At 40.9% G+C, this 144,179-nt stretch overlaps 1 protein-coding gene across 1 annotated transcript; it reads right to left on the reverse strand.

Moving 5' to 3' along the window:
* Positions 1-12,949: 12,949 nt before the first annotated feature.
* Positions 12,950-118,322, reverse strand: COL6A3 (collagen type VI alpha 3 chain). The gene is made up of 49 exons (XM_069983142.1): positions 118,120-118,322; positions 89,464-89,586; positions 83,240-83,839; positions 81,115-81,717; positions 75,974-76,567; positions 71,731-72,330; positions 67,577-68,176; positions 65,507-66,109; positions 63,731-64,312; positions 61,258-61,872; positions 58,444-59,046; positions 57,183-57,785; positions 55,638-56,243; positions 54,823-55,169; positions 54,601-54,679; positions 53,118-53,263; positions 52,925-53,017; positions 51,964-52,017; positions 51,789-51,860; positions 51,665-51,691; positions 51,383-51,427; positions 50,445-50,498; positions 49,928-49,990; positions 48,465-48,530; positions 47,884-47,937; positions 41,760-41,795; positions 41,579-41,641; positions 41,438-41,500; positions 41,015-41,077; positions 39,228-39,290; positions 38,999-39,049; positions 38,664-38,699; positions 35,955-36,017; positions 35,571-35,633; positions 35,433-35,465; positions 35,301-35,337; positions 33,734-33,745; positions 32,291-32,784; positions 29,988-30,084; positions 28,668-29,366; positions 28,447-28,549; positions 27,170-27,258; positions 25,904-26,197; positions 24,846-24,926; positions 24,507-24,587; positions 22,763-22,933; positions 20,927-20,977; positions 14,923-15,096; positions 12,950-13,929 (listed from the first exon to the last, which is right to left on the reverse strand). Exons 2-49 carry the CDS (start codon positions 89,555-89,557, stop codon positions 13,889-13,891), a joined length of 10,761 nt encoding a protein of 3,586 aa, XP_069839243.1. The 5' UTR covers positions 89,558-89,586; positions 118,120-118,322; the 3' UTR covers positions 12,950-13,888.
* Positions 118,323-144,179: the final 25,857 nt, after the last annotated feature.

Genomic DNA, 144,179 nt, shown 5'->3' on the forward strand with positions numbered 1-144,179 from the left:
TTACATCCAAGACAAATTGCTTAAATACTTGGCTGTGCTTTAAGTCATATGGAATATATTTAATATGACGTGAATGATTTATTGTAAAATCTGTTTCTAGCAGAGATAGAACTCTTTATCTGGCAGCAGGCTGTGCAGCATTTTGAAAGATGGTCCATATTTCGGAGTATAAACTCTCAGGCTTGGCTTCTTTACCTTCAAATCAGTGGACAAGAGAATTTTTTTTCTGTCTATTGAGTCCTTATAAAGAATGCAGATACTGTCCCTTTCAGTAACTAGGTAGTGTTAAGTTGGTAAAATTACCTCAACGGCTTTTTCAATTAGCTAAATTCTATGGTGCATGTCTAGTGGTTTATGGATCCAGGCAACATTTTGTGATCAAGAAGAGTATTCTTAAAGCGACTCTGTACCCACAATCTGACCCCCCCCCCCCCCAAACCACTTGTACCTTCAGATAGCTGCTTTTAATCTAAGATCTGTCCTGGGGTCCATTTGGCAGGTGATGCACTTATCGTTCTAAAAAACAACTTTTAAACTTGCAGCCTCGTGCCCAACGGCCGGGGCTTAGAGTATCTGTGTTTTAACTTTGCACCACCCCTCCGTCCCTCCTCCCCACCCTCTTCATCATTAGGAATGCCACTAGAACATTTTCTCCTGTCTGAACATTGCACAGGTGCCTTAACGATCCAGCCCATGTTCCGTATTCACACAGCTGACGAATAGGAGACAATCTGCCTGAAGCATTCCTAATGATGAGGAGGGTGGGGAGGAGGGATGGAGAGGTTGTGCCAGCCTAATGCATAGACATTCTAAGCAGGCAGTTGGGCACGGGGATGCCAGTTTAAAAGTTGTTTTTTAGGACAATAACTGCATCACCTGCTGAACAGACCCCAGGACAGATCTTGGTTCAAAAACAGCTATTCAAAGGTACAAACGGTTTGGAGAGTCGCTTTAAAGTGTACCCGCCATGCTAAAAAACTTTTTACATGTCATAGAGACAAGCCAAAAGTTTTGATTGGTGAGATCATGAGAACGAGTGCGGTCCGCTCCCTGCTGTGTGTCAAAAAAAGAGTCAAGCTTCATAAACCTACATTAGGACCACAGTTAGTATGGTCTTCTCCTGGCTCTTTTCATGATCAGTATAGGTCTGAACCAATCAAAACTTTTGACATTTTTATAATTACAGTTACACTTTAAAGAGGTAATCCGGAGAGAAGACATTGGGCAGCCATTGGACATTGCATGCAGGAGTGGATTCGCCTGCATCCAATGCCAGCAATGCCTGCAACATGCTCCACCCCCCTACCCCCCTCTTTTTATTAGCAGAGAGCAGAGGGAGGAAGTGGAGTTCTAGATAGCTCTGCTCTCCGAATAACCCATTTAAATATTATTTGGGAAAAAATTATGATGTTGGACCCTGGGCAAAACTTACAGATACACGTCTTCTCTTCTCATTATTCCCCATGAATATTGCGAACTACCCGACCTCCTGCATGATCGCACCATCTTCCTGATCTGCACATGTACCGCCTATGTCAGCAATGACGGAGAACACAGTGCACGGCCTGTGACATCAGTGGTGCATGTGCAGAGTGATCAGGCGTGCCAGAGTGCGACACAAGCAGCTCACCACTTTTCCTCTTTGACTCTTCATTACAGTTAGAAAATCGATATTGTACAGCACCCCCTTCACTGACAGCATAGCCACAAGTAACTCACTAACTGATGTAATACCACCTACAGAGCACTGACAGCACCTAGGGTCAGGTCCGGGTGCTGACAGATTCCCTTTAGAGAAAATGAGGTGGGATTGTAAATGTAAATGGTGTGTCCTATGGACACTTTCTTTCTTTCCTTTCGTGAGTACACGTTAATACATAATATACAATATTTGTGTAATCTATTTCATGTTTGCAATGTTGATCTTTCTATATATACTTGTTCCGGCATAGGCTCTCTAAAAACTGAGAGAGGAAATACGTTTTGGACTCTAGTAAGTCTAGAGAGCTATCCATGTGGTAGGAAGTGAGTGGAGAAGTCAATCTGTCTCCCTCCCTAGGCTTGGCCTTTGATCTTCCGTGGAGCTGAGAGTCACAGCAAAGTTCTGGAATTGTGACGGTCATCCATCACCTGTATTGCCCACTACTAAAAGTAATACTAAGGAGGAAAGAGGAAAGCACATTTTGGTCAAATCATTGGGGAGTAGGTGTACAGGAAGCAAGTCATTGCAAATCAAACCTTAATACCAATGTGGCTTATAGAAGCTATAGAAGATTGTCTGCACGCAGCTGGCCCAGCCCAAGGAGCATGGGATAATCTGAAAGTTCTCTTTGGGTTGCACACCATGAAGCAGTATAAATGTAATAATACATGTGTTATATACAATTTACTTTACAGAAATACAACAAAGTGAGAAGAACAAAAAGTACCAAACAGATTCCAGATGCCAAATTTGAGTGCAGGATAGAAAGCAATTATCTAGATTACAACAGCTACTCAAATTTCCACTTGCACAACTTTATATAAATGAGCTTTTCAAGTAGATGTCGTATTTGCTACCAAGTTATAAAATTGGCAGAGAACAATTAAACTTATAAAAGTTGTGCCTTAACAGGGTTATCCAAGAAAAACTATTGACAGACTATTCACATCATACAAGATCTCAGAATGTCATCTAAGATGACCTGCTTGTCCCTCTGAACATAGAGGAGATATGTACAGAGCCCAAGTGGCTTTAAGGTGAGCACACTACTGTTTACCACTCCTCCACGCCTGCTCCTATGACCAGAGGCGCTGCCTCTTTGCCCGTTTGTTTTCTTCTTATTCTATTCTGCAGGAAAGGGAAGATTTTTGCTGGACAACCCCTTAAATAGTTTAATGGTCTCCCTGAGCTCAGTGATTGCTGTGTTTTGTTGGTCTATTTTTCATTGCCCCCATTAGCCAGAATCCTACTCCACACTGACGAGGGGCAAATACCCCGAAATATCTGTCTGTGAATGGATGCCTGCCTTGGTAAACCCTTGTCATGTCGCAATACTCGACACAGAGTTAGACTTTGACGCAAAAGGGGCCACCCTGGTATTTCCCTATTTATGTTCCAATACTCGCAACCGAGTGGGACTCAATGGGCTATGTATCAGGGTAGTTGGGAGATCTCCCCACAGGGAGCCACCCCCTTGGCAATAGGCTTTCATCCCCTGGAGGGATATCTGGCTATTCCTGTGTTTTGAGACTCGTAACTGAGGCTCCACAGACCCCTCTTTTGAAGATTTCAATTTATTTTAAAATATAGGTTCTAAAACGGGGGGGGGGAAATAGAAAAAAAATTATATTAAAAGCAGGTTTTAAACAATAGGTTTCTGGTTTTCTGATAACATTTAAACGACAGATTAATTGTTCTGAAGAACCAGTATAACCACCATGGCTTACAGCAGCAATAACTATACTGTAGACATTTGTACCTGTTTGCGATAGGAAACAATGAGTGAGTTACTACCGCTACCACCTTTGCTCACATATGTGGTTTCAAAGTCATACTTTCAATCATAAATTTATGACGACTCTCCACTAGTCGGCCTTTGAAGTTTTCTGCTTCTTAATGGTTTTCATTTGCTATCACGTTTGATTCCTAGTAAAGAAGCCAACTAACAGATCATTCTCTCCTACAATGTGTGACTGTTCTGTCACATAGTTTTCATAATGTTGATGCTCTAGCTTCTGCTGGAGAGGATTCCTCGTACTGAAGAACATTCTCCAGAGACAGATCTGTGCACAACAATAATAAGATGTGCGAGCAGAGTGACCTTTCTGCACTAGGACCCTGCAATCAATATGATTACCCACAACCTGGAAATAATGAAGCACAGTCCCTGCCCTTCAATCAGCCTGCTTTCCTCTAGCGCCATGGGGCACTCTGTGATGAGACTTGGAAGGATTATTCTGGAATTCCCTATTCAGGGAGCAGCTAATCTGGAGCTTGGCCTTAATTGTTAACAGTTAGAGGGATTTTGGTACTTGGCAGAACAACTAAAGCCAGATATTGTTTGTGTTTGTCTTTATTTATTAGCATTGCTATACAAGTCCAGGAAGGATTTCCGCCATTGCTCGATTTGTCATGTCAACAACATAGTGACAAAAGACAACTTAATGTAATCATTGATGCTGTATTACAAACTGTATGTGAATATTGATGACAGGACCAATCCGTTTTATTTCTCTAAACTTTGTTTACAAGATGTTTTTATTAACCTTTGTTAATTAACCTTAACCTTATAAGTTCCTATTACAGCAAATACTCTACCATACTCACAGTCAATTAGTACCTTACATGTACTTAGTAAAGTGTTTATTTTATGGATTTCTTGGGAGCTGACAGGGTTTGGCCAAACTGGTGGCTGCATTTACCGTCTATGTATTAGGCCATGTAAAATATAAACAGAGTTGCCACACTGAATCTAACATTAGAGTAGTCTGTGTATTTTTTGAAAAATTTCCTACCAATTCTGTTCAAAGAAGGATAGATGCCTGTGTATTTTATCTAATTGGGTCCAATAGGATGGAACAGCTCAGCAAGGACCCTAGATTACAAACCAGAAAGATGGAATAGGGGGCAGTCCTAGAAGATACATACTCCAGTCCACAATAAATGTGTACATGCGGTGTTCTGTAATATACTAAATGTGTGTTGCTGGGTGGTGTAGTGCAACCTTACCGTCTGTAACCGTCCTGTCACGGTGGGGTCCGAGGGTGCCAAGGCCCTTTTCCTCTCAGCATATACACAGGGAAATATCTTTAATAAAAGTCTTTACACAGTAGCGGTGCAAGTATATGGAAACTTTACTTGAAGAATAACTATGTACAATCCAATACAGGGGCATCTGATGATGAATTTATGTTGGCTTGATCAGAGTCCTTAGCTTTGGGGGGGGGGGGTTACCTTGGTTACTATAACTTGGACTTGGTAGATAGATAGGATCACAGGAATAGTGAAGACAGACCTGTTCCGGGGACTTTGCGGTTTCCAGCCTTTATAAGGTACGTGTGAATAGATACTTGAAGTTACTGACTTGAAAGAAATGACGCTGTCAACGCTCACTAGCAAGCAGGAAAAAAAACGCATGAACACACTGACTTGAGAGCCAGGAAGATATGGACGGTGAATGGGTGATCCTCTAACACTCCACCAATCCGACAGCAGGCACTAATAAATACAGAGAATGTCCTACTCAGACTTTAAGGACACGTATTAATCCTTATAGCTGCCAGGAAACAGGTTAGGAGACTGAACTTCAAGCCTGACAGGATTACTGAGGTGATGCAGGGAGGTTAGATGTGACTCTAACCAGCCAGACTACCAACTGCCAAGACCCGCACAGCCCTCTGGGTAGAAGGTGGGCGGAGCCAGATTTCCCCTGGCCAATCATTACAGTCTGATAGGTTGCAGGGGAGGAGCACTGATCAAGCTCAACACTTGTATACAAACATATAAATTAACCAATAAATATTCTCCTAGTGGGTTGCTATGGAAACTGTAATAACACTTGTACCAATAGAGGTCAATACATAACTGCATTAAACAAATACATGACAGAAAACAATGCTCATTTAATACATTACCACAAGAGAGGCCAGATAAAGATACAAACACATAGGTCCCACTACAGACAGTCCGGGGTTGCCAATGGCAAAAATATACCTCCAGACACCTGACAATATATACCGGACTGGGCCATTACATGTATACACCCTCAATATCTAATGGCCGAATGATCATTCAGTTCAGTTATCTTTCCCTTCCGGCCCCCAGCCTCTCCATACCCAGGAAGGTTTGGCCCGACCAAGTGTTCCTGTGTTCTCGGTGGGGAGCAAAGGGTTACGCAGCAGCCAGAGAACTCTGACTGTGGCTTATCTCTCTCAGAGAGATCCAACCCTTATCTCCACTGACATCATCTGTCCGTGGGGAGTGCCCTATACATCTTATACCAAACCCACCAACCTTAAAATGTACCTGTCGTTATAACTATTAAAATCTAAATCAACAGTATAGGTGAAATAAATCAAGTTTGAAATTTACATTCATTATTTTTTTGCTGTTGTTGTAATCATGCTGTAAAACAAAGCTGAACTTACCAGAAATCCAGGTCCAGTCTCCTGAAGGCAGATTTTCTGACTTATGCTGGTTGAAAAAAAACAGACTAATCACAGGAACTGCGACCAGTACAAAGAGTCACGGCTTAATGTCTCCGTCAGTCACATGACTGCCTTCTCTCTGTGAGCGCTCAGATGGCCTGGGATACACTGGACTTCCTGTTTTCTGACTTTTTTTTTTTTTTTTAGAAAAAACAGAAAACAAGAAGTGTTGTGTTTTCCATGATAATTAAAAAAAATAATAATCAATGTAAATTACAAACTTGCTTTTTATCGCATCTACTGTTGATTTAAATTTTCAAAGTTATAACGACAGTAACACTTTAAAACTTGTTTGAGGTCCCAGCTCTACAGTGTCAGGAACGCTTTCAGAAATGAGTTAAGGGCCTATTACACGGGTCGTCAGAGGAGCAAACGAGCGCTCTCAGTGCTCGTTTGCTCCTCGTTGCCCGCTCGCTGCCGCCGCTATTCAACACGGCGGCAGCGAGCAGGTGAGTGCGGGAGGGGCGGAGGGGAGCTGCGGGGGGGCTGCCCGGGTGATCGCTAGATCGCCCGGGCAGCCCATAGGATATAGCAGCGTCTGCTGCCAATGCTCCTATTCAACGGAGCGACGACAGCAGATCGCTGCTATATCAGTCGCTTGTTTTTCAACATGTTGAAAAACAAGCGACTGCAACGATCAGCCGACATGAACGATGTCGGCTGATCGTTGCACTCTATTCCACGGGACGATTATCGTCCGTAGCGGCCGATATTGCCCGAATACGAACGATAATCGTTCCGTGGAATAGGGCCTTTAGTGCTTCAGGTACAAGGCCATACAAAAAAGTCTAATGGTGACAGGTGTGGTTTCCCCACATGTGATGATTGGGATATGTGTCCGTCCCCTCAACGTCTCAGAAAGGCTTACTTCCAAAACATGGAAAAGCCGGAAGTGAGTCCTGAAGTGCAAAGGGCTTCAGCCATCTTCTGCTCCCCAGAAAACCCATTTAAAACACCTTTAAAACAAAGTTTTTGGATAGTGTCAACAGTATGGGCAGCGGTGTGCAGACATGCTTTTTATGCGTCTGTAGAAGCACGAATCACGTGTGAAATAGCTGTCATGCCCCCTGCAATCATCATGGTGCTGGTGTCTTCGGTCCTTGCTGCACAGAGTTTTTAGTGAAATGAGATAATAAAAAAGAATTTTATGGTGTGCCCCCCGATCATCTCTTTTTTCATGCTTTTTATGCAACAGCACAGCACCCCTGTATAGCAGTCTCCTGCATTTTGTTAAAGCAGTTCCCAGTATGGAGTGCTGTTGTTTCGGGTCCAGATGCACCCTCGGACCACAAAAAATGTATCTCTGCATGCTGCAGTGGGGCAGCCATTTTGTTTCTTGGCAACACATTCTACCCTGCACAGTGGTTACTATGGAAAGTGTACATAAGACCATGCCGCCAACAGAAGTTGTAATATAACTAAAGTCCTTGTATATACATTGCTTAGTGTAAATAGAAGGGCAATGAAAGAGACTTCATGTAAACCTTGTGTTAACGCCTTATTATATGCACATATATCAGAGCACATGTAAGACGGGACTTGGCTCATGACACTTGAACTTTTACCTTTCAGAAAACATTTCGACATTCCACAATGCGTACAGCGGACATAGTTCAAAGAGTTAACCTAACATTTCTTACAGGCAGCTTGAGAAAGGAAAAAAATGTCAAATTCCTGCACTTTTATTGAGTAGTTGCTATAGTAACAAGCACAAAACAATGTATAGGGAGAACTCCATTTCCTGCCTTCACTTTTTTTTAATGAGCTGATTTTGGAAGACGGACAAGTTTCCCGTTATTTCTAGTTTTAACCCTTTGCAGGACTTTTCTGATCACATCCATTGTGATGGTGGTTTCTTAGCACCTGTTTGCTCCGTCTCTTCTCTGCACTTTGTGTATAAGTATGTGGCTATTCATCTTCATGAGTTTATCTGTGACATACCTAAGTCATCCTCATTTGCGCACCCTGATCTGGGCCCTCTCTGCACACGTTTACATCTGTTATACATCTGAACTCTCTTTGTCTTACTGTAAATCAGCTGCAAACACTTGAGAGCCCATACTTCCTTCATCATTCTGATGAACACCTGCAAGTGTATTGTTGTACTACTCTCACATCCCCAAAGTGTTTTTAGCAAATATAATGTATGTCATACGGTCATCCACATTGGATGAGATACCTGTGGTTAATAGACAAGTAAATCTGGTCCGCATCAGTAATCGGTGAGGAAGCGGGAGACTCACTCATGGCATGTATGTTACCATTGTCATGTTCTACTAAAGTGTATGTGACGGAATGGAGGATTTTCATTCTTCCTTGTACTGTCCGGTGATTCATATACATATAACAGTCCCTGGTTTATATCAATGAAGCAACACTCACATGTCTTTAGTACAGCGTATGTCTGAAATCATTGTTGGCTGTTGCTGACATTCCATGTTCCTTCTCTCCTCTCAGACCCTGCACTCCTCTATGCGTGTTCTTTGTCTAATACTTATGTTATGTTCTTTAGGGTTGTTTCACACGCAACAACTTTTTTTTTTTTTTAAACACCGGTGAAGTTCCGGGAGTGGATCCACCGGTGAGAAGTATAGGTCCTTCACTTCAATTTCCCATTGCTTTTGAATTTACTTCTGGCTTTGGCTCAAAAAATGTATGTGAAATTGCATTGGCCCACTTCCAAAAAAATCATTTGTATTTAACCACCTTTTCACAAAAAGCAACTGGCAATTATTGTTTGACAACTGCCATGGGGATAGCATTGCAGATATAAAAATACCAATATTGCTTTATCCACTTTCATGTCATTTTAAAAGATTTTTTAAAACCTTTTGAAGTTTTGTTAGATTAACCTTTAAAGTGGTAGAAAATGATTTTAGTGCTTACACTCCTCTTATTATGCATAGTGCACAGCTGTTTCTTACTCTCCCCATTTCAGTGGGTGGGAGCACAGCTGGGCTGTTTGCTAATAATACACACAGGCACTTCCTTTTCCTTACTGCTCTGGCCAATCGCAGCACAGCACCTACTCCTTACTGCATTGTTATGACCTAATGCTGGTAAGAGAGCACTGAACAGACTGGCACTGTGTTTGTTGAAGTTATACATAGTACACTACTAGATAGGGGGAATTATTTACTGGTTTTACTAGGTGCAATGTGAGCAGAAGCTGAACTACCCTGCTGCATTCAACTGTATCTTCTCCTTACATACAAGCGCATACAGTTAAATGGTCAGACACAACATTGGGTAGCCTTGTGGGCCCCCCAGGAGCACTGGTTGCTGACCAGGGGCCACCACCAGCCAATCGACATTTGTTAAGTCTGTCTGCAAAAGCAATAGCTTTTGCGGACAGCATTAACTCAAAAAATTTTCAGTAGGCCCCCTGCCTGTATGGGCCCGGGAGCGGCTGCCCCCTCTGCCCCCACCAAATTACGCTACTGGACAAAGCCTTTACAATTTTAAAATGAAAGGGCATGAAATCTAGCTGGGCCACTATATAGACAGTAACATAATATACATGACACTATGAGGCCAAGCATGTGTCATTTTAGGACAGGGCGGATAGGAAATGTTACAGAAGAACATGTAAATAATAATTTCCTCTGGACTGAAGTGAAGATTTTTTAACACTATTCAGAGGACCTTACCATAATAACATTTGTTCTAGACTCCAAAGAAAATTAAAGCGTCAAGAAGTTGCCTGATGAAACGTCTTGAAAATGTGAGTGTAATGACTGTAAATTAGATATTGGCAAAGATGTTCATTCAACAAGAATGAGTCTAAAGGAAAAGCGCATAATATAGGTCACAAGGAACTATGAGTTAAGTATGGTTTAAAAGCTGGTGGATCTCTTTTGCCCTCTTTTATGGAAATGCCTACAAGGCCACTATCAGGACAAGGACAACTCCTAGCCACAAATAATGAAGATGGAAAGAACCTCTAGCAATAAGACCATTGCTATCTGTGTAAAGTGTACCAGGTGACTTTTTTTCAGCAAATATCTGATCTGCAAGCTGAATCTTTAAAGGACAACTCTCGCGCTAATTAAAAAAAACAAACTCAATCATAAACATAGTTTTCACACTTACCATCCCTCCTGAGTCTGTCTCCGTTTGAATTTCCCGCTGCTTGCAGGTCCCTGAAACTCCAGTTGCTGTATTCATTTCTTCTTTACTTCCTGGTTTGGGCTTTTCCATGATGCACTTTGTCTACTGTGATGTCTGTGCCCAACCACCCCACCCCCAACAAACACACACACACACACACAGTGAAAGCTGATTGCTATTAGCGCAGGGCTGAGGGAGAGAGGAGGGGGAGACAGGCAGCAGTGACAGAGGAAAGAGCAAATGACTCATTCACTGCCTGAGCTACGGGAGAGAGAAGTGCTTATCTGCACAGAGGAAAGAGGAGATAACAGGATTCATTTACTCACTGACTGTACTGGGCACTGGGAGAGAGGTAGAGGAGGGGGTACCTGTAACTGCTGGGCCAATCAGAGCTAAGCAAGCTGAGTCATCTGACAAGGGGGGCTGGCCTGACAGGGCTTATACCAGCCTCCCTCTTGATGACATCATTGTCACAAAATGGCTGCCACAGAGCAGATAGGTGATTGAAGCATATTAAAAAATTGGTGGGACAGGTTGGGGATACAAGAGAGAATTTATAGGATTGACTGACTATTAATTGGTAATATTATTAATGTGTAGTGTGTTTTGTATTATTTTTTATATGCTTAAATAAAAATAAAAAAAAACTGACTTTTTCTTATTAGAAAACAATTTGGCAGGAAGATGCTTGATAACAGGAGAAGGAAGCATTTTTGTCTCATAAGATATAAGTTTCTCATATTTGCCTGTACTATTGCTCTACTTAATGTACAGCATGAATGCAAATTAACTTTGCTCTAGATGAAAAATAGTTAGCTCACTGGTGTCTCTTGTTAAAGCTAACTTCCTTGTAAGTCAATGCTCAACCCCTGAAAGACCTTGCAATAACCTTGAAATATAAGGATATAAGGATAAAAAGAATAACTACCCGTCTTTAGACAGCTGTTTTAGCATTATTACCTCGCACCTGTACAGAAAAGCATGCTGGTTTTTGGGTTGGGTCTAAGGATGTAAGGTTTCTACTTGGGGAGACTGCCAAACTAGTGTATGGAGTCCGGTAATCCCTAGACATGTATCAGCAGGGTTAAGCATTGACTTTCAAGGTAACTAGAATCACCAGTAGGTTATACTCTAGAGACCAAGCTCTTTTCCTTTTGGACAATAGCTAATTTGCATACTTGTTTTCCAAGAAGCATAGGCGGGCGCCCTTTGCTAGTTTGCTAGTCTCCCCAAGTACAGTAAACACATTGCCTCCTCAGACTAAAGATTATCTTGGATTATTTTTAGACTATAGTAGAATGTCCTGTGGATAGATAAGCTAACATTTGAGAAGATTGGGAATTATAAAAAAAAGACATTCCAACATAGGAATTTAATTTAAGCCATGGTATACTGTAGTGGTAGTATCATCATTTGGACCTGGACATTGAATTTGTCTCTACACAGGGTGGTGAATGAAGAATTGTATAAAGGACAATGTAAATACACGTCCATCTACCACAAATTTTCCAAGCTGATGTATGAGACCAATCTACCACATATACTTTTATGTCATATCAAGTAGTATATCAGTTGGGTCTGCCCATACCTCTCATTAATTTCAAGATCATATTATGTTCAATATTGTGCATCAGTATTCTTATTCCGAAACCAAACCAGGGAAGAAATGGTTTTAGCTCCCAAATAGTGTTGGAAAATATAGCCCATAAACATGCAAGTGTAAATGAGACCTTATGCAGAGTGCCTGAACCTTTTTGGTGAAATTGTAAACTGGTTATTCTCAATTTTGAGAGGGTCACAGTGGTCAGAAACCCTATCAGTCACATTAAGACACATCTGCATGGGTTGAGTAAAATAACTGGAACACCTCTATTTTTCATCATGAAGTTGTCCTGATACACTTCCCATCACTGGAAAATTCCCAATTTTTCAGTCACATAGCTTATATGACCTTTGATAAACTTGATAACTTGTGCTACTCCATAAAACCTAATTTCAAAAGGGAATTATTGTTGGTGCAATAGGTAGGGGCATCTCAGACACAAGTTGCTGGGTTCGCAGGTGTGTCATGGTCCACATTTTCCTTTATCACATCTCAGTATACAAAACATCAGCAGACAGAAGTAGCTGTGGTAAAAAGTCAAAGCTGACTGAGGAACAGAAGAGAGATTCACTAAAACACATCATTCTTTTCATCTACTGGTCCCCTAAACTTGTTTTCAACTCCGCAGGTCAGAAGTAATAGTTTTGTTGTCAATAAATGCTTTTCTATCCCTTGCTTGAAGCTTTGACTTTCGACCACAGCTTCCGCCATTTTACCAGTATTTCCATACTAACATGTCATAAAAAAAACATCAACTTGGGTCATTGACACTCTTACTGGATGCAAACCAACAATCATTTCCCTTAAAAACTCTGTCACGTCAGATGTATATGACTACCCTAAATTTTTTTTTTCTAGAAGATCACAAGTAATAAAGTTAACCAACAGCGAAATAAGCTACATGACTGAGAAAAAAGAGCGTGTTACCATTGATGACAAAAAAATAATCTGATCCTGTCCATGCCACTAAATATGCAGTATGGAGTTGAAATATGGCCATATACTTATGGACACTTATGCTAGCTGTAGAAATAACCACACTCAGGATTAAACACCTCTTGATTCTTTATTCAGTCTTTGCATTTTCTCCCTTCATTACAAAAATAAAAACAGACAAGAATAATTCCATTTCAAAATTTATAGCAAATAATTTCCCTACCCCCAAAGTGTAAAATCACAAATAAAAATAGAACCAACCAAACTAAATGTATATCTTTGCATAGCCTGCAATGACTGCAGCTATCTCATTTATATCCCAAGTGGTAAAACCTAAAGCTTTTTAATCCCTATGGTGCCAAGAGGACCTAAAGAGTACTGCTCTGCAATATGTTATAAGCCCACACTGACGTAGAAAGGGGTAACACCTGTCACTTTCCCAGGGACATGCTGTCCTGGAATTACGGAGGAAGAAGTTGCCAGTGCCCTTTTAAAAAGGTTAGAAATCAAAATGCTTCTATGAGTAACAAGACCTGTTCTTATATTGGCACAAGGGCTCACAGTTCATTGGTAAAGGCACTTGGTTCGAGAGGAAAATACATGGCAGCAAATGGGTTCCATTCTACTGGCTAGTGGAGAGGTTAGAAGGGAGGTCTGGGGAAGAAGCAGGTGTTATATAGTGGGGCTGGATATCTTTGGGATAGGCTTTACTTCTGGGGCTCTGACATAAAAAACAAAAAACCTGACACAACTGCTGACCAACGGGAGACCAGAGTACCAGGTAACCCTTTCAGTGCTGCAGAGACCAACAAAAGCTTGGCTCCACATGACATTATGGAGAGGACCATGCCACTAACTATCTAAAGCGCTGAAAGGGTTAATGTTCCCAGTACAGTCTACTCCAAGTCCACAGATGAATTAGCACCATTTTGATAAAACTTGTGAGCCTCCCTCACCCTATGGGAGGGCAATCTGGTAAGGGGCATAGGGTGAGAAGAGGGGCAGTGCATCCTGGGCTGTCTCCTCTGGAGAGGTAAGAATCCAGGACCTTTATGTTCCAATTGCAGAGACTACACTGGGATTCAGAGGTGCTGTAAAAGGATGAAAAGAGAAAATTTAGTCAATAATCTGTAGTCAATTTGTCTGATGTGAAATGCAGATTACATACATCATATGTTACACAGTTACATGGTTGACAAGGCTAAAAATGTCCATCAGGTTTAACCTACAACTCTTCAGTGTTGATCAAGATGAAGGCAAAAAACCCTTAGGCTATGTTCCCACAACATCTTTTTGGGGCATTTTACAGCCACCTTTTAGGATGGCTGTTATTTTAAATTGTGCAAATATAAGAGCGTAGTATGCAAATCATGGACAGAAAATGACGGACATCCAAAAAGGCAGCCATAAAATGCCCTAAAAAGACGTTGTGGCAAAATAGCCTTAGGAGGCAGATGCCAGTGGCCCTAAGAGTTATCTACTTTTTTTTTCACGTAAAAATGTTTATACAAAATTGGTTAGCACTTAAAGATGTAGTCCACCTTGAACTAACATTGTCCTTATCAACAGGATAGAGGACAATTGAGAGATCACAGGGGTCCGACCTCCATACACCCCGCCGATCTCCAGAACTCCCCCCATGGGCTCTAAGGGTCCAATGGGCATTAAATCTAACTCCTACTTAAGTATGGTAACTACAGAAATATCTCTACAACATTTAAAGGATCTAGAACTGTAGGCTCCATTATTTCAGCTAGGCACCCAATAAGTTGGCCCATTCCCACCTTTTTTGCCTCATGCATGAACTTGACCTCACAAATATAATGAATACATGACTGTGCTATATGGATCCAGTATCTGAACAATATCCCATTATCTTGATCAAAGTTATCTTATGGTTTTGTGTCTGTAAAAACCCTACAATACTAGTCCCTTCCACCACTCCCCTTCTTCTTGCTAACTTCCTAAATCTATGATAAATCTATATATCCAAAGTGAAACAGCATTTTAATAAATATCAGATGTCATGTTGGCCCCTCTAGGGCTATATAAAGAGTTATCTAGTCTTCTGAACCACTACTTACCTGAAATACAAATATTTTCACAATCTTTCTGCGTGTTAAACCTGTTCTCGTTTCCTCCACAGCCACCATACCAGAAACGTGCACAACTCTTGGTTTCTGAGTCATAGTACCACTTTAGGAGGAACTCCCGACAGGTTCCTTCTTCTTTCGGCAGTTTACACGCCTCAGGTCCCACTAGGAAAGAGACATTTTAGTTTAGTTTGGGAAAGACATTTATTTGAACAATGATCAAAAGTACACTGGAACCTTTACGGTAACTATTACTTTAAAAAACTTTTGACATGTCATAGTGACATGCTAGTAGTTTTGACTGATAGGGGCGCCTAAATGCTCATAGTCAATAGACTCTTTACAAATCCGTATGCCACTTATGCCCTTCTCCTAGAACAGAGACAAGGAGGGCAAGCTGATACAAATTAGTGGGAGATTTATCAAACATGGTGTAAAGTGAAACTGGCTCAGTTGCCCCTAGCAACCAATCAGATTCCACCTTTCATTCCTCACAGACTCTTTGGAAAATGAAAGGTGGAATCTGATTGGTTGCTTGGGGCAACTGAGACAGTTTCACCTTACACCATGTTTAATAAATTTTCCCCTATATAATGTTTTGTAAAACATAGTCTAAACCAGCGATTTAGATACCTTTAGATAGGTAGCTGATTGCTCGCTGTTGTCTATCTATACTTTAGATTTGTAAGTGGGAAAAGGGGGTAATACAAGAGTACGGCAAATGAAGCATTCCACAAAATGGCAGCCATTCCATTGGAATAGCTAAAGTTTGAGAACGTTTTATATCCTGGACACTTGCACTTCTGGGACTAATTTTAAAATCTACAATTTCAGGCACTTTTTTCGTAAGATTTAAGAGCTATTCTGGACCTCATGGTAAGACGACATGTGCTGGCTTCAAATGAAAAAGTAACACGCCTTACAAATTACTTCCCTTTGAACACATTTACCAAAAAAAAAAAAAAACACTACAGTTTCTCACGCAGTAGTTAAGATGTCTCGATAATACAATGCATGTTCATTGGATCTGTTCCAGTAGATGTCAAGACCCGCCTGGCAATATATCAGATTTATATAAAAAACATATGTTTGTAGATTAATCTGAGATTACGTCTTTTTATGTTCTTTGCCTTTCCCACACTGATTGGTTGTTATTTTTAGATTTTTTTTCATTACCCTTAGCTCACTGAAAAGGAAGTCTTTCCAATGGCCAAAAAGGGGGAAACCCACGCCTCCCCTAGGGAATTGTGGGTAAACATGAACAAACTGCTAAGTGACTATCTCCATCGGTTTAATGTTAATGCGTTTAATGCGGCACAGATGTGCAGTTACCCATAATTCTATAGGACTTCAATCGAGCTCTTAAACGAGCATAAAACTGCGTCCAAAACTGTTTTCGTGTGGAATTCTGGGTAAAGCTACATATGGACTTGACAGTAATTTATAGCTGCAGGCTTATGTATGCCAAATAACAGCAGACCTAGCACAGGCGGAACACTTTTTCTATGGTTCAAGAACATATTGGTTGGTTTATTTTTCATATTCATTACAAATAATGATATTTCCGCAGAAAGAAGAAGAAACTATTTACTGAATTCTCCTTCTTCAGTGTTTTTATTCATGTATGATTGAAGTTTTATGAAAATATGACAATTTTTTATTTTTTTTTATATGAATTTTGGGATATATGTCATGCTTAGTAGTATCTCATGTAAACAGTGCTATCCTATTTGTTTGAAAACTCTACTATTGTGCTATAGAGTGTCCATGTTAACATGTTCTTAAACCAATTAAGAATGCATGGACACTTCTGCACTGATCTTTGATAATATTTTTGAAATCTAGTATCGTAAATGTAACTTGTCATAACTTTCATGCTTCCGGAACCATAAGTTTTCAGGGTAGCCCCCAACGGCCTTGCCCCACCCCACTGTCTTTAATCAATGGAGCTCTTCTTGTTTAAGTATAGAGAGAAATTTATCAATCAAGGCTAGTAGGGTGGGGATCCCAAATATTGGTGAACAACTAATGATTGTATAACAACTACCTATATGTAGTAAACCAGTAAAGAACCAGTATCGTCACTGAAATCTGGAACTATCCAAGTACTAAGTAATGGCAATATTAACTCATGTTTACTTATAATCAACTTTTTAAGATCTATCTAATGTGGTCTATACATTGTATTCACATAAAACTAAAATTACTTGTGGAATTGACATGATTTTATATAGTAGTATTAACGTAATACAAGGAATCCTTGAGCAGACATCAGTATCAAGTATGAATGTACAGTATTAGCTAGAACATTGGTGACTAAACTAATTGAAAGTTCTGTTCTGCGACTTCAAATGACCTATTTTTCTTTGCCAAGTATGTGTCTTGAAAACATACCATGTTGGCCTTGTGTTTTCTATTAGTGTTTTATGGATTGATTGCTATCAGTTTTTGTATTTTTTTTAAACATTGGACCAACATATTATTGTAGTGCATATGGGGTTATGATGTTGCACAATATTGTTGTTTCTACTTTAATCCTAACTATTGGCTCATATAACTTCAGTGTTATCACCAGATACCAAAGATCTTAATGGCTTCCATATGAATATTTCATGCCTCGTGTGAAGTCAAGGGTGTCTCTGATATGACTGGCTATATATTTCCTTATTAATTATGCTGTAAATATATAGGCATAGGCTAAAATCTAAAATTAGTTAAGATTCTTATGTTAGTAAAAGGCAAATTTCTATTTGCCAATAAAAGTTTTTTTTTTTACCTCTTTTTTTTCTAAATAATATCTACAGTTTACAAAGGATGCTACCATTCTGAATATAATTTTATTTTAAAATAAATACTTGTATTGCCATACTTCTTGTCTAAGCTACACCCAGAGAGTACAGAATACAGTATTTTTAAGCCTCCTGAGTCCTAATGACCTCCTCTTGTATGTGAACATAGAGGGCATTATCCTTGATCAAAATATTCGGAACCCCTTTTTGGTCTGTTAATTTGTGTCAAATAACATTTTTATTATGTTCCCACTACGTAAAGAAGATCTCATTTTTTTAGGACGGCTAACATTTTAGGGTCAAGCGTTAGTAATAATGGCCGTTGTTTTAGAAACTATGGCCATTGTTATAAAAATAACAGACATTATATGATAATAACTGCTGTTATTTTTCCTTTAATTTTTTATTTAACCAGTGCAGTTCAGTAGCTGAAAGCTGGACTCTGTTGGGTTACATAAGAAACACAAAGACATGAGTTCTTTCACCCAAGTCCCATCTTTCGGCTAATCTTTTTTAAAACAATTTAACCACAAGTCCTACACATAATGTTCTGTGGAATCAGCTACTTTGGATTACCTTTTATGCATGCAAAGCACACATACTATAGATAAGAGCAAGATCCCACTTTCCTTTAATTGTCCATAATAATAACTATAATAACTATAAATGTATTGTATTGCCCCCCAAAGTTATACCAATCACCAATATATACTTATTACGGGAAATGCTTATAAAGTGCTTTTTTCCCTGCACTTACTACTGCATCAAGGCTTCACTTCCTGGATAACATGGTAATGTCACTTCCTGGATAACATCGTGATGTCACGACCCGACTCCCAGAGCTGTGCGGGCTGTGGCTGCTGAAGAGGATGATGGCAGAGGGATGCTTAGTGTCCCTCCAGTGCCCTGTGTCCCTCAGTGTCCCCCTGCCATCATCCTCTCCAGCAGCCACAGCCCGCACAGCTCTGGGAGTCGGGTCGTGACATCACCATGTTATCCAGGAAGTGAAGCCTTGATGCAGTAGTAAGTGCAGGGAAAAAAGCACTTTATAAGCATTTCACGTAAAAAGTGTATATTGGGGATTTGTATAACTTTTGGGGGGCAGTACAATACTTTTATAAAAGTTTTCACCGGACTTCTCTCTGACATCTCAAGAGGAAAATGGTCAACAGTTTTGGCTGGATATCTGGATCCATTTCACAATTTGCATCTCCAGACTTTCTTGGCCTTTCTGCACTGTTGGCTACATGACTGCCCCTTTGCTCATATAGTGATCATTGTGTCCCAAGTATTGTACACTCACATGTGCTTCAGTTTAATTTTTTTTTTATTAAGTTTGCATCTGTTTGGGACCAAGTAACATCTGAAAACTGAAAACAGATCCATGAATCATTTTAATGAAATATTGTAGAAACAAGCTGCAGACTCACATATGTGTACTGTATTATGTTTGTTGAAAGATTTTTCCATGACTTGGGAATACATTCCTGAGGAAAGGAGCGGATCTGAAGGAACACTCCTCCACTAAAGCTTACTATATAAACCATTGTATTTTTAACTCGTGTAGCCTTTCATAAGTCGTCAAAAATGACCTTATTCATTGTAAAATAAAAACACAATTGATTTATTTAAATACGATATCCTGGTCTGTATTCTAATACAATGCAATTATTAAAAAGACAAACAAGCCCTGCTTCGTAACCTCGGGGTCTACCCTTTGAGGAAAAAGACCATTTCACAGCTGAAAGTGTATGCCCAGTGGAATAATAAAATGATGGCTGTACATTTTAAGAATGAGAAATATTTTTCTTGGCTTCAGATGTTCTCCAATAATACACCTATGGTGGACCCTTTCTCTTTTTTTATTGGAATGGTCCTTTCCCACAGTTATATGGGTCCTTCAGGAAGAGGGAAAAAAGAGGGGGGAAAAGGGGGGGGCCCTGTTTTTTCCCCAAAAACTGGTCACCAATGTCCATCAGCTATGTCTGGTTTATGTTTCTTCGCTCATCTCTATTAAATTTTATTAGGCATGTGTCTCATTTTCAGTGAGACCAGATGACTATCTAATGTGTATGGGGCCTCTAGTGCCTCGCCAAATGAAATCAGGGAATATAAGGATTGGTCATGTTGAATTTCAATTTCCCAATCTTTCTGGGGGAGTGTTCATTTGTATGGGAGTGGAGATGAGCGAAACGCTGATCTCAATGAAGCAAAGCGCTTTGTTTGATCAGCGCTCTGCTCATCAAGCCTGCCGCCTTTCAGCGCTGCTATGCTCCCTGCCACTCCACTCAGGATGCCGGAAAAAGCTGCATCCACTCTTGGGAAACTTCTCCCAGTTTCCGAGGATTGGATCCATCTTTTCCCCAGCACTGGAGGTGGAGGGGCAGAGAGCGGAGCAGCGCTGAAAGACTGCGGGCTTGATAGGCGGAGTGATTCGCTCATGTCTATATGGGAGGATTGGCAGAGTTAGCTGTCAACTATCCTAAAGTGTCCCTCTCATTTGCAAAAAATGTTTGACATATCACAGAGACACGTAAAAAGCTTTGATCAGTTGGGGTCTAGAATGAGCCGAGAGAAGCACGTGATTGAACGCTTTTATCCATGACTCTGCAATATCCATCTTGCTGCAGGAGACAGGCTCCAGCGACTTACAATGAGAGCCAGGCAGCAAGCTGGGAGTGAAGTTTTCACACCAGCATCTCCTGACCTGTTCTACAGATAAGTGGAAGGTCTGAACACCTCGACCCATCAAAGCTTTTCTACTGTCAGATGTCAAAGTTTTTTGGGGCAAATGGCAGGGACACATTGTAATAGCTGACAAAGCCATACAATAGAATGGTGCTTTATCTAAAAAAGTAGCATAGCCTATTATCTAATCCAGAATCTAATCTATCTCTTGTTCAGTTTTCATCCATACTCTTTTCCATTCTTTTAAACCCAGTAAAGAAGCACAAGATTATCGGAGCTACGCCAATGGAGTTGAATCTTTAGTGGACTTTATGTATGCAAAACACATGTATGTATCTTCACAGGATTTAGCTTGAGGTTTAAAGTGGTAACTGACTGATGCCTTTCTTCAAGACAAAATCCATAAACATTGTATCTTTAATTCGTAAGAGTCCTCTTTTGAAAAAGTTGAGCTCTGTCTGGATGAATCCTTCTGCGTCTGAACACTGTCCTCCTGCCTGGACGTCGGCTGAAATTACCTGCAAGTACTTTAGATTCCAGCGTTGGAAGTTGCATAGTTTTCTCTATGGCTGAAAAAAATAAATGGAAAAGATGTTGAATCCTAAGTGGTATAATTAAAGATGGGAAAAAGAGAAATGTGATATAATAATGAGACTTTCTGACGGCTTTGCTGAAGAAGGGCTTTTTAAAAGAGTTTGTAGATCCTGCGGCCACTGTACAGCAAAAAATAAAAAGGACATGCACAACAAATAAATCAGCAAAAGAAAAGGTCATGAGCAACCTAGGAAATGATAAGAAATGATGGTCTGTTAGAAGACTACAATATAAAGTGGAACCTATGTAATTTAGTATGGATTAAATGTAAGACAACAATATATAAAAAAAAAATTTATGTGCCTTATGTCTCTACAGCAGTTAATGGAACCGTACAAAGCCTCTGTAGGGTAGAGTGTATATGGATATGAAGATATTAGAAAATTCCTTGATACATAAAGTACTATGCAAAGGTTTTAGGCAGGTGTGGAGGAAATGAGCAGTGATAATACTTTAAAATATAGAAGTGTTAATAGTTTATTTTAACATTTAACAAAATTCTAAGTGAGTAAACAGAAGAGAAATATTTGATGTAATGACTCGTTGCCTTCAGTTCTTGTAGGTACACTTGACCAAGGAGTATGTTTAACCAATTATACCAAACAGGGGATAATGATTACTTTTATATCCAGATTGAAACACAATCAAAGTATTAACTGAAACAGAAACAGCGGTGTAGGAGGCCTAATACTGGTTGAGGAACAGCCAAACTCTGCTGCCAAGGTAAGGTCTCTTCTTCTGTTCACTCACTTTGGATTTTGTTAATTGATAAAGTATTAAAGGGGTTTTCCAGCATAAACAATTGATGGCCTAGCCAAAGGATAGGCTCATATTCATGCACACCTAGCGACTGCAGCACATGCAAGGAAAGGTCCTGACTTTCCAGTTTCTATACCCGTTTCTAAAAAAAAAACATAAAAAACATTTTGCTGGAGGTTTTCTAGCATTAAAAATGGAGCTGTCATAAAGTACACAAACCCAATCGGTGTGAAACACATTCTGCCAACTAAAGTTCAGGTACTCACAGGTTGGTATTGAGCACAACCCCATTCTGATCCTATTGGGCTTGTGCACAGTAATGACCCGGCATAGTGAAATTAATTGATACACGGACTTTAGTCAGTGGAATGGATTTAATGCTGATCGGGTCAGCATACTTCAAGATAGGTATGCTTTAAATGTCAATTTGCATGATTTATTGGATTCTGCACTCCATTCTATCTATATAACTAATGCAAAAACATGACTGTCAGGGTTACATAGAGTAATGAGCGAGGCAGCCACTTCATATTAGCCATCTACTTTGCCAGTAAATGCTGTGGACAGTAGCAGATGGAACACATGTTATGAGGAGTCCTGACCCAATATCTAGGTTTCCATGATGGGAGCCAAGCCAATGCTTCAATAGATCAATACTATACTTAAGAGGAGATCTGCAACATCAAGTAGAATAAAAGGGTTAACTACTACTGATAATATCAATGATCAATGATGTCCTTCCATATTTTGGGGGATAACAGCTCATATCACTACAGTCTGGATCAGGAACCCCACCCTGTTGACAAAGATGTTTGATGGTTAATTTATAATGGTTAGTGTTGATCATGCTTTGATCATAACACTTTAGAATAATATATTGACTGCTTCCCTTGTCTGTGACCACTGTGGAATATAAAGCCTGTGGGGTAGAGAAGGTCCTAAAAATTGGTTATTAATATTGAAGAAGAGTAAGCAGCATATGCCCCATATATGATACTTACTTGTGTTTTGACACCTATTGATGCATTCAGCTTCAGTGTCAAATCTATTGGCATTGCCACCGCACCCACCATACCAAATCTGGGTGCAAATCTTGTTTGTCTTGTCAAAGAACCACTTAACCTCATTCTCCTTGCACTGGGTGCCCATATCCAGATCTAGCTCACATGGATCTGTTAAAGTGGAATTTTAGAAAGTGTGCAGAAAGTTACAAAGTGAACAGGTAGAAACTAGGCATGCCTGTAGAGTGTATTAAAGGGTATTCTGCATACATGTCTTCTTTTAGAGGTAACCCGGGTATTAGACTAGAATAAACTAGTATAGAGAGAGGTGCTGTGTTAATTGGGTCTCATGTCTGCTTAGATTAACAAGCTCGACAACCAGTTACCGCCTGCTGACTGAATAGAAGTAAAAGAGGAGCCCAAGTCAGATGGGTGAAGTATAGCAATTGTTATGCAGATGATATTAAGTTATAAGTGAAGGATTATACATCAGGATTTAACATTTTTCAAGCCTTCTGTTTGTGTATATTTTCCTAGAGGAAAAAGGTAAAATAATCACCAAAGAATTGGCCATCCTTTGGCATTAACATTATAATCTTAAAGGAGAAGTCCAGCAAACATTTTTATTAAAGTATTGTGTTGCCCCCCAAAAGTTATACAAATCCCCAATATACGCTTATTACGGGAAATGCTTATAAAGTGCTTTTTTCCCTGCACTTATTACTGCATCAAGGCTTCACTTCCTGGGAAAAATGGTGATGTCACGACCCGACTCCCAGAGCTGTGCGGGCTGTGGCTGCTCTAGAGGATGATGGCAGGGGGACACTGAGGGACACAGGGCACTGGAGGGACACTGAGCATCCCCCTGCCATCATCCTCTCCAGCAGCCAAAGCCCACAAAGCTCTGGGAGTCGGGTCGTGACATGCTTGACTCCTGTGTTCCCTTGCAGCTGCTGCACCAACTCTCCTGGTCGTCTAGTGGTTTCCAGGTTGTGTGCCCTCCCAACCCCACAGCACCTGCCTGCTTAGCCAATCAGTGAGTCAGGACACTGCTGCAGCCACTGATTGGCTAAGCCGCCCGGTCCTGTGGGGTTGGGGTGTCAGACAATCTAAAAGAAACATAGAGCAAAGCAGGACCAGAAGCTTTGGTGTGGCAGCTGCAGGGAACCAGAGGAGGTGAGTATATCATCTTAATTTATACATCCCCAAGCCGGTTACAGATTTTGCTTTTTCCCAGACTACCCCCTTTAGGTAACTTAACACATATATTGCTTTAGTAATCTTATACTGACTGAGCAATAGCTTGTATTATAATCATAACTACATTCTGAGTTTTGTAATAATTTTCCAGTACTCCTTGCTGACTTTCAATAGAATATTTTACTCTGGGAAGTAAAGTCTTTACACCAGGCACTTCTCAGTAGTCTAATGAAGAAAAAACTAATTGTCATACTGCATTGATATACGTAAATTGATGCACCTAGGCCATAGTGATAGCATGGCTGGGTATATATTATATGAAACATAACTGGGGATAAAAAAAAAAGAGAAGCACTAAGGATCTACAGATTACAAATAAGCTATGCAACAGAACTCAATGTCAAGCAGCAGCTACGAAAGCAAGCACAGCTTTAGGAGAAGTGTCCATACATGATGCAGCAAAAGCCAACTGTGTGTGCATTAGCCTGAGTGCCTACTATTCTTCTGAGTTTTCACTGTCCTTTTCTGTGTCTTAATCACTCACCCATTTCTGGAGTATCGAGGGGTTCTGTGCTCACTATCTTTTCAGCAGTCTCCACAACTTCTGGCAAGGGCGGAGAGTTTTCTGTAATGCAGAATTATGTGCATTAATGTGCCTATAAGAACTCATTTATCTACTCCAGTGAACCAAGACCCTTCCACTTACAGCATATTCAATGTGCAGTCATACTTATTAAGTAAAAACTTTATATTATAAAAACGTTATATTGCATAATACTGTAGTCACTACAATATGAACAGTTGTTGAATACGCAGTGATGTAAATGCAACCATACTATTCTATTTTATTGTCCTTGTCCTTTCTTGTTAATTCAATACCCACCTATTTCGGAGATGTCTAGGGGTTCTGTGTTCGCTGTCTCTTCAATAGTCTCTACAACTTCCGGCAGGGGCTGGGATGTACCTGTAATGCAGAATTGTGTACAGTAATGTGTCTATAGGAACTTATGTATCTGCTTCTTGTTGCATTCTGCTCTAGGACCCTTCCACTTACAGTATGTCCAAAGGGACATCATATCTACTGAGTAAGACTTGGTAACAACAATGAACTGTATTTTACATTGCATATTGGTATAGTTTTTACACAGTATATGTGAAATGTGAAGGCTGTAGCCTGATAAATACATAGAATTAACTATTAACTAACTCTCAAACTTAAGCCCTTTTTACATGGACTGACTTAAGGACCAAACGAGCGGTGTCAGCTCTTGTTTGCTCATCGTACCCTGCCCTCCGTCGCCACTATATGCGGCGGCGGCAAGCGGGTAAGTGCTGGGGAGGCCGCGGGGGGCTGCCCGGGTGATCGCTAGATCATCCGAGCAGCCCATAGAGGATAGGGGTGGTCTGTTGCCGCTGCTCCTGATACACGGAGCGGCGGCAGCAGATCGCTGCTATGTAAGTCGTTTGTCTTTAAACATGTTAAAAGACAAACAACAGCAACGATGAGCCAAAATTGTTCATGTCGGCTGATCGTTGCTTTCTATTACACGGGACGATTATGGGCCGTAATGGCCAATATCGGTCAAGTACGGCTGATAATCATTCCGTGTAATAGGGCCTTTACCAATGGACGAGGCTACAATTAATCTGACCAATATTCACACCGTTACATTATGCACCACTTTAAGTATGACATTTCTGGAATACCCATACGGTTCTGACAATAAAACTTTCCTAGACAGAGATTTCCAGCCATATTAATACTATTTCTATTGTATGACTGGAAACTACTAGTCCTCTCCAAGTGACTCATCCCCTCAAGTCTATCGTCCAAGTTTTGTTTTACTATCGATTTAACAGTCTCTACTACACTTGAACCATGTTGTCTGTAAAATTGCCCCATAAATGAGAAGATTTAGGAACACAGAAGTTCATACTTACTAGTCGTAAATGTTGCTTGGTAAGTGATGAGGCCCATGTTCTTGTGTTGCCCTGTAAGAGTGACTTGATAGAGATGTCCACTCATAAGGCCTCCAATGAGCCTGTCAGTGCCGGTGACATTCTGTTTAAGGACTAGAGTGTTGTCATCCAGAGAGGTGATGCTCAGCTCATAGACATGAGGCTGATGGGGGTCAGCACTGGCCCAGCTCAGATGCACGCTGCTCTCCGTTACATCAGATACCAGTAGCTCAGTCCTTGGGAGGTCTGTCATTGCTGTGGTCTCTGTACGATCTGCTAGGAAGTAGAACCGTTTTTCTTATCATGTAACCAGTAGTAATATCAGCAACATAATATAATGTAGAATAAAAATCTGTATGAAGGCTGCAAATACTCAACACATAGGCCACATATATCGAAATGCGCCCATTTTTGAACCCAGGCCTGAGACAGTGGAGGTGGGCCCGCTTGCATGGTTTACACATGTTTGAAGGCATAAACCATTATATATCAGAGGGGAAAACCAGGGACAGAGTTTTGTGCAAGGGAGGTTTGCACAAAAATCTGCATATTTTTTTGTGGCATACGCCAGGGGAACACTTTATATATGTCTCCCATGGTGTGTTAGGACAGTGGTGGGGATTGAGGATCCACAAGTTTGGGGAACAACCCAGGTCCAATGGTGTATTTTTGAGGTTGTTACTACTGGGACCTCCACTGCTCATGTGTTGGTTATGTCCTATTCCCCCCCCCCCCCCCCCCCCCCACACACACACACCACCAAGGTTTGTAATAAACCCTGTTAGGTTCTCCTGGTACTTCTATACCTTCAGTACTTATCAGCTACTGTATGTCCTTCAGGCAGTGGGGAATTCTTTCCAGTCTGAAATAGTGCTCTTTGCTGCCAACTCTGTCCGGGACAGGAACTGTCCAGAGCAGTAACAAATCCCAAAGAAAACTTTTCCTGCTTTGGACAGTTCCTGTCATGAACAGAGGCGGCAGCAGAGAGCACTGTGTCAGACTGGAAATAATAAAACACTTCCTACAGGACATACAGCAGCTGATAAGTACAAATCTGTTGAAAGTAAAAAAAATCAGTTATTGTTTATTGAATCATTTCATTTTTATATATAAGAAATATAAATGAATGTTTACTGCTATACACCTTACAGATAGAAAGTATTGTAAAGAAAGAAAGGGGCAGACAAGCATACAAGTAGCATGTGAAATAGATAAAAAAAGATAATGTGCCACTTAGAATGCAGGTACCTGTTGGTGTCTCGGTGCTTGCACGTATCGTTACGATCTCAGGCTTTTTGCTGGTTAGCGGCTCATCGGGTACTACTGTATTTTGTGTTCTGTCATTCATAAAGAGGAAAAAATCATATAGATGTAGTAAAAAAAAAGTTATCATATAATGGAGTTTAAAAATCAGGTGTAAAATATGAAGAGAAGCTTGGTCAATCTACACTTGATTTCATTCATTAAATACATTGAATGTTTGCATTCTTTTGCAACTGTGTCATTACATATAACAATAGAGGGGCCGGAGATCTTGTGCCTTTATATCAAAAAAGACTTGAAGTTCCAGTTCCAGATCTATTCAGTCTGTAGCTATTCTGGCCCTTCTTGACGTCTCATGTTAAAAGGCAACAATTAGCCGACATGCACGATGCCGGCCAGTAGCGGATTATAATAGGTACTTTTCAGGCGGTAGCCCAGGACCCTGAGCTCCTGGGGGGCCCATGGCTGCCCAAAAAGACTTATACTTTCAGTGGAGTATTGTCTCCTGGCTACAGTTCTGCCATTATTTGCAGAAAATTGCTGCTTTTTTACTGAAATTTGGCACAAATCAGGGCATCATGACATTATCTATCCTGTACTGTGGACACTACGCTAGTACTGTCAAAGTTACAGTGGGGGGGGGGGGGGGCAGGCGTGGTGAACAGCCCGGGACCTATGGTAAAGTTAATACGCCGCTAATGCCAGCTGATCATTGTTTTTAAACACGACCTATCAAAACGGTAACAATAGCGGCCCATTTAAGAGACCTCTACTCTCTTCAATGGGCAGCCATACTCACAGCTCCCGTGTCTCCCCCCCCACACACACACACGCACTTGCTGCCTGTACATACAATAGCAAAGACAGCAAGTGGGGAAAAAAGAGAAAGTGAGCCCTGACCTAACAGGTTGACGCTCGCTTGCTCCTCAATATCAGGTCCTGTAATATGGCCCTTTCTCTTTTGCAAAGTGAACTATTGATCCTTAGTTGTGGCAGGGTATTAGGTCTAGTATTTGAATCTGAATATTCAAAAGAAGAACCTGTAGAGCCTCAGTTAAATGAGGTTCCATGGGTTCTTCTTTTGTATATTCATGTTTCCCAGGGAGCAATGCACCTAGGATTTCCCTGCATTGAGTGCTTTAACCAGCAGCCGGAAGTGTTATCTTTGGCTTGTCTCCCTGAGATCAGTGATCTGTTTTTCCTGTCCTGGTTGACTACCACTGGTGTTAGTATAACCAATTTTATTATTTTAGATCACATACTCATCAATAATAGCCCTGTCCTGTAAAGTGCTTGAAGGATGATCATTCTGGAACCAGTCACAATGCTTCTGTATTTCAGGAGAGAGATGGAATGCATTTTCACCTGCAAATAAAGAGAATAAGCAATAAAAGATTATCTATAATCCATCCTATCACTTACACTGTGAAGACTCTATTAATGGTTAGGTAAAGACTACTTATATATATATGTATCTACTCACTGCTGATGAATCCTGGTAGATGTAAGCCAAATCTCATCAGAGTCTCTTCATGAAGCTCCGATGCCTTATCCGCCTTCTTGGAGAAAACATCATGGGGCTCACTAGCCAAGGAGTTGAGCTGTGCAGTATTCACCTTTTTCCCTATGCTTAGAATAACAAAGAAGTAACCCTTACATTTGGCCTCGATTATATTTTGACGTAACTGGTGAAGCTCATGGGACTTTACTTCTCCAGTCAAAATGAGGAACATTACTTTCATGGTCCTGGGGTTGGGTGCACCCTCAAATACATGCTCCACCACATACTTGACAGCATTGCCCAGTGCCCGTGTTCCATATAGTTGTGTCATTTTTGTCTGGATAAATGCCTGAAGTTTCTCTTTTTCTGTGTAATCGGTCAGTCCAACATCAACTTTCACAGGGGGGAAACTGGCATTGATCTGATGTTCATAGGGGGCATGTTGGAGAACAGCTATACGAGCATGATGAGAAGAGGATTTAGGTTCTGGGCTAAGTTCCAGCTGCCCTATCACATGTGATACAAATTTCTTAATTTCTGCAAATTGGGCTGGATTTGTAGAGTCTGAACTGTCCACTAGGAAAGCTAGGTCAATATCTACATCAGTAGCGGCTGAACGTCGTAAACGAAGGTCTCCTCTGGGAATGGTGACTCCGCATTCACTAGGTGGTTCACAGATATCTATAGATAAAAAACATTGCGTCAACTACATTGTGTCTTTAAGTAAAATACGTAAGAAACATTTAGGGGCAGATGTATCAAGATGTATTTTGGACACATGCTTCCCTATGTGCAATGCCATGCCCGCTCCCCACCCACATGGTGAGCGGGGTGCAAAATAAAAAATATTGCACAATTGTTGGGGAAGCAGGGATCTTGCGCAAAAATAGGTTTTGGCTAAACAACCATGGTGGCAGCTTGTTTTCCCATGAACAAAAGAGTCAAGAATTTAAGGGTCAAGCAGTTGGAATCTAACATGCCTGATTCCTCTCTCCACTGACACCTTCTGTTGGAGTCAAGAGGCTTCCACACACTCGATGGTTTGACGGTTCTGCCAAAATTGTTGGGGTCAGCAAACTTATCACAAATTTATACAGGTCCCTTAGTTTTGGACCCAAATCTTGGAGTGGATATGAAGATATGCATTTAATACAAGTAAATGCATGATTCCAGACTAATTTATACATCACTAGGAAATATTTTTTTTTGCAAAATTTTTCCTGAACAATAATTCAGACAGCGATAAAAAAACAGTGCTAAACATTTCATACTACACATTTTTTTTTAGAAACAATTGCTTACCCAGACACACATGGCAGGAGAATATACGGCGAATGGTTTCATTGACTTGAGCACCAGAGCCAAGAACAAAAGCCTGGCCCACTTCTGTGTTATTAACCTGGAAGACACATTGACAAGCTGTTAGCTGTTATTCGTGGGGGGCACTGTAAATGCAGTAAAGTTTTTTTTTTAAGAACTACCATATTGTATGGGCATAATACAATCACCACAATAACAAACTTAAAGTGACACTGTCAACCCCTTTTTGCATTTTGACTGCTCTCCACAGGTGTAAAGGGTAAATGTTACAGCTTTCATTACTTATTTTATATCAGACCTCATGGTGCTTGTTCTGGTAAAAAGTCGTTTTTATCACCTGTGGATTGGTATATGTGGGTGGGGCCTTGCGGCCTTTGTGCCACAGAGCTCCGCCCCTAGCACCACTAACCCCCATATGTGACGTCATTGCCGCATAGTCCCCGCCTCCTCAGCAGCCATTGGTGTGGGAGAATCTAGGGATGGGGCCTAGAGCTTTAGGCTGGCCCTTTCAATGGCTGCTGAGGGGGTGGGGCCTATGTATTGATGGGGCGGGGCTAAGTGGCTATAGGGGCAGATCAATGTGGCACATAGGCCACAAGGCTCCGCCCACATATACCAATCCACAGGTGATAAAAAAAACGACTTTTTACCAGAACAAGCACCATGAGGTGTGATATAAAATAAGTAATGAAAGCTATAACATTTACCCTTTACACCTGTGGAGAGCAGTCAAAATGCAAAAAGGGGGTGACAGTGTCACTTCAAATGCTTGTCCTAGATTTCTAAAGTCTTTGTTCATAGTCTCAGTAAGACCATACACTTAAGGATGATCAACCTTTTATCTGTGATGGACTTTTCGTTTCCTTTACATGTTCCATATAGTAAAAATATCCTTTTAAAAGAGTCCATCACCAGGAATGAGAATAAACTACTTGAATTCCTAAAGAGGAGAAGTATGTAGGAACACTACCTTTGGTATTTTGATCGGCTGCTCTGTTTGAGAAAATGACTTTTATTCAATATGTATATAGTGCATTAAGGGATAAAGTAATACCCCCAGTGCTAATTTGCATATTAAATAAAAGTAATTTTCCTAAACAGCAAATCAGCTGATAAAGATAGCTTGTGTTACACATTAACCTCCATTATTCAGCAAATCAAGCAGTATATTATTGGCAAACCTTTAGGAAAACTACACCTCTAGTAAACCATTTCTGAAAGCAATACTGGGTTTTTATTTTGCACCAATATTGGGTTTTGTCCAATATTTGCTTTCAAAACAAAATAGAAGTATGTTTTCTAGCTTAGTACTAGTAATTGTAAAACATTCCCTAAAAATTTCATCAAATGATGTATAAACTAATGATATCTCTAGTGTGGTAGACTCGCAGCTTAGGGCTATGTTCACACAACGTATATTTTGGTAAAAGTATGGCCGTTGTTGCAATCGGCAACAACAGCTATACTTTTTATGAAAATATATGTTGCCCTGCCTTCTATGGAATCCCGGCCGGAGCGTATACACATAGTATACGCTCCGGCCGGGATCTCTCAATTTTCTACAGCTTCTACAGCTTTTCTACGGCAGAAAACCCTGTCAGTGCACTGGCTTTGGCTGCACACTCCATAGTGTGCTGTGGGGAGAACTCTGAACATCAGAACTCTGCAGCCCTAAAGATGATCCGCCCTGTACTGCAGTACCGTCCGGGATTATCTCTTCTGTGACCGGCCGTTCAGTTCTGACCGGCCGGTCTGTTACGTTGTGTAAACATAGCCTAAAAGTTATTGACATTGTTGCACTGATTTTTTTTTTATTGTTTAATCGCTTCCTGGATGCAACATGATAAAACTTTCTAAATAGTCTTATGGGATAGTCATAAAATATTTTATGACATTTTGTTGCTGATCAGGGAAAGATAGGTCTGTCAAACAGACTTTCTACTCTCCCTATGTTAGAAGCAGGAAGGGGGAGTGAGTTGCAAGGAAGCTCAAACTGTGGACATGAGAGAGAGAAATCTTGGGCGAAAAATCACACAGGCTGGAAAAAGAGAGGAAAGTAGCAGTCATTTTTTAGGAGAGAATCATATGGGTCATGTATAAATGTAGGGAGAAAGTAGAGCTCACACAGCAAGCTATAGAAGCTTTAAAAACAAAAGTAAGCAAAATTCTCAATAAAGAGTTATTGAGACTTTTTTTTATCAATATAAGTACAAAGAAAAAAATTACAAAAAAAGCTTTTCAATGAGCTCCTCATAGCCTTAAAAAAAACAAAATAGTTTGCTCACCTTCAAAGCATTTCCCAGTGCCCTATCTTCTCGGTTGGTGAGGAAAACAGAGGAAACTCCAGCATCATACAATTTAAGAACCGCTTCATTCAGCTGTACTGAGCCTCTAGTTGGGGCATTACTGAAGAAAACAGCCACTTTTCTTGCGAGGAACCCTCCACGTGCCCTCTTGAATGTATTTCTTGCCACAAAGGACATAACGGTGTCAAGGCTTCTCTGTTTTGTACTTGTTTTCAGCTGCAGGTCTCCAATCACTTTAAGTAGACCTGGCTTCCTTAAACCTTCCGAAAAGCGGACTTCTGTGGTGACCTCACTATTGTAGGTTAGCAGTGCTACACGAGCCCCTCGTGGACAATTGCTGTCTGTAATTGTAAGCTGGTTAACCATTCTCAAAACGGCTTCCTTCATGTTGTTGAATTGGTTGCGGTTCACATCAGTAGAGGTGTCAATTGCAAAGACCAAGTCAGTGGGGTACACTGGGCACTCTTTTGGACCTGAAGAGCGAGTTCAGAAATAATGTCATTAAATATTCCATGCAGTAAAAGTAATTTATTTAAAGGATTTGTCACACGCCAGATTCATAGCTACGCTATTTTGTATTCCAGTACCAGACCTGAAAAGTGCACCAAACTGCCTAATTTGTATACGGAATACTGTAAAGTAACTGAAAAGGTGCTAAGGATGAAGGTAAGAAAATAATATAGGGGCTAAGGATGAAGGTAAGAAAATAATATAAGTGCTACAGATGAAGGTAAGAAAATAATATTTATTCTCATTGCTACCAGCCCTATTGGAATATAAAGTTCCTCTGCTAATCCAGAATTTCTGGTCTCCATGCATACAGGGACACAATAAGACCATAATGGGTCTAACCCCTATTGGATAGAATAGGGGTCAAGCACATTATGGTCTCATTGCGCCTCCGTAACCATGGAGACCCATCTATAACACCTTTAAAGGGTTTTCTGGGACTTTGCAGAGCTACAGGTGTTTGCAGAACTACAACTCTGGCACATACACAATCAATAGGCTTGGAAGAATGTGGCTCCATTCATAGTGTAGTGGCCGTGTCAGGTTACTACATCTCAGCTCCCATTGATGTGAATGGCATCTGTACTACAGTAACCCTGTGCCACCTTTACAATGAATTCAGCCATCAGCACTCTTATTGTTTCTTTTAAGAGTCCTGAAAGGATGTGAATGTATATATCATAAAGTTCAGCTTCACTTCCTCTATCTTATACTACATTCAGATGGGGCAGCAGAAATCACTTTGTAATACTTTTTATTTAAATATTTTTACTTCGGACCTTCTTACTACTAATAAGTATGTGTAAATTACCGTATTTATTAACCATAGTATGTGTAATACCCCTATCCTCCTAGGATAGTCTAATACACTGTGTTAGTATTCAAAATGAATCCAAATCCAGTTATACTCACCATAGCAGCAAGCTGTATAGAATGGAGAGGATGATCCAAGATGGAAAAAAATAAGAAGAAATAATCAGAGCCTGAACTAAAGCATTTACCTTATTACCGCTGATATTACCTTATCTAATAAACATTATTTGACTAAATGACTAGAATATCATCTAGGACAGTCATGTCAAACTCTGGCCATTGGGCCAAATCTGGCCCGTGGTGCCATTATTTTTGGCCCGCCAAGCTTTTCCATTGCTGTGTTAAATTTAGACCACCTGACGTTGCAGCCGTAGAGTTGCTTGGACCACCCATATTATAATTTTGTAGGCTGCAGGCAGTTTTTGTTTTAGTAGTGCCCCAACACTGGCAATGTGGTGAAGTCATTGCGCGCGTCCTCCGACAGGCGCCCTCTGGAGCCACAGGAAGGGTAAGTACAAGCTAAGGGGGCAGTCATGAACAACTACAGTAGAGGCTGGCTTCTATTTTAGAGACTTTTCTTGAGAACTGGCTTCTACATAAGAGACTGTTGGGGAGGGCTGGCTACTATAAATAAAACCTTTGGGGTGGGCTGGCTACTATATAAGAGACTATTGGGGAGGGCTGGCTGTCTTCTATATAAGACACAATTAGGGAGGGCTGGCTTCTACATAAGAAACTATTGGGGAGGGCTGGCTGGCTTCTACATAAGAGACTTTTGGGGAGGGCTGGCGTCTACATAAGTGACTATTGGGGAGGGCTGGCTTCTACATAAGAGACTATAGAGGATTGGCTGTCTTCTACTTAAGAGACTACTGGAGAGGACTGGCTACTATATAAGAGACTATTTTAGGGACTGGCTTCTATATAAGACACTATTGGGGAGGGCTGGCTTCTACATAAGAGACTATTGGAAAGGTCTGGCTTCTATATAAGAGACTATTGGGGAGGGCTGGCTTCTACATAAGAGAATATTGGGGGCTGGTTACCATATGGGACACTATCGGGAGAGCTGGCTACTATATGGGTCACTATTGGGAGGGCTGGCTACTATATGACACTATTGGGAGGGATATAATGGGTAACTTTCATGTGGAAATTACTTTAGGATAGGCAGTGGCAGGAAAGCCGCATGCTGCTCTGAGAGTGCCAGAAACGCTGCCTGCAATCTTCATTAAATATCATGGTTGGCCCGCGACTTTGTCCAATTTTTTAATTTTGGCCCACTGTGTATTTTAGTTTGACACCCCTGATCTAGGACATTGGTCACCAACTATGTTGAAAATTAAAGTTTTGAATGGATAGAAACTAGAGATGAGCGAACTTCGAGCATGCTTGAGTCCATCCAAACCCGAACTTTCGGCATTTGATTAGCGGTGGCTGCTGAAGTTGGATAAAGCCCTAAGGCTATGTTGAAAACATGGATATAGTCATTGGCTGTATCCATGTTTTCCAGACAACCTCAGAGCTTTATCCAAGTTCAGCAGCCCCCGCTAATCAAATGCCGATCGTTCGGGTTCAGATGGACTCGAACCCGAACCCGATTCGCTCATCTCTAATAGAAACCAATAATCTAGGGTAATTTTTGGAAATTCTTAGAAATACTTACGGCATGTGTTTTTGATATTCTTAACAAGAGTACAATGCTGTAAAAGAAGAAAACATAAAAATATAAGTAACCTCTTCCAATCTGGAAAGCTATTTTCAAGTTGTCTAGGGTCCAATACTTTCCAATACTTACATCTCTTGTGCCTCCCCTCTCTCCCTTCAGGCCCTGAGAAAAAAATGTATTGATGGGAAATGTTTTTTTTCTGTATATACGATCCAATGTATCTTGACAACACATAGACATTTCATAGCATCATTATGTATTACTTACAGCCGGTCCTGGATATCCTGGATCTCCTGGAGCACCCAATGTACCAGGAATGCCAGCATTGCCCTGGAGATAAAAAGGACACCAAATGAGTAATAGAACTTGTTGTCTTGGCAGCAAGCACACAATCTTCAGTTAAAAAGACTCTCTGACTTCTAAGGAACTATAGATCATTATCCCTTAAGGCTATGTTCACACAACTTTGTTTTTTTAGACGTCATTTTAGGCTGCCATCATTTTGACAACAAAAGACATTCATTTCTTGATAAGCATATCCACAATTAACAAAGGATGGACGTCTTTTGGCATCAAAATGCTGTCTGGCCAAAAGGACGACCGAGACAGGATGTTGTGTGAACATAGCCTATAGCTTAAATTTACACTTACCCTGCGGCCCCTGCTTCCTTTAGGTCCAGAATCTCCATTTGTTCCCTTGTCTCCAGGATCTCCCTAAACAATACATGAGAACATCTCTGTTGGTATCACCATTTTATAAATTAACCTTGAACCTAATGGAGTTACATCACCTTTAGGACCTAGTCTATATAAAATGTAAGTGAAGATAAATGAAATTTATTCTATACACTTAGTTGAAATGTAAAAACTAAACAGGTAGTAAGCAAAAGACATGTATAGTTACTGATACAGGTGTGGGCTCCAACTGTCGATCAATTTTTACTCTTAGTCTAAAGGCCCTATTACACTAAACGATTATCGCTCGTACTTGGCCGATTACTGCCCGTTCCAGACGATAATCGTTTGGTGTAATGTGAAACGATAAAAGACCACGATCAGCCAACATGCACAGTGTCAGCGATGATCTGTTGCTCATTGCTCCCTGTAATAGGAGTAGCAACAGCACCGCTGCTGACTTCAATGAGCAGCCCAGATGATCCAAGGATCATCCAGGCAGCCCCTCCTACTCTCTCCATGGCCCCTCCCACTGCTCACTGTCTGTGCAAGTAATAGCACAGGCCAGGGCCAGGACAAAGGGTAGGCAGGGGTAGGCGATGGCCTAGTTCGCCATCTGGTGGTGAATTACAGGGGGGCCCTATTCTATTCACATAGGGGCCTCCACAAGCCTGAACCCGGTAGCAGGGTTTGTGTTAGAAAAGCAAACAGTAGAGGATGCACAACATCACTTACAATGTGTGGTGTGTATCCTCCACTGTCTGCTGCTGTCCCTGAGGTTGTCCTGATTGTCGTTCTGGGGGATGGGGGAGGAGAGGACACGCAGCACAAGCCTGCACCACATCATCAACAGGAAGGCCCCCCCCAGAGCTGTCTCCACTGCCTGACTATGGCTGTCCTTATCTGAGGTCCTGACCCTGCACAGCCAGGATGTCTGCCGGTGAGGAGGCCAGTATCAAGGAGGTTAGTGTATAACTGAGCATGTGTATGTCCATGTATGTATGTATGTATGAGTGAGTGAGGGTGCATGTATCTATGTATGTTTGTAAGTATGAGTGAGTGAGTGAGTGAGTGAGTATGTATGTATGTGTGAGGGTGCATGTATGTACGTGTGTGTGAGTGAGGGTGCATGAATGTATGTATGTATGAATGAGTGAGTAAGTATGTATGTGTGAGTGAGGGTGTATGTATGTATGAGTGAGTGAGTGAGTGAGGGTGCATGTATGTATGAGTGAGTGAGGGTGCATGTATATATGTATGAGTGAGTGAGGGTGCATGTATGTATGTATGAATGAGTGAGTGTGCATGTATGTATGTGTGAGGGTGCATGTATGTATATATGAGTGAGGGTGCATGTATGTATGTATGTATGTATGTGTGTGAGTGAGGGTGCATGAATGTATGTATGTATGAATGAGTGAGTGAGTATGTATGTGTGAGTGAGTGAGTGAGTGAGTGAGGGTGTATGTATGCATGTATGATTGAGTGAGTGAGGGTGCATGTATGTATGAGTGAGTGAGGGTGCATGTATATATGTGTGAGTGAGTGAGGGTGCATGTATGTATGTATGAATGAGTGACTGTGCTTGTATGTATGTGTGAGGGTGCATGTATGTATGTATGTGTGAGAGTGCATATATGTATGTATGTATGTATGTGTGAGTGAGGGTGCATGCATGTATGTATGTATGTATGTATGTGTGTATGAGTAAGTTAGGGTGTATGTGTGTGTGAGTGAGGGTGCATGTATGAGTGAGTGAGGATGTATGTATGTATGTGTGAGTGAGGGTGCATGTATGTATGTATGTGTGAGTGAGGGTACATGTATGTATGTATGTATGAGTGAGGGTGCATGTATGAGTGAGTGAGGGTGCATGTATGTATGTGTGTGAGTGAGGGTGCATGTATGTATGTGTGAGTGAGGGTACATGTATGTATGTATGTATGTATGAGTGAGGGTGCATGTATGAGTGAGTGAGTGAGGGTGCATGTATGTATGTGTGTGAGTGGGGGTGCATGTATGTATGTGTGAGTGAGGGTACATGTATGTATGTATGTATGTATGAGTGAGGTTGCATGTATGAGTGAGTGAGGGTGCATGTATGTGTGTGAGTGAGGGTGCATGTATGTGTGTGAGTGAGGGTGCATGTATGTATGTAGTTGTAGGCAGCAAGCAGGGAACGAGGCGGAAGCAAGCACTGACCTGACAGGTCTGCATTCATTTTCCCCTCAATACAGTGCCATGTAATACAGGTTTTAGTTATGTTTCTTGGCGTCAGCAACAAAGACAAACTTCCTATTTCTGTTTAACCCTTCATTTATAATAACAGGTCATAAACTACATGCATCAGGCAATGTAAGGAGCAGTCAGCAGGAAAAGGCACCAACCCAACGTGTTTCAATCATTTAAATGGCATTTTTAGCCATGCATAAGAATACCACTTTTGTAATTGAAATGCATTGGTTTAGTGTATTTTTGACTGGTATTGACTGTTTTATGAATGTGAAGCATATGTATTGTGTGAAGTAGTAAAGGCAAGCAAGGCAAGTTTATTAATACTCACAGACCCAGAGCTTTATTATACCTGCCTGAGCTCATAATCTCACTGAAGTATAAGTGTGTATTAGCTGGATTTTTAAATATACTCATTGAATAACTTTACTTGCTTCTCTGAATTATTTTTACCTTGACTCCTGGGTATCCAGGAAATCCAGTTTCTCCCTAAAAAAAAAAAAAAGAAAAATGTACTTTAAATTTCTTAGCTACATGAGGTTAGAAGCGAAATAGTAGTATCATTCTGCATCTACTCTACATAAAGTAAATAATAAAACCAAGGAATTGCCAGAAGGAAAGTGCAATCCTAAAATGTAATCGTCTGCCTGCACTGTAACAAGCATGGTAATTTCTCTGCTGGCAATGTTCATGAGCTTGTAACTGGCTCAACACTAGGTACACACAAATACATTCAGCCCTGTAACAAATAATTTCCTTTTATGACTCTAGAAGATATTCTTACTAACCTTTCTACCCTTAAGTCCTGGTTTGCCAACTCCATCTCTTCCATCATCTCCCTATAATAAAGAAGGTGGATGGGTTAATTTTATGTACAGTACATCTGGTACAGACTTACTCAACAGGAAATTACAGTAGATTGATATAAGTCAGGGGATTCCAAATATTCACAGAAGTATATGTGGAATCTTTATGATGGAGACTGTCCAATGTTTAAAGAGTAAGGAGTCAACTCACTGTCTCTCCACGTGGTCCAACTGGTCCATCAGATCCTTTGGCTCCCATATCTCCTGGCTCACCCTTAAGAAAAGAAAAATGGAAATTCCTTTCATAAAATATTTTAATAGTAATCAAATCTTTCCTACGTTCTTGTATGTACTGTGAAAGTCATTACCCAACCCATTGGAAAAAGTAGGACTCCATCAAGATCATAATCAAAACGTGAGGCCTTGTGCAAAGATTTGGTGGAGGCCCCGTCCCACCTCTGGGACCCCAGCCCCACTTGGCTTTTTATTGCAGTCACATATATCAATTTGTATAATGTCTGCTACCATTATGACACATTGGTTAAATTCCTGGCAAAATCCAGGCTAGAATATACTAATACTAACATATTGATGGTGACACTGTGTGAACGGGCCTAAGGGCCTAAAAGAATACACACATTTACTTTACCAGATGAGACAAAATGTTGACTACACATTGACACATTGATGGAATTTATCAAAACTGGTATATCTGCACAGCGGTCTTACCTAAATTGCTGCCCCCATGCCCCATGCTGGATTTATTAAAAGCTGGATGCCTCTTAATAAATCTAGTGAATCGGGAACATGTAAAGTCTGTCGATCTTGGTTTTGAACTTAAGTGTTACGCAATTTTAGTAAATTTTCCCCAATGGGGAATTCTAAGACAAACTGCATAAAATGCATTAAATTTATCCCAGTGGCCAAAACTGTTTCATACATTCATGTACAGACTGTCTAGTCTAAGTTTGCATTGTTGAGTTTTGGTTTACATCAACTTTTATTTGGTTACCTTCAGAGATAGGTAATGTGTCAAAATTTGGTGCATTATTTTGGAGAATGAAACAGAAATTTAGGCCATACCCTTGTTCCATCCATGACACACCCCTTCCCCCCTGTTCTTTTTTGGAGCACAACAAGACAAAAATGTCTCAATGGCTGTGTGCTACAATTGTGGTGCATGTGAAGGCAAAATTCTGGTGCCTGAGGCATAGTAAAATATAAGCCATTGTTCCTTTAGATTTATATTGTGAAAACAAAAAAACCTTTAAGGGGGAGATTTACTATAATGGCCATTTTAAATGGGTGCTATCATTACCAATAAATAATGTTAAACCAGCAGGGGAGGTGATATATTACATCTTTATATGTCTTTGCCATTTTCTAAATGAAATACTGTACATTACTATAAAATTGGCCACTAGGTGTCTCACTAAAAACTGGAGTCGAGGCTCTGTCACTAAGGTCATTTGGTTTTTAGTAACAGCAAAAAAAAAAGAGACCAAATGCAGGAAGTGATGTCAGGTGTCCCTCTGCTCTGCACAGACTGGCCAAGCGAGGAGAATACTGATGGGCGGGTGGCTGTACATGGCCCTGTGCACACCCCTGTACACTGCTGCAGCTGAGATTTAAGCCTTAGCATAGAATTACAACATATGGTAGTGTCATGGAAGCAGCGATAAAGACAGCAGTGGTGTGTACTTGGAAAATGGTGCGTATATGTGATCTATAGTGAGTTGTTTGTATTTATGGGAGTTAGGCTATGCTTATGGAAACTCATATAACCTCTTTTTTATTATGTTATCGATCTGCTTTTATATCTTACTAGAAGATCTTTCTGCTATAATATCTTACCAGAAGAAAAATGCATTGCAAAAGTATGAGAGTGAACTGTTAAGAGCATTTCTCAATGGCATCCTGTCTCTTAACAGATAGGGAGATAAAAATAGAGACGTGTCAGTGATTTATGTAGGAAACCCAACAGCTGGATATACAGACCTTGCGTCCAAGTTGTCCAGGTCTGCCACGATCACCAGCGGGTCCAGGACTACCTCCTGGTCCCTAAAAGAATAGGAGTTAGCGTAAAGCTCTTATCAGACAAATCCCTATACATTTCACTAGACACAATGTCATTTTAAGGCTCTGCAATGTAAAACATATGGCAGTAATCTAACACCACTCAAGATCTAAGAGGATTTATTACAATTTCAAAGTATCGTACCGGCGAATCTGTTCCTCGGTCTGCTAGGTTTATTATGTGTTGTGTACTCACAGTATACATTCCACACCAAGGCCTTTAGATAAGATTTACTGATTGGCCCCCTCTCTAGGGTTGTTACTATGCACAGAATACTTATTCCATATCCTCTGAACCATCAGAAAAATCTATAATAGGTTATGTTGTAGGAATTAGACTCTTACTCTTGGTCCTGGGAGACCTTGCTCGCCTCTTGTTCCTGGAGTACCAAGCTGTCCTGGAGAACCCTAGGGATCAAACATGTATACACTAAGTCAAGTGCTTAATAAGAAGGTACCACTAAGATATAACTGATTGTCACCTACCTGAGAACCTCTAAGACCTTGTTCTCCAACTCCACCCGGAGCACCAGCACCTCCTCTGTTACCCTACAGACAGATCAAAAATTGTTTTGAAATATATATATATATATATATATATATATATATATCTTAATGTAGAATAACAGTAAATTATACAAAATAATAGAATATTTAGTCATCTTACCTTAAGTCCAGGAGGTCCTCTACGACCCTGAGACCCCTGTCACATAAAAAACAACAGTATTTATGTATTCACCTGTTACTGCATCAGAGACCTGTCTAGGAATAAAAGGGAATAATTCTACTAATAGCATCTTAGCTACTGTGAGAAAAAGTATATTGGGACATCATAACTCAATTTTATACAAAAGTTTTTTTGTTTTTTTTTGCTGATTCAATAGGATTCCCTGCAAAAAAGGACACATTCAAACTCATGCTGTTTATGGAGGTAAGCAATGCTTGTAGAGAGGAATAGAGCAGCTACTATAGGGTTGTGTCTAGTTGCAAAAGGTATTATATACTACTACTAGTCCCTTAATGTAATTGTAATTATATTTACCGGTGCATTCATTTAAATGGTGAGACTTTTCTACCACATTAAAACTGTTGACCCCCAAGGGCAAAGGGTTGATCAGATCCAAGGGGGAATTCCCAGGGATTATTCAAAGAAAACATTTTTCTTTCAACTCAACTGGTTTCAGAAAGTTATAGATATACAGATATAGAAATAGATATAGATATAGAAAATATAGATTTGTCATTTACTTCTATTTAAAAAATCTCAAGTTTTCCCATACTTATTAGCTGCTGTATGTACTGCAGGAAGTGTTTTATTTTCTATCTGGCACACTGCTCTCTGCTGACATCTGACATCTGCTGAACCCTGTCTCGGTTTTCTATGGTAATCCCCATAGAAAACTTCTCCTGTTCTAGACAGTTCTTGTCTCAGCCAGAGATGTCAGCAAAGAGCACTGTGTCAGATTGAAAATAAAACAAAATTTCCTGCAGAACATACAGCAGGAAGACTTGGGATTTTTTTTTTTATAATAGAAGTAAAATACAAATCTTTATAACTTTCTGACACCAGTTGATTTAAAAGAAAAAGATTTTTGCTGGATAACCCCTTTACCCCTAAGGGACCAAGCCTGTTTAGGCCTTAATGACCAGGCTCATTTTTCAAAATCTGACCTGTCTCACTTTATGCGCTTATAGCTCAGTGATGCTTTAACGTATGCTAGCGATTCTGAGATTGTTTTTTTCGTAACATATGGTACTTTATGTTAGTGGCAAAATTTGGTCACTGTCTTGTGTGTTTTTTGTGAAAAACATCAAAATATAATGAAAAATTTGAAAATTTGGAACTTTACGAACTTTGAAATTCTTTGCTTCTAAAAAAAAAAGGCACATGACAAAAAATAGTTAGTAAGTCACATTATCAATATGTCCTCTTTATTCTGGCTTCATTTCGTAAACATATTTCACTTTTTTAGGGTGTTACAGGGCTTAGAAATGTATCAGCAAATTATCAAATTTTCATGAAATTTCCAAAACTGATTTTTTTAGGGACCAGTTCTTTTTTTAAGTTGATTTAGGAGGCTTGTATACTGGAAACCCCCATAAGTAACCCCATTTTGGAAACTAGACACCTTAAATAATTAATCTAGGGGTAAAATGAGCATTTTAACCCTACAGGGGCTGGAGGAAAGTATTCACAATTAGGCCGGAAAAAAATGGAAAATAGAAATTTTCCAATAATATATTTGTTAAGATTAAAGTATCTCATTTTCATAATAAACATGAGAGAAAATGCACCCCAAATTTTGTAACGCAGGTTCTCCTGAGTATAATGGTACCCCATATGTGGCGTAAACCACTGTATGGGCACACAGCGGGGCTCAGAAGGGAAGGAGCGCCTATTAGCATTTCCAGTTCAGATTTTGCTGAAGAAGTTTCTGAGCGCCAGGTCCGTTTGCAGAGCCCCTGTAGTGTCAGCAGAATAGAACCCCCCAAAAAGTCACCCCATTTTGGAAAGTACACCCCTCAAAGAATACATTGGGGTGTGGTGACCATTTTGACCCCACAGGTATTAGAGGAAAGTATTTAAAAGAAGACAGTAAAAATGAAAAAATAGAATTTTTCCAATAACATGTTTGTTTAGTTAGAAATTTCTCATTTTCACGAGGAACAGGGGAGAAAACTCACCCTAATATATGTAACGCAGGTACTCCTGAGTAGAACGGTACCCCATATGTGGGCATAAACCACTGTGTGGGCACACAGCGGGCCTCAGAAGGAAGGGAGCGTCAATTAGCATTTTCAGTGCATGATTTTTCTGAAGAAGTTTCTGAGAGCCAGGTGCGTTTGCAGTGCCCCTGTAATGTCTACAGAATAGAACCCCCCCAAAAGTCACCCCATTTTGGAAAGTACACCCCTCAAGGAATTCATCTTGGGGTGTGGTATGCATTTTGACCCCACAGGTATTGGAGGAAAGTATTCAAAACTAGACCGTAAAAATTAAAAAAATTGAATTTTTCCAATAACATGTTTGTTTAGTTTGAAATTTCTCAATTTCACTAGGAACAGGGGAGCAAAATCACCCCCAAATTTGTAACGGAGGTTCTTTTGAGTACAATGGTACCCCATATGTGGGCATAAACCACTGTATGGGCACACAGCAGGGCTCAGAAGAGAAGGAGTGTCATTTTAGTTACAGGCAATATGTGGGTGTTTACTGGGGTGGTAATGGACAATCTTGGGGTGTTTACTGGCTATCTGAGCTGGCAACAGGCAATCTGGTGGGGTTAAGGGCAATCTGGGGTGGTTACGAGCAGTCTGTGCCAATCTTGGGTGGTTATGGTCAATCTGGGGTGGTCAAGGGCAATCTGGGGTGGTTACGGGCAATCTGGGGGTGTTTACTGGCTGTATGGGGTGGTTATAGGCAATCTTGGGGTGTTTACTGGCTATATGGGGTGGTTATGGGCAATCTTGGGGTGTTTACTGGCTATCTAGGGGTGGTTACTGGCTATCTGGGGTGGTGATGGGCAATCTGGGGGTGTTAACTGGTTATCTGGAGTGGTGACGGGCAATCTGGTGGTGTTCACTGACTATTTGGGGTTGCAACGGGCAATTTGGGGTGGTGACGGGAAATCTGGGGTGGTGACGGGTATTCTGGGGTGGTTGCGAGCAATCTGGGGTGGTTACAGGCAATTTGGGGTAGTTACAGGCAGTCTGTGGCAATCTGGGGTGGTTATGGGCAATCTGGGGTGGTTACGGGCTGTCTGGAATTGTTATGGGCTATCTGGGGGGATACGGGCAATCTGGGGAGATTACGGGCAATCTGGGGAGATTATGGGCAATCTGGGGTAGTGACAGGCAATCTGGGGTGGTGACGGGCAATCTGGGGTGGTGACGGGCAATCTGGGGTGGTTATGGTCTGTCTGGGATGGTTATGGGCTGTCTGGGATGGTTATGGGCTATCTGGGGTGGATACGGGCAATCGGGGGTGGATACGGGCAATCTGGGGAGATTACGGACAATCTGGGGAGATTACAGGCACTCTAGGGTGGTTACAGGCAATCTGGGGTGGTTACGGGCAATCTGGGGTGGTGACGGGCCATCTGGGGTGGTTACAGGTAATCTGGGGTGGTTACAGGTAATCTGGGGTGGTTACAAGTAATCCAGGGTGGTTATGGGTAATCCAGGGCACTTGACTTTGGTGACAGGCGTAAAAAAGTGCCAGCACCATTTGGAACAAGCGATCAGTGGTATATAGTATATACCGCTGATCACTTATACTGGGACCACACCGGGTGGTCACTGATCATTGCCCCATGCTCTCCGCCACCTCCAGTGGTGGAGAGAATGAAGCTTTGATCATTTTTAGGAATCCATCACTGTGAACAGAGTCTGTTCACAGAGATGGTGGCGGCCATCTTGGATCAGATGGCCGCCCAGGGAGGGGAGGGTCAGTGACCAGGTCACTAGGGTTAATTTTGGGGACGGGGGGGACATGTTCTCATCTCCTCTCACTGTGGATTCACGGTGAGAAGAGATGACAGCGTTCAGCTGCGCTGGCAATGTCTGTTACCGGTGGCCGCCGTTATACTGATAATAACGGCGATCGCCGGTGAGGGGACTTGCCGGGACTGACCCCACACTCTGCCCCAACCCCTCAGCTACCGGAGGGGGCTGCGGGCATTACCGGCGCCGCTGCACTATTCTGCACCATCGCCATAAAGAGCTGATGGCAGCAGAATAGAGCCCATTAGTGATCGCCGTAAAAATCCGTATCGGCGGTCACTAATAACATAATACATGTATTCTCTGGGTCATTACGGTTACGGCGATACCACATTTGTGTAGGTTTTTTTAACAATTATCACTTTGGCGCAATAGAAACTATCTTCCTAGCAAAAACCCACAAAAACTGTCGCCGCATTGCAAGATCCATAGCGTTCTCATTTTTTACGCGACAGAGCTGGTTTTGGGCTTATTTTTTGCGGGAAGATCTGAAGTTACTAATAATACCAAGTTTTATATGTATATGACTTTTTGATCTCTTTTATGACGTATTTTCTAAAGTGGATTGATAAAATACAGCTGTTCTGGTACTGTTTTTTTTTTTTTTTTTTTACAGCGTGTGTCGTGCGATATAATTATTGATATAGTTTTATAGATTGGGTCATTATGGACGTGGCGATACCAAATATGTATAGGATTTGTGTTTTTGATCACTTTTATGTCACGTTTTATTGGGTATAGGGAATGTAATGCATCTTTATTATTGGCGGGGGCTGGGGGGGCTGTGTTGTGTTTGGTGCAAATTTTTTTCACTTTTTTTTACTTTTACACTAGTGTACATTACTGTACACTAGTGTAAAATACTTAGATCACTGATACAATACATTGCAGTACCTGATGTACTGCAATGTATTGTATCATACCTCATGCTGACAGGCAATAGCCACAGCCATCCCTGTCAGCATCAGGCATCTCCATGGTGACCCCGGGGACCTTCATTAGGACCCCGGGATCACCATGGAGACATCGGAGGACCGGACGGCGCCGTGGGACATCGCGATCACGTATGTGACCCACGGCGCCGTCCGGGATCCACCGGGACCCGTTAGATGCCACTGTCATGGTTTGACAGCGGCATTTAACGAGTTAAACTGCCCGAAGCGGAGAATCCTCCACTCCGGGCAGTTACAGGAGGGTGTCAGCGGTCACACTGACCGCTGATCACCCGTCCTGCAGCCCCCGCCGGGCGGTAATTTATTCCAATGCGCCCGCCGTTAAAAGGCGTATGCATCAGAATAAAGCCCATTTGTGGCCGCTGTGAAAAGGCAGCATGGCGGTCACTAAGGGGTTAATGATTGGCGTGCAGGGTACTTACATGGCCAGTGCTCCATTCATTTTCAATGAGGCTTCCAAACATTGACAAGCTCTTGTCTTGGCAGTCTTGCGAAGCTCAATAGAGAAGGAATGAAGCACTGGCCATGCATGCTGTGCTCCATTCATTTCAGGTACAATTGTTTTCTTTTCTTGTAACTGGAGGGAGTCACATTAGTCAGACCCTTAAAATGACACTGTCACCCCCTTTGTGCATTATGACATCTCTACACAGGTGTAAAGGGTAAATTTAGTGTTTTTCATACCTTATTTTATATCATATGTCATGGTGCTTGTTCAAGTAAAAAGTCATCTTTTATCAACTGCAGATTGCGTTAAGTGGGTGGGGCCTCACGGCATTAGCGCCACTTGGCCCATCCACCACACCACCATTGGCCTCGCCCCTTTGACACCCATTGGTGGCCCGACCTAGAGGGGGTGACCTTTAGGCCAGCCTGTTCCAATGGCTGGCAAGGGGGCGGGGCCAACGGTAGCATTGTTGGCGTGGCTAAGTGGCGCTAATGTCGCAAGGCCCCGTCCACTTAGCACAATCTGCAGTTGATAAAAGATTACTTTTTACTTGAACAAGCATCATGATGTTTGATATAAAATAAGGTATGAAAACCGCTAAATTTACCCTTTACACCTGTGTAGAGATGTCAGAATGCAAAAAGGAGGTGACAGTGTCACTTTAAGTTTTTATCTGGGAACATAACTTTAACCTGATGTCTTCTTAAACTATAAAACATCTTTCCAATTTCTAGCAGAAAGCGTAAGAAATTTAGCCCTTTTCCAGTATGGAAGGCGTTATTGAAACAATGTTTTGCTGCACACCTCGCTTCTTGTTCCTGTACCTATACCCGCTCCTCATGGCAATAAAAGATATCACAAAATCATAATATTTCGGAGTTACTTACAGTTTTTCCTGGGCCACCAGCTGTTCCCGGGGGACCATCTCTTCCAGGCTCTCCCTATTCATAACAATAAGACATAATACATCATTACTTCTAATAAAGAAAGATTTTGAGGGAACTTTGCGATGATTTTCTTTGTAGTACTTTAAGTAATTCTTTTCAATTTTACCATCAAAAGACTTTTTTTTTTATAAACTGAAAACAATGAAAACCATATGTTAAACTAGTACTTTAAAGGCAGTGTACAATTCTTCTTTGAAGACTCCAAAAGAGGCAAGTAATCGTAAACTAAACACTAAACATTACTTTGGATTTTACAATAAACAGATAATTTTTTCTTAAAAAATGTAAGAGTATAAAAGAGGTGAACAAGTAGAATTCACATAGCATTCCACTACTACTGGAAAATTTCACCAGAGTATACACTGCATGTAGAAAAGAAGCACAGTGTAAATAAAAAGCAACAAAACAACTTAATAAACATGTAGTCAGAATAGCTTATAGCTATTGAGTTAATATGTGATCTTAATCTATGACTGTATTTCTCCTGTACACTTAAGTAACAGAAATCAGAGATACTTTACCACGCTTCCTGACTCTCCCTTTGGACCTCTTGGTCCTCTCTGAGTAGAATCTGTTCCTGGCTCACCCTAAAGCACAAATAATAAAGATAAAAAACGATGAGAGACCATTAATCACATTCTTTTTTATTGTTTGCTTTGTTGCCAAAAGACCAATACTTCACAATTCTACCCTGAGCCAAATGTTGTGCGCAATTATAAAAAAAAAAAAAACAATACAATTCATTCCTTGTAGCATTTCTCAGATTTCCAGTTCCTTTGTTTTCCCCCAACTTTTTGATTTTTTTTTTTTAATGTTGGGGTTTACTAATTAGAGTGTACCAGTGGACTCTGGTCCACTGGTACAGCCAAGGCTTTTTGGTTGGGCAGCAAGGATTTCAATTGTAGTAGGGGATTCTGAGTTAATAAAGTTTTTAGTTTAGAAAACTAAAAAGAGCAACTCTGCTATGGTATGTTAATCCATTTGTTCATTGAACATACAGATGGTGACACTGCAGAGAACAGAACATTTTTTGCTGTGTTCCATTGTATTCCATTTACAGCTGTAAAATTAGGGGTCTCAGTACTGAAATACCCTGTGACCCACATAACGTTGGGGGACCCTTTCAACATAAGTGGAGAATCCAAAATGGACTCTTTCTTTAATAGATGGTTTAACAAATTGGGTGAATGAAAACCTCACCAAAAAACCTTTTCATGTTTTATAGGCGCTCATATATTTGGTATAACTATGTTACTTTTTTGACATCAGGTGTTTATGCACATGATCACAACACACATAATTACATTGTACTAAATAAACATTTATTTTGCGTCTTTGTTAGCAGGAACTTGTAACTAGCAAAAGACATTAGTTATAATAAATCTGTGGGTCTACTGTACAATATTGCTGTACTAATGGCTGTTGTACCAGTGGGCATTGATTGGCTGAGCGGGCTGTCACTACCAAGATGAGTCAGAGCCAGAGCACTTAGCTCAGGGCTGCACAAATGATCACTGGATTGTTCCTGTGGCCCTTAACTTCCATTATTTGATGGCCCCATATTTACTATTACACAAGGAGATGTGGCGCTGAAGAGAGGTAGATTTTTAACTTGGTATAATGTTGAAAACAAATGGTCAACTGTCAGCTGTTTGCTGGGCCCATTACACTGGGTAATATCGACTTCATTGGTCAGTAATTGTCCTTTATAATAAGGCTCTCAATGAGGTTCATTTTAGGCTTCTTAGACATTGCAAAACATGCATGGAGGTAGAGAAATCCCTGCAGCTTCATACTATAGAGTCTTTGGATACAGTAGGTTTTGAAAGATCACATCATAGTTTTGTGCCAAAACGCAGATCATTCTGACAATTTTTTTTTAATAATAATCTTTACATTATGTTGTCTCCTATATTAGGTTAAAAATTCTTTCAACTAACTGTAACATTAGAAATGAGTGCATCTTGTCATACAGCATACTTACGGGATCACCTCGAAGTCCTTGGTCTCCTCTTTCTCCTCTTTGACCTTTCAGACCTTTTTCTCCCTATTTGATAATAACAATGTCACTTGCATGGGGTAAATCATTATAAAGTAGAGTACAACTTGGACTTAGTGGAAAGGAATGATTTGCTTCACCAAGCCCAAGATGGAGAACATTGATGGACCCTACAAGAAGTATTATAAACAAAAGTTAGAGCATTTACTATGCCTTTACATAGGTTTTTTTTGTTTAGACTACAGCCATGGCTTATGTTTACAATATAGCCATGACAACGGATTAATTTTTGAATAGATAAGGGAAAACCTTGTCTGGTCTCCATCAGGATTATGGTAGTTTTGACAGAAACAATAACACGGCAGACTGTGCTACTCTTGCAGTAACAATTCTAACAGACACCACTAATGCTAGAGTGAACAGAGGTTCAAAAAGAAAAAGAAAAACATGATAGAAAATAAGCCATAATCCACCAACAATACTGAAAGACAAAATAACAAACCCGTGGTCCTAGGCTGCCTCTCTCTCCAGAAGATCCAGGGGTACCTCTTTTACCCTAAAATGCAATAATAAGCACATTATCTCACTTTTATTTTACTTTTTTTCATTCATCTTTCTACTTTAAATAACAAACATGGAATTCAAGGTTATAGACACATTTGAGGAGTATTTATTTTAGTTTTTTACCTTTTATGGCACAAAAAAAATAGGTCTCTATTAAAAATCATGCCTGCTTTTGAAGACTCTAGAGCTTCCTGTTTGATCTCTATTTATTACACTTGTACACGGTCTATATGGTTCCTCACTGCAAACAACCTTTTGTCTGCTCTCCACTCTATCTACAGCCTCGTTGAGTTGTCCTCCAAGGTTGTGGAAACAGAAAGTCTGTTTGACTCTTTATCATTCTTTTAGTAGCAGTAGCTAAATTGTAGGAAATTTTTTAATAAAGACTAAAAAAAAAAGTCAATACAATGGTGTTTATAGCCTTTAAAGAGACTGTTCAATTGAAGATTTATTCCCTCAGTCAATTTATAAGGTAAAGAGGCCATTAGCTCTGTCACCTCCTTATGCAATTTACAGAAAGTCATGCTTTTCCAAATGTATCAACCTTATGTCAATTGTGTAGCAATGTATGGCTTGTTTGTAATTCAATATGTGATTCAGTAATGTCAGATGAAAACAACATGAAGAATTCCAGAATCTGTGTTTTGAGGTCACTTTATTGCTTTGGAATATGATTTTTTGTAAGAACCTAGTAATAGCATAGAACTAGTAAATATGCTATGGAAAGGTTATAGTAGTTTGTTATACAATCACCTATATCTTCAGTAATTCTACCTTCTAACATCAATAATAGAACTTGCTGGGGTAAAATTTTAAGATCTCAGATCTATCTTCTTATTTTTGTATAACATGTAGTGAACCAACATTATAACTTACATCTTCTCCATCTATACCATCCAGGCCGATTTCTCCTATTTCACCCTATGGAGAAAGAATACATTAATATATTACTTTGAATGTTAACAATACCGGTAAATAAAAAAAATAAACCTATAAAGGACATATATCAAAAATTTTATTCAGAAGATAATGAATGTTACTGTCAGATAAGCTGACATATGTGCTAGTTATGAAGTGAACATGCCTCTCTCCAGTATGGAACTGGAGCTACACAGCTTGGAGAAATCCAATAGGATGTTATCATAGAGTTACTCTTACCTTATCTCCAGAGAACCCACGAGAACCCTAAAACAAAAGGTAAAAAAGGTATATTTATGTTAAGTTTAGAATTTACCCAGTTGAACAACAATATACAACTGCAAGAAGAAAAGGATCAACCTACCTTAAACCCTCGTAGGCCGGGGCATCCTCGGAAACCTTGTGTGCCATTGGTACCTGGAGGACCTCGCTCTCCCTATGAAATAACATACACAATGAATATTTGTATACCTATTATCTGGTATTTAGATTACATAGTAATATAAGAAATGAAAGATGAAATTAATATAATTACTTACAGGTCCGCCTTCTTCTCCTGGGAAGCCTTGGTGGCCCTTGAGGCCTGATGCACCCTGCAAAATACAAGATATGAATTTCTCATGTACATATCCACTTTACCATGCATCGTATCTCACATTTATTTACTGAAACATAGAATACAATGCACAAAATTACTTATTTGTTCTTCTAGCCAGCCCATTATATCAGATTGAGTTGTCTTAAAGGAGGAAATTTCTTAACATTACTGCAGGGGCGTGTGCCAGGGAGAAGGCGTAGATTTGCCCCTTCTCCCTGGCGTACACTAGCTTTATCACCTGCCCATCGGGGGAGTGGTGGGGTGTTATGGGGGCTCGGGGTGCGCGGCAAGGCGGGAAGGAGGCGTGGCCAGGTGTAGATTTGGTAGGCCGGGCGCAGGTACGGACGGGGTGAAATTGGACGGGAAAAGGGGGCGGGCATAATTTATTCCACCTTTGCTGACTGTTCAGCTGACAACTATTCCTTCTAGCCAAGCAAGCATGTAATGGGGAATAGGAGGTGCCAGACACATCAGGCATCAGCTTATCTTCAATGAGAACAAAGGATGTTCTGATAGAAATCCAACATACCTGGCCCTTTTTTCCCCAACATCTGCCTTTGGGTTAGAGTTTTGGTACCAGCAAACATAGTCAATGGTTGGCTAGTCATGCTGAAAGTGGTGGCTTATTATCTTCTAATGTATATGGGCACTTTTAGCTGAGATATGGAGGAATATAGCGGGTAAAATATTTCATAAACAAATACACAACCACATCTGGTGCCTTTAATGTTTTTCTAACATAAGAATTGCATAAATATGTTATAGTGTCCTTCCTGTACATCTTATGGGGAGCATTGTACTACTTTCCACCTACATCCGGCATCGCAAGGTTGGAATAAGTTTTGAGAATATGTTGATTGTTTTCATATATTCCAACTTTCTTTAATTATTTATGTCTTTACCTTTGGTCCAGAGACACCTGGGGGTCCAACATCACCTCTCTCTCCGGAGCACTTGCAGGGAACTCCACAGCAACCTTTCTCTGCAACATTATCCTATAGGGCAGATAAAAAATTGAGTCATTGTATAGATAATATATTTATTATATTGTGAGTGCTATTGGACTGTCTATTGCAGGACAAAATCTGGACTCACCAGTTCTTCAATGATCTCGTAATCCAGATCCACACGGTTCAGTCTCAGTGGGTTATTGTATGTAAACCCTCTGCCGAATTCTAGTTGCATAACTTGATCAAATTTGGGGGCGCCTTCCATTCCCACAAACAGCAAAGCCTTCACGCCTATAGAGATACATTGATTAAAGTCACTATCAGTTCGTTCTGCAATTGACTTTCCTTATATTGTTAGCTCCAGATGTATTATAGTCCTTTATTGTTACTGTGCAGCATATTTTATCAGTTCTTATGTACTAAATACTGAGTGTCTTTGGGGACATGTCAAAAGTTTTGATCAGTTGGGGTCTGAGTGTTCCCCCTCCTAGGTCTAAAATGAGCCATTGTATATCTATGGAGCTCATCTTATGCAATGAGATGGAGACTATGCTGAGCCAGACAAGGAAGAGCTCATACGTGTGATATTACAGCTAGAAACTGATAGGGGATCTGAGGCATTTACCTTTAAATCATATCTGTGTTGCAGACCTCCCATGTTACATATACAATACAGCTCGTTCACTCATTACTTCTGCAAGTCTTCTATCTTAATTTTCACTTGTCTGACATCCCCCCCCCCATCTTATGCTCCCTAAAGGGGTTGTCCAGGGAGCAGAAAATGGCTTCCTTGCACTCACTTCTGCGATTCTATGCCTTCATATGCTAGTATACAGATGTAGCTGTATGATGTGTAAATAATAATGGCCAGTGTATATCCTGTCAAGCCATGTATAATACTTACAGGAGCCATTTTATCATGTGTGCGGAATGTAAATGTCAGGAGCTGGACTGGGCACTATTGCGGCCGGCTTGACAGAGAAGCCAGTGGCGTCCCTAGTGATCGACTTGGCTGGTTGCTAGGGGCGTGCTGACTGCATCGCTAGCGGCTGGCATGGTTGCTGGGGGCGCGGCGGCGCTTTTCTTTGATGTAGCTGCAGCGGCAAAGGTGTTATGTATAGTTGATGTATGACTGACACCTTGAATCTTGCCTGGGGTTGGGACTCCAGGCTCCATATGTATCTTCCCCATTTCTTGCCTGCGATAGTGCCTAGTTTACTAGTGTATTTTGACCTAGCTTTTTACCTGCATTGCATTTCTGGTATTCTGACTCCTGACTTTTTGACTACCCCCTTGGATCACATATTGTACTGCGCCGCTCGTTTGTTGTTTACCTGGACATCTGATTTTGCTATATTGGGTTGCATTTGTCTTGTCTGTTGTTCTGTGAACGCTGACCAGTTGTCCGCTGTCGTTTAGGACTGTTGTAGCAAGTAGGCAGGGACAGCTGGACAGGTGACAGTGTTAGGTCTGCACCTGTCTTTTGTCTTACTGGTCACATATATTCTGACAGTAAACTGTATCAATACTTTTCTCTACTTATCTTCTTTTATTGAGACAAGCTTTGGGAGTGCATAGGCTTAAATATTACTATACTAGTACCACTACTCTCCTAAACAGCCACATACCTGCCCTTTGCAGAGATGCAGAAGCTTGCTGAAGTTCAGACATGCTTGCATCAACACCATCTGTAATGTGAACGACCACCTATATAGAAAACAAAATGTCAAATCTTAGAAAAATCTCTAAAAAGTTCGCTTTATAATGAATGAATGGGTACGAAAATAACGCACATGGCAAGATTTTTATGAATGACCAATTCCCAATCCCTTGTCACAGACAGTCCCTACCTTAATACTGCTGTCATCTCCAGAGGTCTTGAATTTGTTCAGGTATGATTGAAGAGTTTTACCAGTCAACACATATGGCCCACGTGTGCCCATTCCAAGAATTTTTTCGGCTAGTTCTGGACGATACTCTGAAAAATCGAATGCCTCAATTGGACCTGTTCTTCCCTGAGACATAATGGCGACTTTCACAGCAGGCTTTTTGTCACCACTGCAGCTTATTTTCTGCATGTTGGAAATGCGTTCCAGGATCTGCCTCACTTTGGGCTCCAGTCCTCTGTAAGCGTTAAAGATATTTTGCCCAGAGCTGACATCCACATCAAATCCTATAATCACTTCCAGGTTACAATCTGAAAGCAAATCACATTGTTATTCCAATATTCCACTTATAACCCACTATGTAACTGTAGCCTGAAAATATCGAATTAGGGTTCTGGCTCTCGCTGTGGTTACTGTATGAATACCCTGAAATTGTGTCTAACCAGTAGAAGATCTGAAGAATCCAATCATAATATTATTACCATTGTTTTCTACAATGTGATATTTTTTTGTTGCCAAAATTCCATTTGGTGTTCTAGCCTTTGGATTTTCTAGGCACAGACAAATGACTATTTAAAGCCGCAGTTAGCTGATAACACATTATACTTTTCAATATCCTTCCATAAACTCCCTTAGAAAACCGGAATAGCATATCGCTAGGATTTCTGATTGGTGAAGGCCAAACGTTAGAACCCCCCTGCAATTAAAGGGGCCCCAGAGGAGGATTACAGGAGAATTGAGAGGTTGTATGATAATTGTGAACAGAAGAGGACACCTACCTCTAACTGCATCCACCACATTTGGACAGACACTCCTTTTTTGCAGAGCGGTATCAAGAGTTATTAGAATCTGCTCATTTAACTCCGAAAGCTCCTGGACAACCGGTACTCGGAATGCGCTTGGTGCGTCACTTGCTATTTTGGAAACTTCATCCGCATCTATGCTTCCCACACCAATGGCAAACACCTTGACTCCCTTACTAGCCAGAGCTTGTGCTGCAGTTTGGCCATCACCTACTGACTTTGCCCCAGTGACAATGAAAGCAATTTGTGGAACGCCAGTGTCAATCCTACTGCCTGCTGGTTTTACAAAGTGCTTATCCTGCAAGTGGCGAATAGCTGTGCCCAGATTGGCCACTCGGCCGCCCTTATACTCAGCTTTGGTTACAGCGTCCATGATTTGGTCTCTGTCTTTGTATTCCCTGAGGAAAAACTCATCGGTCACATCTGAGTTGTACTGAGCCAGTCCAATTCGAATAGCATCTTCTTCCTCCACCACTGCATCAACTATTCCAGACACAAACTGAAGAACCTCTTTAAAGTTGTCACGTCCCAAGTTCATTGAGCCATCCACAAGGAAAACAATGTCGGCTTCTTTCTTGGCAACTATAATAATACAGAGAGATTATGGCTATGACTATGCTATGACTTTGTATTTGCTCTGTCAATTATCTGGGAAATTATCTGTTAAAAGGGCTTCCCACTGTCTATAAGTGATAGTATACATTTTTTACTCTTCTGTAGAGGAAATTTTATTGACTGGCAAGAAAATATAGTAATATAGTGCGGTTTATTATAAAAAAAAATAAATAAATGGGGAAACATAGAAGCCTTTCTGTTAGTAACCACTTAGTATTTAGCAATCAAATTATAGCTGCCACTCAGAGATGTAACTCTAGGGGGTGGAGTAACAGTTGTTTCCAGGCCCTAGGACTACATAAGAAGATACCAGTATTGCAAATAGCACATAGAAGCTGCGGGATCCCCAACAACACAATGGTGGCAATGTTGACCTTGAATGTACAATTTTTGTTGTAATTTTTCAAAGGGGTTTTCTAACGATAAAACAATTAAGTAAATGAATGTATATTGGTAAATAAAATGATTTTACTGTGTTTCATGCTTTTCTTTTTTGTCTAATGCAAACTGTCCTTCCTATACTCCAGTCTAGTATACATTTTAAAACAAACGTCTTGGTCCTGATGTACACTTTAGCTGGAAACTCAGACAGTTCTATCTTTCTCCCACTTATTGAATACAACACCACCCACTACATATATAAGAGCCTCTTAAATAGTGGGAGGGAGATAAAGTGGGCTGAACTCCCAGCTGGAATGTACATCAGGATCACAAAGTTGTACAGGAAACAACAGAGAACAGGATAATTTCTGCACACGTTTGAATTTGAAATTCACAAGGTATATGGTTTGTGTGCTCAGAAATAGCACTTCCCTGGAGATCACCATATAGGTGAAAAGTTATAGCATATATTTCCTGTGTGTTATATTATCAGCGGCATAAAGTATGTTAAAATAGAATACTTACTGGTTGGTTTTTCTGGAGTTGATGGTGGTGTTGGATCAACGGGTCTTGTAAAAGACCTGACTAAATTGTTTTCAATGTTTGATAGGTCCCTAAATTCCCTTACAGTGAAGAGATAGCGTGGGTCTGACACAATGCGTTCCACTTCTCCTCTATCAGCATTGCCAGTGGCCACAGCAAGAGATCTGACCCTGCTAGTTCCAAGCAATCTGACTGCCGAAGAGACATCATCCTCAGACTTGCCACCAGTAAGAAGAACTAGATATTGTGGCACACCTTCTTCTATTCTGCTTCCAGCTGATGTTATAAAATGATTCTTTATCACAAAATCTATAGCTTTCCCAATATTCAGTGGTTCCCCTCCTCTGTGTCGCAGACGTCGAATGCTTTGAATCAAAGCTTGTTTGTTGATGTTGGCCTTCAGAAGGAACTCTGTGGCAGGATTGTTACTGAATTGGACCAATCCTACCCTAACTTTATTAGGTGCAATATCAAAGTTCTGCACAACTTTCAAGATCAAATCCCGAATATTGGCGATGCCATCAGCACCTGTCTTTGTTGAACCGTCAACCAGGAAGACAATATCTCGTCTATCAGGATCAGTATCTATAGAAAAGAAATAGAAATCACATATTCCAAACAGCTTTAAGATTATGACATACAAATAAAAACCGTAATAGGTACTATAGGGTTTTTCTGGGTGAAACAGATTGATGGGCTGTCCACAGCTGACAGCCAACACCCCTACTAATCTACAGTAGTAAACTGGGCTGTAAACAGTTGACTTCATTCAGTGTGTAGTGGCTGGACCTGGTTACTGCAGCTGAGCAGCTGTTAACTTCGATGGGAACTGAGTTAAGTGTTGCCACCACTGCACAGTCAATGGACCGGCTGCTTCCAGACCTGCTCACTGTGTAGTGCAGACACTGAGCAGCTGATCATTGAGGGTCAGTAGTTGAAGGCCTATCCTGTGGATAGCTCATGAATCTGTTTTGCCTGAAAAACAGAATTAATAATAATAATAATAATAATATTCATTTATCTATCTGTAAATGCCTTAGCTCCCCCACTAATAAACCCCTGTTCTTGTATGCATAGGCTGCACATGCAAACATTGGGTGGTGTCTTAAGTTAGGTTTAAGGTCTTTGTTCAATCTTAAAAGTATCTATTGAGGTGGCACCCATAAACATCTAATATATTGAGGTGACACCCATGGACAATTGATATATCCCACAATCTATAGTTACAAATGAAGATTATTACCTGCAGTTGATCCTGATGTTAAAACAAGTTCAGTTATTTTTTCTTGATTCAGGTTAGTGACACTTGATATTAGTTTTTGCTCCAGTGATGGCAGTTCCTGGAAACTTGAAACTGAATATATAAAATTTTGACCGAAAGTTATTTTGCCGGCTTCTTCACTGTCAATGTTTTTACCAATTACGAAGGGAACCACGGAAGATTCTTTAACTGTTCTTGCTCCATCTCCAACATCATCATTTGAAGGACCAGAAGAGGCTAAAATAAGAAACTGTGGAACTTGTTCTTCTATGCGGCTTCCAGATGGCCTTGTAAATATATTCTTTGATACGTACTCTAGGGCATTACCGGTGTTAACTGATGTTCCGCCCTTTGGTCGCATTCTCCTCACTGCACCTTGAACCTCCTGTTTGGTAGAGTGAGCATTTAACAAGAATTCTACCTTGGGATCATCACTGTACTGGACTACAGCTACACGTGTTGTGTCTGGACTGACATCCATTGTAGCTATGATGCGTTCAATTAGCCCTTTCACACTGTTGAACTCAGCGCTTGCACCTCTTGAGCCATCAACAAGAAACACTACATCTCTCTTTACATCTGTATCTGTAAAAGAGTAATGTATATAAAGTAATAAGTTTTTTCATTATTGATGATAATTTTCTCAACGTCTTTTTCTTTCTAATGCTTAAATCAAATGGGAATACTAAACCCATATTCAAACCATGTAACATAGGGACCATTCATGGTTTTACTAAACTTACAAGGCACTTAAAAAAATGTTTTGTATCTTGCTACCACATAAACATAACAATTATCTCATCCGTACTTCTCTGTGGTCCTCTGGTGTCCTCCTGTGGCATCTCGGGTGTCCCCCACTGACCGCAGCCACCAACACTTCCGCAGATAAACTTGTCTCAGCATTGACAACCCCCTCAGCCAATCACTGGCCACAGCGCTGTCCCATCTCAGTCAGTGATTGGATGAGCGAGCTGTAACTACCCGATATGATTTCATTTCAGAAGCATCTTGGTTGGCGAAAACCTGGAGACACCACAGGAGGACACCATGGTAGTGTGGAGAGGCAAGGATAAGATGTGTATATGTAAGGGCAGCAACATATAAAACGTTTTAATTGCAGGATCCCTTTTAAAGGACAACTCCGGCTAAAATGTATTCTTTAATATGTTATTACATAAGGAAAGTTAGACAAATTCCTAATATACACTTATTATGGGAAATGCACATGTACTGCTATTTTCCTCAATTTAGTAGATCAGGCAGACTTCAATTTCTCTAAAAAACCTTGACGTCACGAATCAGAGCAGGGCTGGGTGTACTTCAGATGAAGCATCCAGCAGGGGGCGCAGTGTATGGAGAAATTACATTGTAATTTCGGCACGGGTTGCAGTCAGCTATAGCAGCTTGTGCACTCACCGGGTGGCAGGAGTGGCTCCCCAACACTCATCCATCTAGCACTGGCTCACCTAGCCCCCGAGGACCCCCCACACCCATCCACCCTGCCGGCTGCCCTCCCCAAGCCCCCCAGAATCTGTCTATCCCGCCGGCCGTCCTCCCTTAGCTCCCCAGCATCTGTCCATCCTGCCGGCCGCCCTCACCTAGCCCCCCCGCATCTGTCCATCCTGCTGGCCACTCTCCCTGGGCACCCACATCCGTCTATCCTGCCAGCCGCCCTCCCCGCTCTCTCTCTCCCACTGCAGTCAATGACTGTGCAGCTCGAGAGAGACATCGGGAACCATGGTATAGCAGTGCTCTCCCTACTGCACACAAGACTCCCCGGCACCCATCCATCCAGCACCAGCTCCCCTAGCCCCCCGAGGACCCCCCACACCCGTACATCCCGCCGGCTGCCCTCCCCTAGCCCCCCGCATCTGTCCATCCCACCAGCCGTCCTCCCTTAGCCCTCCAACATCTGTGCATCCCGCCGGCCGCCCTCCCCTAGCCCCCCACACCCGTCCATCCTGCTGGCCGCCCCCCCTAGCCCCCCCCGCATCTTCCCATCCTGCTGGCCACTCTCCACTAGCCCCCCACATCCGTCCATCCTGCCGGCCACCCTCCCTGCTCTCTCTCTCCCACTGCAGTCAATGACTGTCAGGCTCGAGAGAGACATCAGGAACCACAGTATAGCAGCCCTCTCCCTACTGCACACAAGACCGGGCAGCGGGGAGAGCGCAACTGTACCGTGGTCCCCACTGTCTCTCTCCAGCCACACAGTCATTGACTGCAGCGGGAGAGAGAGCGGGGAGGGCAGCCAGTGGGGTGGACGGCTGCAAGGGGCTAGGGGAGGGCGGCCGGCAGGATAGACAGATGTGGGGGGGCTAGGGGAGGGCGGCCAGCAGGATGGATGGGTGGGGAGGGTCCTTGGGGAGCTAGGGGAGCTGTTGCAGGATGAATAGGTGCCATGGAGCCTCTTTTTGCCACCCGGTAAGTGCACAAGCGGCTATGGATGACTGCAACCCGTGCCAAAATTACAATGTAATTACTCCATCCCCTGTTGGACTCTTCTTAGGAATTACACCCAGCCCTGCTCTGATTCAAGACGTCACTTTTTTTTAGAGAAATTGAAGTCTACCTGATCTACTAAATTGAGGAAAATAGCAGTATATGTGCATTTCCCATAATAAGTGTATATTAGGAATTTGTCTAACTTTCCTTATGTAATAACATATTAAAAAACACTTTTGGCCGAACTTCTCCTTTAACCTACTGTTGTGCATATTCTAATATTATTAAAGTTATGATTGTTAATATATTAGATGTATGACTCACTATTAAACATCCAATTTTCTGACCTACCTTGGGAAGTTACAGAAGTGACAGTCCGCCTTAGAACTTCTATGTCACCTGCTTGAAGTTCAGACACTCTTGTTGTTAAGGTCTGGTAAACAGTGCTCAGTTGGTTGACATCAGGAACGGCAATTGCAAAGTCAGGAATGAAGGAGATGGTTCTCAGCTCTTGTGCATCAGCATTGCGGACTCCAATGGCAAATGGAATTACACCAGTGGTTTTTAGTTCTGTGGCAGGTCTCCTGACGTCATCTCTTGACCTGCCAGTGGTTAGTAGAATCAAGAACTGGGGCACTCCTTCAGCTGACCTACTGCCTGCTTGCCTGGTGAAGACATTGCTTGTGACATAGTCTAAAGCTGCTCCTGTGTTCAGTGGGGATCCCCCGATAGGTGTTAGTTGACGGACAGCTCCTAGGACTCCTTGCTGATCTGGATAGGCATTTAGTAGAAAACTGGGCCGGGTGGCATCACTATACTGTACGACTCCAACACGTATCCTGTCTTGACCTACATCAAGGCTTTCCACCACCCTTTGAATAAAGGATCGAAGAGAGGCAAAGCTTGATCTGCCATCATTAGATCCATCAACCAAGAATACAATATCCTTCCTTCTTCCGATATCATCTAAAATTATAAAGAACAAGAAATCACACACCCATACATTTATAATATGTACATAGCATCTCTGATATGAGATTTTTTTTAATAGGTGTCCCTTGAAAAGTTCTAGAGACATGTTAAACTTTTGATTGGTTAGAGCCTAGGTGTTCAGACTTCATTGATTGTTAGAGTAGAGCTAAGCACTTCAAACCCTGGCTCTCAGCAAATTTACTATATAGATTAGAATGGGGACTGTCTCCTGCAGCAAGATGGAAAAGGTAAGGAGTCAGGGAGTGAAGCTTTTCCCCTGGCTCTATCTAACAATTTTTGAGGGTCCATACACAAAACCCTGACCCATCATAGCTTTTGACGGTGTCAATTTAAACAATTTCCGGTTTGATTGAGACTAGGGACACACATATAGGACACAGATGTTCATTAAGCAATATAACCCTATGCAAGTACTAATAAGTTCATGCTAAATAATATTACACTCTGTCAGTTGCTGAGTTATACCATTGTAATTGTGCGGGCACCTATTAGCACTGTTGGTGCAGTTAGACTCCAGCTGGTGTTCAATGCCATCAGAACGATTGCGTCTTTGTTGATAAGTGTTGCAAGTTCCATATATGTAGATCATTACCTTATCTTCATCATCAAACAGATTTGTAAAAATTACCAGTATTTTCAGTTTTTGTATTTTCTTATGGACTGTATTTGCCATGGGTTGTGCAAACAATGATTCCATACATGTCTTGACAGCTTTCTTACTGTTAGGAATGATTATCAGGTCACAAAAAGCAGATGGAATATGCATTGGATGCAAAAAGTGTATGAAAAAATACAACGCAGTGGAGACCTTTGTATTTATTAGGAATTGAATCTTGCTGACAAAATTACAGAGAGCAAGCAAACTCTTTTGGTGCCTAAAGCAACCATACAAAAATGCTTTCACCCACTGAAACCATTCACATTATTATAGCGCAAGTCACAGTAAAAACCATTGCACCTCTATAACAGTAGAAGGGTCAAAAACAACACTCCCATACCAGTGAATGTGACAACCACAGTGATCCCAGAATAGTGACAGCAACCGCATCAACATAGCAGTGATATTTACAGTGCCCCATAACAGTGACCATTACTGTACCCCAAATAGTGACAACCCCGTGCCCCCATAACAGTGACAGCAACAGTATCAACTAATCAGCGATATCTACAGTGCCAGTAACAGTAACAATTATTGTACCCCAAGTAGTAACATCACAGTGCCCCCTAACAGTGACAGCAACGGCATCAACATATCAGTGATATCTACAGTGCCCCATAGCAGTAACCCTTATTATACCCCAAGTAGTAACATTGCAGTGCCCCCTTACAGTGACAACACTGGCATCAATATATCATTGATATCTACAGTGCCATATAACAGTGACCAATATTGTGCCCCAAAGAGTAACAATCACATGCCATCATGACAGTAACCAAGACAGTAGTGCCACCCAAAAAAACTAGCCTTTTTTTCCCCATAACAGTGATAGCCATAGTGCAGCCATGGTGCTCCCCATGAAATCCAGCCTCAGTGGCACATTAGTTTAAGCTACTCTTTGAGCAATTGCCATATTAAGCCCTAAGTCTGGGAAAGTACATCAAGTCATTTATCTCTTCGTAATTGTCTAATTTCACACTTCCTCATTTTAGTAACAGCGAATGTAATTTGGATATTCTTTACAGAGTGCAAGCTTACTATATTAATACACTCCAATTCCAAAGTGGTTGTGGTGGACTTTTATGGAACTCGTAACCATACAGTACTTTTCTCTAAGAATACATTTAGGAACAACTAGATTCCCTTCCACAATACAAGTATAAAAGTACTTACAAGTTTCTGTTGGCACCTCCACTGAGATGGTTTTAATGAGGTTAACAAATTGGAACTGTAAAGTGGAGAGATCGTCCAGTGATTCTGAGGACAAAATAAATTGTGGTGCCAAAACAATCTTCTCAAGTTCCTCAGATTCATAATTTTTTGCCTTGATCGCAAATGTCACCACACCAGCTCTCTTCAATTGATTTGCTGCCTGATCTACGCTGTCTCCAGATTTGCCTGCGGCCAGCAAGACTAGATATTGCTGTACCCCCTCTCGAATTCTACTTCCAGACTCTGGTGTTAAAAGATTGTCATAAGCATATTCCAGAGCAACTCCGAGGTTGAACTCCTTGCTCGGTTTGAATCTCAGCCTTCGTATTGCCCTGACTACCTCGGCTTTTGTTTGATATGAGTCAAACTTAAATTCCACTTTTACATTTTCACCGACTAAACCGAAAGCAATACGTGTGCCATCTGGGCTAACGTTCAGACCATCAATGATGTTTGCCACAAAGTCTCGAACTAATGGAAATTTCCCAGCAATATTGTTGGAACCATCAACCAGGAATAAGATGTCTCTTTTGCTTTCTGTTTCTGTACAAAAAGGCACCAAACGGTTTCAAAGTTAAAAGAAAACCCTCATAACATATATATTTTCTTCAAAATGTGACCTATCGCACCACAATCATCTATCTGTAAACCAGCTAGAACCATAAGTAATTGCAAATGTTAAGAAATCTAATTTACCACCTAATAATAATACAACATTTCTAATGTGAATTTCCACTTCCAAGCAAATCCTTCGAGGTTGCAAAGTTATAGAAACCAGGAGGAAGCCAAATGGACCAGGGATCGGTAACCACCAGGATTGCATTGGTAAGCGAGCAGAATGGTTGAGTGTATCACTAAGTATGGGGAATTTTTCATCTGGTTAACCACTTTAAAGAGGTATTCCAATTTGGACTCACTTAACAGTGGGAGATTTTGAGTGTATTAGTGTTTGTTTGTGTGTGTGGGGGGGAGTTTCCGATCATTTGGACCCCCTTGATATGGAACATGGGGAAGTTTTGAATTACCAAATGGGCTGCTCAATTCATTGTCTATTGTCCTCCCTAAGGTATCAAAGTACATTGCTCGGTTCCCTTCAACAGGAATAATTTAATTTAGAATACCTCTTTAAGGAGAATCTTTACACATCTCTGGCATATCTGTTTTACTAAATATTGAAATTCCCTATGAAACAAAAAATTCTAAAGTATCCTTTCTTATAATTGCATTGTATTGTTCCACTGTTATGTCTCCTGAAAATGTATTATAAACCACACAATTTACTGTTCCTATTCCCCATCTCAATAGGGTTTGTCCCTACACCCTCCATACATACAGTGGTCAAAAAGAACAGGACTTTGCTAGTAAGAGAGTCAGTTTACTAGAAAGATTGTATAGCCATTGGCTTGTGAGCATTGTTTTATACCCAACAGGAAGTGGTAACACCCAAGTGTCAACCGATTTGTAGATTTCCCAGAGAGAGAACAGAGGAATGATACTATACAAAGCTATAAGAAAATATACTCCAGAATGTATAATCTTATGGGGAATACCAGTGTTAACTAAAACTGATATCTCTAGAGCTGACAGATCCTCTTTTAGACATTGAACAAGAGACCTGGTATGTTGCATAGGTGGAGCTTTGCTTACATGAAATATCCAGCTAACTTTTTCTGTATAAACTCTTGATAACCTCAATCTGAACTGCATCTGAACAAACAAAATAAAGATTGCTCTTACCAGTTGGCACTGTCCTTGCTATAGAGCTAATATCACTGGTGGTCATTGTGCTGATACGTTGGGAAAATGTTTGGTACGCATTCTCCAGTTGAGATACATCAGGAAAGTAAAAAAGAAAGTCTGGAGTTAAAGAGATATATTGAAGTTCTCTCTGATCAGCTGAGCCAGCACCAATGGCATAAGGCACTGCACCAGTGGCTTTGAGTGAAGTGGCAGGCCTTCTTACATCATCTCTAGACTTTCCAGTTGTCAACAAGAGTAGAAATTGTGGCACTCCTTCTTCTGCTCGACTTCCAGCTGACTGGGTTAAAACGCTCCTTGTCACATAGTCTAGGGCTGCCCCCGTGTTCAGTGGGAAGCCCCCCATAGGAGACATACTTTGAATAGCTCTTATCACTTCTTGCTTATCTGAGTAGGCGTTGAGAAGAAAGACAGGCCTAGCTGAATTACTGTACTGGACAACTGCAATGCGTACTTTGTCTTGACCCACGTTAAGGTTTTCTACCACCCTCTGAATAAAGCTCCTGAGCGATGAAAAACCAGATATGGCAGCATCTGAACCATCAATTAAGAACACTATATCCTTCTTGTTATCTTCAGCAACTATTAAAAGAAATGATAGAGAGAAGGAGGAAGAGAAGACATTTTCAGACAGACAATACATATTGAGCTTGACACAAGAGAGAACATCTAAGTACAGCATCCACAACCAGCATTGTGACTTGCCGCCAGTGAAATAGAAAAGGAAGGGAAGTCTGGTATATGTTTCGGCGAAATTGAGGGGAAGAGTGGAGGAAGAGATATATAGGGGGTGCCATCATTTAAAGCCTCGTTTCGGCTTAATGGAATTGTTGCATTTAGTTTGGCTACTGGCTTTTCAGTAAGTGACAATAAGTCACCACCATTGAGGAATAGAGATATAAAAAGTATTATATATCAGAAAAATAATTATTAAAGAGAGTCTGTATAAATGGTTTTAGTCGAGAGAAAATCTAGGTGTTATTTTATTTAGGTGTTATTTATTTAAACCTCTTATGTTTTTGGGAAGATCAGAACTGTTAACAATTAAGGATCCCAGTAAACGGTTAAGGCCAGTTCAGTGATTTTTCTAGGCCGCAAAACCTCACGCTATTTTTTCTCTATGATCAGTGGAAAATCATCCGTATTTGCATCAGTTTTCTGTAAAATGTGAATAGTACTAGTAATAGTAATAGTTTTCATAGATTTGATCCAAGATTTTTGCGTAAAAAATTTGGATCCCATAGACTTCTTTTGGTAATCCATACCACGATCACAATCCGACTTTTTTTTTTTACAGAACCGATTACAGATCAAAATTAACATGGACTGTGTCAATAGCCCAATATAAATCAATGTGCTCTAAGTTAAACCGTGATTACAGACAATGTTACTGGACGTGTAAATAAGGCCTTGAGGGTTAAGATTGCAGGATAAAAGTTATTGCTGACCCTGCTAAACTGTATGTCTGATCACATCACTACCCTTAAAGAGAATGTGTCATTATAAAATGACCAATTATTTAAGTTTTGATGTGAAACACATTTTTTTGAAGAATTTTTGGAGATGCTTATTCAAATTTTCCATTTTATTTTATTTTATTTTATTTTATAAAATAATCTTAAATTCTTGCAGTTTTTAACTTATTCACTAGCTCCAAAATGAAGCAGAGACTTCTTGTTCTGCCTTTGCTGATGAGCAGGGGTCTGCTGGAAAGTGATCTGTTTAGCATTACAGTTAAAGGTGACTCCAGGACACCCTTTTATCTTAAAAGACACCATATTGGATCAAGGCAAGTTTTTCAAATAGAAAAGTGGCCATGTAACATATCAAAGAAAACCAGAATTGTCTCAGAAATTGAAAATGTACTCCAGAATTGATATTCTTATGGGGAATACTAAAACTAACATCAGCGCAGCTGGCAGGTCCTCTTTTAGACCGGGGATGCTACATAGGTGAAACTTTGCTTACATGAAATATCCAGGGGACTATTTCTGCATAAACTCTTGATAACCTCAATATCTGAACAAACAAACTAAAGATTGCTCTTACCAGTTGGCACTGTCCTTACTATAGTGCTAATATCACTGGCGGTCATTGTGCTGATACGTTGGGAAAATGTTTGGTACGCATTCTCCAGTTGAGATACATCAGGAAAGTAAAAAAGAAAGTCTGGAGTTAAAGAGATAGATTGAAGTTCTCTTTGATCAGCTGAGCCAGCACCAATGGCATAAGGCACTGCACCAGTGGCTTTGAGTGAAGTGGCAGGCCTTCTTACATCATCTCTAGACTTTCCAGTTGTCAACAAGAGTAGAAATTGTGGCACTCCTTCTTCTGCTCGACTTCCAGCTGACTGGGTTAAAACGCTCCTTGTCACATAGTCTAGGGCTGCCCCCGTGTTCAGTGGGAAGCCCCCCATAGGAGACATACTTTGAATAGCTCTTATCACTTCTTGCTTATCTGAGTAGGCGTTGAGAAGAAAGACAGGCCTAGCTGAATTACTGTACTGGATAACTGCAATGCGTACTTTGTCTTGACCCACGTTAAGGTTTTCTACCACCCTCTGAATAAAGCTCCTGAGCGATGAAAAACCGGATATGGCAGCATCTGAACCATCAATTAAGAACACTATATCCTTCTTGTTATCTTCGGCTATTGAAAGAAAGATAGAGAAAAGGAGGAAAAGGAAAAAGTTGTAGAAATGTTATTTTCAGACAGACAATACATATTGAGCTTGACACAAGAGAGAATATTTAAGTACAGCAAGTACAGCATCCACAACCAGCATTGTGACTTGCCGCCAGTGAAATAGAAAAGGAAGGGAAGTCTGGTATATAAGAGATATATAGGGGGTGCCATCATTTAACGCCTAATTTCGGCTAAATGAAATAGTTACTGGCTTATCAATAAATGACAGTAAGTCACCACTATTGAGGAATAGAGATATAAAAAGTATTATATATCAGAAAATTAATTATTAAAGAGAGTCTGTATAATTAGTTTTCGTTTAGAGAAAATCTAGGTGTTATTTAATTAGATGTTATTTATTTAAACCTCTTATGTTTTTGGGAAGAGCAGATCTGTTAACAAATAAGGATCCCAGTAGACAGTTAAGTCCTCAGTCTAACGTTCAGTGATTTTTCTGTGCCACAAAACTTCCTGCTATTTTTTCTCCTTGATCCATGGAAAATCATCCGTTTTTGCATCTGTTTCCGTAAAATGCGAATAGTGCTAGTTTACATAGATTTGATCCAAGTTTTTTGCGGACGTCACGGATATGACATCCATGACGTCTGTAAAAAAAATATGGATCCCTTAGACTTCTATTGGTATTCCGTACCACAATCACAATCCACACTAGGACATGTCTTTTTTTTTTTTTACGGAACGGATTACAGATCAAAATTACATTGGTTGTGTAAATATGCCAATATAAATCAATGTACTCTTAGTTGAACCGTGATTACAGACAGCTTTACAGGACGCGTAAATTAGGCCTTAAGGGTTAAGATTGCAGGATAAAACTTATTGCTGACCCTGCTAAACTGTATGTCTGATCACATCACTACCCTTAAAGAGAATGTGTCATTATAAAATGACTAATTATTTAAAGAGAACCTATCATCTAAATTTCACTGTCCCTAATATAAAAGTTTATCTTTCCCTAAGTCTATCTATGAAGATACAGACTGCCTTTACAGTCTGTATCTTCTTCTTTACCTACTCCTCTGTTTCTGTGAAAGCAAGGCCGGGCGCCGCCATCTTGATGACATCACTTCCGTTCCAGCGCTGGAATGCAAGGGACGTCATCAAGATGGCGGCGGCCGGCCTTGCTTGCACAGAAACAGAGGATTAGGTAAAGTAGAAGATACAGACTGTAAAGGCAGTCTGTATCTTCATGAAGTCTATTTATGAAGTAACAGACTGCCTTTGCAGTCTGTATCTTATGCCTTACCTACTACTCCATACCGGTGCAGCAAAGCCGGCGCCGCCATCTTGATGTCGTTACTTGCGTTCCACAGCTAGAACACAAGTTACATCATCAAGATGGCGGCGCCGGCCTTGCTGCACAGAACAGAGTAAGTAAAGTAGAAGATACAGACAGCAAAGGCAATCTGTATCTTCATATATAGACTTCATGGAGATACAGACTGCCTTTACGGTCTGTATCTTCTACTTTACCTAATCCTCTCTTCTGTGCAGCAAGGCCGGCACCCGCCATCTTGATGACGTTACTTGAGTTCCTGCATTGCTGCATTGGTACAGAGTAGTAGGTAAGGCATAAGATATAGACTGCAAAGGCAGTCTGTATCTTCATAAATAGACTTTATGAAGATACAGACTGCCTTTACAGTCTTTTACTTTACCTTTTCCGTTTGGTTGGTGCTACTAGGCCGGGCGGCCACCATTTTGAAAACGTAACTTGTTTTTTTCAGTGGTGTAACGCAAGTGACTTCATCAAGATGGTGGCCCCCCGTCCTTGGTGCCGCTCTGCATGACGGGAGTTTCCTGTCTCGCGCCGGCTCTTTTAAAAAGAGCCGGCGCGAGGCAGGAAAGTAAAACGTGAATAATTAAAAAACGCAGCTGTAAAAATAATTAATTATATTTACAAATGTTATTAAAATCATAATTTACATCTAATTAGGGAATAAAAAAAAATTCATTTTCGTCCATGATTGGTTCTATTTAAGTTTTGATGTGAAACACATTTTTTTAAAGAATTTCTGCTGATGCTTATTCAAATTTTCCATTTTAATATTTATATTTTAAAATAATCTTAAAATCTTGGAGTTCTTAACTTGTCCTCTAGCCCAAAAATGAAGCTGAGACTTCTTGTTCTGCCTGTGCTGATGAGCAGGGGGATGCTGGAAAGTGATCTGTACAGCATAGCAGTGAAAGGTGACTCCAATAGAAAGAAAAGACAAAAGCAGCTTTTCTTCCCCCCTTTATGTGGAATGACCTATCCACAGTTTACAGAAGTTACTGAGCATGCGTAATAGTGTGTCCCATCCTAAGAATAGGTTATGGAGATATTCATTGTAAGTTTGGGCCATATTAGACGGCCCGATATTTGGAGCAAGTGAGCGCTGACCTCTCATGTCAGCGCTTGCTTGCTCCTCATTCCCCCCTCGCTGTCGGTGCTATTACACTCCTATTACACTGAGCTACAGCAAACAGACCGTTGCTCTCATTATCTGCATTTTGGTTCATGCAAAAAAACGTTGATTAGCCGACATCATGCATATCGGCTGATTGCATTGCATGAGCTGATTGCATGAGCTATTACACGAATCAATTATAGGCCAGGACAGGTGGTAGTCGGTCAAATACGACCGATAATGGCTTTGTGCAATAGTACCCTATGTCCATGAGGCTTGCAGTAAAGTATGTCCCTAAATGTAGTTAAGGAAGGCTCAGGCAAGATGGCAGCCTCCATAATAATGTACAAAAAAATAAAATAAAAAAAAATTACAATCATAAGATAGAAACAGATTAAAAAAGAACATGTTTGAGTATCAGCCTGTAATCAGTAAAAACAAATCTAGGCTAGACATTCCCTTTAAAGGGGTAGTCTAGTAAAAGATAATGGGGATCAAGGTGGATTGAAATAAAGAATACTCACCTGCCGGTTGCCTTGCCTCTGGAGTTCTAAAGGTGCCTAGTCCCCATTGCTCATACTGTAGCTTGCTGATCTCAAAATACTCACTCAGCCAATCCATTGTGAAGGCGGGTCACTGCTGTGGCCAGTGATTGGCTGAGAGGGCATTTACTACATGTTAAGATGTTAACAAGAAGTGGTGAACAGCGAGGACCTCAGAACCATTGGAACAGCAACAATACATCAGGCAGGTGAGTTTCTGAGTTTCTATTATACAGGTGAGTCAAAAGTCTCAGGACACCCTTTTATCTTAAAAGCCACCATATTCGATCAAGGCAAGTTTTTCAAATATAAAGATGGTCATGTAACATGTCAATGAAAACCAGAATTGTCTCAAAAATTGAAAAGATACCCCAGAATTGATATTCTTTTGGGGAGTACTAAAACATGTCAGAGGAGCTGGCAGATCCTCTTTTAGACGTTGGGCAGGAGACCTGGGATGCTATATAGGTAAAACTTTGCTTACATGAAATATCCAGTGGACTATTTCTGCATAAACTCTTGATAACCTCATTATCTGAAGAAAAAAACTAAAGATTGCTCTTACCAGTGGGCACTGTCCTTGTTATAGTGCTAATATCACTGGCGGTCATTGTGCTGATACGTTGGGAAAATGTTTGGTACGCATTCTCCAGTTGAGATACATCAGGAAAGTAAAAAAGAAAGTCTGGAGTTAAAGAGATAGATTGAAGTTCTCTCTGATCAGCTGAGCCAGCACCAATGGCATAAGGCACTGCACCAGTGGCTTTGAGTGAAGTGGCAGGCCTTCTTACATCATCTCTAGACTTTCCAGTTGTCAACAAGAGTAGAAATTGTGGCACTCCTTCTTCTGCTCGACTTCCAGCTGACTGGGTTAAAACGCTCCTTGTCACATAGTCTAGGGCTGCCCCCGTGTTCAGTGGGAAGCCCCCCATAGGAGACATACTTTGAATAGCTCTTATCACTTCTTGCTTATCTGAGTAGGCGTTGAGAAGAAAGACAGGCCTAGCTGAATTACTGTACTGGACAACTGCAATGCGTACTTTGTCTTGACCCACGTTAAGGTTTTCTACCACCCTCTGAATAAAGCTCCTGAGCGATGAAAAACCAGATATGGCAGCATCTGAACCATCAATTAAGAACACTATATCCTTCTTGTCATCTTCAGCTATTGAAAGAAACAGTAGAAAAAAGGAGGAAGAAGAAGAGAAAGTTGTAGAAATGTTATTTTCAGACAGACAATACATATTGAGCATGACACACAAGAGAACATATAAGTACAGCAAGTACAGCATCCACAACCAGCATTGGGACTTGCTGCTAGTAAGATAGAAAGAGAAGATAAGTTTGGTATATTTTTAGGCCCCCTATATTTTCTCCATACTGACTACTGAACCAAGAGAAATCGAAGCGAGGAGTAGAGGAAGAGATGTTTTGGGGGTGCCATCAGTTGAGGCCCCATTTCGACTACATGGTATGGTTGAAATTTAAGAATAACAATATAGAAAATGGATCTCAGTATTATATGTCAGAAAATTATTAAAGAGAGTTTGTATAATTGATTTTAGTTTAAAGAAAACCCAGCTGTTATTTTATTTAGGTGTTATTTATTTAAACCTTTTCTATTCTTGGGAAGATGAGAACTGTTAAAGAGTAAGGATCCCAGTAGACAGTTAATGGTTAAGACTTTAGGTTAAAAACTTATTGCCAAATTGTATGTCTGATTTCATCACTACCCTTAAAGTGAATGTGTCATTGTAAATAACCTATTGTTTAAAAAAAAAATTACAAATTGTTGGTGATGCTTACTAAAAATGTTTAATAGTATCTAAAATTTTAATATCAATATTATAAAAGAATCTTAAAATCTTGCAGTTGTAATTTTGGCCACTAGGCTTAAAATCAAAGCTGAAACTTCCTGTTCTGTCTGTGATGATAAGTAGGGGGTTGCTGGAAAGTGATCTGTACATTACAACAATAAAAAGCAAAAGTAGCTCTGCTTCCCCTCCATGTGGAATGACTTTTCCATAGTTTACAAAAGCTACAGAGCAAGTGTGTCCCATAAAAAGAATAGGGTCTAAAAATATTTATTTTACCTTTGCGGCTTTCTATAAGTTATGTCAATTAAGTCAAGATGGCAGCCCCCATGATAATTTATTACAAAAAAAAAATAGAAACAGACTTAAAAGAAGGTGCATCTTTCAGTATATGTCTGTCACCAGTAAAAACAAATTTAGGCTATACTTACCCTTTAAAAGGGCTTTATAGTGAAAGAGAATATATTAGAAGGGAAATTGAAATTCTCACCTGCCAGATCCCTTGCCTTCTGTATGCCACTTACCAGTCTCAACATATAGGAAGGGCTCACTTAACCTATGGTCGATGGTTAAGGTGGGTCACTGCTGTGGCCATTTATTGGCTGAGCAAAAAATTTGTTACCAATGGAACAGCAGCATGGGATCTGGCAGGTGAGTTTCTGTTATATAGGCAAGTCAAAAGTCTCAGGACACCCTTTTATCTTGAAAGACACCATATTAAATCCAGGGCAAGTTTTCACAGTGGGAAGGTTATTTTGTAGTATAACAAAGAGGACCAGAATTTCCACAATTAGATTTTGAATATCTCTTGTGGTTCAAAAGTTATCGACGCAGAAATTTGCAACAAAAGTTGGATTTATATTATTCAGCTCTGTGTTTAGCACCAGGGAACATGTTGTACAAATAGCCATACATCACAGGGTATGTTCCTAGTTCTTTTTGCAACTTTCTGTGTTGTCAACTTTCAAACCACAAGAGATATTGTCAATCTGATTGTTACAATCAATTTCTGAGACAATTCTGGTTTTCTTTGATATGGTTCATTGCCACCCTCTCATTCAAAAAACTTGCCTTTGGTCCAATATTGCAACTTAAAAAATGGTGGCCATATACGGACCTAACCTAAAAGATAGGCCCCCTCACCCATTACCTGCTGAAGTATGCAGATGTCCTTTTCTGAAATAAAAGAGTGTCCTGGGACTTTTCACTCAGCCCATATATATTTTCTTTTTAGGTACTCTGACTATTAAAATAAAATATTTCACTGGACAACCCCTTTAAAGCATTACTGTCACTTTAAAAAACTTTTGACATCACATAGATGTGTCAGTCGCTTTGATCACTTAGAGCTGCCAAGTTCTATTCTACTTTAGAATACCATGGCAGTTTTTTCCCCAAAACTCTACTATCATTTAATTCTAGAAGCTTAAAACCGGGCAAGGAGATAAGTTAATAGAAACTCTATCTCTACCATAGTAACTTGTCCCTATATATTAAATTGTAAACTTAGTTCTCAGTGAAACTTGTGAAGTTAATTTGTTACCAAAATGTTTTTTTGTTTTTTTTTACTGTATGTTTGGACCAATCGTGTGCGGTGAACCCATATATATTCCTTTTTATAATTTGTGTGACCAGTGCATACAATGCATAGTTGATATAACAAAACAAAAAAAAAACACATATTCAGCAACTTTTCTGCAAACTATATGTGATTGGCACCCGCTAAGAAGCATTTGTTGCTTCATCAATGATGTATGGTGATGTTAAATCCGTGTATTTTTGAAGAATTTTTTAAAATGCTGTAAATAAAAAATTGAACGTTAAAGCAAATCACTAATTTTACAGATATCTTTATAGGTGTTTTTCTCGTAAAGTGCTCAAATCTACTCAATAGCAATAGAGTTGAGTGATACAGTTCTGTCTGCCTTCAGCTTACACTAGAGTAGGAATGGGGAGCCTTTTGCTCTCCAGCAGTTGCTAAATTACAATACCCATCATGCCTGGACCGCTAAAACTTTGGCTGTCCAGGCATGATGGAAATTGTATTTTGGCAACTGCTGGAGGGCAGAAGGTAGATAGCTCCTTCTAGTGGTGGCTGCAGCCAGACAGAAATGTATCGTTTTACTCTAGTGCTACTAAGAAGATTTTGATCTCCATATAAGAAGAATATAATGACCTGCAATCATATATGGCATTATCCATATTTTAAAAGACAATTAATGTTATTCATTCCTTCATGTAGTAAAAAAAAACAATACAACAAACCTTTTCAGTAAATATATAGGGAGTTTTCCTACAAGGTGTATCTGGCAGGAATGCATGATCACTACAACAAGGGTCCTGTGTTCCATGAAACATGATCGGACATGTACCTTAGTGCTCCATTTAACTATATTGGGCTAATGGATTTAGGTCCTGGGTGTTAAACTCGCCCTCCAGCTGTTGCAAAACTACAATTCTCATCATGCCTGGAAAGCCAAAGTCATTTGACACCAGAGATTCAGGAGAACACTGGACTCGGTTATCTTTGCCAGACCCATTGAGTGGCAGCATGCATGTCCAACCATTGCTTCATTCAACAAGGGATGCCAGAATACCCCTTCTAGTGAATGGTGGGGGTCCAAGTGGCCAGAGTTTAATCACATACACATAAGTCTTATGGATAATGAAGTTGGTGCGTGGGGAAAACCCTTTATACTATATATTTACTGGGTAAATTATTGTCATTTGTCCACTATACTAAGGCATGATTTATATATATACCATCTCTATAAATTCTATATCTTTATTTCACATAAATTTATTTTCACAGTATTGTTTCCCATGTGAAAAATGTGATAAAACAATCATACAAGCAAATATACCTTCCCCCATTGGAACATCCCACAATAAGTATTTTACCTTAAAACAATGACCCATTAGAAAAACCTTAAAGAGACTTTACAAATGTAAGATAATAGGTCAAGAATAGAAGACCAAAGTATGTGAAATTACCTGTGGTCACTGTCACTTCTGTAACTTCTCCTCTAACGTAGGTGGTAATGGGTGTTAGTAGCTGCTGGCTGAAGGCAGGTAAGTAAGCGAAATCATCCAGCTCATAAACCAGGCTTGGATTAAAAGCAATCATGTCCAATTCATCTTTATCAGCATCTCCAAGCCCAATACAAAAGGTCAAAACCCCCGATCTGGTGAGGTCATTAGCAGCAGCCTGAACGTTGTCAGAGGACCTTCCAGCCGCCAAAACCACGAGAAGCTGTGGAATCTTATCCTCTATCCTGCTGCCCGCACTTCTGGTGAAATGGTTGCGGATAACAAACTGAAGTGCAGAACCAATGTTTAGGACATTACCCCCCTTAATCCTTAGCTGACCCAAACGTTCAATAAGTTCAGGCTTTGAGGTGATGGTGTTTAAATAAAACTCAGTTCTTGGGGTGTCACTAAACTGAGCCAGGCCAACTCGAGTGCCTTCACTGCTGATACCGAGGTTGTTAATTACATTGACGAGAAAGTCTCTTACTAATGGAAAGTTAGAACTTCCAACGTTGACAGACCCATCCAATAGGAAGACGATATCTCTTTGGTTAAGTACTGTGGTTGGTTGGAGGATATAGAAAACAATAAACATGACATCACAGCAAAATCAGCAAGGCAAGATTGATTATGGAACGCATGTGTTTACGTATTGTAGACACATAACTCTTAATAATGTTTAAGGCCAAGCAGAAGAAAGAAGAGACAGAGATAGAACCATAGTTAGTTTGGGAAAACTTATACTTCCATCTACAACAGCTGCATTATATACATAGCATAGCTATTAACATAATATTGTAAAAAAAACTTAAATGGGTACTCTGGGCAAATGTAAAAAATCATGGGGTTCAGTGGGTGGTGGGAACATAATAAAGTGATACTTACCTTTCCCATGCCCCCACAGCGCCACCAGATCACTTTCAGCCTCCGGTGTCCTGTTTTTCCCAGTTTTCTGGGTCATCATGGGAACTACCCACTCAACCAGTCAGGGACTGCAGAGGTGTCCCGCCTCAGTTACCGACTTGCTAAGCAGGCATTTCTGAGCCAGGTCCTGATGTTAAAAGGCCCAGGAGATCCAGGAGACTAGTGAATGGCCATAAACAGTGGCGCTGTGCTGTGGGGATGGGTAAGTATCACTCCATTATTATGTTCCCTCCACCCACTGCCCACTGTGATTTTTTTACATTATGCCTTGAGTTCTCCCTTAATTATAATTGATGCATTTAAAGTTTAACTGTCATTTAAAAAAAACTTTTGAAGTATCATAGAGACATGTCAAATGTTCGGTGGAGGTTTGGGTCTCTATGGCATGTCAAAGGTTTTCTGATATGACATTTTCACTTTAAAGGAAACCTTTCACCCCAGCACCTGGGACAGAACCCTCCTGACCCCCCAGTAGAGTCACCAATACTTACCCCATCCTGTAAGTCCTGCTCCAGAAACCGGTCCTGCCACCGAAATATCGCCAACCGATGGTCTGTGCATGATATCTAAATGACAAGAGATGAGTCCGACGTCCATAGGAAATCACCTCATCTCTTGTCATTAACATATCGCTCAAACAGACAGTCGAGTGGCAGTTTCTCCGCAGGGGGACCAGCTTCTGGAGTGGGGCTTGGAGAACAGGCCAAGCATCCGGGGCTCTGCCCAGGGGTCGGGTGGGCTCTGCCCCGGGTGCTGAGGTAAAAGGTTTCCTTCAAAATTTATAATTGGTTTTATTACTATTAGTTTATATAGTGTTTATGTTTTACTTTATATTTACAATGTTGACTTTAGTTTGCACACCATCAAAAACTTGATGCTACACCTCATGGTGTTTTAAGATAGATGGTGTAATAGTTATGAGAATCAAATACCAGAGCATTGTACATCCTAAAGATGAAGTTAAATAGCATGAGTAATACATTTTTAAACCTTTCAGCAGATGGAAGAAATCAAGAGGAATGATGATACTATGGATAGAAAGATAGACTGTAGAAAAAAAGGTGAACGTGAAGAAGCCAGTAGAAAAGAAATAAGAGGGAAGAAGATGTAATGCTGCATGTTTCAAGTTTGTTTTCTTGTCATCTCACAAGCTATAATTTTCTAATGCTCCACTGGGGCATACGGATATCAGAGAGTGGGATTCCCTGATTGGCATCCCCTTCTATGATCAACAACAGTTAGCCACTTAACAACAGCAGCTCCTGTTGACATAGATAGCCATTCATTTGAATGGACACCAGATACCACTAAATCTCCCCTGCAGAGGCTGTTGCCTGGCAAAAACTTAGCTGGTTCTGGTTTTCCTGTTACCTTATTGTCCTCTAAAGTACATGTTCCTAGGGGATGATATATCTACATCACAACTGGAGAGACGTACTGAATAGGCCAATGGGTGCCACTTACGGATGTGTACGACACAGATCTGTAACACAGCCATGGACCCTAAATACAATTTTTTTTATACTCACCAAGGGACTCTTAATACCAGCTCTGGATGTATTATGATGCTTGTGAAACCAGTGTTAGTGCACAAGTTGTAGAAAAACAGCATAAAAAAGCACAAAAGGGGAAACATACATTTACTATCTAATAAATGTGATAAACTACTAATAAATGTGATAAACAGAGTTTGTAAATGGACAAATGTTTTGCTTGTTCATAAGTCATAAATAAGTGTGCACCCTTGAACAACATTTTGTTTAAAGGGTACCTGTCGTGCTGAAAAAGTAGTCCAATCTTGGGACAGGTATCCTAATAACTTTGGAAGCATGGAAAGTCTAAACTGCCAATGGTCTTTTTTTTGTTTGAATCCCCTGATTGAACATGTAACAGCATGTTACAGCACAGGAGAAGCTAAGCAGATTGAGATACATATATGTGAGAATGACTGTCTATACCTAGAAGTTTATCTGTTTAAATGAATGTGTGGTCCTGTCTATAACTGTCAGTAATTAAGTAGAACTCCTTAAAGGGAACCAATCAGCTGTCAGTCAGTATCTGCCAACAGAGCACTGATCTGCAATCAGATATAGTTGAATCTCCCAGCCTGTGTTGGAGTTGTGGTGTAGGAGTAAATCCCCTATCTGGAAACCACCAGCAGGTGCTCAGCTCATTTTGCTCTACAACATTGGGCTCTGATTAGTTCCCTTTAACTTCAGGTAAGTTTAACAGCTGACTAATTTTGTAACATGTCTCGGTTAAAAAACAGAGGAGATTGTTGAGCACAAGGTAACCATGCCAATCTGTCTATACAAAGAGCTCAATATGGGCTATGTTAATGCTGGATTTACTTCAAGTGCTTATGGCATGTTGTGATCTTGAAAATTGTGGATAAAGAGATTTTATAAAAAATCCAACTGTAGCTCATGCTATTTTATATCATTAGTTGATCTAAAACTTCCAGAATGGAATAGAAAAACTGGCATTTATGGTTATAGCAACCAAGCAAAGCTCAGCTTTCATTCTGTAAACTATAGTTTTTGTGTTTGTTGGTTATGGTTAAACTCCCTCTTCAGTGTTGAAAGGTGCGCATTTACTTCAGAAGTACTAGACTAGACCTTCCCTTTACTGCAGCAGCTCATAGTGGAAATTGTGCAGAATTTAGGTTCCAAAATCTGCAGCTAAAACCACTGGTACTGACATTGTGCTGTAGTTGGCAGTCCACTAGTGAGCATGATACCTTTTTGTAATTTGTCCATGGAGTAGCTTATGCATAATCTCAAGTCTCTTACTGTAATGAAGAGTCAAAGGGGAGTTGTGCCTCAGCGTTTGTGCTGCACTCTGGCACACCTCACCACTTCTTCCTCCTCCCTCTCCTTCATGAATAATCAATGCTGCCCAGCCTCTTGTTCCCTTAGCTGTCAGTCAGTATCTGCAAACAGAGGTCGTATCGTCAATCAGATATAATTGAATCTCTAAGCGTGTGTTGGAGCTGTGGTCTAGGGGTGAATTACCTGTGTAGAGACCACCAATAGGCATTTTTTAGTTTGAACCCCCTAATGGGAATAAAATAAAATTATTAAATCTTTTTATTATTGTATCATTTTACATTTAAAGTGCAAAGAAATCTCAATCAGGGATTAGTTTATTTTTTTAAATACAATGATAAAAAAAATAAATTACAATTTTTTTTTTTATTTTTCGCATCATTGTATTAAAAAAAACCTATGTTTAAAACTAATTTGGACCTGATTAGGAATTCTTTACACTTTTAGGCTGGGTTCACACACAGTATACAGTATGTCAGGCAGTATTTGGTCCTCATGTCAGGTCCTCATTGCAACCAAAACCAGGAGTGTATTGAAAACACAGAAAGGCTATAAACACATAATGTTGTAATTGAGTGGATAGCTGTCATTTAATGGCAAATATTTGCTGTTATTTTAAAACAACGGCTGTTTTATTGAAATAATGGCAGTTATTTACTGTTATATGGCGGCCATCCACTCAATTTCAACATTATGTGAACAGAGCCTTTTTGTGTTTTCAGTCCACTCCTGGTTTTGGTTGCTATGAGGACCTGACATGAGGACCAAATACTGCCTGAAATATACTGTGTGTGAACCCAGCCTTAAAAATGATACAATAATGAAAAAAAAAGAATAATTATATTTAAATATTTTGCAATAATGAGAAAAAAAGAAAACATAAAGATCTATATTTCATTTCCATCAGGATATTCGAACCAAAGAAAGAAAGGTGGTCTCCAGTCAGGTGATTAACCCCTAGACCACATTTCCAACATATTTGGGCTCGGAGATTCAACTATATTTGAGAATTTCTTAAAAAGTACTAATAAGCAATCAGAAACAGCTTAACAATCAGAAGGTGGGGCAGGATTGCTTATTCATGAAGAAGAAGGAAGAGGTACACAACTCCTCTTTGATGTTTCATTACCAAAAGGCAACATGCTTACTTAAGGACTGCCAACTACAGCAAACTGTCATGGATGTGCCTTGAGTAATAAATTAGTGACCCACAATTGTAGTGCTTTCTATGTGTACTGGTCCTTTTGGAAAACAAGGAATGAAGGGAAGGAAAGGACGGTAGATAACAGTGTTGGAAGTTCAATAAAAAAATACTAGGAGGAATACATTGACAATATGCACTTGAATGGTTACCTTCAGTTGGTCCTTCAGTAATAACAACTCCTGTGAGTGTTCTTAAAGGGGCAAGCACCTGGGGTATTAAGGCTTGTAGGGGAACTTGCTTGAATTCTGGTGGCTTAAAAACCAAACTGGAGTCAAAAGCAATTTCTTCGAGCTCACTATCGACAGCATTTTTGGCCCCTATGGAGAATGTCAGAATTCCTGCCCTTTTAAGATTCAGTGATGCCTGACTTATGTCATCATTTGATCTTCCACCGGTAACGACAACCAGGAGCTGTGGAATTCCTTCATCCGCACGGCTTCCTGCAGATGCTGTAAAGAAATTTCTCTGGACATTGCTCAAAGCAGCACCGATATTTAGTGGGCTGGTATTATAAATCTTCATTTTTTTCAAATGTGCAAGCATATCTTTCTTAGCACCAAAAGTTTTCAGCTGGAATTCAGACTTCACATCTCTGCCATACTGGGCCACTCCCACTCTAATTAGATCAAGCCCAATTTCCAACCTGTTAACTATCTTTACAACGAATTCACGGATTGCAGAAAAATTTGGCCCACCCAGATCACTGGAGCCATCTATCAGGAACACTATATCCCTCTTGTTGACTTCCGCAACTGAAAAGCAAAAAAAGCACAGGAAATAAGTATCATAAAATAAATAGCATCATGAATTTATTGTATAACAATTAGAGATAAGCGAATCGCTTGTCTAAAGGAAGCAAATCACTTAGTTTGATCTGCGCTGCACTCCACAAGCCGCCAGCCTTTCAGCGCTGCTCCACTCCCCACCACTCCACTGCAGATGGCGGGGAAAATCTAGATGCAATCCTGGGAAACTTCTCCCAGCTGGATCCAGCTTTTCTCAGGCACTTGGGGTGGAGCGGCAGGAACTGGAGAAGCGCTGAAAGGCTGGCGGCTTGATGAGTGGAGTGCAGATCAAACTAAGTGCTTTGCTTCATTTAGATGAGCGATTCACTCATCTCTATATAAAATACAAAAATGAATAGTGGATATATTATATATTAGAAGCAAGAGAAATTGCCAATGGTTTCCATCCTAGCTGAACATCACACTGCAACAGACCAGTAGATCCTATGCCGCACTGCAGCTGTATGTTCATAGTACTACAGTGCAATCTCCCACTCACTTTAGCTTGTTAGCTACAGCAGTGGTTAGTATAACCCCTTCTTTCCTTCTCCCTCCACATGGTATCTATAGTACTCTACTGCCAGCCTGCTCAGTGCACTTTTACCAGGACTATGTCACACCATTTCAGTATGAAGGGGGAAGAGGGGGATCTATCAAGAGACGCATACTGGTATGACAGTCTTAAATAAACACCGTCCCCATTTACCCCACCAAATTTACTAAAAGGCGCAATCCAGCGGGCCTGCACCTGATGCACAGAGGGTACAGAAATCTACACCTGCCCTGGAGTAGGTGTTGATTTCTGCCTTGACTTAGACTGTTTGATAAATCAGGTGTGGGAGAAGGTGTGGCCTTCTCCCTACTTTGCCACGTCCTCCGCCTGCCCATTAGGTGAACCGCACCGGAAAAGGCGCCGATATACGTTTTGTGCAAAATTCTATGCCTTTTCCCTGGCATATGCCAGTGATGCAAATGATAAATTCCCTGCCTTGTGCTTTGGTGTTTGGCCAGAGAAGTAAGAGATAGTACCTATGTGAGTACTGCAGGCAAAAAGCCAGACTCTGACAACAAATAGCTGTGAACCATAAAGCTCTCAGGGGCTCAGTAATAGCCGTGAGAACACTAAAATAACCTTGTCACCATTAAGAAAGGTTACTATAACAAAATCACACAGATTAAAAAAAAATCCTTTAAAATACCTATGAGTTCTCTGAAACATCCAAAAGTTTCAGAGTAAATAGTACCTTGTTTTCTTATGAGAGACTGTCTTTGTTCCATTCTGGCTGTAGGTTGGGACGTATGAAACCACTAACAATATCCCTGTATAGGAGTACTCTACCTGCAAGTAACTTCTGGCATAGAAGTAATATAACAAATCTGCACTGGACGCCCTGTATTTATGTATACTTATTTCATCTATAGGCCCCAAATTTGACTTGGTTGGTTTTATGTTTACGATTACCAAAACGCCACCTTCCATTCTACATACCTTCTGTTATAATAGTTGGGGGCTGTAAGACTATGCTCCTTTGAGCTACCCCAGCAATGTATGGAACAAGTTGACTCTCCAGTGGACTTAGCGCTCGGAACTGGGGTGCAGTAAACACAAAGGTGTCATCGGTTGCAATCTGTTGCAATTCGTTGATGTCTGCCCTTTCCACACCAATGCCAAATGTGATGATACTGTTAAGTTTCAAAGCATTGGCAGCTTCTCTTAAATCATCACTTGCTGGACCGGCAGTGATCACCAAAAGTGACTGTGGAACTCCTTCTTCCCTTCGGCTGCCACCAGCTGAACTAAACAACTGATCCACCACATATTCAATAGCAGTCCCCAGATTTGCCTCTTCTCCACCAGTAAACCGTAGATTCTTCATGGCATTAATGAGGTTTGGTTTGGAAGTATGCTCATCCAAAGTGAATTCTATTTTGACATCATCACTATACTGCACCACTCCCACTTGCATCTGGCTCCTTCCAATCTCCAACCGCCTTTCCACATAATTCACCAAGAAGTCACGAATGATGGTGAATCCCGTGCGTCCAACATTGTTTGAGCCATCAATTAGGAAAACCAAATCGGCTGATTCTGGTGTTATTGGTGGAAGAGTGGCATTGTATGAAGAGTTAGATGACAAACGGTGGAAAATGCAGGAAAAAAAATAGATGACGGAGGAAAAAGAGATGCAAAATGTGACAGTGTTAATAAAGTGCAGTGATAACATGCAGATGTATTGTGTACACATGTTTCTGTGAAACCGCACTAAGAAACATGATGCAATGGAAGCAAGGGACGTTTTCCATATGCATTATCACTTTTGGACTGCTCCGTGTTATATGTTGATCATGCCATGGGACCATAACTGTTGTTTTTTTTCCCAAAAAAATTCTTATCTTTTATATTATCGTAAAGAGGTTGTCTGGGAATTATACAAAGGAATGGCCAGGAAGATTAATAAAGAAAGAAATAATAAATCTCCTGGCCGGTTTCCCTACCAACACCCTTCCAACGGAGCCTGGTCCCACTGCAGATCCTAGTCTCAGTCTTGACAGCAGGAAGTGCCTTTCAGCTAATGACAGACCGAACTGGGATACCACAACAGCCATTGATCAGCTAATCAAACACTTCCTTGTGTCGAGATTGAGACCAGAAATCATTGTGTAGGTAGTTCAGGCTCCGTCAGAATGGAAGAGCAGACAACTTCAGTATTTTTTATTATTTTAACCCTGCGGGAGATTTTCCTGTAAAATAAGTCCCCAATCAACCCAATTAGGTCAAGTGACAAACAGAATTCTTAGGGCCCTATTACACCAGTCAGTTATGGGCCAAATATGAACCATGCTGTCCAATAGGGTCCTGCATGAGTATACATGCTCACTGTAGAACTAACCAAGATATAGGGGGAGATTTCTCAAACATGGTGTAACAGGTGAAGGGCCCAGTTGCCCCTAGCAACCAATCAGATTCCACCTTTCATTTTCAAAAGAGTCTGTGAGGAATGAAAGGTGGAATCTGATTGGTTGCTAGGGGTGACTGAGCCAGTTTCACTTTACACCATGTTTGATAAATCTGCCCCATAGTGTGTATTTTGGCTTCCTGTAATAGTTTTCTGGTTTGGGGCTTATACCATTGTAAGAATTTGTAAAACATTTTGGAATGCACTTTCTCTGCCATCACTACGGAGACATATGGCACTAGTTTCTATAAGCAAGCCATGTGCACAAGCCATGTGACCAGTATTCAGTATGAAATGTCTTTATATTTAGTGTTGTGCTAAATATAGAATGTTTAGAATGAACTGGCACATTTTACTCCGGCTGATAAAACACAAAGGCATAAGACTAGCAAAAATAAAATTCTTTTGTGCTGTAAATTTGTGCATTAGTATATGGCCCAGTATCCTGTGTCATGTGGATGATAATATGGCCTATGGGCATGATCATTACAACATGTGACACACAGATTATCACAGAGCTAGTACCAAAAATAACAATGCATTGTAGTGAATTGTCACGTGCCCTTCACAACCACTGCACAAAATAACATTTAATTACAGCAACATTTAAAACCAGCGTTCTGCATTCTGTTTGGATAGGAGCTGCCAAACCCTAATATTGTAATAAAAAAAGCATTGAGCATCTGAAATGATAGAAACCTAGCTAATATTCTACATAAAATATTCAGCCCAGTTCCAGCCAACTGTCAATCAAGCAGGGATGGGATGGGGAGCGAGGAGGCATTACAGTCCTCAGTACTTCAGGGGCTTGGGAATAACTCTTTCTCTTTGCACCAGAGAATTAAAGCATTTATAAAGGCATTTAATAAAGACATGCATTACAGCTGACTGATTTAATAATTTAAGCAGTGAAGGATTGTGTTCATATAGGATAAAAATAAAAGCATTCGACAAGAACACCATGTGTAAGAGATGTCTCTTACAACATACCGTAGTAACTTTCTTACATCTGTGTTGGCTTAAAATGTCCCGATCTTACAGCCAGCTAAGGGTATGTATTAGATGGGCAGACTACTGCCTGATACATCCACCATAATACTTTGGTACTATACCATCTTTATTCTTAGGGGGAAAAAAATCATGATCTGCACTAGCTGGGTCCTCAAGTTGTTGGATTGTGTTGGCAAAATTCTCCAACATCCATGTGTTATGGACAGAGACCTCACTGCATAGTATTGCACAGCTGGTATGCCAATATTATCATTGTTTTAATAGAGTATAATAATTTAAAGTAACAATTAGAGATGAGCGAACCTCCAGCATGCTCGAGTCGATCCGAACCCGGACTTTCAGCATTTGATTAGCAGGGTGTCATGATCTCGCCTGAAAAGGCATCAGTGCCACCCTCTGCTGCGAAGATTAGACCTCTGCGCCAAAGACTGCGATTTTGGCCATAATCTTCCATTTATTCTGTGTTTAGTTTGCCTTGTTTTTGCCCTGTCTGAACTGTGTCTTATTTCTTCTGGTCTGATAATTGTTTTCCCTGCCCCACCCGTGTCTGTGCTGCAAAGTTTCCTCTGGTCATGGAACAGTTAACCTGCCTTGCCTCAGTGATTGACAGCTGGTCCCTCCAATCATCTTCTGGACTTGGTTCCTGGTGTCCTATTTAAGATTTCAGCTTCTGCCTGTGCCTGGCTGGTTATTGACTTAGTCTCTGCCTGCTTGTGTGTTCTGTTTTCTCCTGATTTCTGGTTTGTATCGCTGACCTCCCTTGCTTGCTGCCTGCCCCCGACCATATTGCCTGTTATTTGACTACTCTTTTGGATCCTGATTTTGTACCTTTGCTGCCAGACTGTTGTGACCCGGATTGCTGACCATTCTTATTGTGTTTGTTCGTTTTGTTTTGTCTATTGTATCACGTATCCAGGCCAGGGATCGCCGCCAAGTTGTCCGCTGCCATTTTAGGGCAGATTGCGGCAATTAGGTAGGGACAGTGGGAGGGGCTGAGCTCAGGGCTCACTGTCTCTGTGTGTTTGGTGTGACGGGTCCTGACACAGGGGCTGCTGAACTTAGATAAAGCCCTAATGCTATGTGGAAAACATGGATATAGTCATTGGCTGTATCCAGGTTTCCCAGACAACCTTAGAGCTTTATCCAAGTTCAGCAGCCCCAGCTAATCAAATACCAAATGTTCGGGTTCGGATCGACTCGAACCCGAACCCGGTTCGCTCATCTCTAGTAACAATTACTCTAATTCTTTTTAATGGTTATTACGGCCATATTGCTAAAAAGTTGGATACATTCTGGTTAAACCCAAAAACTTAAAACATTTTTTTCCCTATGACAGGCTTTCTACCCAGGTTCCTGACTTTCTCTTTACTTGTCTACTGATCTTGGGCTATAGATTAATATATATGAGTATATGAATATATGTATACTGTTGCTCTTTTCTTCTAGGGATATGTTTTATTCACTGTGGTCTCTTTAAATCAGTCGCTCAATGCCAGAAGTAGATCTGGAAAGCAATTATTCAAACAAGTAATGCAGAATCATGTTAAGGCACTTATGACAACAGCTGTGATGACCAGACATGTTCCAAACTCTCTCTTTTTTCTTTTTTTTTTTTAAGCAAAAAACATTTCAAGTGGCCTTTGGCCAACATAAATATAACCAATTATATTGCTAACGTGATCTTGCTCTTCTTCTGTAGAGATTACTACTAATAAAGCCATGTATATTTTCTTTCCATGACCATAAACTTTACTGTGTCCCTTAAAAAGACCCATGGTTAATATCTTATACTACTTTTAGTTTAGCATCATACACCATGGTTGGCTGCATGTCATTTCTGATAAGATTTATCTTGGCACCACTTCTCTTTACAAACACTATTGTATTTCGCTGCTAAAGAAAATTGCTATAAATTTATGTAAAATGTGTGTGGTAAGTAATTGCAGAGTATTAAGCCAGGATTAGGTGACTTCTGGGTGGTCTTTGGACTGGATATGTGGAGTCATCACAGTATAAAATACATCAACAACAACATTTAAACACTTTCGAGTGGCTGGAATTTCATATTTGTCTTATAAAAATAACTCAATAGCACAAAAAGTCAATATACATCTAAAGTACTAGGCATAGTAAAATCGATTTGGTATGTTTAGGAATTCCAGCCTTTCGATGAGCATTAGAAGACTAAATAGTGAACATGCTTCCAAATATTCAGATAGCATGTCTTTTGTGTGTGAATTGTATGGTTCGACGCTTGATAAGTAGTGGGGAACCTTATACCTCGGCCTAAATTCCTCACCAATGCTGTTTACTGTACTTTATGAGTTGTATCATTTCCATGGCAGCCGTGTGTGAAGTTTACAGAGAGGTGGAGCATCATGGAAACATAAACTCATAGGAGTTCAGATGAGTACATGCTGCATCAGTCATGACCTTGACACTTGTCTTCTAACTTCACGGCTTTCCAAGAACATTATTTAATGTGTGTAAAAAAAAAAAGGGTGGTAGCTGGCTGAGAAAACTTAAAACCATGCAGCTGAGATGATGTCATTTATAGAATCCTCTTTACAACCCCTGACAGATTCAAGAATCTAGCTCTGATGGGGAAATATTTGTAACTAGTCTTGTTTTTGTGGACACATTTGTTCTAGTTAATGACTCCTGTATGGATGTTTTAGTTAATGTTAAACATAAAGGTCCTCGTTCATTGTTATTAGCCACATAACTCCTGTTAACATTAGGATGAGCGTTTCTAGGCTTTTCTTTCTGCAGATAACCGTGTTAATAGTTGACGACCATGGATGTAACTACAGTATCTGCAGAGGTTGCAGTGGCACCTGGGGCTTGAGGAGGACCCAAAAGATCCGTCTGGCACATTTGAGGTGACAAGTACCATAAATTATAGATGATAGTGAGAAGTCGGGTCATGTTGATAATGGCTATGTTCCCACAGTGTATCTTTTCATAAAAGTACGGCTGTTGTTGCAATCGGCAACAATGGCCTTTGTACGAAAGGACACGCTGCCTCATCTTCTATGGGATCCAGGCCAGAGCGTATACACATACGCCATAGAAAACTGACATGTCTGTGTTTAGATCTGTTCATCTAAAAGAAATAATGACCCATATATACTATTGCGGGCAACAATTTGTGCCAAAAAAGCAGTTTTACATGTCCTGCGCCACATTTATCACAAGCTTTTGACTCTGTGCCGCAGACTCTTAATGGGGCACTTTAAAGGGAAACTTATAGAAGGTTAAACAAATCTAACCTGCTGATATGTCCCTATAGTGTACAGGGCACTGAGGATGAAGGTTAGTCTATTACCTTCATCCTTGGCGCCATTTCTATGTATTTGGTAGCTATAACCACAGGTTAATTGGGTGTTTTGGAGCACTGGGGGCAGGACTAATGCCCTCCAGAGTAACAATCTGCCCCTGTCCGTCCCATCCCTAAAGAATTTCAATAAATTGGTGCTTTTTTTAAAGAAAAAAAACATACACGTTACTTACCTTGGTGAACAGTAGCCTATGCTATCATACAAACAAAAGTAAAGGATTTGAGTAAAAAATTACTCAAGGGTAAAGCTTATACATATAACAATGCAAACAGTGTTGAGTTATGATTGTGTTATTCTTTTATGTATGTCTGTCAATTATATGTTCTATCATAGTTTTTATAACTTATGTTTAATGTGTAACTAACTTTTCTACTTTTCTGCTCAGATTGTTTTTACACACTTACCTTCTGGTTGCGCATCCATTCTATGGATCCCTGAGAACACTAGGCACAAAACTGCCAGTAACGGCAATACCCGATGCTCTTTCATCTTGCCCATGTGTGGTTAGTAAGCACCAGATTTTTAAACTGCAAAAAATAAATAAATAAGTAAATAAATAGCAATATAGCCGATGCAATAAATTTATTTAAATATTTTGTGATATTATTACAATTGCTTTTCCTAACGTTTGGTATTCAAGTCTCTGCCTTTCTCACTGCTACTACATCCTGGCGATTTGGTTCACTGGGGGTGGTTCTAATAAATATTGGGGCAGTACTCTGCAGTGACATCACTCCGATGCTCATCACTGCAGAACGCCAGATCAATATTCATTAAAGGGGGGGGGGGGCTGACCAGGGCTTATTGGTGCACTGACAGCACTAGTTCCACCCCCAGTGCACCAAACTACTAGCATATGAATTAAACTACAAAGTAAATGAAAAGGGTACGTCCTCAGTATCCCAATTCAAAATATAAGAATATATTCTCATAACTTTAAAATAAAATGATATTATGCAATAAAGTAATACATTAAGCAAAAATAACATCAGAATAAGTATTCTCTGGTGGGTTGTGTTCCATAATCCTGATATGTTAATCATAGTTAGTGTTGAGCTGATCTGTCAAAGTGTTCGAGTTTGGCAGCTGGAACACTCTGCATTTGATTACCCGTGGCTGCAGAACTGCATGCCGCTCTAGGGTTGTCAGGAAAACATGGACATTACCGTAGGTTGTATCCATGTTTTCCTGGCAGCCCTAGGGTGGCATGTAGTTTCTGCAGCCGTGGGTAATCAAATGCAGAGTGTTCCAGCTGCCAAACTCGAACACTTTGACAGATCAGCTCAACACTAATCATAATACCATGTCTTATGTCTAAGTATAATAAATAGTTTAGCAGAATGTTAGATTAGGTTGTAAAATATGTTATTTAACTTTATTAAATGATTTGTCTTTATTATCCCTAACAGTAAGTCTCCGTTCACACGAAGTAAAACTGGGGGAATTCCGCTGCAAACCCAAAGAGAGGAAGCGCGCAAGCCTCTGTCATTATAACATGGAGGGTGGCGGGATTCTGCAGCAGAGAATTCTCCGCCGCAGAATTCCGCCAGTATTACTCCATGTCAATGGAGCCTAAGGGCCATATTAGATGGCACAACATACAGAAGCAAGCAAGCGCAGTGCTGTCAGAGGCGTTCGCTTGCTCCTCGTTTCTCGCTCTTTGTTTGTGCTATTACATTCACAGACATTAAGCGGGGGGGAGGGGGGGGCGAGGGGAGCTGCAGGAGGGGCTGCCTGGACGATCTCTAGATCGTCCGGGTGGCCCGTAAGAGAGAGCGGCAGTCTGCTGCTGCCATTCCTATAACTTGGAGCGATTGCCAGCAGACGGTCACTATCGTTATCAGGATTTTTGGTCATGTTTTTAATCAACGCTCAGCCAATTTAAATAACAACTTACTATATAAAAAGATTATCGGCCGAAATGGCCGACAATCCCTTTGTGTAATAGTACCCTAAGAGAGGCATAAATTATTTATAAAGTAATCTATCTTCCCTACTTGGTGATTTAAGGCCATCTTGTGGCCCAATTGCTGACTTGATACAGTTAAGCTGCTTCATTTCTTTGGCCATGGTCCTGCCACATGTTCACTCAGCAGCTAAGAACTGGGGCCCTCCAGACATGACAGCAGTCAAAGATATTTGAGGATTGTCTTTATACCTAACACATGCTAGAAATACATGCATTTGCAGAAAAAGTCCTAAACATCTGGGATTCATTAGAAGAACACAGTGCACTGAATGGCAAGCTCATTGTTACAAAGCTGATAATAGAACTGATACTACAATAATAATACAGCTGATAATAAAGTACCTGAGGTATAAAAATAGTATCACCACACACAGGGGATGCCCATCCAGATGTATTACACAAATCACAGACATGTAGCTAAGACAAATAGCTTAACATTCAGTCCTTAAGAAACATCCCTGAAACTAAATAAGTCATGCTAATAAATGCAATATTCTTTCTCGTTCAAATTGAAAAAATACTGAGGAAATAATTATGGAATCACTTTGCAATCTGCACTCCTGAAATTACTGAGTTGTTGGCCTTAGCTAACTAAAACTTGGCCCGAACAGGTGAATCATACAATTGAAACAAATTGAGAATTTCAAAAGATAATAGTTGAGTCAGCTGTGTGTAAAACTTGCAGCAATTACAAACAAATCGAAAACGGTATGAAAGCAAAACTTACTGGTAGACCAAGGTAGATGTCAAAGTGATACAAGAGAAAATCAATGTGACCTGCCTTAAAAATAGAAAATACTAAACAAAACTAATGAAAAACAAATAGACAAGAGTCAATGCCTAGCATAACCAATAGAGATTGGATGAATAAATGTAGATATAGAAGTCATAAGAAGTCACAGGGGGTGGATGTTGTAATAAAAGTTATATTCAATAAAGGATGATGGATGTGTTTTAGTTCTTCTTAAATATATAGAGATGACACCCAACCCAAGAAAACAATCACATTTTAGGTGTGCAGAGAAATTTGTAACTTATTTCTGATGTCATAGGTAGAAAATAGTTTTGGTGATAATAATGTCATTTTTCAGGACTTTGCATCTTAAGACAAAGCACAAGCATTAAAGGGGTTATCCAGGCCTAGCAAAATACAACTACTTTCTTCCAGAAACAGCATCATTCTTTTCCTCAGTTTGGGTGTGGTTCTGCAGCTCAATCCTGAGTAAAAGGGGTGGCACTGTTTTTGCAAGAAAGTAGCTGTGCTTTTACTAATCCTGACTAACCCCTTTAAACCATTATATCAGGAAAGACAAATTAAGTCAATGGCATAGCCAAAAAGCCGCCCGGTGTTAGAGGGTCTTAATGTTACTGAAAATTTATGGTGGAAATCAAAAAATTTGACCATGGCAAGACAATATCTTGCAAAGCTGATCTGTCACTGTTGAAACTGACTTGAATTAAAATATCAGCCAAAGAATTTAAATAATCAAAAAAGCCAAAGGAGGAGCAGCAAAGTAATACTTTTCTTGTGTTGCCTTTCAGTTAGCAACATTGAGTGATAACAATAATACATATTTTTCCCTCTTCTTCATTTGGAAAAAACATATGTTGTTTAATAGTGTTGAGCAAGCACTAAAATGCTTGAGTGCTCAACTCGAGTAATGAACCCCATTAATATCAAGCATTATTTATTGTAACTTTTTGTATTTTTTTGTTCTATTTTTTTTTGTGTCATTTGTCCCTTAAAGGGATGTTCAAATAAGATATACAAAAAATGTCTGCAAGACATAATTTTATATATATATTTCATTTAAACATCTCTTTAAAATACGAAATATGCTAAGTTTAGAATGAAAAATGCCATCGATTTCTGCGAGACACATTAGAACTCTAATATTGTCTTACTTTGAATGTGTCTTGCTAAAACATCTTGTAAATGTGTCTTGCACAGCATCTTAAGTTTTACAAGATGCTGGGCAAGACACATTTTACTAGATGCAGCTGCTATAATTAAAAAAATAAAGCAGCCATACTTACCTGTCAGCACTCCTTCTGATGCCCTCAAGCACTGGTTCCAGTCCCCTGCTTAGTGACAGCCTGTTCAGCCAATCAATGTGCTGCCCCACTGCAGCAAATTATTGGCTGAGTAGGCTGTGTGTGAGTGTTGGACCAGAGCTGACACCAGAGGGTATCGAGTGAAGTGTGAAGAGGTAAGTATGTTTTGTTTATAATTCTTTCAATGTACCCTTAACAGTTTCAGAGCTCCTAGCATAATCATGAATCCTGCATAATCATGAAAACTGTTTAAATATTTGTGCAACTAGAACATGCTGTGTCAGTACAGTAGCGCAAATATTTAATCACCTCAAGTGCCTTAGGATCCTATTACACTGAGCGATTTTTAACAATTAACAACTAATCATTAACAATCGTAAATGAGATTGTTTATCATTAACCTGAAATTGTTCACCATATTACACAGAACGATAATCGTTAGTTACAATCGTTACTATGATCGTTATTGTGAACGTTACTATGATCGTTTATTCCTTCTGATCCCAGAAAAACAATGGGCAATGTGCTATTACACTGAACGATTAGTGAAAAAATGCGGAACTTGAGCGAACAAATGTGGTATTACAGCGAACAATTAACAAACAATTAGCGAACGATTAACGATAATTTTAGGTTCAGATCTAAATCAACGATCATCGACATACGAACAATTTTTCGATCGTTGCCTGCAATTACACAGAGCTATTATCGTTTAAATTTGAACAATTTAACGATTTTTCGCACGATAAATAGGGTCCTTAATGCTCGATTGAGTATTATGCTTGACCAATGATGCTCGCTCAACACTATTTTCCTAAATAATTTTCTTTCATTTAATTGAGATATGTTTCACAAAGACACAATGTTCAGCTCTTGAACAAACAGTATCAGGCATGGTGGATTTTTTCAACCTGACCCATTTGTTTAAGAGAGATAAACTGGCACCAGAGCTGCCTGGCTGTGGCTTATCCCTTCTATCTCTATATGGGAAGGTCAGGAGAGAAAATCTACATAGGTCCATAGGAGACAATGCACTTCCATTAAACCCCATCCTTTATTTTAAGTGGCTTTTAAAAAGTGAGGCAAGAATCCACTGATCTACAGGATCATTATATTACTAATATGCAGAAAAGTGAGCACGGAAAACAACAGCCCAAATTTACTATTGTTGGTTTTAGTCTATGGCTATGTTTACACAATGTCAAAAAACGAGAAAAGGTGGACGCTTTTTGTATTTAAAAAGACATCCGCAATTGCCGCGATGTCATTGACTTCAATGCAGTGCATTAAAGTCAATGGAATGACAGACGTCCGACGCACACAGTTTATAAAATGACAGACGTCTGTGCAGACGTCAAAATAATGATCATGTAAATTTCGGACGTCTATTGCAAACAGAGGACGTTATTTTTAAGTTGTTTTTCACCGTCCATTCACCGTTTTAACTATTAAATTCAATGGACTTTTAAATTACAGACACATCCAAAGGCTAATCAGCCCACCTGCACTAGAATAATGTACCAACAGCGGTCATTGCACTGACGGGTGGCCAAACAACGAAATGACAGATGTCATTTAAAACAGAGAGGAAAAAACGTTGTGTGAACATAAACTATGTTGTGGATTCCTACCATTTAGGTATTCTCCATAAAAATAATTAATCTGGTGCCCTTTACAGAAAAAATGGCAGCACACTGATTAAAAGTGGCAAATTGGATTTACTCAAACCATTAAACCATGAAAATTTTTAAAAAGTTAAAAAAAATTTTTTAAAAAGGACTATTCTATGATGTTGCATTTTTCTGACCATTTATTTTTACTTTCAAAAATAAACGCTATTTGTAAAAAAAAAAAATGTGGCTAAAATTTTCACCCAAAAACCAACCACAAAAATTAAGGTTAAATTAAGATTCAAATTATAAATCTGGGCCAATGATTATGCCAGTCATTGAAAATCACCCTACTGAGAGAGTGCTGGCATCACGAACACTGCCAAATCTTACCTGTTAACTACTCACAATGTAAACTGTGTTATAACTTGACAACTGGAATCTTCTAATAACTTAAACAAAGTAGACATTAAAGATAGGATCTGAAGACTTTATATTCTCCACGCCATTGAAGTCTAGAGTAGCTGAGGTGGCGGTGACATAGACTTGAAGAGTGTGACAGTAACAAAAATGCAGTAGTAAATCTATTCTTTTACAAGTGCCAGGCTCTGGCGGGTCACTTTGCCTTATTCCTCGCCTTGTGCCAGGAAGTGACATGACTTCAGCCTTCTCATCTGCCAGCGCAACCCATTCACACGTCTTAAATTAGAAATGTCTTCATATTGTTGGGACAGTAGGGCTGTTTTCCATATAGACTTCTAATTTACAGCCCTTGGAAAATACAATTAATGGCTGGTATGTGTCATTAAAAGCATACGTTACTGCCTGCCCAGAAATGTCCTTGTAAAGTAACTGCAAGGAGCCAAGTATGAACGAAATTATTTAGTAATAAGTTGCATATGGAATTTTTGACTCCAGGCTTACATCCTGCATTTTATTAAGCAGAAAAGGATCTATCAGAAGAATGGGGGGTTTGGAGCAGATATAATATATTGTTGGAGGTTCGCATTGAATATGTAGCAAAGACCTTCACACATAGTTTCTGGACAGTTAATGGGAAAGTCCAGTGTTTCCTATTGTGAATATTCTTTAGGGAGTTTTTCAGGCTCCACAATAAATAAGTATCCAGATGACTTATTGGATAAGAAGCAGCTCAAATGTGTTCAGGATCCTGGCTCCTTGCTCATAATTCCATATTTTTGCATAGATCAGGGATTTTCAGTAACATTGAGGAAAAGACATTGTAGCACATATTCAGTTCTAGATGCCAGGGCAAGAAAGGTGACAGCTGGGATCTAGCACTGGGCTATTGTTTTGTGGGTATTTACACGTACTGAGTGTGTTAGGCTGGGTCCACACTGCTTTTTTGCATCCATCTTTTGCAACAAACAGATGAAGAAAGATGATGCATTTGAGTGCTGTAAAAACAGGGGAGGTAGGGACAAAACACTACAGTGAGCCCTGATACTGAACCCAACCACTGTCTCTACCTACTTGCCTCAATCGGCCCTAGGCAGCCACGGACAACCATGAAGACGTTCCCTGTACTGGATACGTGCAACACAGAACAAGGCAGACAGAGGAACACAACAAAGGGGAGTCAGGGAGCCAAGTCAGAACCAAACGGGCAACGCGGTATAAAGTTGGAGAGCAAGCGGATAGTCAAAGGTCAGGCGGGAGGTCAGGTAATAGGTAAATCGAGCAGAGGAATTAGGTAAGGGGATTGCAGGAATAGACAGGTGAGATGGGATCAGGGTGTGAACCTTAATAGACAGCACTGAGAGACTGGCTTAGCTTTCTTTTATGAGGATCAAGAGCCCGGTCCGGATCCCCATTGGACCGGCACTCTTATCCTCCAGGTTCCAGACAGGCAGAGGAACAATTCTATTAAAAGAATTGCTCTGAATAAAACCTGCATTGCCGGATGCTGAGAAGCCAGCGGGTGTGTTACACAAAAGCGTAAACAGGCCCAGTTCACACTAGGCTACTGCACATTCCTGACATCCGTTTTGATCCGTTTTTCCATTGACTGTCATTATAAAAGAAGGGATCAAAATGGATGTTTTTTTTAACGTACACAAAAATGGAAGTCAATGGAAAAACAGGTCAAAACGAATGCACGGAAATACATCCTTTTTTTCATCAGATTTTTGCAAAACGGATGAAAGAAACGGATGACAAAAACGCAGTGTGAACCCAGCCTTAGTTGTTTAAAAAAAAATGGTTGCAGATGGCTGGTGTTATAGGATACTCATTATTATTATTTATTTATTTTTGATAAATAATAATTAGAATGATTGGTATAAGTGAATCCTCAATACACCACAACTTGACTACACTGTTTCACCATCATATCTTAATTTTCAGTAGTCAAACTAGAGTTGTAATACTGAAGAAGATGCCTGTAGAGTAAGGTTTAGCAATAGGTTAAAGAAGGGCACCTAAAAAGCATATTCTTTCCCTTTTGACTTTGTAACTACCATATTTTCTATGTGAAACATCCCTTATGTGTGCAAGATTTGATATAGGCACTGATATCTCTCAGTCTGCCGGCTCCATGCAGAGGGAGGATGCCGCGCAGTATCCTCCCTCTGCACAGAGCCAGCAGACTGAGGGATATAAGCGCACATCATTTTTGCTTTGCACAAAGCTAAACAAATCTGATTCGCTCATCTCCAATCACAATTATCCTGGAGTCTAGATGGTCACCCACTTGTGAATCTTATCTCTTGCAGTGGTAACATTCATAGCATGCCTTAAAGGGTTTGTTAGTGTTTTTAGATAAAGAAACGTTTTTCTAACTGTTAACTAAATGGAAATATATGGGTAAATAAAATTATTTTAATACCATTCTATGGTCTTTCATGTTTTCCTTCTGATTCTGATGCAAACTCTCATCTCTGTTGTCTTTATTGCCCCACTTCCTGTCTAGTGTAAATCCTGCAGTGGACTTCCTGTTTCTGCTGAACATTCTAGCCAGCAGCTCTCTCCTATACCTTCTTGACTTTAGCCCCACCCACTACACCCACAGGTGTCTACTGTATAGCATTATGTTTTACCAATATATTTCACTTTATTAGACACATGAAAAAATAAAAACATATTCAAACTGTCATGTCATGCAAGGAAAAGAACCATGCGTTGGAAACCAGTACCAATGACTACAGTAAAGACAACCAACGTAAATCACCACCCTTTGGACTAGAAGAGGAGATTAGTCTCGGTTAGTGTTAGAGATGAGCGAACTGGGTTCGGGTTTGAGTCCATCCGAACCCGATCATGCGGCATTTGATTAGCAGTGGCTGTTGAACTTGGATAAAGCCCTAAGGCTATGTGGAAAACATGGATATAGTCATTGGCTGTAAGGTTGTCTGGAAAACATGGATACAGCCAATGACTATATCCATGTTTTCCACATAGCCTTAGGGCTTTATCCAAGTTCAGCAGCCACCGCTTATCAAATGCCAAACGTTTGGGTTCGGATCGACTCGAACCCGAACCCGGTTCGCTCATCTCTAGTTAGTGTCAAAGTGCTTGATTTTTTTGTTGTCACAGTTGGAGGGGGATGTAGTGGATGCTGGGGGGGATGAAGTGGATGCTGGAGGGGAATGAAGTGGATGCTGGAGGGGAATGAAGTGGATGCTGGAGAGGGGTATAGTAGATGCTGGTGGGGGATGGAGTGGATGCTGGAGGGGGATGAAGTGGATGCTGGGGAGGGGGATGTATTGGATGCTGCAGGGGGATGTAGTGAATGCTGGAGGAGGATGTTGTGGATACTGGAGGGGGATGTAGTGAATGCTGGAGGAGGATGTTGTGGATACTGGAGGGGGATGTAGTGAATGCTGGAGGGGGATGTAGTGAATGCTTGAGGGGGTGTAGAGGATGTTTGAGGGGGATGGAGTGGATGCTGGGGAGGGGGATGTATTGGATGCTGGGGAGGGGGATGTATTGGATGCTGGGGAGGAGGATGTATTGGATGCAGGAGGGGGATGTATTGGATGCAGGAGGGGGATGAAGTGGATGCTGGGGACGGGGATGTATTGGATGCTGGAGGGGGATGTAGTGGATGCTGGAGGGGGATGTAGTGGATGCTGGAGGGGGATGTAGTGGATGCTGGAGGGGGATGTAGTTCATGCTACTTGTGCATTTTAGCCTAATACTTTTTGTTTACTTTTTGTTTTCTTTTTAGAAATGTTCCCAAAGCAAAGCCATCTGTAGATAAGAGAAAAGGAAGAGATAAATCTTCACTTCTTCTGCTTTCCGCAGAACCTTGGAAGATCCCTCGATGTATAAACAAAGGCTTATTTCTACTACTTTGCTGAATATATTTAGACTGAATGGAAAACATTTACACAGAAGATATGACAACTGTGTACAAACACAAGTTCTCTGTGACACACTCTGTGCTTCCCCACAGCCTTAAGTACAGTAGCCTGCCGGACTGACCTAAGGGGCAATCTTCAAAAACATTCAATCTCCCACCCATGTTCTTCTGGTGTTTTATCCAAAGGCTTCTAGTAATGAGTTTATTATTCTGATTTACTATGTGTACATATGTACACATAAGTATATAACAGAGCAGCGTATTTTTTTCTTTCAATGGTTTATTAACAATAAGTTATTATTCTACACATTGTATTTGCTGCTTATATCAACAGTATAGAAGTTTAGGCATTGCGGTCACTGACCAATATAGTTCTTTTTTGTGATGTAATGATAAGGCTTGATCGAACAGCGGAAAAAGCTAAGTTCGATCGAACTCGAACCTAGCCGGACCTTCCGCATTTGATTTCTGATGCCTTCCCGGTCCATGCGGAAGGAGGAGACATCCCGGGGACCCTCTGGAATTCCGGTATTCAGCCTAGGCAATAGGCTATATCCCGGAATTCCAGGCAGTCTCCGGGACTGACTGGGAAGGCATCAGGAATCAAATGCAAAGGTCCAGCTACGTTCGAATTTGATCGAACCTAGCTTTCTCCGCTGTTCGATCAAGCGTAGTAATGATCATAGACATAGCGTTTACCACTTGGTAAATGGTTTTCAAATGTTGCCATTGGTATGTATTGGCTTATCCATTTGTATAGTTATAACTTTACCCCTTCAGGACACTGAAAGGGGAATACAACAAAGCTTTGGCATGAGCTCAATAACAAATGGGTCCGGCTATTGTTTTGGCAACATAACTTGCTTTGATCCTAACATCCCAATCATGTGATCCGACTATATGGGCAAAGTTCATGCTTTGTCTGCTGTATGCAGTTTAATTATAGTGCACAGGGCTTAGGATGAAGATCCAATGTGCTCAGCAGATGAGAAGATCAGAAGCATGTCAGATTCAAAGGGAGAGGGGACAAAATAACTAAAGGCAGCTGTTCCCCAGGACAGCTGATTCATTGCACATGTGTCTGTGTGGGTCTGGGCTGTAGGACCATCTCTCCTCCAGGGGCTGGGAGAAAGTCGACTATTGTAACACAGCTGTTTTTTATGACTGTCCTTTTGCCAGCTTCAGATCTCAGGGCTTCAAGCTGTCTCCCTCTTGGGCACATTGCGATCCAAAGCTTCCAGAAGATATAAACCGAAATATTTTAGACATTTCTAAAACCTTACAATATTAGTATATTATTCTTAATGAATACTTAATGTTCCGTGGTGAAAATAACGAATGCAAGAATGTTACTTGTTTCTTGCTTTTGTAATATTTTGTATTATTTGCCTGACCATAAAAATATAAAATCATTGAATCTAGAGTTCTGTGTTATATGAGCACTGGTAAGACCGAGCAGCAGGACATCTGCAGGAACCCCCAACAAGGTAAAGATGAAGTAACCCATGGATTAGAAACACATGTAGAACTCTACATCATTTCAATTTCAAGGGTTATAATATAATTTTATAGGGGTTTTCTGAAGGAGAACTTCCAATATCCTGCCTTTTTTACACATAAAATACTGGTTGCCTGGCAAAGCTCCAGGGAGAGTTTATTGCATATGGCGCTATACAGCTCCCATTGACTATAATAATAATAAAAAGGAACAAGTAGGTTCCTCTAGTATCAGCTATTGTAGTCTGTAGTGTCATGAATCCAGACCACTTTATTTTGTTGCTCCTGTAGTAGTATTACTATTTAGTTGACTGTCTATACATTTCCCTGCATGGCCATATAGGTAAAATTTTATTTCAAAAGGGGTGTGAGCCTGGGTCCTACCCCTGTAGACTGATTCACAACCCCATAGCCTCATTTACACCCGGAGCCATTCACACCCCTCCTCTTAGCCTCATTTATACCCCCACAGCCTCATCCACACCCTCTAAGCCTCGCATTTACTGTACACCGCTTTTTTCAAAAGAAATTCATATCCATTTGACTATTCAGGGAAAAGAGCAAGTAGTAAACTAAATACTAACATCCCTATATCTCAAGTGAAATTGACCTTTAGGCTATGTTCACACAGCGTAAATATACGGCCGTTGTTGCAATCGGCAACAATGGCCGTACTTTGTACGCCTAGGAATGCCGCATGCTCTACTATAGGATCCCGGCCGGAGCGTATACACATCCGAGGATCCCATACGGCGCCGCAAACAACTGACATGTCAGTTTTCTGCGGCCCCAATTCAGTAAACCGGCAGGGGCACTTTCACGCCATGTGAACATGGCCTTAAATAGATATTTCCATCTCATAAATAGATCCACATATAATCACAGGGACCCCCACAAATCCCGACAACAGGGACAAAATTGTAACCTGTATGAATAAGGCCCATAGCATGTGTGGCTAGTACTTCATTTACTGTGTTTGGTGCCACCGATTAGTGCCAAGTGCTTTACCTGAAATGTTCAGCTGCCTTGTATTGAATGAATGAATGAATGAATGAATGGTCATATATGCGTGGTGTACACCATTTATTTTGTCCCAATTTTAGGACCACTTACCCTCATGGAACTACTGAACTTCTGGACAAAAAAAAATAAAACAGTTAAGCAATGGAGACTCCTGCTAAAGGGAGCTTCCCACCCTGTGACAAGTTACACCAAGTTGCTTTCACCGGCAGAAGCTTCCTTGAACTGGATCCAGTTTTTCCAGACACCCGAAATGGAACAGCGAAGAGGTTAAAGGCAGCGGGCTGATAAGCCAACTGCCAATCTAAAGACGCCCTTCACTTCCTTTAGGCTATGTTCACACTACGTATATGTCCGGCCGCATATTTTACGCGGCCGGACATATACGTGTGAAACTCCGGCCAGGGATTTACGTAAGTTGCAGCCGGCTACGTACTGTCCGCGAACTTACGCCTGTAGTCTACTTACGCTTCCCGAGCGCCGCACGTAGCGATCTGACAGCGGTCTTTTACTCGGATATCTTCGGCTAGCCCCGGACACCCCACAGAACCTTTTGGATCGGCAAATCAAAGTGCAAAAATGAAGAAATCACCACTCCGTACGGGACCGCATGTTACGCTACGGGCGTAAGTTACAGCATTTCCGTCCTGAAACAATGGTCTGGTTCATTTTTTACGGCGCCGCATACGATCCGGGCGTAAGTTCTTACGTAGTGTGAACTGTGCAGCCGTAGATCGTATACTTTCCATTGTACGCAAACTACTAAATCTCCAGCCGCTTATTCACGGAACGTGCTACGGCCGGAAACTTACATAGTGTGAACATAGCCTTATACTGTAAATTCACTGATCTCTGCTTTCAGTACAGTTTGCACTTTGGTTAAATTCCCATTAAGCACATTGGCCTTCTTTCTCCTGGTTACATAACCAACCGGCAGATAAAAACGTTTTCGTATATGTCTTTTCTCAATGCCTTTACCCTGGAGAATAAGTTTCTATTCTTGCGAGTTGTAAGTTGCAGCAGCTCCAGCTCTTTGCTGAAAGATAGCCATCCTGGAATAATCTTTACTCCTTAACAATTGAGGGCCATTCTTCCAAGCTCGCCCTCATCCAAAATGATAAAAAAAAACATGTCTTGGTGGTCTCCCTAGGCTTGGGATTGCCGGCCAGTTTTTCCAGTGCCAACATGACCTGCCTGGTTCCTTTTTCCATTGCTTGTTTCAGATCAAGGACCAACATCTCCATTGACATCATTACTTATTTATCAGACTCTCTAAATTCTGACAGTCTTCTGGTTGGTTGGTTGTTGATTCTTGTTGCAAAATGACTCGCTTCATGAGAAGTAGTCTTCCTTCTGCATCTACACTTGTCTTGTTCATCATGCACATTTTCTGCCTATATTGGCTCACTAAGCTCTTTGGGGCAGATTTACTGTTACAGACAAGCCAAAATACTGGTGCAGTTTGCTCAATTAGATGGCATATGTCATTTGCACCACAGTCCCTATGTGTTTTAGCCACTTTCTATTGCTTATCCAGCAAGGTGTTATGGCTTGTAAAGATGGTGTGGTCTGAGAGGCAATGGACAGCTTCACAATGTGTGGCTTGCTAATTCTGTGCTTTCTGAGGTTCCAGCAGTCAAATCTTTTCTAGACATTTTCATCAAATATGGCCAGAAAACAAGGAACAACTAATTGCATGAGGCCATTTATCATTACAAGAGGAATGCTGAGAAGAAGTAAAGGTCTCTCCCTCATTTATTGCCTGGAAATAAAGTCTGGCTGACGCCCAAGCACATCTCCTCACACATCTCCATCCTACACAGTTGCTCCTCAATCCCTGAGACTCTGTACAATTTTAAAGCAGATCAGTCCAATGTGTTATGAACTCCAAAGTCCGGTTTTAGTGTAGATACCAAATTATTTCTATGTCTCTGTCATCGAATTTATCATCCTTAATGTCCTTTCCTCATCCGGGGCAAAATATGGGATCAAGGAGCATCTGGAAGACATCCAGAATCATCTTATTTCATCTTATTCATTGGAAAATAGTCCTGACGAGAGATCAATCAACCTTTGGAAAGTACCAAGTTTTTCAGGTCAAACAAGAGTGTGTGGGGGTGGGGGGGGGCTATTAAAAAGGGAGGTAGAGTCATCTCATGCTAACTCTTCCACAATGGTGTTGAGAGTGCATCTCCTGGCTGCCTATCTGTACTGGCATCTAGAAGCAATGTTCAACAAAATGCAATGACCTCTAAAATGGACAGTGCCCTCTAAATGTCCTTTGACTGTATCCAATGCACATTTTAATTAAGGCTTTTAAGGACCCTTCCAATTGTTTTCTGGGACTAATCAATAAGGTCCATTTTGTTCCTGCTGTCTGACAAGGTGTTTGTCCCTGATCTGGCTTATATATTTTACCAGGTCTACCTATCCTGACCTCTGTCTTGCTACTAATTAGAATTAGTTTTTTGCCTTCACCTTAGTGCAGAACTTGTGTCTATTCCTTATCTATGAGTCAGCTATTACTAATGGAGAATACTCTGAAAGCAACGACCTAGGAATTCCCTGTTGAAAAGTCCACACTTTCTTATGGGGGCTTAGGGTAAAGAACACCCAATCCCTTAGACTCCGATTTCTGGTTGATGGCTTAGGCTATGTTTACATGCTGTAAGAGACCGGCCGTTCCGTGACCCAGCCGGGTCACGGAATGACCGGTCTCTGATAAGATTATCCAGGTCTGTACTGCAGTACCGGCCGGATGATCTTTTCGGCCACAGTGTCCCACAGCACACTATGGAGCGAGCAGCCGGAGCCGCTCGCTCCATAGTGTGCACTGACATGGTTTTCTGTGGCCGCTATTCAATGAATAGCGGCCGCAGAAAACTGACATGTCGTTTGTTTGCGGTGCCGCGAGAAATCCCAGCTGGAGCGTATACTATGTGTATACGCTCCGGCTGGGATTCCTAGGCAAGCATGGACGTATATTTTCGTATAAATCACGACGTTTGTACAACGGCCGTGGTTTTACGAAAATGTACGTTGTGTGAACATAGCCTTAGTCTCATGTATTTTTGGGTCAGTGGATCCACTACTTCTATTGGTCTTTTTACATTAAAACTAAAACACATTTACATATGTGCATATACAGTATTTTGGTGTAGCTAACTACTATTCACAGTCACAAGTATCACGATAGTGCTTCAATTTAGTACAATATAGGGTTGATCAAGAAGCCGAATAACAATGTATGGCTTCAAGTTTTTGCAACAGATCTAGAATTCAAACTTTTTAACAAGGTACTTAACATGTAGCATACTTATGTATAGACATATTGTTGCTTTACTATAGTGATTTGCTTACCTATTACTCCTCTGCTTTTGCTAGACTTTGCTTCTGTCTCTTGTCCCATCATCTTCATGGGGAATGGCCGTAGTATGAAAAAAGACTACTAACTGCATACTGAGTTATACCCATAGGGACTTAAAGTATGCTACAAAGGATGCCATAGATAGGGGCAACAAATCAGGTCTGCAGACCCAACAGTGTAAATATAATATCATTATGTGCTATTGTAGTTTATCTCCTGTGAGATTCATGTCCAGCATACAGTACTACATGTTCACTGTGTCTTCTGTTTACATTGTGACAAGCTATGTATATAAGCCATAGCATTTTATACATGTCATCTTTGATAAATCTTTATTTTCATAATTTTCACTTCCTCCTAGGCTTTTCGAAAGAGTTGTGAAAATTTCCCAGTCTAGGCGCTCCTGGAGGCCTGGGAGATCCCTCTCTCCTTTTTTGGCCGTGTTTCCTAGAGCGCTGTCTTTCTACACTTCTAGACTTGGCCTTCTGCACCCAGCTGTACGTATAGTAGAAGACATCACGATTGATGTAACTAATAGATGAGACGTATCAGGTAATATTTCTCTCTAACTTCCTCTCTCTTTTTCTTGACACCTTTTCCCAAATAGCTTGCACATAACTATAAAGCAATACAACTTTTAACCTGGCTAAGATCTGTCCCTGTGTTGTAAAACGTGCCAATGTCTAGGACCAACAACAGTTCAGAGGGTAAACAATAGGCCACACAAAATGATAGAACTGGACCATTAAGGAATGAAAAGTAAAAGTTTCCTGGAAAAGAAGAAAAGGGGGCCAAACTGGCCATACACATTGTCTGCGCATGGGAATGTCTCACTTTTCAGTCCATAGCAGATGCTGATAGAAGAAAGGGTTACGGTATGTTGGATATCAATAGGCCTGACCCCTTTGTTCTCACTGGTGATGTCTGGTAGCAGCTTTTCCCCTCTCCCTATTGAGAACACTGCACACTTTGGCTGAAGGTAATAGTTGTTGGACAAACTAGTAGCTGTCTAATGTATCTGGCTACTATTGATCTGTAATTTGGAACCAGATAGACATAAAAAAGCACATGTCGTCAAGAAAGTACAGTGTCCAGTTGGAGTATAGAAAAAATAGAAAACTTCTTTATTCCTCCATAATAGTGCTAAAATTGCTATGTTTTAACCCAACAATAGAAGTACTAGAACACTTGAGATTTTTTAATAGAAGTTAGATTCCAATCTCTGGCCTTTCAGGTACCAGTTGATTTGAAATAATTTTTTTTTATATCGTACAGTAGTACACAGTATCTTACATCAATTACATTACTAGAGAAACTCTGTGGCAACAATTTGGAGAAGGGTGTTTCAGCATGACAATGCCCCTCTACGTATAGTATGGTTCATAAAAATTACTCAACCCTAATCTAACAAACTTGAGATCATCTCAAGAGTTGGCTGTACGGTAGACCTTTAATGAGTTTAGAGATTTTTTTTATTTTAAAATCAGGCAGAGGCGGGAGGTAGGGGGAGGGATGAAAGAGAACAACTACTTACCTCTGACCATGCCCACAAATCACTATGCCAGAAGGCTTGGGACCCTTGTCAAAACCCACTTTCTCCCAAGTTGTGATGGCGTCACGACTTGGGAGAAAATGCCTGACCCGGCTGATGGACAGCTCACTGAGCCAATTAGTGATTGGAGAGGCGTTCCGCCCCAGTCACTGACTGACTGAGGGGGCTGTCAAACAGCTGGGTTGTGACATCGGCAGCACAGGAGATCCCGGAGCCTGGGCCGGTCAGATGGCGGATTTCCGGCACAGGGACAGGTAAGTTAGTGTTGTTTGTTGTTCCCTGCCATCCAATACAAAGCCTTCCCTGACGAACAGTCAGCAATGTTTCAGCCACAACTGTCCTTTATCAAGCCAAGGTTCGATAAAGACAAATTTGGACTGAAATTTTGCTTTCTTTAGATTGATAAAGTGTTTGCACTGAAACTGTTGTACTTTTGATTCAATGGGTGGTGCCTAAAGAACTGGGACAGAAGACACAAAGTAATCCAACATTCTTTATTATAAGTTAAAATAGAAACTACATATGAAAAGTCTATCTAGCTCTAGAGAACACACACACACACACACACACACACCCAAGTTCTACCATAATTGCATCTTCAAGATTTTTTTTTCTCCACTTTTGTTTTGGTGCCATAATGGTAAAATTAGGAAATACATGTTTGCTGCCTGTGTGGGAACAAAGGATTAAACCCACATATGTTATTACTTTTTACCATTGCTATGTGAGCGGATTTATGATTCCCACAAGCAGCGGTGGAGTTAGTGGACTCGGTGGATTTTGCTTGTTAAAATATTTGTAATAAACATTTAATTTTGAAGGCTGGTGGGATCCGTTAAGCATTAAAGACATCTGTTAGGGCAAAATCACAGCCTTACTTAATAATGCTTCCCACAGAGCAGGTCCAGCTGACTGGGTAACCCTCTCACCTCCAGAACAGTTCGGTAAATGATTGCAAACGCCAATGCGCAGTACGCGGAGCCCCAACTCAGTCTTCACCTACACAGTACATGTGATAAATCACTGTGAATAGTACCATATGATAACCTCCTAGAGAGTGATAGGAGAAACTGGTGATTATTTATCATAGTCAACATGACAGTGAGGCCTCAGGTATTGCAGTATATTTAGGATCCATATTAAACATGATTATTTTGTTGCATTACCATGTTGTCATACACACCACCACTGTGTGGGATCGGGACACTGAGCATAATAAAGCATAGTTATACCCAAGTGCATTAAAGGGAAACTATCAGCAGGTTAAAAGTAAGTTTCTTACCTTCATCCTCAGCACTGTTTCCATGCTATTAGCAGTTCTATCTTCTATGCTAATAAGGTGTTTTGGTACACTGGGGGCGGGACTACCACCCTCAGTGCAATGATGTGCCTCGACCGGTCCACCTTTTCTAATGAATAGCAGCAGAGCGGGCTGGCCAGGGGCAGATCGGGACATAGGGGGAGGAGGTAGCCCCACCCTCAGTGCCCTCCCGTGTCCCGATCTGCCCCTTGCCAGCCCACTCTACTGCTATTCATTAGGAAAGGTGGACCGGTCGAGGCAGATCAGTGCACTGGGGGAGGATGCCCCACCCGCAGTGCATTAAAATGCCTAATAAGCATAGAAGATGGATTGCTTATAGCATGGAAACAGCGCTGAGGATGAAGGTAAGAACTGTACCTCTTCCTCAGCCCCCGTGCACTATTACTACTACTATTTTGTCATCCTGGGGTTGGGTAAATCCTCTTTACTTATTAATTATTAGTATAAATCTCTTGTCAGGAATAGTGTGGATTGGTGGTTACAGCCACTTCAGCTTTAAATTCTACTGTATATAATCACTTTTGTAGAATATATAGGTAAGTATCATGATAGGTTATTAGATACTGTTAGTTACTGATATTGTTTATGGTATTTGTATCTATGTAATATAAAATGTCATGGTTACCAGAAGCATTTAGTAACATATGTGGCAGCCACAGAAGTGATGATGGTGGAGGAATTCCTGCACTAAATCCAGTAGTTTAATATGTCAGCAGTCAGGCTGAACGTCCAAAGCTTATTGTGATTTATCACATTAAAGAGGACGGAATGTAACGCATTATACTGGAAAGCAAAGGAACGACATGTCGCTTTTATCTGTAGCGTGAGTTTATACTGTAATAATCTGTTTGGCACCATTTTTAGAGAACAGACAGCTCCCTGGCAATAATTCCATCTCTACTGTGCTGTAGGGTCATGCCGTATGCAATATTATGGAGGCATTGCAGAACTAAGTTCTGGTCAATGACACATGATAACTGAGATATGCACATTGCACAAGAGGTTGGGGCTACAGGAAGACTTAAGTCATGTGCAAACTGCACTAGAAACTAATATATGGTAAAAGTATTTATGGGGTGAAATAAGAATTGAAAATGTCATGCAACAGTGGGTACTGCTATTTTTTTTTTATAGTTTACAACTTATATGGTGTTAAAAGGGTATTAACACTATGTCACCCCTTGTAGAATTGCCCTATGATGGTATTTGGATGAACCATAAAAGAGAAGGGCTCTCACATTGGCAGTTCATTGTTATAGAAATGTATTGCAGACCCCTCTAAACACCATGTTTGTAGACCTGCATCGCACTAAATATAAGCCATTAAAGAGCCTATGTCTTGACAATGTCACCTCAAGTGATATTAGGAAACTGTAAAAACTCTCGGATAGAAAACTACTCCCCCAGGACTGAGATCAACACTCCATATAGTAATACAGGCAACATCCGTGTGGGTTTCTGTCTACAATTTATGCATCAGTGGATTCCACCACCTCTCTTAGTGACGTTATTAAAACAGATGTGAAATTACAAAAAAAAAAAAAAATCTGAGACTTTGCCCGTTCAATCATTCACAGTGCAATGAGATTCGCTGTAAAATTACACACTGCCCTCTGCTGGACTTCAACTGGAACTGCATACAGTACACTGCAGGGGAAATATCCAGAGAGGAACCAGGTGGTTTGCAACATGAGCACATAGGTCTGTCAAGCTTCTTGGATTGCATCCATTACATCACTGCACCGTAAACCTGCAATCCTTTACATGTAATAGTCACATGTAATAGGAGAAATAGGAAAGTGATGAAAAGATGGCATGATTTTGTATGGACGTGTAAATTACATTGCATAGGGATAGACCTAATAATCACATTATGTAAAGTCAAATATATAGGTTGTACCTAGCTATACTACCATAGCACTCGGTTTCCACATGCGTTTCCTCTGGTGTGTTATGCACTTCTGGCAAATAAGGAGTTAGCAGGAGTGTCTGGGACTCCGCATCGCTGTGTCTGCCTCTGATGCCAGCATTTCTCTGCCCCTGAAAAGTCTCCATTTATGGAAAGCTACCGACAAGTTACTCCGACAGCAACTGGATTAACCCTTACAGATATAGATGGGATGCATGTATCTTCTTTTCCTTTATCTGCATATTAAACTGATAGAGGTAAGAGGCCATGAACATGTTATGGAACACATACTTTTTAGACCAATCCCTCTCCTCAGTTTTCAGGATCTCTGCTTGCTAAACCTTCAGTGTTTTCTTTATAAATCTGCCAAGGTCATGTGATGATCAGCCAGGAGTGCGGGTTCTTACGGGACAAGTGGCAGCTGCCACATGAAGTGACTACTGGCCACATGATTTTTCTAAAACTACCTGCAAAATTGTGCAGCCATTGGCTACCACATGCACGCTTGCTAGAGCCATGACGTTTTTCAGGCCTCATTTACACATTGCATTTACTGAGCATTTTACACCATTAGGCTATGTTCACACAACGTAAGTTCCCTACCAATCACGGCCGTTGTTGCAACAGCCGTGATTAGTACAAGACTTCCGTTGTGCTAAAGGCTGAGGCAATCCCAGCCAGAGTGTATATATATATATATATATATATATAGTATACACGCCAGCCAGGATCCCTAGCGGTGCAGCGAGAAACTGACATGTCAGTTTTCTGCGGCCGCTGTTCATTGAATAGCAGCCACAGAAAACCTGTCAGTCCACACAATGGAGCCTGCGGCTCTGGCCGCACACTCCGTTGAGTGCAGTGGTGAACTCGGATGCGGGCGCGCACGGATGCAACCGCATCCGAATTCAACTTCAGTGAAGATCATCCGGCTGGTACTGCTGTACCAGCCGGGATGATCTTCTCAGACACCATGTGTGAACATAGCCTTAGGAAGGTCAAACCAGGGCTGAATCCTAAACTAAAGAGATTTATAATACTTATCCTCTTCTTGCTTCCATTGATAATTAATGGAGCGGGCGGTCCAGATGACGCTGTGGGGGTGGGGCAGTGCTCCTAACAGTGGTCCCGGCTAAAGATCACATTGAATAACAGCGTGGGACAGGCGATGAGGAGGAAGGTAAGAAAAATACCTTTCTCCTCAGCATCCCGGCCGCTATGGGGGCTATTAGCAGGTTAGATTTGTGTAACCTGCCGATAGTTCCTCTTTAAAGGAAATTTGTCATCTGAAATTCACATTCCAAACTGCTGACACTGTTAGATGGTCATTAAGCCAAGGAGATACAGGGTACCTTTCATATAACATAGAAAAGCACTTTTATTCTGTGGTACAAAGTGTCAAAGAGGCAATCCCAAGCCCTTGAGGTGCAGAGGGCTGCAATGCCTCCTAACTACCCCTCCCATCCCTATCCATACAATCAGCTAAGGCCTGCTTACAAATCTCATTCTGGTACATCTAATCTGTCGCAGATAAAGCAGGGATTAGGATTAGAAGAGGGAGCGAGGAGGTATTACAACCCCCAGCTTGGCAAACATGTTTCTGTTACAGAAGCACAGAACACAAGCTTTCTGCCGAGTGTCTTAGGCTACGTTCACACGTAGCAAAACTAGCGTAATTCCACACCTTTGCCGTTAGCCTCCCTCTCATAATGGGGGTCTATGGGAGGCGCGCTGCTGCTCTCCCCACACTGAAGAATGAATATGTGAGAACAGCAGCGCGCGCCTACCATAGACTCCAATTATGAGAGGGAGGCTAACGGCATTCCGCCGTGTAATTCCGCTAGTTTTGCTACGTGTGAACGGGGCCTAACAAATATAAAATAAGTGGAATACTTAAAGCGATCTCCCCTCTGTGACGAGGCTCCATTGATTCTAATGGAGCTGCGTCACAGAGGGGAGGACAGATCGTCACACTGGGGGCTGGTGGGCCCACCTCAAGTGCTTCATGCCCAACCAGTGCTTGGTAATAGACCTGTGCCATGCGCAGGAAACAGGCGGCGGTTGGAAAAAAAAAAGGACTGTGGCACTGGCACCCCGCACTGGCGCCAGTCTATTCATCTAATAAAAAAAAAGCGACTGTACACCATAATGTGATTCTTAAAAGAAACAGATTGCTGAACTCAGGGAGACCAGCCAAAGGACAACACTGCCGGCTGCTAGTGAAAGCACTCAATGCAGTGAAGTCCTAGGTGCATTGCCCCCTGGAAAAGATGAATATGCAAAAGAGGAGTCCGTGGAGCCTCATTGAAGAGTCTCAAAACACAGGACTAGCCAGATATCCCTCCAGGAAGGACCCAGCCAAGGGGTAGCTCCTGTTAGGAAACCACCAAAACCACCATATTAAGTGGCCCTATAAGTCAATGTAATGACAAGGGATAAACCAAGGCTGGGTAACCATCCACATACAGCTGTTCTGGGGTGTTGCCCCTCATCAGTGTGGAGCAGGATTCTGGCTAGGTGGGAGAAATGCCTAGTAGAGCCATGTGATTCTGTGAGCCATGTGATAATGTGATTCTGACAGTTTTTTACCGCTAGACCTGACTGGTTGCTCTGTAAAACATGTTCTTTATGTTCATTTTCCCAAATCCTTTTGATGTTTTTGACACTGTTCCCTAAAACTGTATTGGTGTCCTCCAATGTCCTCCAATGCAGTGGCTGCCACATGACCAATAGGTGCCCAGATTTACTATTATTACTGTAGTATTGTATGCACCTTCATCTAAATACATCCCATTTCTACTACTATGTTAGAACCTGTCCTCATATTCACATTTTTACTTGTGTTTGCATGTTCCTTTTATGTTTGTTGAGTAAAACATTGAACAATATTAATACTAGACCTATGTAACTGAAATGTACCATCAATATTGAGTCTTCCCAAAACTGACACTTGTCCAACCCCTGTTTTTTTTGTCCTTGTTGAGACATTATACATTATACATGATCTCTACATTATAATGATCTGAATTTGTGAAAACAGCCACATAAGACTACTTGACAGTCTGCATAACTCCCATTCATTTCAATGGAGAGAGAACATGCATTTATACCCAGAGCTAAACCTTGAACTCAGTCACAGCACTGGACCACAACTGATCAGAAGAACATTTTATATTACATATCCTATAGACATGTCATCCAATTCTTTATAGTGAAACCTCTCTTAATACAAAAAAATAGAGCAATGGAGGCAAATATGAAACAAAATATGAATTTGGCAACCATTATAGTAACAGATAAACCAATGAGCCCAAGTGGATAAAGGTTTCATGCTTTGATGTAGTAAATCCTGGGCAGCAGCTCCTCTACTTATTAACGCCAAAAAGCACAGCTGCATACATCTGTTAGTAAGTGGTTGAGCTGAAGGACAAACAACTGTCCATGACTTGTTTGTATGATGGACATAAAGGAATTTGTATGGATACTGGCTACTGCCCATAGCCATAATCAGTAGAAGAAAACTGGATTAAAAGCCATAAAATTAAACTGTTACAGTAAAAAAAAAAATAATAATAATTTAATGTGAAAATTCCAGTAGGATGAATACTTTTGCATGGTGCTTAACTTGTGACAGTGACTCTGATGTTTATTATTCTATAAATATTACTGTTTATATTATGAATCACATTCCATTCCTACACCCTCCTAAGAAGGGTTTTCATGTATACAGAGAGGGTGCAGTCATCATAGTGGGAGTCAGGTAGGACGGTGCTGGTTTGTGGGTCAGGGTGTGGTTTACTTGCCCTTACGAGTTACTGAATAGACTTAAATGTTGGTTAGACCAAGGAAAATGTGACAGTGGTTACTTAAAAGCTATATTTATAGGCCAAACTTCATCAGGTTCATTCATTTGTATTTATCAAACACTTTTATGTGAAATTCCTAACCTTTTAGCATATACTCAATCATGCAAAAACAGCAGCGCCACACTTGTCCTCAGGTTGTGTGTGGTATTACAATTCAGCTCCATTCACTTCAATAGAAAAAAGCTACAAAACCACAACCAAACTGAGGACACGAAGGTGCTGTTTCTGGAAGAAAGCAGACATGTTTTTCTGGATGAGTCCCTTAATCTTGTGTCCTTTGCTTCATATTTTCCAAATCCTGTGTTCTCTCTCTCCCTCTCTCTCTCTCTCGATATCTATACCTATATCTATCTATCTATCTACATATATATATATATATATAGCAATGAGATAGTCCACGGCACTCACAGGGTTAACGGTGAAGTATACATGGTACAGCACTCCAACACACATACTATGTATATATATATTTGTCCCTTGACAAAAAGGTCCCCCCCAAAGTTAGAAGAGACTTCTCACATAGATTGTTTCCTGTATAACAGGAATACACATTCTTAAAATAAAAGGAAATAAAAGGAAATTCCTAAAGATAGAATTCTAATACAGAGTGTGACAAAAGATGCTAGTTGCACCTATTCAGTTGTATAGAATGTAAAGGTCATAAAGGGAGACCCTAAGAGTAGCCCAAGGAAGATATCAAGAGGTCAGGATAGATAAAGCAATATGCTTTAAAAATAGAAAATGTAAAAACAGATGGAAATGGACAGAACTGTAAGTTTTTGGCTGAATGAAATTTGATATATAAAAAGCAAAGCCAAAATATCTAATGCTTAAATAACAGAAAGCAAGGTTACAGTGGGCTAAAGAATCGTGGAGTGTGGAAGGTTGGATGAAAGTCATATCCAGTAATAAATCTCCAATATGCATTGGCCAAGGAGGTGATGCTGGAACTGTTGTGGAATACCATTCTAATGAATCCTATAAAGATGATGCCTGAAGAAGACAATCACATAGTTTCCCACGTTTATGATATGGGGTTATCTTTCAAGTAAAGTAATTATTTTTATCATTTTATTAAGAGACAATAGATTATGATAAAGCCTTATTCTGGACAATAAGGCATTTTGCCAAAGAGCAAAGAACGTTAATGCCTTTGATCATAAAGGCATACCACTTACTGACATGGCTGAAAACAGTCCAGATTTTAATCCAACTAAATATCTATGGTGGAAATGTTTTAACTTTGTACATGATAAAGTATGAACACTTTTGCTGATGATTCCATAACTTTTTCCTCATTACTGAATGATTCCATAATTATTTCCCTCTACTTGATCTGTAAAAAGATATGTAAGGTACTGCATGTAACAATTGGAATAGTTGACTCATCGGTTTACCCAGAACAGTCAGCTACTATATTGAATAAATATTGTTTTGTGACATTTCTGTGAGAAGTAAGAAAGTTGGGAGACCACCCTCTACGTCTGATGAGTCCATCATCTTTGTTATAGGTCCATATGTCCATGTCTCAGTAACCCTATTTTCGATGAAAACAGCACCTGATCTATAACACTATATAGCACTATAGCTCTATAAAAAACAAATTTTAAATAATTATTATTCTTCTCTGCTATTTTAATGGGTTTTGTGGTGTTGTCTCCTATTTACTCATAAGGCCACTATGTGCATTACATTCTGTAGACCTGGCTAAGTACAGTTCAAGAATAATAATTTCTGCACAATAAGTGTACTGGAAGACCATATTTTTTTCCATGGGGAAACCAAAGTTAACAGGACCCAAGTACTTCAGTTATATTGGAAACATGAATAAAGTGTATATAGAAAATGGGACTTGTTTTCTTTAGTGTAATTTACAAATAATTGGAGATAAACAGAATTCACCAATTCTCCATAATGCTAGATGAATAGCACAGTAAGTAGTGTCCCTATCTTTCCCACTACTTACATATTTTCATATATTACTAATATTCATGTTAACTATCACCACCTCCTTCTGTGGCTTTGGTAGCTCTTCACATTGCATTATCTGTGCTGTGCCGGAGCCATGTGATGACATAAGTAAAAAGAAAAAAAAGTACACCAGCATGGGTGCGGTCTTGTTGGCAGAAGCACCTGGTTTACAAGACTGCTCAAAAAAAGCCAGTTGGGAAGGCGGGAAGTTTGAGTATACCGTTGGTGGATAGAAGTCATAACATGATTTCAACTGTCCAAGTTTAGAAGTCACAACTTTTAAGTTAAAAGTTGGCATTTTACCCTCCAATGCTAACTTTCAAAAGTATTATACACTATAGAAAAAACAACTTACAAGCATGCACTTTCAACTCCAACCCCTCACTCGTAATCTTATTTCTAATTCCCTTAACAATATACAGTATAAGGTCAGGGTTCTTCTGAATAGCATATGTCAAGGAGTCTTAGTGGTAGTAGGTTGAACCAGATCCAGTCCTACCAAAATGTGATGAACCAGTCGCTAACTAACAAATATGTCCCAGTTTATTAGACAGCTGGGACCCATGACAGAGAGAGCCACTAGGTATTAGGCAGGTGAAGGTAGCACCATAATATAGATGATGTCCTCTGATGACAACTTTATTCAAATGGGAATGGTGAGGGGCCCAGCTGGTTTATTTGCACTGTAAAAAATATAGTTTCAATACCTAGCTTTCATAATAGTAACTACACTTAAAAACATATAATAGTTTTCCAGCCAGAAGTCGGTTGCCATATGAGGCAGCAGACTGGTTGGACCCACCCCTGTACTTACTGTGTTAATGACACTATTAGGGTGTGTATCATGGGGCCATACAACATTTAACTGTGGTCTCCATGAGGCAGCAGATTGCTTTTACCCAAACTAACACTTCACATAAACATAGATGAATAAAAGCAGAGCCTAAACATTGTAATGGTTCTGTCAAACTGTTCACACCAGAATCCAAAGCCAACAGAAACATCGCAGCAGCTGCAAAGCAATGAATTCAGTTGTAGTAACTAAAAGGAAGATTTATACACATCCCATCGCTATCCATCCAGATCAGTGCTCCCCAATCAATGTATTGGGGGCCAGGTGTATCTTCCAGACACTCCCCAGTTGGTGGCTGCTGGAGATAATATTGTGCAATGGTGGCAGCAATAATTCCATGTGATCACTAGGACTTGCAAGAAGGGCAAAACCCATATTACTAATGTAAAACATCTACCATTTGGTTTACTATTCAATATTTGAAATTAACTTGTGACCTTTTAAAGTTGGGGATCTCTGATCTAGAGAAAAAAAAACGGAAAATATCTATGTAGTTTTAGTCAAGGACCACATACACTAACAGTATCCTGATATCTATAATTATGTGGGCTTGAGGTAGGCAGTCTGGGGTTGACCAATGACTGCAAAACGATATGTTTCAGCAAATACTACACATATATGGCACTTAGACAGTGGTGGAAATTGTAGTTCTGCAATCTGGTGAACCATAAACTGGCCATAAGTGGTCTGTTATGTTAGAACAGAGGTAAGACATACTGGAAGTGACCACCAGTGCCTCAATGCACTGGATTATTGTTAACATGTAAGCACAAAACACATCACAAAACTATAAGACAATAAAAAAAAGATATAACATAGTAAATACAAAATTACAAAACAACAAAAGCAGCGGATACCAATGACCAGTAGTAAAACAGGAAACACATAAAACACCTCCAAATAATCAAGAATGAAACATTTGGAAGCCATGACAAGGATTTATCAGGTGTAACACCTAATAAATCAGAATATTCAGAATATTCACAAAATAAGACCGGATGCAACAAAAAAAAAAAAAAAAAAACACATAAGGCGAATGTAGAACATAATGAAAATATTTTAGATTGCATTTGAAATCCTATAAAAGTGATTCCTAGAAGACCAGACACACCCACATGGCAATGAGGACCCAGGAGAAGCCCGCATCTGTCTCCAGGATTCCTCCCCACTCCAGGGCTCTGCATCTTGTCTGTTTTAACCATCTTACAAGGGAGAAGAAAAATTATCTCACTTGACCCAGTGAAAAATATGAGATGTTAAACCATATACTGTAATGCATCAATATACTAGATATCGGACCTATAGAAGACATATGTATCCTCTTTGTATCTGAAGTGGATTGTATCTTCAATGTTAAGCATGTAACTGTTCTGCTTTGCATTGTATTGTACTATACTATTATTAGTCTGTCTGCACTCAAGTGCACAGAGGATCTCTCCCATTGTGTAAGTACAGTAGCAGCATCTAGCATCGCCGCCCATTGACAGCTACAGAGGCTGCACGATACTCTAGGATAACTAAGATTAGATAATGCACTAGAGTTACCTGTAGTCTTCTATAACACATAGTTTGACAAACTCAGCTCTGTTGTGTGCATCTTCCCTATCTATGATTCTAAAAATCTATGTTCTCTTCTCTATAACAGTAATAAACCTGCATCTAGTGATCTTAGTATGCCATAGAAAGTTGTATATAATCGTAAATGGAATAGGTTATAATAAGTTAGAAGCATTCTTCCTTTCATACCCCTGAGCTGAAGCGAGAGAAGATTTCTTGTCAGCTTCACACTTGTGTGCCAGTCATGTTCCTCAGGCAGGGTCCCTCTGATGCTCTGCAGGGCAGAGGAATTTCCTTTTCTTCTATGGGTAATGGGAAAGACAGTAGTGAGGCGTCCAGCTGCAGAGATTGAAGAAAGCAGCATAGGACTGAAAGAGGGAAAACCAGTCCCCCACAATCCCTGCCCAAATGAGAAGCAGTTCAAAATACCCTCCCCTCCGAACCTGCCCTCTCCCCCCTTCCTTCTAAACCTGCCCCCCTCTACAAACTGTTCCCATCTGGCTCCTATCACACACTGATGTCATTGCTTTATATTTAACCCTCCAACCGCTCTGGAACCTATGCATCATAACCACCTCCAAATCCCCTGACTCCATCAACGAGGCAAAACCAGGTGGTCTGTTCTGGACAGGATTGTCTAATCTGTATAATTATAAGAGTTCATGAGCGGAGTGGAAATAAACAGCACAGCCCGGAGCATATGTAGTAACATGCTGAAATTACTGTAGGTTCTACAAACATAACTGTAAGGGACGCTATGGCAAGTGTCCATGATAAATAAGTGGTGAGGTCCCCCAGAAGGAGATTCCATCTCATACCAAAGTGTCCTTATTAATAGACACTCAGTACATGGGAGTTATCTGTCTGATAACCTATGCATTAAGGGTCGCTAATACACCTCCCAGCCCCCTCTCATTTAGTTCTGCAGTCACTGTCTTACTTCAGTGTGAAGGAGTCGAAATTGTCCAGGAGGAAACTCACACAACTTGGCAACTGCTGTATTTATTTGCACGTTTTGGCTACTATGTCCTTTTCCCATCTTAAACATTTTTGGCATATCCCCCAGTCACCAGGGTCCATTGTTTCATTGTTCCACTGCTTATTGTACAGTAAGGTTCAGTAGTTTATTGTTACTGTTCTTGGTCCCAGTGGTTTGGTGGCCCAGTACTCTGTTCTGGTGACCCAGATGTTGCTGTCCCATGACCTAGTCCTGGTCATTTGTTTTCACAGGTACGCAGGTTCCACTTCACCTGCCTCCAATTTCATGTAAAGCCATACAGATGTTTTTTCTCATGGGTTTATATCAGAAAGAATATTGGCATCTTCTACTACACAACTCAAGTAGGTTCTCCACTCAACCATAATAATGCCAGAAATCAGTGCACGTGTCCTTTAGGATCCAGGGAGGTGCAGACGGACCCAGGAGCTTGCTGGGTCTAAAGTGCATGAAGTCCAACAGAACAAATATTCTTATCACTCTATCCCATAAATACGATCCTTTATTGAGCACAAGTACAAATAAATCCACTAAAAGAAGTGTACAGCAACGCGTTTCAACGTTTTCATCTGAAAAAGACGGACACGTTTAAACACGTTTCTGTACACTTTTTCTTTTAGTGGATTTATTTGTACTTGTGCTCAATAATGGATCGTATTTATGGGACAGAGTGCTACAAATATTTGTTCTGTTGGACTTTATTGGCATGTTGTCTTGGACTCCACTCCTTTGGCTCCCTCCAACATGCAAGCAAATAAAACTTTATTCCCCTGAGCTTGCTCAAGTCCAATCGTTTGACATTTGAGTTCCAGTGGCTAAAGAAGTTGGATGCAGCCTTAGGGAGTCTGGGAAAACATGGATATATTTGTGACTGTTTTGTTGTGTGGCTGTGAAAAAAAGTTTAACCTGTATACCTGTATGGTGTACTGTAAGTTTACATAACACTGCGGTAAGTGTAAGTGTTAAGAATTGCATATTTCTTGTAACAAAGTGCTGCGGAATCTGTTGGCACTATACAATAAATATATATTTTTTTTTACCACTACCAAATGAATGATGCCTTGGTCACATGATACACTTTCCCCAGATAAGTTCTGTATGCTGAATTCTCTAGAAAAGCTGTGGAAAAAGTCCCTAGTTCACCAGTAGTCCAGAAGTGGTGGACTGAAACTAGTTTGAATCTGACAACATATACCTGCCTTTCCTAGGTATAGACCTGAACCTGTTAAAATTCCAGACTGGTACAAGTCACTTATCCTGTTCCAGTCCATGCTGTGAAGATAAAGAAAGTCTCTGGCATGCATCCCTTCAGGTATCATGTGAAAGATCAGAGTTTGCTGCTACACAGTAAAGCCAATCTGTATAGATCCTTAATAGTAAAGGATAAGCTTAAAATGAGAGAGAGAATCTTTCTTAACCCTTGCAATAAATGGTCATTGTTGCAGTGCATTTGTCAGGACGGGGCAGGTAGGGACAAGACACAACAGTGGGCCCTAGGTCTGAACCCACCCACTGTCCCTACCCACTTGCCTCAATCGGCCCTAGGCGGCCGCAGACAACCACGAAGACGTTCCCTATACTGAGTAAGTGAAACACAGAACAAGACAGATGGACAAACACAATATAGGAGAGTCCACAAAGCTAAGTCAGAACCAAACGGGCAACGCAGTACAAAGTTAGCAAACAATCGGATAGTCAAAAGGTCAGAAGGGAGGTCAAATAACAAGTCGAGCAAGGCAGAGGGACCAGGAGCCCAGACCAGAATGTGATTGGTCCGGAATCCTGAGTCCTGATCACCAACACATGGGAGGCTGCAATCTGGGTGGCAACAGCTTCTGCCACTCAGCCTGAGCGAAACTCTGCTCAGCTGAGCATTACTTTGCTCAGCTGAGCGGCCGCAAGCCACTGAGGCCCGCGGCGCCCCTGGTAACCAGGGATGCCATCGGGTCTCTGTGACGTTGTGCGGCCCCGGCCAGGAAGACGGCGCTGTGGCCCGGAGGATGAGAGCAGCGCTGGATCCCGGTCAGGTAAGTTCCTGACAGCATTGCCCCAAATAAGCATGTTGCTGTATGTGGTTGATATTGCAGACAGGAAGCAACCTATATATATAGTCAGGCTTCTTTTACAATGGCTTGGATTGGTGATAACTAATCCTGGCCATTTCACTCCTTAGATGTCGCAGTTATTATTGACTGTATAATGTCCCTTTGGTGGTATGATATGCTGAGGGGTTGTGTTGCTGGGTGTTGTAGTGGTAGATAAGCTTCCATAGAGCACCTTTAGCTGACTTCTGCAATTTAGACAAAGTCAATGACATTCCAGGGCAATCTGCCATAGGGGGTTATGTGAGGCTGCAATGACACTTCTTTCATATGAGTGAGTGGATGACAAAGACATTGCCATTAGGGGTCTGTAGGAACACACATTATGGCAAACTTAGACATTGAAAACTGCACCAGTGATGGAGGTGTGCACACTTTACTAAATAATACTGTTGTGGAACTCCACAGAGTAAAGGTTTTTCAGTGAAAAAGTGGATCCTAAAACTCTGAACTGTGGTGCAATACATTACACGTAAATGGTTTATACAAGCAATGATTGAGCAAAGTCCCTGCACCTGTAGCAGAAAAATTCTGGCACATGCATACACATAAGTCTGCATGTGACACATGCTGGTTTTTGCCCTGTATTTCAAGACAAAAAATTAAAAAAAAATCCACAGCATAGATATGTACCCTAATGGAAGTGAAAGACTGAGCTAAGGCTCTACATAGTAGGTTTATGCTGCCCTATGTCAGGGTAACATAAACTAGTGGGAGAGCTGATCATGAGATATCCTCCTAAATAACATGGACAATAAGCAGTCCTTCCCATTATGTGTGTGAGCTCAGTAGTCCTGGATATTCATAAGCTCCAGCAAACTCTGCCATCTATCCATGCTGTCAGTCAGCAGCGGGAGAGCAAGGGGAGTGGTACAGCATGAATCCCATTCTCCTACATAACAGGGGAACGACTGAACAGAATGATGTAAGTAATACATCTGTTCTGTTCGGCTTTTTTCTCACTAATTATGCTGCCCTCATTTAAGGCAACATAAACCTAGTGACATATCATTCTATGAGATGATAGATCAATATAAGTAAGCCCCCCACTATACATTGCAGATTGAAGATGTATATCATCATTGCCAACAACACACACATAAAATAGTCCCAAGCTGCAAATTATAACTGGAAAGGAACATTCTTAGAAAATAAAAAAGGACCTCATACCAGTTGGAAACCATTGAATACTTCCACAGGAAAGTTCGGAGAACACCTGAAGATTTTCTTGGTAAACATGTAACAAGAATAGAGATTCATATCCCAGTGCGTCATCCTGCCAGGCACACTTAGTGGGAACATGTTAGACATAAAGCTGTAGCTTCAGGTGATTCTCCTCTAAGTGACCTAATCTTGTACCGTGTGCCTGTATTGCACCTATTTTTATGGTATTGGGGATAAGGAACATGTTTACACTTGAATTTTAAGCCTTGATCCTAAAAATTCACTGACATTCCACCACTAATGCAAGTGAATGGGTTAATTTATACCCTATCCATATGCCCTGGAAACAACTGTGCAGAATATTAAAGGCAAATCTAAAAAAAAGCCTTAGGCTAAGTTCACACTGGATCGTCACAGAGTCTGTTTGAAATTACGAGATCAAAAACCACTGCATGCAGCATTTTGTCCCATTAAACTCCTATAAAATACAGACACCAGCAGCAAACATGATGGATCCCATTATATTCAATGGGATCTGTCAGGCTTCATCCATATCCATTAGTGCAGTGGTCTCTTCAGTGGTGCCAAATGCCAACTGTAACAGAGGATTCAAATGGTGACGTGGTGTGAACCTAGCCTGAGTCAGAAAATAAATCTCTATGTGGACAGCTCCTACCTTTTCTAGACTTTTTATGTAGACCATTGCAGACTCTTTTTACCTTATGTACTACTATAGCATGATCATGAGTTACTGCAGTTAGATATGGTGATGTTTATTGGATCATGTTGGTTAAATCAGATTAGGAATACAGTAAACTAAACAAAAAGAGACCGTGTAGGAACAAGATTCCTGGAACAGAAGTTATAGAGTTCTGCTACATGTCCCTGGGTTTGGAAACTTAGTGAGTAATAGCTGTATGGTGGCTAGCATGGAAGGAATTACTCTTTTATGAGAAGGGCACTAATAATTTTTAAAACATATGTCCAATTTAATATTAATTTATTTGTTTATTCTGCGATAAAGCTGAAATAAAAAAGCAACTTTGCAAATAGCCATGACAAAAAGATCTCGCAGTTTATGTATAAGGCTATGTAGACTTATGTAAGGTCTATGTATGTATCTACTGTATGTATGGAACAAGTATACAATGCCTATAAGAGTTTTAACAATGAGGTCAACTAAAAATGGCCATACGTGTCACAGAATTAAAGCAATGATTAATACGAATGATGGTCTTATATGGATTCTTGAAGAGTGATTGACAACTAGTGTCTTTCTGTAATAGACAGCGAGTGTGGACCTACTGTGCTACTCAACCATTTTGGCTTTGGGACACACCAGGGAGCAAAGTCTAAGGCCTTATGCACACGTTCCGTAATTTTTTCGGGTCCGGAAACCACCCGCTAAAAATTACAGGTTGGACATCCGTATTGCTTCCGTATTGCATCCGGAAGCACGGAAGTCTTCGGAGGACACTTCTGTGCTCGGTCTTTACAGGCATCATCAGACCCCTCCTGCGATCACCATGGCAACTGGGGACGCTTCCATGCTCGGCCGGGATTGGCATCATCAGACCCCCTCTGCGGCATCAGACCCCCTCCTGCGGCGGCATCAGACCCCCTCTGCGGCATCAGACCCCCTCCTGCGGCGGCATCAGACCCCCTCCTGCGGCGGCATCAGACCCCCTCCTGCGGCGGCATCAGACCCCCTCCTGCGGCGGCATCAGACCCCCTTCTGCGGCGGCATCAGACCCCCTCTGCAGCATCAGACCCCCTCCTGTGGCGGCATCAGATCCCCTCTGCAGCATCAGACCCCCCCCTGCGGCGGCATCAGACCCCCTCTGTGGCATCAGACCCCCTCTGCGGCATCAGACCCCCTCCTGCGGTAAGGATGCGATCTCCTATGCGATCCTCCTGTGCCGTTCTGCCTTCAGTGCTCTTAATTGATTCATTGATACTTTCCTAACTACATTGTAAACACCCCAATTTATTGAGGTAATTGGTACTTGTACCTTTGTAGCCCAGCTGCCAATCATCATTACCAATTAGCACAATAAATTGGTGTTTACTATGTGGTTAGGAAAGTATCAATGAATCAATTAAGAGACTGTGAGCAGTGAATGAATGGCCTGTCAGCTAAATTCGGCACAATATAAAGTATGCAATGTTCCGAGCAGGCACCCTTCTGTATGGTCTTCACCTTGTGGAGTACTACAGATCCCAGCTCTCTGATATACCATCACCAACACTGCCTCCATAACATTCGTCTACTGATTTTGCTACAATCGGCACACGATAGGATTCTGCTACAATCGGCATACGGTGTTCAGCAACAGAAATCCGGAGAACTATAGATCCCAGCACTTCTATATACTGCTGTGCAAATAGGAGCATGAGTTATCCATATTTTTCTACGGAAATACGGATGCCAAACATGTTGCAATCCGCAAACAATCCGTAGACAATTGATGTCAATGAGAGCATCCGTGAAAAAATCTGGGTCCGCACCCGGTCCGCACTAGGACATGTCCTTTTTTTTTTACGGATTGATTTTCATCCATTTCTGCTACTGATCGTGTGAATAGCCCAATAGACTTCAATGTGCACTAACTCGGATACGGAAATACGGATCCGTAAATTACTTTCTAGGTCTTTACTAGAGATGAGCGAACCGGGTTCGGGTTCGAGTCGATCCGAACCCGAACGTTCGGTATTTGATTAGCTGGGGCTGCTGAACTTGGATAAGGTTGTCTGGAAAACATGGATACAGCCAATGACTATATCCATGATTTCCACATAGCCTTAGGGCTTCATCCAAGTTCAGCAGCCACCGCTAATCAAATGCCGAAAGTTCGGGTTCGGATCGACTCGAGCATGCTCGAGGTTCGCTCATCTCTAGTCTTTACCCTATGTGCCACTCCAAGGTAAGGTTGAGTATGCGGCAAAGGTTGAGTATACGTGGTCAGCGGAGTCGGTGCAGCACAAGGGATAAGACAAGTATCGCAGTCAGGCAGGTAAAAAATCAGGGTACTTTTACACTGAGCGATTTTTAACGATTAACGACTAACGATCGCAAGCGAGATTGTTTATCGTTAACCTGAAATCGTTCACTATATTACACAGAACGATAATAATTAGTTATGATCGTTACTATGATCATTATTGCGATCATTACTAAGATCGTTTATTCCTTCTGATCACAGAAAAACAATGAACAATGTGCAATTACACCGAACGATTAGAGAACAAATGAGGAACTTGAGTGAACGAACCTAGAATTACAGCGAACGATTAGCGAATGATTAGCAAACGGTTAAAGATAAATTTAGGTTCAGATCTAAATCAACGATCAACGACATACGAACGATTTTTCGATCGTTGCCTGCAATTACACAGAACGATTATCGTTTAAATTCAAACGATTTAACGATTTTTCGCACGATAATCGACTCGTGTAATAGGGCCCTCAGGGCAAGCAACTTCAAGACTGGTCTGGCAACTAGAAAGGCAAACAGTACGAAAGAGGGTCACGTAAAAAGCATAAACTGTTAAAAAGTCACCAGTCAGAATACACTGATGTTTAACATAACAGAAGAAAGGCACTTTAGCTAGGAATGCAAAAGTGCAACAATGCTCAGGCAAGGATAAGTGAACGGAGAGGCCTTAAATAGGTGCATGTGGAGTTTCATCAGCAGAAGGCACAGGCAAGTGGAGCCAAGCTGGTCCTATTAATCCAGAGCAGGTGGCCTCATGTGCACTCTAGTGACCAGAGGTATCATTGCAGCAGGGATAAGAACAAGGAAGCCGATGCTGGTAGAGAAAAGCAACCCTAGGACCAGATTGGAGTACAACAGAAGGAGGAGACAGGACAGCTGTAGTGAGCAGGAGTGGAACCTGGATGATGCCGCTGCCAGTATCGGAGGATCACTAGATGTCATCTTGTTAAGTTACTCTTTCTTTTCCTATAAAATTACTTTAAGGACTAATTCAGAGGGAACAATAGGAAGAAACAGGACTAACATGGTAGAGAATAGAGGGGATGGGAGGACTGTTGGGCAAAAAGAGAACAAAAGACATGCCATGCCAGGAACAATTCATTATCTGGCAATGGAGTACATTGAAGCAAATAATATGTGGTAATGGACTGAAAAAGATAGTAGAGGATGTCAACGTGAATCCTTTACCAGATATAGTACATAAGTTGTTGTGCTATGGAATATGGGGGAACAGGAGAAATGTGATGTCTGTGTGACAAATTTCAAATTACAAATTTGGTCTTTTTTTAAATCATTTGGTACAAAAGAGGGTGAGCAGGTGCTTCTTCTGAACTTTCTGTTACAGTCAAAATCTGGGAGAGCAGTGTGATGCTGATCCTGAAGAAAGAAAGGGAAAAAATTGTGTTGTATAAAATTGTGACTGCAGCAACCAATCACTGCTCGTAGACATGACGTGTCAACCTCGGTGCTTGGCTGCCAGAGAGACATGTCAGGTCATTGTTGGTAACAGAGATGCGTCAAGTCTGAATACACTGTACAGGATCATACAAGTTTCTTCACGGACATGAACCTAGCTGATCGTCTGCCTATATTTTTGCATATTTGCCAATTGAGTTTCAATATATATAATTATTGTTGAAATAAAATAAAATAACAATCGCAAGATATTGAAATGGGGAAATATGTATTTTGTCCTTTAAGCGATTTGAATATCTAACATTCCTTCCATATTACTTGCATCTTATATGCTCCTTTTACTGTGAAGAATTAGTCAAAGAGAAATGATTGCCTAGTGAAGGATGCTAGACGATGGTTCATTGCACTATATACTGAAAACATATGCCTCAATTCAAGCATAATGGCTGTGAAAGTGCAGTGGGTACTGCTAAGCGGAACCATATGATGGTCAACTCCAAAGCAGATGACAAGAACAAGATAAGTGGTATCATAATATATAGTAATGCTGCGTTCTGCATCCTGTGCCTATAGCCCATATCACAGCATGTGCTGTGGAGACGTTAGGGATGACTACAGAGTAAATTTCATGTAATTATTTCCTTCTACTTGAGACATGTTACTGATTTCCAGCATGTGTAATGTCTTTATTCTGGATTTAATGGCTTTCTCAAATAATATATTGTCTGAAGCCTATGGAACATGCTATTAGGGCTAAATTAAAGAGGTTCTCCAGAGACTGGAGTCAGAGCTCAAAACTTTGAAGGGGTAGTGTCTTTTGTAATAACTCCTGACATGCCATTTAGACATACAGTATAAAAATTTAAGATCGGTACCTGGTCCTGCGATCCACTACAATTGAGAAAGCATGTTGTTATCCGATCCGACAGATAACAGAAGTTGGGCTCCATAGACCTATAATGGAGTTATACTCCTGCTATACTGTAAGTTGGATTGGGCAACAGAAAGTAAAGGCCAGTCAAAACCTTAATTTTTTAAAATGTCTGAATAATGTAAAAAGTTATCACAAGGCAATAAAGAGGTAGACACTATAGGTAGTGCTATATTGGTCCAACGAGGATGATTACCTTCATCCTCAATGCCATTCTGGTGCATGCAATTGTTTATTACACGGTCCAGTTAGACTGTTAGGAGCACTGGGGCACCGTTAGGAGCACTGCCCCACCCCCTAGGCAGGGATCCACCGGAATGTCAGTATGGGGGCAGAGCAGTCCTCCAAATGGTTCTACTGGGTGCATGGGAATGGCACCAAGGATGAAGGTAAGATATATAACTTCATCCTCTGTGCCTCCTTGCAAAAAGGGTCTATCGGCAGATTAGATTTGTCAAACCTGCTTATAGTTTCTCTTTAACATTACAATGCTCTAAGACACACGTGTCAAACCCAGGCCCTCCAGCTGTTAAAAAACTACAATTCCCATCATGCTTGGACAGCCAAAGTTTTAGCTTTGTCTGTCCAGGCATGATGGAAACAGCTGGAGGGCCTGAGTTTGACACCCCTGGTCTAAGATCATTGTATATTGAAAAGTTTGTAACCTGAGGGCATTATAACTTTTATGGTGTCTTGAGCAAAATAGTCCATAGATCTTATTTTCCGCAGCCATCTATCCCTGTATTTACTTTATGATCCATATAAAGAGCAAGAGTGATCTATGCCAGAAGGACCTGTTGATAAGTTGCTGCCCTAACCAATTTGAAGTGATACTGTCATCCCTTTACTCTAAGTGTGGTTCCCCGCACCATCAACAAGCTTAGATGCCACACATTTGCACCTTTGGCACTAGTACAGATTATTTAGTAAGATATCTGTTGGACCTTCTCCATTGTTTTTGATAAAAAAATATATATATATATCTATTTTGATCTCTCCTACTGGTATTGTTATTTGTTCAGGCTAGGGGTATGTGTACACTAAGGAATTCTCACGGATAACTTGCAGCGGATTCTGTCGCTTGTCCCCGAGCTTCTGCTTGACTCTTCACCCATCCCATAGACTCCATTCTATGGTCAGGCAGATTCCGCCGTCCGCCCGAAGGATTGACAAGTCTATTTTTTGGGTGGACAGCGGAATCTGCCAGAGCATAGAATGGAGTCTATTGCACGAGCATAGAATCATGCGGGAGCGCGGAGGGGGGGGGGGGGGCGAGCAGTGGGATCTGCGGCATGTTATCCGTGAGAATTCCTTAGTGAGCACATACCCTTAATTAGGATTTGACTGACCATTCGTCGCACTAACATTATGTTATACTATGTGCATATTTTTATGTTTTGATCCTGTAATACGTTTAAGTAACCGGAGCCTATTTGTTTTCTTATTTCTTGTTCCGCCCAAATCCTTATTTTTTCTTATGTTCTTATGTATCCTTGATAACTTTGTTTGTCTATTAAAGTTGTTGAATAAGAAAAAAAAGATGTCTGATGGACACCTTTATGTAATTATTAAGTTTAACTGAAATATACATATTCTCTATCCACTATATCAATAGAAACATTTTAAGGGAAAAAAATCAAGTCTTTTTTAAGCCTCTTTTAGGTAAATAGTTATAACCATCACAACATGTTTTTGTATCTCATTGAGTTTGGGTTTGTTTCTTTATATAGCTTTTAGCAGCCAATATTAAGTACATTGTTGCTTTATTAGTAAAACTACATAATTTATTATAGTGCTTGAAAAGGTCTATATTGTAATCCGTATTCTTCTGCTTCTGTTTCTTCTTCTTCTTCTTCTTCAAACCATTTTTCTGCGCGTAATACAGCCCGAACCGCTTTGCGCACAGACTCCGTTCAAACTGCGTTTCAAAGCCCTCGGCGGTGTGTGGTGTGCTATCTATTTTTCGTTTCGATTGGATTTGTCGTTTTTAAGAAATTTAGGTTTAAAGACCCCTAAGTTGCCATAGAAAATAATAGCCCAATTCCAAATAATAGCCACACTCTAACCGCTAACAGCCAATCACAGCACATATGCAAATAGCTGAAATATAGCAGCCAATAGGAACTCTAAGGTCTCGTCAGGCGATGTATCACACCATCCACAGTCACATGTCCACTATTGGCCAATAGAAGATGTAATATATGGAAGGTCCTTAACGATTTTGTCTCACTGACATGAGTAAGATTGTCATGGTAACCGAGCAATGATCTTTACCATTATAAGTACCTAAGTCGCTCTTAAAGGGACCCAGGTCGCCCTTAAAGGAATGCAAGTCGCTCTTAAAGGGACCCAAGTCGCTCTTAAAGGGACGGGAGCCATGTCGCTCTTAAAGGGACCCAAGTCGTTCTTAAAGGGACCCAAGTCGCTCTTAAAGGGACGGGACCCAAGTCGCTCTTAAAGGGTCCCATGTACCTCTTAAAGGGATCCAAGTCGCTCTTAAAGGGACGGGACCCAAGTTGCTCTTAAACGGACGGGACGCATGTTGCTCTTAAAGGAACCCAAGTCGCTCTTAAAGGGACGGGAGCCATGTCGCTCTTAACCCTTTGAGGACCAGGCCCAAAATGACCCAGTGGACCGCGCAAATTTTGATCTTAGTGTTTCCGTTTTTCCCTCCTCCCCTTCTAAGAGCTCTAGCACTTTCAGTTTTTTATCTACAAGCCATGTAAGGGCTTATTTGTTACAGGAATAGTTGTACTTTGTAATGGCGTCATTCATTTTACCATAACATGTATGATGGAATTCCAAATATATTATTTATGAAGATATAAATTGGTGAAATCGCAAAAAAGAATGCAATATGGTAACGTTTGGGGGGTTCCTGTGTCTACGTAATGCACTATATGGTAAAAGCGATATGATACCATTACTCTATAGGTCAGTACGAACACAACCATATGCAGGTTACGCAGATTCTCTAATGTTATATATTTTTTTTAAATGAAATCCTTTTTTTTGGCAATTAATTATAAATAAAATGGGCCTATTGTGACGCTTCTAACTGTTTTATTTTTTCACCTATGGGGCTGTATGGGGTGTCATTTTTCCCGCCATGATCTCTAGTTTTTATTAATACCATATTTGTGAAGATCGGACGTTTTGATCACTTTTTATTAATTTTTTTTTATATATAATGTAACATAAAATCGGTAATCCGCGCACTTTTTTCCCTCTTTTTGTGTACGCCGTTTACCGTTCGCAATGACGCTTGTTATATTTTAATAGATCGGACAATTACGCACGCTCCGGTATATTATATGTTTATTTGTTTATTTATTTTTATATGTTTTATTTATATAATGGGAAAGGGGGGTGATTTCAACTTTTATTGGGGGAGGGGTTTTGGGGTAGTGTAATAGTGTTTTTAACTTTTTTTTTTTTACACATTTGAAGTCCCTTTGGGGGACTTCTACATACATTAGTTTGATTTCTACACTGATGAATGCTATGCCATAGGCATAGCATTGATCAGTGTTATCGGCGATCTGCTCATTGAGCCTGCCTGTGCAGGCTCAGTGACCAGAGCGCCGATCGGACCGCACGGAGGCAGGTGAGAGACCTCCGGCAGTCCGTTTCAACGATCGGGACCCCCGCAGTCACACTGCGGGGGTCCCGATCGGTAAGTGACAGGGGACTCCCCCTGTCACTTACACTTAAACGCCGCGGTCGCGCCGCGATCGCGGCGTTTAAGGAGTTAATGACACGCGGCAGCTGCAGCGTGTCATTACCGGTGAGGTCCTGGCTGCTGATTGCAGCCGGCCCCCACCTGCTATGAAGCGCGCTCCGCTCCGGAGCACGCTTCATAGCGGGAGAAACACCCAGGGCGTACAGTTACGCCCTAGGTCGTCTGGGGACAGACTTCCATGGCGTAACTATACGCCCTGGGTCGTCTAAGGGTTAAAGGGACCCAAGTCGTTCTTAAAGGGACCCAAGTAGCTCTTAAAGGGACGGTACCCAAGTCGCTCTTAAAGGGACGGGACCCAAGTCGCTCTTAAAGGGTCCCATGTAGCTCTTAAAGGGATCCAAGTTGCTCTTAAAGGGACGGGACCCAAGTTGCTCTTAAACGGAAGGGACGAATGTTCCTCTTAAAGGGACCAAAGTCGCTCCAAAAGGTATCGGACCCATATCGCTCTTAAAGAGACCCATGTCGCTAGAGCGACCTCGGTCCCTTTAAGAGCGACCTGGGTCCCTTTAAGAGTGACACGGGTCCCTTTAAGAGTGACCTGGGTCCTTTTAAGAGCGAAATATGTCCCTTCAAGAGCGAAATAGGTCCCTTTAAGAGTGACCTTGGTCCCTTTAGGAGCTATCTGGGTCCCTTTAAAAGTGAAATGGGTCCCTTTAAGAGCAACCTGGGTCCCTTTAAGAGCGACCTGGGTCCCTTGAAGAGCGATCTGGGTCCCTTTAAAAGCGACCTGGGTCCCTTTAAGAGTGAAATGGGTCCCTTTCACAGCAAAATATATCCTTTTAAGAGCAACCTGGGTCCCTTTAAGAGCGAATTGGGTCCCTGTAAGAGCGAAATGGGTCCCTGTAAGAGCGAAATGGGTCCCTTTAAGAGCGATACTTATAGTAAGATGTGTCTAATGTGCGAGAAATACCTTAAAGTTGCAGCTTTTCAGTGTTCACTCCACGAGATCAAGGAGAATACTCACACAGATGCAAACTTTTGCGTAAATTTATTTTTCATTACACCGGTATCTCGTACAGGACTAAATCCAATGCTCACAGGCTTGATCTCGTGGAGTTCTCCTTGATTCTCCTTGATCTCGTGGAGTGAACACTGAAAAGCTGCAACTTTAAGGTATTTCTCGCACATTAGACACATCTTACTATAAGTATCGCTGTTGTATATCGGATTTAGTGGAATCCGCTGGATGTGCATGGACTGATATACTACTCTAGTAGTGCGGTGTTGGTTATTTATTGTCAGACCCTTTAAGAGCGACCTGGGTCCCTTTAAGAGCGAAATGGGTCCCTTTAAGAGCGACCTGGGTCCCTTTAAAAGCGACCTGGGTCCCTTTAAGAGCGACTTGGGTCCCTTTAAGAGCGAAATGGGTCCTTTTAAGAGCGAAATGGGTCCCTTTAAGAGCGACCTGGGTCCCTTTAAAAGCGACCTGGGGCCCTTTAAGAGCGACCTGGGTCCCTTTAAGAGCGAAATATGTCCCTTTAAGAGCAAAATATGTCCCTTTAAGAGCAAAATGGGTCCTTTTAAGAGCAACCTGGGTCCTTTTAAGAGCAACCAGGGTCCCTTTAAGAGCAAAATAGGTCCCTTTAAGCGTGAAATTGGTCCCTTTAAGAGTGAAATTGGTCCTTTTAAGAGCGACCTGGGTCCCTTTAAGAGCGACCTGGGTCCCTTTAAGAGCGATCTGGGTCCCTTTAAGAGCGAACTGGGTCAATTTAAGAGCGAAATGGGTCCCTTTAAGAGTGACCTGGATCACTCCTAAAGGGACCCATGTCGCTCTTAAAGGGACGGGAGTCAAGTTGCTCTTAAAGGGATGGGACCCAAGTCGCTCTTAAAGGGACGGCACCCAGCATTAAAGTTAAAAGGAAGTCACTGGTAAACGGGCGCACTTTTCAAGCACTATGTATTTCCCTGGAAATGCAAATCTAGTTATACTTTATTATCCTGATCTGGATCTTGATCCCTTTAAGAGCAACCTGGGTCTCTATAAGAGTGATCTGGGTCCCTTTAAGTTCAAAATGGGTCCCGTTAAGAGCGACCTGGGTCCCTTTAAGAGTGACCTGGGTCCCTTTAAGAGCAACCTGGGTCCCTTTAAGAGGGACTTGGGTCCCTTTAAGAGTGAAATGGGTCCCTTTAAGAGCGACCTGATTCCCTTTAAGAGCGACCTGGGTCCCTTTAAGAACGACCTGCGTCCCTTTAAGAGCGAAATGGGTCCCTTTAAGAGAGAAATGGGTCTCTTTAAGAGCGACCTGGGTTCCGTTAAGAGTGACCTGGGTCCCTTTAAGAGCGAAGGGACCCACGTCGCTCTTAAAGCGACCCAGGTCGCTCCTAAAAGGACCCATGTCGCTCTTAAAGAGACAGGAGCCAAGTTGCTCTTAAAAGGATGGGACCCAAGTCGCTCTTAAACGGGCGGCACCCAGCATTAATGTTAAAAGGAAGTCACTGGTAAACGGGCGCACTTTTCAAGCACTATGTATTTCCCTGGAAATGCAAATCTAGTTATACTTTATTATCCTGTAGTTTTATGTCCCCTAATACACCATTCTGTTTTCTGAAAATTGTGAAGACGTTTACATTTATTGGAAAGTTTTTTTTGTTTTATTAAAGCGATATTAAGACTTAAATGGAAACTGTCAACTACACATTTTGTCCCAAATTACTTATATGGCTACATAGCAATGTAAGCATTGAGACCATCCATAACTTTATTGCAGACTGCAATCACAAAAAAAGCTTATCATTGCTGCTCTAAAGTGTCTAGGGGTGTGGCCAGGGCACTTCACTGTTTTTCAGAGTCCTGGCCACGCCCCTGTGACACTTCAGACCCTGTGACACTTCAGAGCTACAACAAAAGGATGAGGAAGGATAAGTAGTAACATATCTCCCACCTTTGATTAGTTATGCCTCAGTGCCCAGGACAACTTAGGGTACAGATATTCCTATGAAGAAGAACTTTATATTCTTCTTATATTCTTATATTACACCTTGTTCAATCGTTGGGATTAGAGATGAGCGAACCTGCCGAGGTTCGGGTTCGTATGAACCTGAACTCTCGGTGTCTGATTCCCGCTGTCTGCAGCCTCCATGCAGAGGGTGGATACAGCCGGAGGACCGCCTGGAAAACTGGGATACAGCCATAGCCATAGGCTGTATGCCAGTTTTCCAGGCGGTCCTCAGGCTGTATCCACCCTTTCCACGGACCGGGCAGACAGCGGGAATCATTGCCGAGAGTTCAGATTCATACGAACCCGAACCTCGGCAGGTTCGCTCATCTCTAGTTGGGATTACAGGAGAAGTGGAAATTCATCGTTGATAGTTGATTTAGATCTGACCCTAAAATCATTGTTCACTAATCATTCAGTGTAATTCTAAATCGCTCTTTCTTTTGCTGGGATCAGATGGAGTAAATGATCATAGTAATGATCGTTGTAGCAATCGTAACTAACGACTATTGTTCTGTGTAGTATGGTGATCAATTTCAGGTTAACAGTGAACAATAGGACCCTATCTCCTATGGGCTTTAGACTGACACTTATCCGTGTAATAGTGCCGACAGCAAGCAGGGAACAAGGAGCAAGCGAGTGCTGACCTGACAGGTCAGTTCTCGCTTGCTCCTTGAGATCACACCGTGTAATAGGGGCTTTACCGCAGCCATCACTTTATCTGTTATGGTGCGTTCAGAGATTTATCTGACATATTTTTGAAGCCAAAGCCAGGAATGGATTTGAAAAGAGGAGCAATCTTAGTCTTTCCTTTATGACCTGTTCTATGTGTATAGTCTGTTCCTGGCTTTGGCTTCAAAGATCTGTCAGAAAAGTCTCTCTGTGTAAGCACACCATTACTTTGCCTTCATTTGTTCTGGAAAGTTCACTTCCTAAGTAAATAACTGTGCCCTGTATAATTTACTTATGTCTGGCTGATTGTTTGCACAGTATTTAGCAAAACCTTGCTTTTATTGGAACCCATAAGTAGAGATGAGCAAACCAGGTTCGGGTTCGAGTCCATCCAAACCTGAACGTTCGGCATTTGATTAGCGGTGGCTGCTGAACTTGGATAAAGCTCTAAGGTTGTCTGGAAAACATGGATACAGCCAATGACTATATCCATGTTTTGGGATATGAAGTCAATATTTGATGAGTTGGTGCCTCCCCCCCTGGTCTCCCACTATTCAGCAAAGTGTAGGCTCTGCAGCACAGTTCACTCCGGTTCACATGAATGCATTGAGTTACTGTACCAGCCACAGCTTTAATATATATATATATATATATATATATATATATATATATATATATATCACTGTGTATACTGTGTAAACAATGAAGGAGCACAGGACAATATAGGTAATTACTTACATATTTTTTGAAGAGACTGCAAACCTAAAAATTCACTTTTATATGAAAGACATGTCAAGCACCTCCTATATCTTGGCATATGTAGAAAAGGCTTGGTTGACACACTCTTAGACTCCCATATGGCACACATTAACTCTAGTATATTGATACTGACTTTTGCAAGGCAACATGGATCTTAAAAGCTGGTTCAAAATCAATAAAACTTTTATGACGCTTAGCTTAGTAAACTTTAAATTATACTATAGTATACTTCAAAGCATATGGCACAAGCAATTACTAGATGGTTGATAATTGGAAGCAGATACCTTATTGTATATATAATTATCATGTTTTACGTAATATTGATTCAGTTTTGATTGATTTTTATTACGGCTGTGCTCTAATGGTTAAAAAGCCCCCTGTGAAAGAACTATGAGCATGCTAATGGCAGTGACATATTCTGCATAGCACAGCTTTATAATAAAAATAATAATAATAATTACAATAATCTGTAAATAATATTTACAGTAATCTGTTGGCGCTATACAAATAATATTTATTTGTATAGCGCCAGCGGATTACTCTCAATATCATTAACATACAAAACTTTACCACAGTTCTATAATATTCAAACCCTAATACTCGTTAAATGTTTTATTGCACATTGGAGGTTTTTTTTATTAGTTACAAAGCCAAAATGCCATAAGGATTGTCATGTATTTACTTGGTCATTCTGCAGTGCTACAGAGACAGAGGCAGACTCACAATCCCATACACACCCAGCCGGACATAAGGAAAACTTGTTTTCTTTTAAAAGCACATTAAGGGTGTCTTCACACATTCCGACTCGCAGCAAAAAACTCGCTGCGAGTTTCTGCTAAGAGCCGAGGTCCTGGAAGGCCTCTATCACTACATACAAGCATTGGTCTGAAAGACCGCTGCGTGTATGTAATGCAGCCGCCCCCTTAACCCCTTCGGCTCCCGCACTGGTCCCGCACCGCTGTCCCGCTGCCAATCCCACCTGGACAAAAAATTAGGCAAAAACAGCGTATCCTATGTAAGATAATATTGGATAAAGTCTTTTTTGTGGGGATCAACCTCAAAGATAAAAGATGCTTGATGATCATAATATGTGCATGGAGATGAAAAGAAAAAAAATTAAAATTAAATTCAAAAAGTTCTTTACTTTATTTCAATATGAGCATTACAGGTAGAGAATACAGCGTACTGTGTGAGTGGGTGGGACAACAATGAAATGATAAAGTACTGCAAATAATTCAGTAACACAATGAAACTGCAATGTGTGAACATAGCCTATATGTTGTGCAACAGCTTTAGGGAAGGGAATGTGCAGGGTGGGGGGCTGTGATGAACAGCTGAGGGAAAGCATTGCATTATGGAACCTGTAGTATTGTGTACAACTGCTCAACCAGGAAATACAACCACACAATACAGAACAAAAAGAAACAAAACAAATGGATTTTTGGTAGTTTCAAAACTGGAATAGATAGGTAAGTAAAGCTTTATGCTTCTGCAGAAGGTTCATTTTTTGGAGTGGACAAACAATAGTAGGAGGTAGTTCCAACGTATTTTTGGTTATTCATCCCTTACTCATGGTCATGCTACCATTACACCTAACAGGATATAATATACTATATGTACACTACCGTTCAAAAGTTTGGGGTCACATTGAGATGTCCTTATTTTTGAAGGAAAAGCACTGTACTTTTCAATGAAGATAACTTTAAACTAGTCCTAACTTTAAATAAATACACTCTAGCTGCAAATGTCTGGTTTTTGGTGCAATATCTACATAGGTGTATAGAGGCCCATTTCCAGCAACTATCACTCCAGTGTTCTAATGGTAGAATGTGTTTTCTCATTGGCTCATAAGGCTAATTGATGATTAGAAAACCCTTGTACAATTATGTTCACACATCTGAAAACAGTCTAGCTTGTTACAGAAGCTACAAAACTGACCTTCCTTTGAGCAGATTGAGTTTCTGGAGCATCACATTTGTGGGGTCAATTAAACGCTCAAAATGGCCAGAAAAAGAGAACTTTCATCTGAAACTCGACAGTCTATTCTTGTTCTTAGAAATGAAGGCTATTCTATGCGAGATCGAAGATTTCCTACAACGGTGTGTACTACTCCCTTCAGAGGACAGCACAAACAGGCTCTAACCAGAGTAGAAAAAGAAGTGGGAGGCCGCGTTGCAGAACTAAGCAAGAAGATAAGCACATTAGAGTCTCTAGTTTGAGAAACAGACGCCTCACAGGTCCCCAACTGGCATCTTTATTAAATAGTACCCGCAAAACACCAGTGTCAACATCTACAGTGAAGAGGTGGCTGCGGGATTTTGGGCTTCAGGGCAGAGTGGCAAAGAAAAAGCCATATCTGAGACTGGCCAATAAAAGAAAAAGATTAAGATGGGCAAAAGAACACAGACATTGGACAGAGGAAGACTGGAAAAAAGTTTTGTGGACGGATAAATCCAAGTTTGAGGTGTTTGGATCACAAAGAAGAACGTTTGTGAGACGCAGAACAAATGAGAAGATGGTGGAAGAATGCCTGACGCCATCTGTTAAGCATGGTGGAGGTAATGTGATGGTCTGGGGTTGCTTTGGTGCTGGTAAGGTGGCAGATTTGTACAGGGTAAAAGGGATTCTGAATAAGGAAGGCTATCACTCAATTCTGCAGCGCCATGCCATACCCAGTGGACAGCGCTTGATTGGAGCCAATTTCATCCTACAACAGGACAATGACCCTAAACACACCTCCAAATTGTGCAAGAACTATTTACAGCAGAAGCAGGCAGCTGGTATTCTATCATAGGTAATGGAGTGGCCAGCGCAGTCACTAGATCTGAACCCCAATTGAGCTGTTGTGGGAGCAGCTTTACTGTATGGTACGCCAGAAGTGCCCATCCAACTTGTGGGAGCTGCTTCTAGAAGCGTGGGGTGCAATTTCTCCAGCTTACCTCAACAAATTAATAGCTAGAATGCCAAAGGTGTGCAATGCTGGAATTGCTGCAAAAGGAGGATTCTTTGACGAAAGCAAAGTTTGATGTAAAAACAATGTTAATTTAAATACAAATCATTATTTCTAACCTTGTCAATGTCTTGACTCTATTTTCTATTCATTTCACAACGTATGGTGGTGAATAAGTGTGACTTTTCATGGAAAACACAAAATTGTTTGGGTGACCCCAAACTTTTGAACGGTAGTGTATATGTCCAATAATGCAGCAGCACTCCAGAGATCCAAATTAAAGACATGCCCATTTATTTACAACCCATGCAAATACAGCAACGTTTCTGACTGCAAATCGCAGTCTTTTCTCAAGCCTAGTGAGCACACTATCATAAACGGTTTAAATACGTGATACAATCATGTGACCAAATAAATTGTGAATAGGTGTAGTACAATTGACACATCAGCAATAGCATATTTTAAATTTACATAGAAAAGATATTTCTCATAATAGAAAATCATCAAGGTGTAATATATTATAGAGTGTCATACAGTGTAAATTATAAATCAATAACATTTAATATAAACATAGTGTACAAAAAGAAATCTGGATTGCTCGCTCACCATATGCGAAACACAGCCATATGTGTAGACAGGGATATGGAATGCACGCCTAATTGGAACGCAATCACCATGCATGTATGTGTAGGCTGCGCATGCGCAGTAAGCATTGTACTGTGCGAACCCCTATTGGACAGAGGACCGGCTAATGGGAACGCCCATAGAGTAAAGAATGATTGAATTCCACCACACTATTATTATTATTATTATTATTATAAATTTATCGCCATTGATTCCAGAGCATTATACAAACAATAAAAGGTGAAAAACAGGAACATTACAAAATCAAAACACATTACATGAATAAGGTAACTGGCAGACTTCCCATGAGGGCTTACAATCTACCATGCATGTAAACCGCAGTCACTAATCAGGTCTGTGCTGTATAGTTGGCAGGACCCTAGTGAGCATGTTACCTTTTATTGCTGCTTCCATGAAGTAGATTATCTGCAATCTGGAGTCTCCTACTGTAAAAAAGAATCAAAGAGGAATTGTCTGTCTTCACTTTCCACGCAGGTGCCGCAGCCCTGACAAGACAGCACAAGACAGGGAGGAGGAAGGAGTGATGGAGCATGTCAGATCGTGGCACAAACTCCAAACCACAACTCCTCTTTGACTCTTTGTTATAGTATTAGACCCCAGGCTGTGAATAATCCATTCCACTAAGTAACAAAAGGTACCATGCTCACTAGGGGCCTGCCAACTACAGCAGTCTGTCAGCCCCTCGGGTCAGATCCAAAGACTGACAGATTCCCTTTAAAGGGAATGTGTCATCAGAAAATCACCTATTGTTTAAACGTAGCTTTATGTTTAGCATAATGTTTGGTGCTGTTTTTTTATTATTCCATTTTATTGTCTATGTTATAAAATAATTCAGCAATCTTACAATTTTCAATTGCAGCACTAAGTGTCTAAAACTAAGGGCCTTTTTCTACGGAGCGATTATCTGCCAAATCAGGCCAGCGATCAGATATCGCTCCATGTAATAAAGACAATGATCAGCCGATGAGCAGATCATCAGCTGGTTAACGTCTTTCAACATGTTTAAATATCACCACCCACCAACTGGTCATCGGCCTGATTCGGCAGATTATCGCTCCGTGTATTAGGACCTTAAGACTTACCTACATCTTCTCTTAGCACTTGGGGCACTTTTGTACGGCCCAACTATTACTGAAAATAAGCGCCAATCAGCAAGATCCGCCCTTTTTTTTATAGCATTCACAAGGCTTTATTAATCATGTGTCCGGGCCACATCATAGTCAGGCTAAGGGCCCTATTCCACCGCACGATTATCGTTCAGATTATTGTTAAATCGTTCAAATCTAAACGATAATCGTTCGGTTGAAATGCAGTTAACGATTAACGACCGAACGAGAAATCGTTGATCGCTTTATAAGACCTGGACCTATTTTTATCGTTGCTCGTTCGCAAAATGTTTGCAAATCGTTCGCATTGAATAAGACGTCATTTGGTCGTTCGCAGTAGATATGAACGCAATAGCGAAGAAATGGCAAAGAAAATACGATCGCAAATACGATCATAAGTAACGATTATCGTTCCATGGAAATGAGTGAACGTTTTTAGGTCTTTCACAATAGCGGTCGTTTGAGATCGTTAATCGTTAACGATTATGCGAACGATAATCGTCCGGTGGAATAGGGCCCTGACACTAGAGCATTTCTCATACTTTTTGCACTATACAGTACATTAACATAATTTAATATGTACCTTTAATGCTAATGACTCACCTTATCTTAAGCTTAACCCTGGTGGCCAGGAAACCATACACTGTCCCGGGATGTGTAAGGCTGACCAAGCCAAGTGATGAGCCAGCCGATCAGGGACGCTGGAGCGCCATGCCAATCATGTGCGGCAGAGTGACAGCTGGAGGGAAATTCAAACATTTAAAATTTATTGACTGCACTCCTAGGGGAGTTTAGATCAGGGAAGAAGACTGAATAGGTAATAACAGGTATGGAATTAATTGTTTTTTTTCCAGAAGGGGAGATGGTTCAACATGTATTTTACCTAACCGAATAACCCCTTTAATTGCATACCTATACTGTCCTAGTTAAGCTGCTGATATCTGCTCTCTATTCCCTATCTCCTTCCCAGGGGCATAGCTAGGGGTTCAGCCTAAAGGGGGTGAGTGAGTCTCAGTGGGACCCCCAACCGATTATGTTACACATAGGGAACCTCAGCAGATGAGGTTTCCCAATAATAAAGGGTATTTTCTATCACATTATTCATAGTAAACAGGGACTGAGAACAGTGGAAAATGCTTTCTACAGTTTGCATATATAACCATGTAAAAGGGGTTATCCAGCATTGCAAAAACATAGCTGCCTTTTTCCAGAAACAGCGCCACTCTCCTCCAAAGCTTGGATGTGGTAGTGCAGATCAGTTCCACTAAAAGAGAATGGAACCAAGTTGTATTTACCATAAACATCATAGAGGCAGCTATGGCACTGTGTTTGTTTTCTAATTAGCCATCCATCCATTTTTCTGTCTCTTTATCTCATATCTATCTGTCTAATATCTATTGGGCATCATGAGGACTACACCATAGCTGATGGTCAATAACCAAATTAGCAACACCCAAAGGGTATACCTGCAGTACCAATAGAGTAACTGTATAGTACAAATGCTGGGTAATAACAATAAATAGTCCCATGCAGTTCAAGGCAACCATACTAAATAACCTATATACAAAAAAAAACAGATTACTGCAACATTACTAAATGGAATAATTACTTTAATAATCCATAAAAACAATACATGATAATACATTAAAATGTAGGAGAAATCAGCAGCGATAATCATGGTACAGCGTTTGCGGTGTCACTCTATGCTCTCATATAGTAAAAAGGCCACCATCTACATCTGTATAACCCAACATAGTAGATTATCCCCCCTTGGTTCTCCATATAGAAGATAGACCCTCCCTGTGCACCCCCATATAGTATTGAGGCCCCTCTGTACCTTCATGTTGAAATTCAGCTTCTCTGTGCATTCATATAGTAGTTAGGCCTTCTGTGTCCCAATATAGTTATTATTTCCCTCTGTTTCCATGTAGTAGTAGTCACGGCCCTCTGTGCTTTCATATAGAAGTTAGACTCCCCTTGTGCATCAATCTAGTATTTAGACCTCTTTATGCAGGCAATCCCCTCTTTCCCCCTAAAAAGGTAGTATCCTCCATGTAGTCATCCCCTCCAGCACCATGTCATGTAGGTAATCCCCCTGGTATGTATTCCCCATGCAGCCACCCCCCTTCCCCAGCAGTAATCTCCCTGGTAATCCTCCCGGTGGTTAGACACCCCCACCACTGTGAGTAGACTGTACCTCCAAATTAGGTACCCCCTTTTGAGTTTGTCAGCACATCCCATAGCCCAACCCCCATAGATAACATCCTTCCCAGCCTCACTTACCCACATGTCCCACAGCTCCCACAGCTCTAAGGGAGGGAACGGCCTCTTGTGGCTGCAACAGTAATTGGCAGGGTGGAGAGTCAACGCTTTCCTCACCTTGTCAAAAACCCTGCTGCATTCAACTGTATGTTCTCGCATACAAGTGCATACAGCTAAATGGTCAGACACAACATTCAGTAGCCGTGTGGGTCCCCTAGGAGCACTGGTTGCTGGCCAGGGGCCACCTATAGCCAATAGGCATTTGTTAAGTCTTTCTTCAAAATCAATAACTTTTGCAGACAGCATTAACTGGCAAAATCTTTAGTGGGCCCCCTGTCTGTGTGGGCCCGGGAGCGGCAGCCCCCTCTGCCCCCACCAAATTACGCTACTGCTCCTCCCTAATCCCTATTTTCTAAGCTTCCTTTCCCCTCCATCATTTTCGTACTGGTCTTGGTTTACCTTCTCTTCCCTGGCTTTTTGAGGGGCTAACCCAAATACAACTGTACTGTTTGTTCCTCTTCACACCCCACCCCCTTCTGGACCACCTACCCCCATACCCCACCCCCATATACCCACACACACACTTCAGTTATACTTCTGCTGCTCAGTCTTGTTTTTTTGTCTCTGTATCCATCCAGGAGTTGTGTGGGTAATGGTTTTGCAGATCAGGATCTTCTTTTTATACATTTTCAGGGGCAGTGTTTAGGGATGGATCTAAGGCAATCCATGGAAGCCAAGGAAAGCTGATCAGTGTTAGTTTTTGTTGTTTGTATTACTTTATCATTTACCTAATTCCTAATTAGCATCTTCATCATTCCTTTGTACCCTCATGTGTTCCCATCATCATCCTGCTTCCGTCATCTCTTGATCCTATTGTTATTTGATAATTGTTTGAATTGATATGTACTTTTATATACACAGACTTGCACATTTTTCTTATCTCTAACCTGGATATAAGGATTCCAATTTCTCATAAACTCAATTCAACATATCACAATATGCTATCAGAAAACTCAAAATCTAACACACCATATACATCTCATGAGTTTTACATCCCGTTGCTATGAAAAGCTGGTAAACTCACACCATACATCTCAGGATAGGTTGAGTTTAGAGAATGCTCCAGTCCAATCATTCAGCATTTAAATACAAGTGGCTGAAAAAGTTGGATGCAGCCCTAGGGAGTCTATTTTCATGTTTTCCTGGACTCCCTAGGGCTGCATTCAACTTCTTCAGCCACTGGTACTTAAATGCCAAACGATCGGACTCGCACACACTCAAGTTGTGCTCATCCCTAGAAACAACACATCTTTCTTGTGACTATCTTGTTATTAGACAGTTCATCCTTACTATAAGTCCTGGGGGTATTTAAGCACTGGGAGTTACTGTTAGGACAAAGGAAAGGCAACTGCTTCCGTCTTGTAACCAGTTGGCATTGTTACACAAACTTATTTGACCTTGAATAGTTTATATTAAGACTATGTTCCCACAACATAAAAATGATAGCCGCCTTGAACATGAACCTTATTTGTGGTCATCTTTTGGCCCTAAAATGACCATGGCCCAGAAGG

Source organism: Dendropsophus ebraccatus, chromosome 9 (genome assembly GCF_027789765.1).
Source record: "Dendropsophus ebraccatus isolate aDenEbr1 chromosome 9, aDenEbr1.pat, whole genome shotgun sequence".
Lineage (NCBI taxonomy): Eukaryota > Metazoa > Chordata > Amphibia > Anura > Hylidae > Dendropsophus > Dendropsophus ebraccatus.

What these genes read in the sequence shown, in the direction of transcription:
- COL6A3 (XM_069983142.1), bottom strand. Translation starts at nt 89,557, where the DNA reads ATGGGCAAGATGAAAGAGCATCGGGTATTGCCGTTACTGGCAGTTTTG. An exon ending in CACTTCTGTAACTTCCCAAG is followed by an intron (nt 59,047 to 61,257) that starts GTAGGTCAGAAA and finishes ACTCTTTTACAG; the next exon opens with ATACAGATGTAAAGAGAGAT. An exon ending in AGAGGGGAGGCACAAGAGAT is followed by an intron (nt 35,338 to 35,432) that starts GTAAGTATTGGA and finishes CTTCTTTTACAG; the next exon opens with CATTGTACTCTTGTTAAGAA.